Source organism: Heterodontus francisci, chromosome 20, assembly GCF_036365525.1.
Source record: "Heterodontus francisci isolate sHetFra1 chromosome 20, sHetFra1.hap1, whole genome shotgun sequence".
Lineage (NCBI taxonomy): Eukaryota > Metazoa > Chordata > Chondrichthyes > Heterodontiformes > Heterodontidae > Heterodontus > Heterodontus francisci.
In genome coordinates this window covers 54,505,708-54,649,886 of record NC_090390.1, presented here as the reverse complement: position 1 = coordinate 54,649,886, position 144,179 = coordinate 54,505,708, and positions in this window count along the sequence as shown.

Here is a 144,179-nt window from a genome sequence, read left to right as displayed (position 1 = left end):
ACCGCCTCCCACTCAATTTTACAGCCACCCCCCGCTCTTGTGGCAGGCTGTAAAATTCCAGCCAAGGTTTCCTTCAATGTTAGGTGGAGAGAGAGGAGCAGAACACAGGCATTTTAAAATACATTGGGGATTCAAATACCAAGAAGGTGATTTGTTGTAGAATGTTATACCATGACAATGTCACACTTACGACAAAAATGTTCCACTCCATTCCATTTACCAATGCTTGCTTCCAGCGTGATTTCAAATTTTCTCTTTTGATAAATATGACTATAAATATTTTAAATAACAAAGTAATTATCATCAACACAATTGAGTCACAGTGAGGTTAAATTTTGCATTCCAATCTGTCAGTATTATGGAAACATAGAAAATAGGAGCAGGAGTAGGCCATGTGGCCCTTTGGGCCTGCTCTGCCATTCAAAAAAGATCATGGCTGATCGTCTAATTCAGTACCTTGTTCCCGCTTTCTCCCCATATCCCTTGATCCCTTTGACATTAAGAAATACAGCAATCTCCTTCTTCAAAATATTTAATGACTTGGCCTCCACTGCCTTCTGCGGTAGAGAATTCCACAGGTTCACCACCCTCTGAGTGAAGAAATTTCTCCTCATTTCGGTTCTAAATGGCATACCCTGTATCCTGAGACTGTGACCCCTGGTTCTGGATTCCCCAGCTATCGGGACCATCCTCCCTGCATCTAGCCTGTCTAGTCCTGTTAGAATTTTATAGGTTTCAATGAAATCCCCTCTCATTCCTCTAAACTCTAGTGAATATAGGCCTAGTCAACCCAATCTCTCCTCATACGTCAATCCTGCCATCCCAGGAATCAGCCTAGTAAAACTTCTTTGCACTCCCTCCATGGCAAGAACATCCTTCCTCAGATAAGGAGACCAAAACTGCACACAATACTCCAGATGTGGTCTCACCAAGGCCCTGTATAACTGTAGGAAGACATCTGTGCTCCTGTACTCAAATCCTTTTGCAATGAAGGCCAACATACCATTCGCCTTCCTAACTGCTTGCTGCACCTGATTGCTTGCTTTCAGAGACAGGTGTACAAGGACATCCCAGGTCTCGTCGCACCTCCCCTTTCCCAATCTATCAGCATTCAGACAATAATCTGCTTTTCTGTTTTTACAACCAAAGTGGATAACCTCACATTTATCCACGCATGCATTTGCCCACTCACCCAACTTGTCCAAATCACATTAGAGCCTCCTTACATCCTCCTCACAGTTCACAGTGACCCCCACCCCCCGGCTTTGTGTCGTCTGCAAACTTGGAAATGTTACATGTAGTTCCCTCACTCAAGTCATAAATATATATTGTGACTAGCTGGGGCGCAAGCACTGATCCCTGTGGTACTCCACTAGTCACTGCCTGCCACCTGGAAAAAGACCCATTTATTCCTACTCTCTGTTTCTTGTCTGTCAACCAATTCTCAATTCATGCCAGTATATTACCCCCAATCCTATGTGCGTTAATTTTACACACTAACCTCTTATGTGGGACCTTATCAAAAGCCTTCTGAAAATTCAAATACACTAGTGGTTCTCCCTTATCTATTCTACTAGTTACATCCTCAAAAAACTCCAGTAGATTTCCTAAGCATGATTTCCCTTTCATAAACCCATCCTGACTTTGTCCAATCCTGTTTCACATAACATTGATGCAAACCTGTTGTGAGCAGGACTTTAAAACATTAGTTTTCTATTGTTTTTCTTGTTGATCTTGATAATCCATTCATGTTTAACCCTGTTCCTGACTGAGACATTAAAATGTATCCCTCATTTCACAGTGTTACTCTGAAGGACGAGGCTAGAAAAATACTGTTCATATCCTTTGGAATATGTTGGCAATGATCAATGGTTCCTTAGCATCAATTGCCATTATGTTACATTAAACAAATTTACTTAGAACTTCTTAGAATATCAAAAGTAATATTTAGTTTGGCACTTTTATGACTACACCAACGCTAATGTGCCAAAAATGAATATTATCTGGGTGGGAACTTATTTTAATCCTGCCTTATCTTCTCAACCGAGCAATGCATACTGGGAAATAGATATTCCAGCTTTGATTTCACCTTTTCTTTAATGTCTCCAGCTACCTTCCGTTCTAACAGTCTAAGAACTAAAGGGCATATTGGTTAATGTTGTTCAAAGTAACCTGAATGTTTTCAAAAAATTTAGGTAGAGAAATTAAAAAAGAACTTCACTGTTGCATACAGAAATAAACAAAATTTAAGTTGACCACAGCAGGCCACCAGATCTCAATATTTCCCTGAGGCATTTTACGATGCTTGATAAAGTAGTTGTTGTTAAAGGTTTGTGTATTTGTATACCAGTTTAAACATTTACAGCATCTATAAAGCTTTAACAGGAAGTGGAAGACATTTACAGAAATAGAACAGAAAATAGAACGTCAGTGACTTTACAAAGCAGTTTCACAAAACCTGAACTTGGAAAAATGTCCCTTGGGTAATATTGCTTAGCACACAACATGTATAAACTAATAGATTTCAAGGATAAACATCTGAGTCAAATATTCCCATCAGTTTTTTTTCAAGCCACCAGACTGCTTGTTATTTTCCTTTTCACTTGGAAACCTAAGTTTTCCACATGAGCACATTTCTGTAAACTCAAAGCTAAAACACTGAAAATTTGAGAACCACAGTATTATAACTGCCATTATTGCCTGGATATTTTATTGAAAGGTTTATTACATTTAACAGCTGAATGTCCTTCTGTTATCTCCTGCAATCATCCTGGGCATTTATTAGTCTTCCTAGTTTAGTACAACAAACAAACTTTGATACCTGCCCCAAATGCCTAAGTCCAGATCACTCATGTATATGGAGAACAAAGGTCTCAGTATAGATTGGGTCACCACAGTAGCTCGCCTGTTTGAATAATATGATTTATCACAACCTTTTTCTGTCTACCTTTCAACAATATCTCTATCCATATCATGATTTTCTCTTTTATGATATGGATCATAAGTTTCCTAAGAAATTGTTTAAGGAGCACTTTATCAAATGCTTTCTGAAAGTTGATATAGATATATTTACTGCATTTCCCCTCTAAAGTTTCTGTTAGTCACTAAAACAAACTTCGATCAAGTTAGTTAAACATGACTTATCCTTTATAAATCCATGCTACCCTTGATCAGTTCATGTCCTGTTAAAGTATTAATGTATTTTATTTCTATTATGATCTCTAATATAGGCTAATAGATCAGTAATTGCTCAGCTTATCCCTCACCACCTTTTTGATCAGCAGTTAATGTTTGCTCTCCTCCAGTCATTTGGCTCAGCTCCCAACTTTAATGAATTTTGGAACATCATGGTTAATGGCGCCACTACATCCTCACTGAGCTCCTTTAATATTCTAACGTACTTTCCATGTGTTCTGGACTCTAGTCAAGTTTTAGCGTGCACAGGCCTAAACAACCATTTTCTTATTTATGTATATTGGTTGCCCTTCTACTTCCTCAGCCACAGGCCTTACAGAGTCATAGAGTTATACAGCACAGAAACAGGCCCTTTGGCCCATCGTGTCTGTGCTGGCCATCAAGCACCTACCTATTCTAATCGCATTTTCCAGTACTTGGCCCGTAGCCTTGTATGCTATGGCATTTCAAGTGCTCATCTAAATACTTCTTAAATGTTGTGATGGTTCCTGCCTCTACCACCTCTTCAGGCAGTGTGTTCCAGATTCCAACCACCCTCTGAGTGAAATTTTTTTCCTCAAATCCCCTCTAAACCTCCTGCCCCTTACCTTAAATCTATGCCCCCTGGTTATTGACCTCTCCATCAAGGGAAAATGTTTCTTCATATCTAATCTATCAATGCCCCTGATAATTTTGTATACCTCAATCATGTCCCCCCTCAGCCTTCTCTGCTCTAAGGAAAACAACCTTAGCCTTTTCAGTCTCTCTTCTATTGTGTAAAGTGAGCACTCTTCCCTTTTATAAATAGTTAATTAGTCAGCGTAATGACATCTTGAGCTTTTGCCCTGCAGCAAATTGGGAAAGCTTTCTGCACTTTTGTTACACATTTTGAAACAGAAACAGTCAGAATGCCAGTTAACATCCCTTTATTAAACAGAAATGGAGGCCAGAGCACAGGCGCATAAAAGGAGATGGGTTCTTTGCTCTGTAGATGAGCCACGATGTAGGAACTTCTTTCTGAGGTTAACTATCTAGTTGGCACTTCAAGAAACAATGGACATCTGATATATAGGTTGTGATGAAAGGTCGCAGACTTGTAATATTAACTCTATTTCTCTCTCCACAGATGTTTCCACACTTGCTGTGTATTTCTAGCACTTTCTGTTCTTGTTTCTGACATATAGGGTTTCGAGTTACATCACATTTTCAAGTGCTTTTGGACACTCACTCAGTAAAAGGAAGCAATAGTGACTAGCGGTATAATAAAACCTTACAAATTCTCTCCCAGAAATAGCACCATTCCCCTTTAATGCCTCGCTGGATACCATCTGGCTGCATTTAAATGGGGCTAAGTGGTCATTTTCCACAACTTCCACCCTAAACCTGATCTTGATTTCCCTCCCAAACAAATACAGTAACCCAATGGAGGTGTAGTGAAATCACCCTTAACCAGTCATGCATTGATAATGAGGGCCCTGTGAGGGAAGTTCAGTGTGTTCGTGGAATAGTCACATGGGTGGGTGGAAGTCCTACCCTGCTGCTAACCCACCAACAGGGAAAGAATTCATCCCATAAACTCCAGCCGTTTCTATCAGTCAAGGGTATGGTTTCAACTACTGGAAAGTGGGCAAGCATCTGTGAATTTATTGCATATTTCATGGATGAAAGACATTTTGTTCTAAAGTTCAAAACCTGTATTATCTAAAATTATTGCTAGGTGTGCAAGAAAAGGACAAGATGTGGCTTTCGTTAGCAGTAAACATCATCACTAAACTGACTATGAAGGGATGACTAACAAGGAAAAAAACATCCAGTCCCACGGTTCCCAGTTCACTGCCTAGCACAGCTTCAAAAAGCATAAGGGAGCTAACCAGGCCTCAGAGCGAGATCTTTTGCCACATAACACCCATCATAGACTCATCTAGAAAGTTGCAGAAAGAACTACAAAGATTTTAGATTGTCTTTTTTCTTCTTGTGACCGAACCCACACTGGCCAAATGGAAGCATATTAATTTTGGCATATGGAAAACTACATGAACTTTTTGCTGGACATTGAACATAACTTGTTTAAAAGGATCACAGAGCTGAACAGCTAAAACATGGCTGCACATTTGCATTCTGAGAGACAGTTGAATAGAGAGACAATGGAAGTGCTCACTGATTCAATTAGCAAGATTGGTCTGGGCAATAATGATGATCCACATCCTGTCTGTGTAAGAGCCAGCACTCCACCACCAACCACCACCACCCCCACCCCCCCACCCACCGAGTGTGTCTAGTAAGCTTTGAAGAATCAACAATCCTCCCCAGAAGATGCTGTTTCAAACAAAGAACTGGTCACATGACTTACCTGCTGGCCAGACTGGGAACTGTTTGAAAGGTTTGGGGCAGACTGCAATTTGAAGATGAAAGGGAAGGAAGGGTCCTCTCTCTCTCTCTCTCTCTTTCAAGCAAAGTCCCAGGGACCCATGGAAGCAGCTTAAGCCTCAAGACAGAGGACTTCTTCAGCCTTCTGGTATCAGAGAAGCCAGTTTGAAAGTGTGCACTGGGCCCCAGCGAGAACTGCAAGACCTCACGCCAATCAAGGACTTTACATCCAAACCGAAAGACAGTAACTGAATTCCATTTACTACTTCAAACCTCATCCTTTAATTCTTTCTCCCCCCTCTGTATCTATTTGTGTGTGTTTATCTCATATGCATGCTAGCGTGGTTGCATTGCGTATTTTAGTAATTTTAACTGAGTTAGAGTTGTAAGGTTAATAAATTTACATCTTTCTTGTTTAAACCTAAGAAATCCTGTCTGATTGGTTCATTTACAATTACAATTAGAGAGAAGTGAGCAAGGACTCACTGAGGGGTTAAGCTAAAAACACTGTGTTTTAAAAGTTAGACCCTGTTATGGCCAAACCAGGAAAGGTACAAGAAGGGCACCCGAGACCCCTTCCTCACCTGGTCATAACATTGTGTTGACATGCTTTATATAAATGGTATAAGTCTAGTATTGTACTTTTAATACTCTGCCTTATTCTGTGTACTATTTCTGAATAATCTTTTTAGCCTTAATATAAAGGTCAGTTATTTACCACCTTTTGCAATAACCATAGGATTTAATGAGCATCTCACATTGTCTCTAGTTGATATACCATGGTTAAGTGGTGCTTGTCAGTTTCTTGGCATGTTTTCTTATTCACATCTTAAGGTTGTCGGTTGCAGTTCAGAAGAGATTTGGACTGACTATGGAAACTACCTCACTGCCATGAGCTCTGGCCAATATTGTTGTAAGTATAGTAATTGGCAAAAAAAGTATCACTTCAAGAATAAACAATCTATTTAGACTTAACATTTAAGCAAATTGCCTGAAACAAAGTAACAATTGCAATGAGTATAAAAACCCAAAAAAGTGTAAACAGTAGATTAGAATTGACTAAGTTGGCAGTAAAACAAAAGGGAAGCCAAAATTGTGACAAAACTCAAATTAATAGATTGGCTAAGGAGGAGGAAAATGAACTGCAATCATGAAAAGAAAGACAAAAATAGCAGCATCAGCACGCAAAGGAAAAGGAATGTCAGCTCAAATATAAGGCTCAAGACGAGGAGCATTAGGAAGCAGAGCATTACATAAAACATGAGAAACACTGAATTGACTTAACAACTCTCAGACCCACAAGTGGTGGACCCAGTTGATCTATCCCATAACTCTGTGCATAAGTAATTATCAAATTTAACTTTATTCCAAATTTTAAGGAAGGGAACAGCATAGCTATTTCTTAGATTACAAAAGAGACTATACTTCAAAAATACTTCATTGGTTGTAAAGCAGTTTGTGATGTGCTAAGCTCATGAAAGGCACTATAGGAATATTAAACTTTCTTTTCGTTCAGAAGATTTCTTCAGGGCTTTTGGATTGTTAGTAGAGCATCATGGGAGGATGAGAGAAGTCTAGTTAAAAAGGCTATTAACAGCACTGCAGTAAAGCGTTCGCCCCATTTTTACCAGTATATCTGATGCAAGTGCTCAAGAACATAAAAAATGGCAGCAGGAATAGGTCATTGGCCCTCCAAGCCTTCTCCACCATTCAATAAGATCATGGCTGATCTTCTACCTCAACTCCACCTTTTCGCCCTATCCTGATATTCCTTAATTTCATAAGTGTCCAAAAATCTATCCATCTCAGTCTTGAATATACTCAATGACTGAGCATCCACAGCACTCTGGGGTAGAGAACTCCAAAGATTCACAAACCTTTAAATGAAGAAACGTCTCCTCATCTCAGTCCTAAATGGCTGACCCCTTATTCTGAGACTGTGACCCCTAGTTCCAGGCTCCCCAGCCAGGGGAAACATGCTCCCAGCATATACCCTGTCAAGCCCCTTAACAATTGTATATGTTTCAATTAGATCAGTTCTCATTCTTCTAAGTTCTAGGGAAAATAGGTTCAGTCTACTCAATAAAAGCAAAATACTGCAGATGCAGGAAACCTGAAATAAAAAACAAGAAATGCTGGAATTACTCAGCAGGTCTGGCAGCATCTGTGGAGAGAGAAGCAGAATTAACGTTTCAAGTCAGTGACCCTTCATCATTTTACATTTTACATACCCTTTTACATTTCTAATATTTGTCAGTTCTGATGAAGGGTCACTAACCTGAAACGTTAACTCTGCTTCTCTCTCCACAGGTGATGCCAGATCTGCTGAGTATTTCCAGCATTTCTTGTTTTTATTTCAGTCTACTCAATCTCTCCTCATAGGACAATCCTCTCGTCCAAGGAATCAGTCCATTAAGTCATTACACTCCCTTTAAGGCACGTATATCCATGCTTAGGTAAGGAGACTAAAACTGTACTCAGTAGTCCAGGTGTGGACTCATCAAGGCCTATATAATTGCAGTAAGATTTCTTTACTCTTATACTCCAATCTCATTGTAATAAAGGCTAAAATAGCATTTGCTTTCCATGTTATTTACTGTACCAGCATGTTAACTTTCTGTGATTCGAGTACAAGAACACCCAGGTCTCTCTGAAGGCAAACACATTTCCCTGTCTCTTACCATTTAAAAATATTCTGCTTTTCTATTTTTCGTACCTTAGTAGATAACTCCACACTTTCCCACATTATACTCCCCATCTGCCATGTTCTTGCCCACTCATTCAACCAGCCTAAATTCCTTTGCATCCTCCTCACAGCTTACTTTCTCACCTAACTTTGTATCATCACTGTTGTACAATGCTTGATTCTTGCAGCTTTAACTTGACACCAAGAGCACCTTAGGTGTAAAGGTAAAATGTTACAGACAGCTCTGGATTGTAGTTAGAAGCTCTGCTAACAGAAAGAAAGATGTGTGATTACAAAAAGGAAATGTAAAGGTAAATTCAGCAGTTTTGCACTCCCTCACTCCTGGCATGGAATTTTGCTCAACAGGAACACGGTTCACAGAAAGGCCACATAATCAGGCAGATCCTCTAACCAGTGCAGTCAACAAGTGAGGCTCCACAGCAGGTGATCATTATAATTTCAATAATCCTAGTAAAATCATGACACTGAAAATCCACAAGGTTTTGCTCCTGGTTTAAGTGCTGGAATCCACCCACCAAGAATATCCATCAGTGATCCAACTGGAATATCTAGATTCAGAGAGCGGTTCACTAACTTTAATAAAACCAACTGGTGCCCAATAGCCATGAGCACATTTTGAGCATCCACCAGAGTGAGAAGGAATGATAAGGAGAAGGGGAAGTGGCCAGCCAGTCAAAGCAGCCAGAGTGCGATCTGCAATTTTTATCGCGACTGTCAACATTCTTGGAAAGGTAGCCACTCAGGCCAGGCGGCAGGCTGAAGTCTTCCGTCATCATCAGGATACAGGCCTACATCGCCAGGAGGGTCCCATATCCATTAGTGAACAGGCAAGTGCACCTACCTTTTCCAGGTGTACTAGCTGTGCTATGGAACCCAGGCAGAAGCAGAGTAAATTTGCGGCCTTAGGTTTCCATCCTCTCGGAAACAGATAGCAGAGTCATGGACCTGGGTTTATCAACAACCAGCCTAATTCTGGAGGCTTCCACTGCATTTCCGATGGACTAGAATTGTATATTGATTTTCAGGACCCATTTTTCTGAAAGTTATAAGGATGAATTATTGGACCAAGGGCTCCAGATGATATATCAGTTGGCTGAGTTAGCTGAGCATTTTGCAGCCTCATGAGCAATTTTTAGCTGATCAGTGAAGGGAGGGCAGAGGTCTCACACCAATTACCTAGTGGGCTTTTCACCAAACTGAATGTGAACCTGTGAGCTAGCAGATCACAGTGGGGTGACTGAGGAGAAATTCAATGCTAAGGCTACAATAAAGTGGCACTCAATGTAATCAATTAACCATCAAAAAGGGATTCTGAGAATAGTCAGAGAGACTGAGACATGACATTTCCATGCTGTGGTGGATCCACATTTACAGATATTGTCCGAGTACTTGCACGCCATCTCTGTGAATGAGAACATCCATAACTCGTGTGAGACAATCTGTTTCTAGAGGGCAGGAGGTCATGAATTCATGGGAGCTGATAGTATCGGCATTCAGGTGCTGTGACACATTAGATGCTCACTTCCTGGAGATGAGCATTTTAGTATTAGACTGCGGATGCTGGAAACCTGAAATAATAACAGAAAGGGCTGGAAATACTCAAGCAGGCCTGGTAGCATCTGTGGAGAGAGAAGCAGAGTTAATGTTTCAGGTCTGTGATCTTTCATCAGAACCTGCAAAGATTAGAAATGTAATAGGTTTTAAGCAAGTGAAGGGGGTAAGAGAACAGAAGAGAAGGTGTGCAATAGGGCAGAGGGCAGGAGAGATTAAATGACAAAGATGTCATGGGACAAAGGCAAAGAGAGTGTTAATGCATGTGGTGAAAGATAAAGCGTTAGTCCAGACAGAGTGTTAATGGCAGAATAATGAACAGCTCTGTCCAAAAGCATAAACATGAAAAACCAAGTTTAAGGCAGGCACATGTTAAAAAAAAATAAGAAGAAAAATGGCCAGTCATGCTCTGAAATTGTTGAACTCAATGTTGAGTCCAAAAGGCTGTAGAGAGCCTAATCGAAAGATGAAGTGCTGTTCTTCAAGCTTGCTGGAACACTGCAGCAGGCCAATGACGGAAATGTGTCATGAGACCAGGGTGGTGAATTGAAATGGCAAGCAAGCGGAAGCTCGGGGTCATGCTTCCTCCATGTGTGTGCAGCTGCCATAGCTCCTTCATCCTCTGCCAGTCCAAGCTGCCTTGGATCTTCACTCTTACCCGCAAAGTGCATGGATGGATCCTTGGGGACAAGGGATAGCCCTTGAAGAGATGGCTACTCACCCCTCTACGTGAGCACCAAACAGAGGCACAGAGGCGATACAACCAATGCCACCTGCTCAGTAGGACAATCATTAAGCAGGCCTTCGGGCTTCTGAGGATGCTGTTACAATTAGGTGAGAAAGAGGTCTAGGGTTCCCTTTCAGCTTTCACCTGGTCTTACTGTAACAGGGTTTAATTTTTAAACACACTGTTTTTAGCTCCCCCTTGGTGAATCCTTGTTCACCGCTTTCCAATTATAAGGTAAAGAAACAAGCACAAACAGGCTTGCTTAAGTTTAAAGAAGAAAGGTGAAATTTTATTGAACTTAAACTCTAATTCAGTTGACGCCTATGGATACACGCGCGCCCATGCTAGCATGCATACGCAATACACACATGCAAATAGGGACAGAAAAGAGCAGAAGAAAAATTAAAGTGGAAAGGTTTGAGGTAATATCTGAAGAGTTGTTGTTACAATACTTCGAGCTCATTGTAGAGTCAATTTGTAGGTAGGTCTTGCTTTTTGTTGGGGTCCAGTATTCTTCTTAAACCTTGTTCACTGTAAGAAACTTTTCTGTCTTGGGGTTCATGTGTCTTCAGTGGGTTTCAGTTCCATGAGAAAGAGATGGGAGCAGACAGGTAGACAGGAGATGTTCTTCAGTCCAGGAGCATTCTGCTTTCTGCCAGTTCAAACAATGTCTCTACAATTTAAAACTCTCCACGTTGGCCAGAAGGGTAGTCACGTGACTGGTATAACCACTTCTGGCTCCGTGTATTGGGTGGGTCAGGGAATGGTCCTTTGTCTACCAGCCTGTCTGTTAATATGCAAAAATGTCTTTCCAGCCAGGTGGCTTGGCAACCCTTGTATCAGGCCTTCTCTCCTTCCCAGCAAGAATTTGAAATTTAATGTCCATGTGGCAAAATTAATATGCCTCATTCTTGGCAGGTGTTGGCCTGCATGACAATGCGCTTTCAGTGTCAGGACTGGCCAGTTGGCACCTTCCAATACCCTTCTGCAAGGGTCTCAGCCATTGGTGTGGTGATCTGTTGTGTTCTCCATTACATGCCCCCCCATCCCCCCCCAGACAGGTGTGGACTTTAAGGAAAGTGAGGTCCTGGAAGGAAGCAGCTCATTGGGGAGGAGCAAGAGCAGGAAGTGAGAGAGAAGGAGGAAGCGGAGGTAGAGAGAGAGGTTCCCTCTCTGCACAAAGCGGTGGCTGGGCATGGCTCAGAACATGAAGGGTTCATGATGCTGCCATGAATGTCAGAGATCTCCTAATCCAGGAACATTTCAACTTTTCAACTGAGTCTCTCTGGCCTAGCTTGAGGTGCATGGCATGGAAGGGAGTCTGTGATCCGGTGCTAATATATGCATGGAACACGCAGCCTGGAACACCGAATCACTTACCGCCAATGAAGGAAGCACATCTCCCCTGAGGCTTTGCACTGTTTGGAGGATCCATTGTCTCGTTCATCACTTCATATCACTTTTCCTGTCAAGGCAGCAGTAAAAGGAATCCCAGACATGTGCCTTAAAGTGACCATCATTTATACAGTGCAAAGAGAGGTAAACAGTAGACAAAGACGGTAAGAACACACCGCAGTGACCCAGACAGTGCTCTGCGCGACACGGTGGCCTCCTCCTGCCACGCTCCAGAAGAGGACCTCTCTCCACTCCCTACACTATTAGATCCAGGTCGGCATTGATGAAGTGAGGGGCACCCCTGCCGGGTGCCACCCCTATGGCTCCCATGTGACATCTGGCTTCCCTCTGATGCTGTGGAAGGCTTTGGCACAATCAGCAGATTTCTCCCTCAAGACAACCAGCAGCTTCAGTGGCTGCCGTGGGGGTCTAAATCAGTCCTACACTTCATCTGACCCACTTCTGTTCCCACTCCCACTCTCTCTAATTGGACAGGAAAACTGGCTCCATGTCAACCCCATGAAAATCTTAATTTTAATCAGTTTCCCACTGGAGTCAGGCTTCTGACCTGAAAACAAACCCGGCGTTCTGCAGGTTTCAGTACTGATTCCCCTGCTTTTTGTGTTGTATATTAACGATTTGGATGTAAATGTAGGGGGCATGATCAAGAAGTTTGCGGATGACACAAAGATTGGCCATGTGGTAGATAGCAAAGAGGATAGCTGTAGGCTGCAAGAAGATATTGATAGTCTGGTCAGTTGGGCAGAAAAGTGGTAAATGGAATTCAACTTGGAGAAGTGTGAGGTGATGCATTTGAGGAGGTCAAACAAGGCAAAGGAAAACACGATTAATGGGAAAATACTGAAGTGTAGAGGAATTAAGGGACCTTGGAGTGAATGTCCACAGATTCCTGAAGGTAGCAGGACAGGTCGATAAGGTGGTTAAGAAGGCATAAGGAATCTCTTCCTTTATTAGACTAGGTATAGAATACAAGAGCAGGGAGGTTTGCTGGAACTGTATAACTCATTGGTTAGACCACAACTTGAGCACTGTATGCAGTTCTGGCCACCTTAGTACAGAAAGGATGTAATAGAGAGGGTACAGAGGAGATTTACAAGATGTTGCCAGGACTGGAAAAATGCAGATATGAGGAAAGATTGGATAGGCTGGGGTTGTTCTCCTTGGAACAGAGAAGGCTGAGGGGAGATCTAATTGAAATGTACAACATTTTGAGGTGCCTGGATAGAGTGGAGGTGAAGGGTCTATTCACCTTAGCAGAGAGGTCAGTGATGAGGGGGCATAGATTTAAAATGATTGGTAGAAAAATTAGAGGGGAGATGAGGAAAGATTTTTCACCCAGAGGGTGGTGATGGTCTGGAACTCACTGCCTGAAAGGGTAGTTGAGTCAGAGACCCTCAACTCATTCAAAAAAAGTCTGGATATGCACCTGAAGTGCCATAATCTGCAGGGCTACGAACCAAATATTGGAAGGTGGGATTAGAATAGCTGGATCGTTTTTCCGCCGGTACAGACATGATGAGTCAAGTGGCCTCTTTCTGTGCCTTAAACTTTCTATGATTCTATGATCCTGTTTCCCACCTCCATGACGAAAGGTCAGCCTGGACAGTCTCCTCACAGGGATGATAAATGTAAAGCAAACTCCAGTTATACAGATGAAAATCTACCGTCTGCATTCTTTATAGATTCTCCTGAAAAAGCTTCTGTGTTTCAGGTGCCTGCTTCCCTTTGGTACTACAATCTACTGAGCAGGTTATCATACATGCCTGGGAGATATCCAACAAATAACAGTATTCAACAAGTAGCAGACTTCTAAAGCACTCTCCTCAAGCAGTCAAACTATTTTCAGACTTTTGAACATAAGGTGCTTTAAACAGAATTCGGAGGAAACTATCCACGGTTACGAACCTGATCATGTCCCAGTTTTATCGCCATTCAGTCTTTGCTTACAGAAAGCAGGAAGTTAAAGCACCCAGTTTATCACATTTATCTACAGACAGGAGTTTCCTGATCTATGCACAAAGTGACTTTACCACACTCGTGGCAGTAGAAGGTTAGAAAATGGCAGCTGAGGCAAAGCACAAGGCTATGCTTCTCCAAAATGGAATTATTTGTACTGATTGAAAAATGTAAATAAAAAGCCACAAAGCATTTCTGAAGAAGTTAATCAAGTTCGTTCATTGTTGAAAGTATAATGCATTCCTGTTAAAAGACAACTGATACTCAGGATTGCCCCGAGCACTACTGTAAAATAAAATGCGAAGAGTTGCTAAAGCTAAACTAGCACACAACAGAAAAATGTTGCATGGAAAAGCAATCGGCGATTAAGGAGATGTCCCATTCAATAAGAGATGATCCAAGGGGCACTGACAATGCCAATTCCCATCAGCCTGCTGCTGAATGTGGAAGTGATTAACAACATTTGTTGTTTATTGTAATCATAAATACATAATATTATAACAATGTTGATGCAGCAACAAGTGTAGTAAAGACTTGTAAAGGCTCAGTAAATTATGTCTTCGTCCATAATTCCTTCCTCTGTTGGAAATAAATAAATGAAGTAAAAGCACTCTGGTGCTGATTTCCCAACCAGGATCTCCTGCCAAGAAACAGTTCTCAAACGGAACATGGATCAAAAATGTGGGCCGAAAGCTCTTTATTTTCCATCCATTTCCATCCATCAATTTCCTGGCCAGCACTCCCTCCAAGGATGGCTTATCATCAGAAGCACCTCATTGGGGAATCGGCCCTTCTGCTTTTTATAACTGTCAAAATATGTTTATATGTGGTTAGATTTTTATGAATTTTCACTTTAATAGCAGAACTTCACATGGGGAGAGCAGATACCAAGAGTTGAGCAGATGATTTTCCATCCACTAACTAATAGAAAAATTACTAATTTTGTCAGCATACCTGCTTTTTGATTACCTGTCTTATTAATGTTTCTTGTTAACCAGTATCTTTTGTCTCTTCATGCCATTTCTTTATTCTGATTTCAAATACATTTTGTAACTTTGCAGAACAGCACCTCTTCCTCTTCAAGACAGAAATATGAAAAACTGCGGAATATTCTACAAAATGTGGCACCCTTTAAGCATGTGGGTCCTCTGGATCCTTTCATGCAGAAGGTCGTTTTCCTGTCGTCATGTCAATAATAACTTTGCTTCATGTGTAAAAAAATGCTGCCAGTCCTTTGAAGAAAGCTGCAGAAACTTGTTAGGAGTCATTGATATTGTTTCATGATGCTACAAAATGGATCCGTAAAGTAGAAACACTTTGGCAGGAATGGCTGGAAACCAGGCCATGACCCAGTTCTGCCAGATCCCAACTTTTCCTGGAGCTTCTTCCTTGATGATTTGAGGCATAGTATCCCTCCATCCCAAACATGGCCATGATAGTAACAGGGCAAGGGAGCTCCAAATATCAAAATTCCTCTGCTTCAGGCCTTCCTAGGTTTATGATCAGGGGAGGTTGGATCAGATATGCCTCACTCGCAGAAGTGGAATTGGGGCCCACTTAGAGGTCTCGGCCCTTGCCAAGGGCGGTTGCTGGGGGTATACTAAAGTTGTTTCCAGCAGGTTTCCTTGACTGACCCCTTCTCCACCCTGTCCCTAAAGGGAGGTAGCACTAATGATGTGGATATCTGCCACTGGAAAACTATTTCGTCAACCTTCCTTCGGGGCGGCACAGTGGCGCAGTGGTTAACACCGCAGCCTCACAGCTCCAGCGACCCGGGTTCAATTCTGGGTACTGTCTGTGTGGAGTTTGCAAGTTCTCCCTGTGTCTGCGTGGGTTTCCTCCGGAAGCTCCGGTTTCCTCCCACATGCCAAAGACTTGCAGGTTGATAGGTAAATTGGCCATTAGCAATTGCCCCTAGTATCGGTAGGTGGTAGGGAAATACAGGGACAGGTGGGGATGTGGTAGGAATATGGAATTAGTGTAGGAATAGTATAAATGGGTAGTTGATGGTCAGCACAGACTCGGTGGGCCGAAGGGCCTGTTTCAGTGCTGTATCTCTAAACTAAACTAAACTAAATCTGGAAATTCTATAATTGTGGTGATCGCTGGCCCATAGATTTTCAAGGCCATTCATTTTACACGGATAGTCTGCCAAATGTAGAAATAAAAACTCGTTAAGGGCCTGATATTCTTGTATTCATTGATTTTCGTGAAAAATAGAATTGAATGAAAATTGGTTGTAATATAAGTAGAAGGTTTAATGGATTAGGCACCCATATTTATTGCTGCTCTTAGGATTCTTACCTGTCCAGAAGAGGAATAATTAAGGGCAGTGAAAAGTGAGGGAAATAAAGCAAATTTTTGCTTGTGAAGATCGAATGATGAATTTTCCTTAGCTACAGTATCAAAAAAAAGTGAATATTTTACTCCAGGTCAAAGCTGGTAGTGTTATTGAGATAGATATATTTCTTAATGCCAAAGGGATCAAGGGATATGGGGAGAAAGCAGGAACAGGGTACTGAATTAGACGAAAAGCCAAGATCGTTTTTGAATGGCGGAGCAGGCCCAAAGGGCCGAATGGCCTACTCCTGCTCCTATTTTCTATGTTTCTATGGTGAGTTAATTAAAGGGAAACATTGGAAAGATCAACAGGCCAGTCAAATATGTGAATAGCATCAAGGAGTTATCTGCCCTTGGGGATGGTGTAGCAGTTATTAACAAGTATATTAAGAACAAAGAGTGGCATAGGAATGCAGCAGGCATGGGTGATCATTACTCATTTCTTTGGTATGGGATTAGGCTGGGTGGCACTATTTTTAGGTCGTGCAGACACAATGGGCCAAATGACTTCTTCCTGTACTATGAACTCACAGGACTACAAGTAATATCCAAAGAAAACTTGTGTTTTATTATGACTTTAACTAGAACATATATATATATATATATATATATATACTTACTGCACAAGCACATCTAAACACATCTCACCTTGTCGGGCTCCCCCACAACTCACTGGTCATGTGTTACGTGATGTCACTTCCTCTAGTGATTACTGAGTTCACTGTTTATGCCGTTTGGATCTTTAACACATTAGCAGGGGATATCTCAGTAGTCAGTCAACAACAACATGCATTGTTGTAGTGCCTTTATGTAAAAAGATAATAATTCCAAGACCCTTCACAGAAATGTAAGGAAAAAATAGATGCGGAGAAACTTGTAGTTGGTTCAATTGGCATTTTTCATCTGCTTGTCGTAACTGTGAACTGAACAAAGCTAATGTTAGAAAAACCCTGACTTGTCAGCAGCATTAATTTTAATGTTAAGAGTGACATTTCCAGTTGATAATAAATAATAGTATAAATGGTACTGGCACTCTATATTCCTTCCAGTTATCAAGTCAACAGAGGTTTCATGGTTTGAACGCAATGTTTTATTTGGCTATGGTCAGCTTACTCTGTATTCTGCAATCTCTTAAATAAATGAACAATAGTAAACTGGCTGCATCAGAGACTGTTAGGTCACATCGACCCATACTGACCAGAGCCATCAACCTCAAAGCCGAATATAAGCCACTGAAAGTATTAGCTACATTAACCACAGAGAGTGCTACCACTTTTCGATAAAGAGGAATTCAAACAAAGTTTTTTCATGATTAGCCAAGTTCACAGATGTTCACTGTTTGCACCTGGCACCATATTCTATCTCTGATCTTGATCAATAAAATGAACAGATACCAATTATAAAAAGTTAATAATATGGGGAAAAAACGTCAAAATGAAAGCAAATCCAATTCATACTCCATGCAATTCTTCCTGGAGGACTTTTTATATTTTGGCAATATCTTCTCTCACCAAATCTTTTGTACCCAAGGCAACTCTAAAGGTGGCCCTCCTCCTGGCAATATTGTTACGAGAGTCCTTTTCTTTGTTCAAACTTGAGAACCTGTATTTTAAAAAACTGAAAAGCATTTCGTGGGCATTGAATCATCTGAAGATAGAACATAGAACATAGAAAAATACAGCACAGAACAGGCCCTTCGGCCCACGATGTTGTGCCGATCCTTTGTCCTCTGTCAAGGACAATTTAATCTATACCCCATCATTCTCCTTTATCCATATACCTATCTAAAAGCCGTTTGAAAGTCCCTAAAGTTTCTGACTCAACAACTTCCCCAGGCAAGGCATTCCATGCCCCGACCACTCTCTGGGTAAAGAACCTTCCCCTGACATCCCCCTTATATCTCCCACCCTTCACCTTAAATTTATGACCCCTTGTAACGCTTTGCTCCACCCGGGGAAAAAGTTTCTGACTGTCTACCCTATCTATTCCCCTGATCATCTTATAAACCTCTATCATGTCACCCCTCATCCTTCTCCGTTCTAATGAGAAGAGGCCTAGAATGTTCAGCCTTTCCTCGTAAGACTTATTCTCCATTCCAGGCAACATCCTGGTAAATCTCCTCTGCACCCTCTCCAAGGCTTCCACATCCTTCCTAAAATGAGGCGACCAGAACTGCACACAGTACTCCAAATGAGGCCTTACCAAGGTCCTGTACAGCTGCATCATCACCTCACGGCTCTTAAATTCAATCCCTCTGCTAATGAACGCTAACACCCCATATGCCTTCTTCACAGCCCTATCCACTTGAGTTGCAACTTTCAACGATCTATGCACATAGACCCCAAGGTCTCTCTGCTCCTCCACATGCCCAAGAACCCTACCGTTAACCCAGTATTTTGCATTCGTGTTTGTCCTTCCAAAATGGACGACCTCACACTTTTCAGGGTTAAACTCCATCTGCCACTTTTCAGCCCAGCACTGCAACCTATCCAAGTCCCTTTGCAGACGACAATAGCCCTCCTCGGTATCCACAACTCCACCAACCTTTGTATCATCTGCAAATTTACTGACCCACCCTTCGACTTCCTCATCCAAGTCGTTAATAAAAATCACAAACAGGAGAGGACCCAGAACTGATCCCTGTGGCACACCACTGGTAACTGGGCTCCAGGCTGAGTATTTACCATCTAAGACCACTCTCTGCCTTCTATCAGTTAGCCAATTCTTAATCCAACTGGCCACATTCCCCACTATCCCATGCCTCCTGACTTTCTCCATAAGTCTACCATGGGGGACCTTATCAAATGCCTTACTAAAATCCATGTACACCACATCCACTGGTTTACCCTCATCCACTTGCTTGGTCACCTGCTCAAAGAATTCAATCAGGCTTGTGAGGCAAGACCTACCCCTCACAAAACCGTGCTGACTGTCCCGAATCAAGCAGTGTCTTTCCAGATGCTCAGAAATCCTATCCCTCAGCACCTTTTCCATCAACTTGCCTACCACCGAAGTAAGACTAACTGGCCTGTAATTCCCAGGGTTGTTCCTATTCCCTTTCTTGAACAGGGGCACAACATTTGCCACCCTCCAATCACCTGGTACCACCCCCGTCAACAGAGAAGATGAAAAGATCATTGCCAGCGGCTCTGCAATTTCATCCCTTGCTTCCCATAACATCCTTGGATATACCCCGTCAGGCCCGGGAGACTTGTCTATCTTCAAGTTATTCAAAAACCCCAACACATCTTCCCTCCTAACGAGCACTTCCTCGAGCTTACCAGTCTGTTTCACACCGTCCTCTTCAGTAATACACCCCTTCTCATTCGTAAATACCGAAGAGAAGTACTCATTCAAAACCTCACTTATCTCTTCCGGCTCAACACACAGTCTCCCGCTATTGTCCTTGACCGGACCTACGGTCCCCCTAGTCATCCTCATATTTCTGACATACGCGTAAAAGGCCTTGGGGTTTTCTTTTATCCTACCCGCCAAGCATTTTTCATGCCCTCTCTTAGCTCTCCTAATCCCTTTCTTCAGATCCTTCCTGGCCATCTTGTATCCCTCCAGAGCTATGCCTGTGCCCTTTTTCCTCAACCTTATATACGCATCCTTCTTCTTCCTAACAAGACTCTCAACCTCTCTTGTCAACCACGGTTCCCTCACATGACCATCCCTTCCCTGTCTGACAGGGACATGCTTATCAATGGCCCCTACTATCTGCTCCTTGAAAAAGTTCCACATTTCGACCGTGCCCTTCCCTGCCAGCATATGCTCCCAACTTATGCTCCTCAGTTCCTGCCTGACAGCATCATATCTACCCTTCCCCCAATTGTAAACCTTGCCCTGTTGCACATACCTATCCCTCTCCATTACCACAGTGAATGCTACAGAATTGTGATCACTATCTCCAAAGTGCTCGCCCACCAACAGCTCTATCACTTGCCCTGGTTCATTACCTAGTACCAAATCCAATATTGCCTCCCCTCTGGTCGGGCAGTCTACATACTGAGTCAGAAAAGCTTCCTGGACATACTGCACAAACACTACCCCATCCAAACTATTCGATCTAAAGAGTTGCCAATCAATATTTGGGAAGTTGAAATCCCCCATAATTACTACCCTGTGACTTCTGCTCCTTTCCAAAATCTGTTTCCCAATCTGCTCTTCCACCTCCCTGCTGCTATTGGGGGGCCGATAGAAAACTCCCATCAAGGTGACTGCTCCTTTCCTGTTCCTGACCTCAACCCACAGTGCCTCAGTCGGCAGATCCTCCTCGAAAATTCTTTCAGCAGTTGTTACACTATTTCTAACTAACAATGCCACCCCCCCACCTCTTTTACCACCATTCCTAATCTTATGAAAACATCTATAACCAGGTACCTCCAAGAACCATTCCTCCCCCTCACCTATCCACGTTTCAGTGATGGCCACAACATCGTAGTCCCAAGTGCCCATCCACGCCTTCAATTCACTCACCTTATTCCTGATGCTTCTTGCGTTGAAGTATACGCACTTTAACCCTTCTCCGTGCCCATCTGTCCTCTGCGACAGTGCTACCTTCCCCAATACCTCACTACACTCTTTGTCTTTCTGAGTGGACCCACTGGTCCCTGGACTACAAGTCCGGTTCCCATCCCCCTCCCAAACTAGTTTAAACCCTCCCGAACAGTACTAGCAAACCTCCCTCCCAGGATATTGGTGCCCCTCTGGTTCAGATGCAGCCCGTCCTGTTTGAACAGGTCCCATCTTCCCCAGAATGCAGTCCAATTATCCAAGAACTGGAAGCCCTCTCTCCTACACCATTCCTGCAGCCACGTGTTCAGCTGTGCTCTCTCCCTATTCCTAGCCTCACTATCACGTGGCGCCGGCAACAAACCAGAGATAACAACTCTGTCCGTCCGAGCTTTCAGCTTCCAGCCTAACTCCCTAAACTCACTTCTAACATCTGTGCCACCCTTCCTTCCTACGTCGTTGGTGCCAATGTGCACCACGACCTCTGGCTGCTCCCCCTCCCCTTTAAGGATCCTGAAGACGCGATCACAAACATCACGGACCCTGGCACCAGGTAGGCAACAAACCATCCGTGCGTCTCGCTTGCGCCCACAGAACCGCCTGTCGGTACTCCTCACCATCGAGTCCCCGATGACTAGTGCTCTCCCATTCTCCCTCCTTCCCTTCTGAGCCACAGTGCAGGACCCCGTGCCAGAGGCCCGTTCACTGCAGCCTGCCCCCGATAGGCCGTCCCCCCAACAGTATCTAAAACTGTATACTTGTTGCTGAGGGGAACGACCACAGGAGATCCCTGCACTGACCTCTTCCCACCTCTAACTGTTACCCAGCTGCCTTTGTTTTGTGGAGTAACGACATCCCTGTAGCTTCTATCTATCACCCCCTCAGCTTCCCGAATGATCCTCAGTTCATCCAGCTCCAGCTCCAGTTCCCTAACACGGTCTGATAGGAGCTGGAGACGGATGCACTTCCAGCAGGTGAAGTCGGCAGGGTCACCGGAGGTTCCCCTCACCTCGAACATACTGCAGGAGGAGCACTGCACTCCCCTGGCTGCCATTTCTTTTACTCAATTACCCCTTAATTAAGTACAAATATAGATATTAACAAAAACAGTGAAATAGCTTACCTGTTCAGTCCTTTTTGGCTAGAGGAGGAGGGTAAAAAGGGTCTTATTATTAGGTTAGAGGAGGAGGATGGGTGGGAGACACTACATGTGTAGTGTCTCGGGTTAACTCTGCTCCGCACCTTTAAAGAAAATACCTACCCAGGAGTCCTTGCTGCCGTCCAGCTTCCGGTTCCTCCCGCGCCAAAAGTAACTTGAACACAAGGAAAACAGTAAGTACAACTTTCAAAACACAGCTCCTGTTGCCTTCACTTACCCACCGAAGAGTCGCTACCTTTTCCTGCTGCTCCGCCGGGAAATGAGGCCGAGTCCACGGAGCTCCGCACCTTTAAAGAAAATACCTACCCAGGAGTCCTTGCTGCCGTCCAGCTTCCGGTTCCTCCCGCGCCAAAAGTAACTTGAACACAAGGAAAACAGTAAGTACAACTTTCAAAACACAGCTCCTGTTGCCTTCACTTACCCACCGAAGAGTCGCTACCTTCTCCTGCTGCTCCGCCGGGAAATGAGGCCGAGTCCACGGAGCTCCGCACCTTTAAAGAAAATACCTACCCAGGAGTCCTTGCTGCCGTCCAGCTTCCGGTTCCTCCCGCGCCAAAAGTAACTTGAACACAAGGAAAACAGTAAGTACAACTTTTAAAACACAGCTCCTGTTGCCTTCACTTACCCACCGAAGAGTCGCTACCTTCTCCTGCTGCTCCGCCGGGAAATGAGGCCGAGTCCACGGAGCTCCGCACCTTTAAAGAAAATACCTACCCAGGAGTCCTTGCTGCCGTCCAGCTTCCGGTTCCTCCCGCGCCAAAAGTAACTTGAACACAAGGAAAACAGTAAGTACAACTTTTAAAACACAGCTCCTGTTGCCTTCACTTACCCACCGAAGAGTCGCTACCTTCTCCTGCTGCTCCGCCGGGAAATGAGCTGAACTTTGTGTCTTTTAAAAAGAAAAAAAAGGTTTAGGACCGAGTTTGACCTGAGAGTGGAATGTAAACAGTTACTGGAAAACATCTGTCAATGTTGAGGACTCCCAGGGCCTGGATACCTCTGGTGGGTCTGTCCTGATGGTGGGACAGGCATACCCAGGGAAGGTGATGGAGGAGTCTGGGACATTGGCTGTAAGGTATGATTCAGTAAGGTATGTAAGGTATGTCAGGCTGTTGTTTGACTTGAAAGGTTAACTCTGCTTCTCTCTCCACAGATGCCGCCAAATCTGCTCAGTATTGCCAGCATTTCTTGCTTTTCGTTATGTTGTTTGTCTAGTCTGTGGGACAGCTCTCCCAATTTTTGCACAGAGTCAAATGGGCAGGGTGTGCCTTTGTCATATCACGAGCCTAGATCAGTGTCGGGTGGCCTGTCTGATTTTATTTTTATTCAACATTTCTGTTGCAGTTTGATGCAACTGCGTGGCTTGCTAGGCCATTTCAGAGAGCAGCTACGAATCAACCACATTGCTGTGGGTTTGTAGTCACATATAGGCCAGACCAGGTAAGAATGGCAGGTTTCCTTCCCTGAACGACATTGATGGGCCAGATGAGTTTTTACAACAATCTGGTAATTTCATGATTGTCATTACTGAGACTAGCTTTTTATTCCAGATTTATTAATTAATTGCATTTAAATTTCTCCAGCTATTGGGTGGGATTTGGACACATGTCTCTGGAGCATTAGACCAGGCCTCTGAATTACCAGCCCAGTAACATTATGCTACTATAAATCAACTTGGATTTTATGGCCAAGATGAGTCCAGTTCATGTCCACCCAATACCAGGACCACTGACCCTGCTGTCATTTTCAGGGTCAGCCTCATTCAAATATTGTTAAAAATAGCACTTGGGGAGGGATAGGCGAGACACCCTGCTGCTGCAGGATCTAAAGGGCTGCAGCAGTTTAAAACACCAGACATAATCAAATTCATTTTTGCTGTCCTCAAGCAAATTCCCTTCCAAAAAAATGCAAGACAGATCGCCCACATCTTCTTCAATACACATTTGGAAAGACAAAGGAGGAAGGCGCTCAGGCCCCAGAAGAACAGAAGAAAATGTAGCATTTATATAGCCCATTTCACATCCTCAAGGTTGTGTTCCAAAGATACACAGCCAATTAATTTACTTTGAAGTGTAGCCAATAAATGGCATAACCCCCATATAACAACAAACAGCTGCTCATGGGCAGTAATGAAGGGGTTTGGACAGTGACTATCAATGACAACACTCCACACATATCCACATAAAATGATCACTGACCTTACCAGGTCATTGGTAGAAAAACCAGTCACAACTTCCAATAATGCAGTCTACTAAGCACGTGCACTATTTACGAAGACTTCCCCTCATGCTGCATTCAAGTGATTGAATTGGTTATTGTCAGTGCCCATGAGCTGGCAGTGTCCCCTTTAAATGCCTAGTCTTCACCTGTGTTTATTCCTCACATCCTTACATACTTGCATCCCACAAAAAGTTTGGCACAGTGTCAGTGGTAGCTGACTGGCAACTACTTTTTACTACATGCCATGGTCACTAAAGGTAATTCTCCATGTGTCCTTAGTTTTCTAGGCCTTAACAGCAGCAAGAAAACTGCATCAGATGGCATAACCCCTCCAGACTCTGACCTCATATCCCATCAGGACAGGAAGCACTGCTCACCCTGTGGCAGGAGGCCATAGACGGTGTCTGAAACAGAGAAGTAGGGCAGAATTTCACAGCTGAGGTTTCATGCTGACACTCTGCTTCTCTTCTGTATCTTCCCATACGCCCTCCATTAACTATCGCTCAACCATATAACGATACCCCCATGTCATAACTTCTAATGAAAGTGCCACATAAATTCTGCTCCACTGAAAGCCATTCTAAACTTTTTCCTTTTTCTCCTCTTTAGGAAGTAAGTATTGGCTCCTCAGTGTCTAGTGATGCCAGCAAGCTGATATTTGGTTGAATTGCATAGCCGGTAACCAAAGATAATTCTCAATTTTTTCTTTCTTTTCCAAGCACAAAACAGCTGATAAACGTAACTTACTCAATCCATGTCAGGCACCAGCTAAGAAACATTCATCCCATGGGATTTATCATGGAATCATAGAATGGTTACAGCACAGAAGGTCATTCGGTCTATCGTTCTGTGCTAGTTCTCTGCAAGAGCAACTCAGCTAGTCCCACACCACCATTCTTTCTCCGTAGCCCTGCAATTTTTTTTCTCTTCACGTGCTTATCCAATTCCCTTTTGAAAGCCACGATTTGAATCTGCCTCCACCACACTCTCAGACAGTGCATTCCCAACCACTTGCCTCATTTCCTCATGTTCTTTTGCCATTCGCCTTAAGTCATCATCCTCTTGTTTTTGACCCTTTCACAAATGGGAACAGTTTCTCTCTATCTATTCTGTCTAGACCCCTCATGAATTTGAACAATTCCATCAAATCTCCTCTCAACTTTCTCTTCTCTAAGGAGAATAACTCGAACTTCTCCAATCTATCCACGTAACTGAAGCCCCTCATCCCTGGAAACAATCTTGTAAATCTTTTTTGCACCCCCTCTAAAGCTTTCACATCCTTCCTAAAGGGTAGTGCCCAGAACTGGACAGAATACTCCAAGTGAGGCCAAACCAGTGTTTTATAAAGGTTCATCATGACTTCCTTGTTTTTGTACTCTATGCTTCTATTTATAAAACCTAGGATACCATATGCCTTGTTAACTGCTTTCTCAACCTACCCTGCCAACTTCAACAATTTGTGTACGTTTTCCTTCAGGTCTCTCTGTTCCTGCACCCCATTTAGAATTGTACCCTGTAGTTTATATTGCCTTTTTTTATTTGTTCATGGGATGTGGGCATCGCTGGCTAGGCCAGCATTTATTGCCCATCCCTAATTGCCCTTGAGAAGGTGGTGAGCTCCCTTCTTGAACTCCTGCAGTCCAGGTGGTGTAGGTAGACCCACAGTGCTGTTAGTAAGGGAGTTCCAGGAATTTGACCCAGCGACAGTGAAGAAACGGCGATATAGTTTCAAGTCAGGATGGTGTGTGACTTGGAGGGAAACTTGCAGGTGGTGGTGTTCTGTCCTCATTCTTCCTACCAACATGTATCACTTCACACTTCTTTGTATTAGATTTCATCTGCCACATGTCCACCCATTCCACCAGCCAGTCTATATCATCTTGATGTCTATCACTACCCTCCTCACAGTCCACAATACTTCCAAGTGTTGTGTCATCTGCAAATTTTGAAATTGTGCCCTGCACACCCAGTCTAGGTCATTAATATATATCAAGAAAAGCAGTGGTCATAGTATCGAAGCCTGGGGAACCCCACTGAATACCTTCCTCCAGTCAGAAGAACAACTGTTCACCACTACTCTGTGTTCCTGTCACTCAGCCAACTTTGTATCCATGCTGTCACTGTCCCATTTATTTCATGGACTTCAGCTTTGCTGACAAGCCTAATACATGGCACTTTATCAAACATCCTTTGGAAGTCCATGTACACCACATCAACTGCATTACCCTCATTAACCCTCTGTTATCTCATCAAAAAACTAAATCAAGTTAGTTAAGCCCAAATAAAAACAGAAAATGCTGGAAACACTGATCAGGTTTGGCAGCATCTGTGGAGAGAGAAAGGGAATTAATGTTTCAGGTCTGTGACCTTTCATCACAACACAATTTTCCCTTAATAGATCTGTGCTGGCTTTCCTTAATTAATGCACATTTATCCAAATGACTGTGAATTTTGTCCCGGATTATCATTTCTAAAAGCTTTCCCACCACCAAGGTTAAACTGACTACCCTATAGTTGCTGGGTTTATCCCTACACCTTTTTTTGAACAAGCTTGTAGCATTTACAATTCTCAGGGCACCACCCCTGTATCTAAGGAGGATTTGAATATTATGGCTAGTGCTTCCACAATTTCTACCCATACTTCCCTCAGCATCCTCAGATGCACCCCATCTGGTCCTGGTGATTTATGAACTTTAACTACAACCAGCCTTTCTAATACCTCCGCTCTATCAATTTTTAGTCCACCCAGTATCTGAACTACCTCCTTTTTCACTATGATTTTGATTCATCTTCTTCCTTGGTTACAGATACAAAGTACTCATTTAGTACCTCGGTCATGCCCTGTGTCTCCATGCGCAGTGAGGCAGAGGGGAGTACACACACAGAGCACCACTGAGCAGGAGTATCTGCTAGTGACGCATGGGCGAATGTTATTGTTTGGAGATTGTATGCAAAATCCCCCGGACACAAAAAAAAGTGAGACCAACTTTGGAAAAAAAAAGTGACATCCCTATAAACCAAAATTCTAAGACTCCATACACAAGAAATCTCATTGTCTTCCCAATCCTTTATCTCCCTATCATCCCTCTCCAGAAGCTTGAAAACTGTGAAGCTTCAGGCTCAGTTCTTTAATCTTCCAGGGCTGGAGAACTGTGAAAATGCTGCTCTTTGCTTGTTGTAACTTCATCAATCAGGGAGCAGACTTTTCTAGTACTCCTGACCTTGGAAGTTTAAAGACCTAAGGCTGACCCATACATAAAGTCAATTTTTTGCTTTTAAAATTAGGAGAAGCATCAGAAGATCTGGAGGCCAAATAAAATAGGTTAATGGGCCAGATTGGGCCCATGGCCACCATGGATACATTTACTGTTGATTGCTTGAATGGCAATGTCATGCAGGCCCCCGCCTGCCAAGAATGAAGCATATTAATTTCACCACATGGACATTAAATTTTAGATTGTTGTTGGGAAGAAGAGAAGGCCTATTACAAGGGCTGCCAGATTGGCTGGAAAGGCATGTTTGCATATTGACAGATGGTACTTAAAAGGACAAAGGGCTCTTCCCTGCTCCAATTTAACCCACAATGGACCTTTGATCACCAGGCATTGTGTGTAAAGGAGACATTCCAAGCTCTGCTCAGATAAGATAATCCACAAGGGCCAGGACTGATTAGGCCAGCTGGTCACATAGCTAACTGGCTGCTGCAGGTTTTTTTGAACTCGCCATAGAGAATTTGAACTCAGAAAGCTATTTGCTCCTGGGCTGAGAAGACCTCCCCTCTGCCTGCTCCCATCTGGTTCTCACAGAACTCCAAAACCCACTGAAGATACATGAACCCCGAGCGAGAAAAGTCTCCTACATTGAACAAGGTTGAAGAAAAATACTGAGCCCCAACGAAAAGCAAGATTACCTACAATAAATGACTCTGCAGTGGGCTCAAGGAACCATAACAAACCTGCTTCAGAGATTGCTTCAAACTTTTTCACTTTATTTTTCTTCTGCTCTTTTCTGTCCCTATCTGCATGCGTGTATCGTGTATGCATGCTAGCATGGGCGCATTGTGCATCCATAGGCTTAACTGAATTTGAGTTTAAGTTTAATAAAATTTCACTTTTCTTCTTTAAACCTAAGAAAATCTGGTGTGTTGGTTTCTTTGTCTGATAATTGGAAAGCGGTGAACAAGGATTCACCAAGGGGGAGCTAAAAACACGGTGTGTTTAAAATTAAACCCTGTTACAGTAAGGCCAGGTGAAGGTTGAGAGGGAATCCCTAGACCTCTTTCTCACCTGGTCGTAACAGCAGCGACAGCTTAAGACAGTTTATAACATTTTGCAGACAAATGTTGCAATAATGTGCACAATCCCAGGTGTGAGGATGCAGATTACATAAAGATCATTCATCATTTTAAACACTTTAGCAGACCTCATTTACTTCTAATACACCTTTAAATTGCAGCCTGAAAATAATCAGTGAGATCCAAAGTACATGCTTTTGTTGATTACTAATTATATTTCAGATTTTGGAAATTCTTGACTCAAGCTTCAATAGAGTTATGATGCAGTCGCCTTTATTCTAGATTGGCCAAAAGTACAGGATTTTGCAAATATAATATTAAATCCCAATGCCAAAATCCTATGCCAGTTTTGAGGGGCTAGTTATAATTTTCAATGTATTCATAGTCTACTCTTAACAGTTACTATCTGTCCATCAAAACTATTTCTTCACTCAATCGTTAAAAGACTAGTGCCCAATGCTTAATAGCAGGAGTGTATAAAGATTGCATATTTAAATTGAAACTACAATGCTTTTCCAAATTGAAAGGCAGTGCTACATTTCTGGTTGGCATTTATTCAGCTGTTACACTTCAGTAACAAAGTTATAACAATAGAATCTCATGACTGAATAATTGTTCCCATTAATTGCCATTGTAATCTTGCTGATGCCACAGAATAATAAAGGCAACAAGCAGGTTTGAAATCACAGCAAGCAATGACATGGCAGTACTGTCAAGTATTCTGTTCTTTGAAGTTTATTGAACACAAAGGTCACATAGGTTGTCCCATCTGGAGAGTACACAATAACAATTACTGCAGCAATATGACTAACAAAGATAACATTGACATAGGAGAACAATTTCTAGCACTGTCTTAATGTTAAAGGTAAGTTTGCCAATAACTTGCTGTGGACTGCAGAGCTAAAGTACAAAGCTGTCATTGGCATGAACAAGAGAGAACTGTTCCTGTTTCTCCAGGCAGCCATTATGAGAGGGTAAATCCTCATCAGGCCCACTGATTTCTCTGAGTTTAGAACAATGCAGTTATAGGTTCCCTCTATCTCCTCTCAGGCTTATCTATAAGCATTGACCAAGTCAGTAGCTTGGTGCACCGTATCTAAACTTTCTACTACCATGTTTATGGAGTCTGTGGAGCCTAGTGACTACTTAATAAGGTCCAGGTGTTGTAGCATCTCCTGTTGAAAAGCAATGCTTTTTTTAGATAGATATATTTACAATAATCTGCATTCTAAACCATTTTCAGAAAACAATCTGCATGGTCAAGGGGAAAACAAGTGTTGATTAGTGTCTGCCATTCCTGTACAATTCGGGGCATTGGCTGGTGTCCTGCAGGGGTTCATGTTCCCCTCATCCTCGTCGCACCAAAGTTTTAGTGCCAGGTTTAATTGGAGCACAATAATGTTATGTGGGAATGAAATAAAGCCTGAATAAATTTTCCTGAATTGGGATTCGGGCATGAGGTGGGGTGGAACACATGCCCAAAGACATTATCATGTGGTTGATTCCAACTTGGACCTTGGACCTTACCTACATAACATCATTTATGAAGCCACTGTGAATTGGAAGAAAACTGTCCACTGGTTGGGGTCATAACTAGCACAAAGGAAGTAGGTTGTGGTTGTTGGAGGCCAATCATCTCAGCGCCACGACATCACTGCAGGAGTTTCTCAGGGTAGTGTCCGAGACCCAACCAGCTGCTTCATTAATAGCCTACCTTCCAGCATAAGGTCAGAAGTGAAGATGAAGAAGTGAAGTTTGCTGATGATTGTAGTGTTCAGTTCCATTTGTAACTGCTCAGATACTGAAGCAGTCCATGCCTGCATGGAGCAAGACCTGGACAACATTCAAGCTTAGGCTGATAAGTGGCAAGTAATATTTGTACCACAAAGTTCCAGGCAATGACTATCTCCAACAAGAGAGAATCTAACCACCTCCCCTGGACATTCAACAGTATTACCATCTATGAATCCTTCACCATCAACGTCGTCATTGATCAGAAACTTAACTGGATCAGCCACATAAATACTATAGCTACAACAGCAAGTAACTCACTTCCTGACTCCCCAAAATCTCTCCTCCATCTACAAGGCACAAGACAGGAGTGTGATGGAATACTCTCCATTTCCAGCTAAAATAACACTCAAGAAGCTCAACATCATCCAGGACAAAGCAGCCTGCTTGATCGACACCCCATCCACCATCTTAAACATTCACTTGCTCCACCACCGGCACACAGTTGCTACAGTCTGCACCATCTACAACAGGAGTCGCAATTACGTCAATTGTGAGCTACTGGTAGCTCTCGCCGACCTTTAAGTAGCTCACATAATGCTTCTGATAGTTTACAACACCCTGCAAACATTAATCTGTACTTGCGCAACCTGACCTCACCGTGCACTGATGTCACCATGTACTGATGTCACAATGGGAAGAGTGAGCAGTGGTGGCAGCCAGTGGTGAAAACCAAGGGAGTGGTGAGTGGGGGGGGCTGAGCAGGGAGCGAGCGGCAAGGGAGCCGCAAGCAGTGGACCCAGTGACGACTGCCGCGGGAGCTCATCAGTGAGCGGGAGGTGGGAAAGGGGGTGTGCCAAGCGGTGAAGGAGTGGCAAGCAGGGGAACAAGTGGTGAGCGGCAAGGGAGCAGGGGAAGTGAATGGCAAGGGTGCATTTGAGCAGCAAGCATGGAACAGTCAGTGCCAAGCAGAAAACAGGGGGAGTGAGCACCAAGCAGTGGGGGGGAAATGAGTGGCAAATCGTGAGGGAGCCAGGGGAGCAAAGAGAAGTGACAATAGGGGGAAGGGCCTTTTGTGCCAAATTGAGCAGCACCATCTTTATTACTGGCAGCTGCCTGAGACGTCGCGGGCATATCAGTCATTTGTGCATGAGCAAGTAGTGCGCACCTAGTGGTGGTGCTGTCAGAAAATGAGTTATTTTCCTTTATAAGAAATAGCTGTCACTCAGGAAAAGGTTGGTGGTCCCTGATCTACAACAAGATGCACAACAACATGCCAAGGCTTCTCCAACAGCACCTCCCAAACCCGCGAACTCTACCACCTCGAAGGACAAGGACAGCAGGTGCATGGGAACACCAACACCTGCAAGTTCCCCTCCAAGCCATGCCATCCTGACTTGAAACTATATCGCCGTTCCTTCACTGTCGCTGGGTCAAAATCCTGGAACTCCCTTCCTAACAGCACTTTGGGTGTACCTGCCTCACATGGAGTGCAGTGGTTCAAGAAGGTGGATCATCACCACATCATCAAGGACAATTGGGGATGGAAAATAAACACTGATCTTGCCAGCGATGCTCACATCCCATGAACAAATGAAAAAAAGGAGAGATGCAGATGCCATTTGGGCATTCCAGTGCAGCTCTTTGGTCGTGGCCCTAGGAATTTCTTGGCATATGGCCTGGAAGGGGAGTAGGCAAATGGGAGGAGGGTGATGGGAGAGACCAAGCCAGCAGTGTCCCACAGTATTGATTTTTTTCCAAAAATATACTTTATTCTTATAACTTGTAAAAATATATTACATAACAGCTCAAATTTGACATTACGTAAAGTGCAATACAGATCAGTTTCTTCCAATACAATACATGAGGTGCCACATTACACATGCCTTTACAGGTTATATTTACAATGTACATTTACATTCCATGTCAAACATTGTCTGGTGCTTATGGCCAGAGGGGTTTTACATGGGGTCCAGCCCCTCGGTATACTATGTTGGGAGGGCTTTACACAGTGTCCTTTCCCCATTGAGCCTTTGCGGCAGGTGCCCCAAGGTTTAGTGTGGCCCTAGCCCACTAGTAATGATGTGGACCCAGGAGGACCATTGCTGCTTCTCCCGGCTCCACATTAATATAAATAAGCCTTTCCATCACCAGTCTTCAGTGGCCCCTTTAAGGACCAGTGGTTAGGCCACTGTAAACACAGAAAAATTGAGTGGAGTTTTCACAGTGTATGCTCACCCAGTTTATGAAGCAGAGACCTTAGGCAGGCTTTACGCCCTGATTAGCATACTCAAGTGGCCTAATACATATCTTAGGTGAGCACCACCGACACTTGGAAGTCACCAGCTGCCAAATCGGCAGCAGTGCACTTCCAGGGGAGATTGGCTGTGTGAGATTGTCTACAGAACTTTGTTTCCCCAAATCTAATTTCTCATTCAAAAAAATGAGCAATTGAGACCAATTTCTTCCTCCCATGTGCCATGTTTAAGCTGAATTTGTGCTTTAAAATGCTTTAAATCTTAGTAATCCCAACTGCGAGTTTGGAAATGTGGGAAAAATTGTCCTAATGTTTCATTAACATTTACGCAACAAATTACTATATGTTAATCATTAAGTACACAGTGCAAAGTAAGTCCTAAGCAGTCACAATCAAAAATTCAATATGAAGTTAAACACACAGTCAAGTTGTAACCATGTTAGGTTTCTATGTAGTTAATGATTAGATTCAGCTTCGCCCTCAGAGCAGTAATACACTACAATTCAAGAGCTCGGTAAGGCTGTTGCTGCTCAAATACTTTGTGCTTATAGGCACATTGATGCCACATTGGGGATTCTTTGGGCAGTCTGCATTCCTGGACCAGCTAGGAATAAGCTCTGTAAACTTTGCTTAAGCACCTCGATGTTGACTGCCGCAGTAATCTCTACTGTAGCAGAGATTATACAGGTAAATTCCACATGGCTTCCCTCCTGGCAAAGATCAAAAAATCAGGTGAAGATGCCAGGTTTCCCAATTCCCAGCATCCCAAATCTCCTAGGAATCATAATTAATCATTGTATAATCAGGAGCACCATGAATTAGGCACAGGGACCTTTGCATCCAATACCCGGTATGTCTGGTTGTGTGAATTTTTGCTTTAACTCCTTTTTAAAAAAACTTCCTTTTCTCATTTCCAGTTTCCTCTTGTGTAATATCTCCCCAGTATTTCTGGCTTGCCCTTAGCACTTCTTCTTTTATGATGACAGCTGGTTGACCTCAATCTAGATCATTGCAAATTGTCTCAGCAGTCAATGCCAGGGACTTCCTACATGCATTTTACCAGGGATAGGCACTGACATGTTGCATCATGGACATTTGAGAATATTATTAACTCGGCCGTGGACATGGGGGCAATTATGCTGTATATAAAGTGTATAGCTAAACAAATGCCATCAAAACACAGCCTGATTTAAAACACATTGCTCCCTATAAATAAAGTAACTAAGCATACAAACATCAACGTAGAGCAGCACAACTGTATTAGCTAGCAAGCAAGCAAAATAGTATGCAATGCAAATGTGAATTACTTTTGTTGACAAAATGGAGCTAATTACATCATGTCACTTTATGGTAGGTGGACCTTATCGGATGACCTCTGTGGATTCACACTGTGTCAGGAGTACAAATTCATCCAATAAACCATGAAACTCAAGGAAAGGATTGTTATTGTGGTTATTGAGATGAGACAGTCAAAAAATCATCAATAGGAAGACAGACCATTTCTCATACTGCTGTTGTTACAAGACAATTTAACCCATGGTGGTCAATGTCTGTGCAACTTCACCACCTGCTTGTAATATGTGTCTGAAGACAGGGCAGCCAACAAAAGGCCAGTGATTCCAAATCCGGAGCATTTTATAGGATGGAGCATATAGTATTTCAGAAGAGTCATGTAAAACAGAAAAGCAGAGTAGGACAGGAAGATTAATGGTAGTTGGCCAAGATTAGTTTATTCATCTTGAAAGGCTGTTAAACCAAGTCCTGGATTCTAAAATACAGAAACAACAAAATCTCTCATGGACAAAATGTCATTTGCTCACCAAAGCTAGTGATAAAATTATTTTAACACAATTACAAACAAAGAGCACCCTTCAGTTCTTCCAATAAAGCGATTCTCTTAAATTCACATGTCTATATCTCAGTTTATCACTGTCAATTCTGATTCAGCTCTGACAAGATAATTATTAATAAAAAGCTTTTCTGCAAAATGTTAAGTGGTTGTTACTGCATATATTATTCAGCGACAAAATGTTTGGTCACTGTCTGTAAGATTTTACTCCAGACTAACCAATTTATGGCCAAGCCAAATCCCTTACCTGTTAGCAATGGTACGTAAAAATAGCAATTTTAACGTAATATAATTGTATGATACAGACAACTTCCAAATGACATTAGCCACTCAGGTTACCTGCCCTCAAACTGGATAGTAAATGATGCACATTGCAGTTACTGATCTTTGTCATACTTGTAAAATTTGTCCTTTAATACAATTTCCAGCTTGCCAGGACTAATTCATGCATCCCTCCCCAAAGCCTCTCCACCACCAACAAGGCACAAGTCAGGTGTCTAAATGGAATGCTCACACTTTCCTACACAGGTGTAGTGCCATCACTCAAGTAGCTCGATGCCATCCAGGACAAAGCAGTCCTCTTGACCAATACCTTATCCATCAGCTTAAACACCCACTATTCCACCACTGCAATCTGTACTATCTACAGCACGCACTGCAGCAAGTCACCAGGGTTTCTTTGGCAGCGTCTCCCTAACCCATGACTTCTACAACTTAAAAGGAAAAGGATAGCAGGTACAGGGGAACACCATCACTTCAAGTTCTGCTCCAAGCCACACATAATCCAGAATTGGACATCTATTGCCATTCCTTCATTGTCAAAATCCTGGAACTCCTTATCTAACAGCATGTGGAAGTACCTTCATCACAAGGACTGCAGTGGTTCAAGAATAAGTCCCACCACCATCTTCTGAAGACAAAACGGCATGGGCAATAAACACCAGACTGGGATGGTTTGACTGCTCTGTTGAAAGCTGAAATATTGTTTTATTTTCTCTTTTTGGTTTACTTAGAAATCTATCAATTGAAATAATAACGTGTTTAAAATTAACCAGAATCCCCATTTTAATGCAAAATTAAAAATTTCTGGAGAAACAAGCTCCTGCACTCCCCTAGAAATCCACTACAAGTCCACACATATACAGCAGGAGGGGCATATAGAGTCATAGTCATTTATGGCACAAAAGGAGGTATTTTGGCCCATCGAGTCCATGCCAGCTCTATACCGTCATTTCCCTGCACTCCCCCCACCCCTAATCCCCATACTCAATCTCCATAGCCCTGCAAGTCTATTTCTCTCAAGTAGCCAACCAACTTCCTCCAGTCAGTGATTGGCTCCACTTCCACCATCCTGGTGGATAGTGAGTTCCAGGTCATTACCAGTCACTGCGTAAAAAAGTGCTTCCTCATATTCCCCCTGCATCTTTTGCCCAAAACTTTCAATCTGTGTCACATAGTCCATGTACCATCAGTTAATGGGAACAGTTTTTCCTTGTCTAACATATCTAAGGCTGTCATAATCTTGCACACTTCTATGAAATCTCCACTCAATCTCCTTTGCTCTAAGGAAAACAAAACTAGCTTTTCATTTCATTTGGAAAGAATATACACAATTCTAAATTTGCTGCTTAAAACTCTGATCTTCAGACTCCATAATTGCTCTTAGGCATGTTAAGAAAAACATTTTCTCTTTCCTCCTAGTAATAGATTATTTACTGAATTCATTCCAAAATGTCCCCATTTCAGGCAAAGACAATATGCTCATGCTCATTGCAGATTTCAACAAAATGGAAAATACACCAAAAATCAGCATTTTGGGAAGTGCCACACCCTTAGGATCCTACAAAATGAATTTTGTGGCTTTAATATTTGTATTACCTACCCTGAACTCCATGCTTTCATGTATTTATGGAATTTTGTGTGAAGTTAAAAGCTTGTATATTCAGTATAACTGGACCATCTATGCCCTGTCTCTCACACACTGCCCACCACAGTACGAATCTTTCAAGTGTACATTTTTCCCCCTGAGTATTTTCTGGGTCAGGCATGATTAATGGGTCGAAGGCTGTCATTGGTCCTGTACGTGTATCGTACCTCTGTTTACAAAGACAGGATAGGTGTCACTGCATCACCAATCACATCTGACACTGGAGTATTAAAATTGCAGTCAATACACAATGGAGAATGCTGCTGTCCACAAAGCAAGTCACTGAATGGACTTGGCAGGAGAACTCAGGACTACTGCCACCCATGAAGCAAGCGATCTGTTCAGTGCAAATGATCTGTTTGATTTATACAATATGCAGAGAGACACATCAGGGATTGGGTATAAATAATTGAATGCCATCAGCTGCAAAAAATATGCTCACCGTGACATGTGGAGATTATTCTCTAGAAATATTGATTTCTGATGATTCAGTATAAAAAAAGGAGCTTAAAATATTTTTACCTTTTTTCACTGAAGTTGCATTTATCAGCAAGGATTAGGTTGTAGAGATACATACCAAGTGTTGTCATTCAATCTGGTCTGAAATAAAGCGGAAATAAATCAGCAAAAAAATATAACATATTTTATCCAAATTCTTTTAATAACAGTAAGCATATCAAAATAAAGGAGTTATAGACAATTTAATAAGAAACTTCTTAGAGTATGATCCTAAGCAATTTAAAAAGATGGCTGTTTAGATGGCCCGTAGCCTTGTATGCTATGTCGTTTCAAGTGCTCATCTAAATACTTCTTAGATGCTGTGAAGGTTGCTGCCTCAACCAGCTCTTCGGGTAGTGTGCTCCAGATTCCAACCGCCCTCTGGGTGAAAATGTTTTTCCTCAAATCCCCTCTAAACCTCCTGCCCCTTACCTTAAATCTATGCCACCTGGTTATTGACCCCTCTGCTAAGGGAAAAAGTTTCTTCATAGCTAACCTATCAACGCCCCTCATAATTTTGTATACTTCAATCATGACCCCCTCAGCCTTCTCTGCTCTAAGGAAAACAACCCTAGCCTTTTCAGTCTCTCTTCATAGCTGAAATGTTCCAACCCAGGCAACATGCTGGTGAATCTCCTCTGCATCCTCTCCAGTGCAATCACATCCTTCCTATAGTGTAGTGCCCAGAACTGTACACAGTACTCCAGCTGTGGCTTAACTAGCATTTTATACAGCTCCATCATAACCTCCCTGCTCTTATATTCTATGCCTCAGCTAATAAAGGCAAGTATCCCATATGCCTTCCTAATCACCTTATCAATCTATGCTTCTGCCTTCAGTGATCTGTGGACAAGTACACCAAGGTCTCTCTGATCCTCTGTACTTCCTACAGTCCTACCATCCATTGTATAATCCCTTGCCTTGTTAGTCCTCCCAAAATGCATTACCTCACACTTTTCAGGATTAAATTCCATTTGCCACTGCTCCACCCATCTTCCCAGCTGAGCTATATCGTCCTGTAATCCAAGGCTATTTACAACACCACCAATTTTGGTGTCATCTGCGAACTTACTGATCATACTTCCTAGATCCATGTCTAAATCATTAATGTACACGACAAATGGCAAGGTCCCAGCACCGATCCCTGTGGTACACCACTGGTCACAGGCTTCCACTCAAAAAAAAACCCTCCACCATCATCCTCTGCCTCCTGCCACTAAACCAATTTGGGATCCAATTTGCCAAATTGCCCTGGATCCCATTGGGCTCTTACCTTCTTAACCAATCTCCCATGCGGGACCTTATCAAAAGCCTTACTGAATTCCATGTAGACTACATCAACTGCTTTACCCTCATCTACACATCTAGTCACTGCCTCAAAGACTTCAATCAAGTTAGTTAGACACGATGTCTGCCTGACAAAGCCATGCAGACTATCCCTGATTAATCCCTGCCTCTCCAAGTGGAGATTATTGCTGTCCCTCAGAATTTTTTCTAATAGTTTCCCTACCACTGACGTTAGACTCACCGGCTTGTAATTACCCAGTCTATCCCTGCTACCCTTCTTGAATAATGGTACCACATTCACTGTCCTCCAGTCCTCTGGCACCTCTCCTGTGGCCAGAGAGGATTTGAAAATTTGTGTCAGAGCCCCTACTATATCCTCCATTGCCGACATAACAGCCTGGGATTCATCTCATCCAGGCCTGGGGATTTATCCACTTTTAAGCCCGCTAAAACAGTTAATACTTCCTCACTTTCAACGCTAATGCGTCCACGTATAGCGCAATCCCCCTCTCTGATCTCTACACCTACATCGTCCTTCTCCATAGTGAACACAGATGAAAAGTAATCATTGTGTTTAAATTATAATCTAGTCATAGCACTGAGAATGCAGAATAGGATAGGAATTGCGTCCTTGCTTAAGGTGTGGTAGCTCACATGCTACGTGAACAAAGGAATCTTAAGGGCGAGGACATCCGTGCATGACTGAAAACAAGAGAAATAATTATCTCTCATTTCATGTATTATCAGTATCCCAGGAGCAAATTGTTGTAAAAGCAAGAAGACAAAGGTACACACAAGCAAAGCATTCTAAAGCCTTATAGCTGCCAGCCTTACGTGCACACAGCCATTCAAAGGCATTTGACCATATTCTTTTGTCTTTTTATTTGTGTAGTTATGGTTTCGGCACACCCACTTTCTCCACTCCGTACCCATCCTTGTGATTGTGAATTGAAAGGAAATGCTAAGAACTACACATTTGTATTGCATGCTACTATAATAGCCAATATTTTTGCCCTCTATACTTTGCAAAGCAACCCAAGCTGTTGCATGTCATAGAGTGATAGAGTCATACGGCACAGAACCAGGCCCTTCGGCCCATCATGTCCGTGCCGGCCATCAAGCACCTAACTATTCTAATCCCATTTTCCAGCACTTGGCCCGTAGCCTTGTATGCTATGTCATTTCAAATGCTCATCTAAATACTTCTTAGATGCTGTGAAGGTTGCTGCCTCAACCAGCTCTTCGGGTAGTGTGCTCCAGATTCCAACCGCCCTCTGGGTGAAAATGTTTTTCCTCAAATCCCCTCTGAACCTCCTGCCCCTTACCTTAAATCTATGCCACCTGGTTATTGACCCCTCTGCTAAGGGAAAAAGTTTCTTCCTAGCTAACCTATCAACGCCCCTCATAATTTTGTATACTTCAATCATGTCCCCCCTCAGCCTTCTCTGTTCTAAGGAAAACAACCCTAGCCTTTTCAGTCTCTCTTCATAGCTGAAATGTTCCAACCCAGGCAACATGCTGGTGAATCTCCTCTGCATCCTCTCCAGTGCAATCACATCCTTCCTTTAGTGTAGTGCCCAGAACTGTACACAGTACTCCAGCTGTGGCTTAACTAGCATTTTATACAGCTCCATCATAACCTCCCTGCTCTTATATTCTATGCCTCAGCTAATAAAGGCAAGTATCCCATATGCCTTCCTAATCACCTTATCTATCTGTGCTGCTGCCTTCAGTGATCTATGGACATGTACACCAAGGTCTCTCTGACCCTCTGTACTTCTTACGGTCCTACCATCCATTATATAATCCCTTGCCTTGTTAGTCCTCCCAAAATGCATCACCTCACACTTTTCAGGATTAAATTCCATTTGCCACTGCTCCGCCCATCTTACCAGCTGAGCCAGATCGTCCTGTAATCAAAGGCTATTTACAACACCACCAATTTTGGTGTCATCTGCGAACTTACTGATCATACTTCCTAGATTCATGTCTAAATCATTAATGTACAGTACAAACAGCAAGGGTGCCAGCACCGATCCCTGTGGTACACCACTGGTCACAGGCTTCCACTCGCAAAAACAACCCTCCACCATCATCCTCTGCCTCCTGCCACTAAGCCAATTTTAGATCCTATTTGCCAAATAGCCCTGGATCCCATTGGGCTTCTCCATAGTGAACACAGATGAAAAGTAATCATGTAAACCCTCACCTACGTTCTCCGGCTCCACACACAGATTGCCACTTTGTTCCCTAATGGGCCCTACTCTTTCCCTGGTTATCCTCTTGCCCTTAATATACTTGTGAAATGCCTTAGGATTTTCCTTTATCTTGCCTGCTAGTGTTTTTTCATGTCCCCTCTTCGCTCTCCTAATTACTTTTTTAAGTAACCCCCCCTACATTTTGTATACTCCTCTAGCACCTCCGCTGTTTTCAGTGCTCCAAATCTGCCTTAAGTCATTGTTTTATTTCCTGATCCAATACTCTATATCCCTTGACATCCAGTGTTCCCCAGCCTTGTTGGTTCTACCCTTCACCTTAACGGGTACATGTTGGCTCTGAACTCTCACTATTTCCTCTTTGAATGACTCCCACTGGTCTGATGTAGACTTTCCTACAAGTAGCTGCTCCCAGTCCACTTTAGCCAGATTCTGTTTTATCATACTGAAATCAGCCTTCCCCCAATTCATGACCTTTATTTCCTGGCCAGTCTTTGTCCTTTTCCATAACTACCTTAAATCTTACAGAGCTATGGTCACTATCCCTGAAATGCTCCCCCACTGACACTTCTACCATTTGTCCAGCTTCATTCCCTAGGATTAGGTCCAGTACCGCCCCTTCTCTTGTAGGACCTTCTACGTACTGGCTCAAAAAATTGTCCTGTGTGCTTTTTAAGAATTCCGTCCCCTTTAAGCCTTTTGCACTGAGACTATCCCAGTTGATATACTGGAAGTTGAAATTCCCCACTATTATTACCCTATTATTTTTACACCTCTCTGAGATTTGCCTACATATCTGTTCCTCTATCTCTCCCTGACTGTTTAGAGGCCTGTAGTACACACCCAGCCAAGTGATTGCCCCCTTTTTGCTCTTAAGTTCTACCCATATGGCCTCATTTGAGGAACCTTCTAAGATATCATCCCTCCTTACTGCAGTAATTGACACCTTGATCAACAGTGCAATGCCACCTCCTCTTTTATCCCCTCCCCTGTCACGCCTGAAGATTCTTTCCCTGAAATATTGAGCTACCTGTCCTGCCCCTCCCTCAACCATGTCTCTGTGATAGCAATAATATCATAATCCCATGTGCTAATCAATGCCCTCAATTCATCTGCCTTACTGGTAATACTCCTTGCATTAAAATAGTTGCAATCCAGGCTTGCATCTTTCACTTGTGTTTTAACAGGTCAATATTTGCTCTGCCTTCCAGACTGACTCAGTTTCTCTTCTATATTTGATTGTGCATCACCCCCTACTGTACCTCACTCTGTATCCCATCCCCAGCCAAATTAATTCAATCCCCCCCAACAGCACTAGCAAACCTCCCAGCAAGGAGGTTGGTCCCGTTCCAGTTCAGGAGTAATTCATCCTACTTGTACAGGTCCCACCTTTGCCAGAAGCAGACCCAGTAATCCAGGAAACTAAAGCCCTCCTTCCTGCACCACATCCTCAGCCATCTGCTCTATCCTCCTATTCCTATACTCCCTAGCACATGGCACCGGGAGTAATCTAGAGATTACAATCTTTGAGTTCCTGCTTTTTAATGTGCTACCTAGCTCCCTAAATTCATGTTGCAGGACTTCATCCCTCTTTCTGCCTATGTCGTTGGTGTCAATGTGTATCATGACCTCTGACTGCTCACCCTCCCCCTTCAGAATGTCCTGCAGCCGCTCCGTGACATCCTTGACCCTAGCACCAGGGAGGCAACATACCAACCTGGAGTCACGCTTACGGCCACAGAAACACCTATCTGTACCCCTTACGATAGAATCCCCTATCACTACAGCTCTTCAACTCTTCTTCCTCCCCTGCTGTGCAGCAGAGCCATCCTTGATGCCACAAACCTGACTGTTGCTGCTTTCCCCTGGGAGACCATCACCCCCCAACAGTCTCAAAAGCGGTATATCTGTTTGAGAGGAGGATGGACACAGGGGACTCCTGCACTACCTGCCTGTGCCTACTACTCCACCTGGTGGTCACCCATTCCTTTTCTCCCTCTGCAGCCATTACCTGTGGTGTGACCACCTTGCTAAACATGTTATCCACGACATCCTCAGCATCATGGATGCTCCAGAGTGAATCCACCCGCACATCCAGCTCCATAATGTGGGTAGCCAGTAGCTGCAGATGGATACACTTCCTGCACACATCATCGTCAGGGACACTGGAAGTGTCCCTGATTTCCCACATAGCGCAGGAGGAGCATATCATGTCATATCGAACCTCTCTGTTCCAACATATTGGCCTAGAAATTCATCCACGCCGCATCCATTTTACAGGTGTTTACAGGTGCCCTCCAATATGGCAAGGACGAAATCCACGGTCATTACAAACCAGAAGTATACTGACCAGCACGTTGATAAAGGTTAAAAAGTCCATTTGCAATGCCACGCCTAAATCAGGAATTAGGTCCTTTACAAATGTAAATAAGGGGCCTCATGCCTGACTGAGGTATCCACCACTAGACTGATTTGCCACAAAGAAAACTAGGCCTGCAGGCGGTCCAACAGGTGTTCCTTGAAAGGAACACCTGATAAGCCAAGTTAGTTCATTTTTTTTCAAAAAATATACATCATTCACAAAATTTGTAAAAGTACATTATATAACAGTTCAAATTTAACACTACATTAAGTGCAATACAGATCAGTTTATTTCAGTCCCGTACATGTGGGGCCTCACTTACCTGTCATTACAGGTTATATTTACAGTATACATTTACAGTTCATGTCAAACATTCTATGCTGCATATGTCCATGCCTCGGTATAATACTGCAAGGAGGGTAACTTTGTTAAAATATACTGTCCTGAATATGGTTCTGGGAGGAGCAGAAGTGAAGTAATGTGAGTCATGTTAGACAGCTAAGCACAGTTCCTTCCTTACCTGTTACCTGGTTGCCCATCTCCCCATCTAATGCTGAAGTGTGCAGGCTGAATTATGCTTCTAAAGGCTACATTGCATTTTCCATTACAATTCACCTACTATACCCTTTTTACAGGGATGTATGCCAATGACAAATCAATCGGGCTTGCAAATGAGCTGATCTGGTCACTGGCAGGCACAAATCTATTTTTATTGGGTTAACAGCAAAACAACTCACCACATGGAAATTCGAGACACTTATTTTTAATGTTAAATTTGCAACACATTCGACATAAGATAAATAATGCTGTGGTTGAACACATTAAAGCTGCCATAGGGTATGCTATAAAATGAGAGATGATGGCTTCATGTCAGTGAATCACCACAGTACTCGTCCCTAATCTTAGCACTGTCATCAGGGTGAAGTTCAACAAATAGCCATGTGTTTACCCAGTGAGATAGGCGAAAATCAATAGCTACTTTTGAATGCTGAGATCAATCTGTGCATCAAGTTGTTCAGTGACATTTGCTGGGATAGGTCTCCTATCGTTGTCTTGGGAAGGGTATGAAATACGAGGAAAAAGAAACAGGCCAAGGTGGGGAAATAATAAAAATATTTTTGACATCTTTTTCAAACAAGCAGGAATTCCACGTTGAGCACAGAATAGATGATATGAGTTTAGATTCAATACCTTTCAACCCAGCCTTCAGGCCTAAAGTAACATTTCTTCAAGCACTTCCTAGATAGCAAAGCAATGGGAACAGTACATAGGAGGAGTTAAAATAGTCCAAATGCATCGATGCTACCCAATGACATTTTAAATTCACCAATTTTGCAGTCGGCTGAGCCTCCCACTGTAATAAGCAGTTAGGAGCCTAATTTGATTCATAGATGCAAAGACTCATAGAAATTTAAAGCATGGAAGGAGGCCATTCAGCCCATCGTGTCAGCACCAGACAATAAGTAGCCCATCCATACTAATCCCACTTTCCAGCTCTTGGTTCATATAGGTTACGGCACTTCAAGTGCATATCCAAGTACTTTTAAATGCTATGAGGGTTTCTGCCTCTACCTGCCACCTACCTTTCAGGCAGTGAGTTCCAGATCCCCACCACCCTCTGGGTGAAAACATTTCCCTCGAATCCCCTCTAAACCTCCTATATCTTACTCTAAATCAAAGCCAAGCCATTTGCTCACCATGCAAGCTTGATGCTGAAATAGGGCGAATCAAAGACATCATGCATGACAATGTCTACCCTGATCAGCTCATTTCTTGCTGTATATCGTGCAAACTTATGAATGGCTGTAAAGTGCCCAGTCTACCTCAAATTACCCTGGAAAAGTAATGTATCCCAAAAATTTGAGCAACAGGTAAAGCTAGCTGTTTCACGCTGCAACTATGCAGTAACAATGCATGTGGTCTACGCCACTAACAGGATGCTGCCATCAAGCCAGAAAGACATCCTGCCTATCACACAAATGAGTAAGGTGATATATGAATTTCAGTGTGATGCTAAGTATAAAGGCTGTATGTCCCAAAGACTGGTGGATTGTATCAAACAACATGTCCCTTCTGCTGTTCACAACAGGCAGATTACGAGCTGTACCCAACCAGCCCGTGCTTGCAAAACTCAAAACACAGTGTCCAACATTAGATGTGATTCCGCAATTGGACAACATTTGCTAAATAATCCACAGAGTGCCAAGAATTAACTTGACAACCAATTTAAGATTGTAAGTAGGGCTTGCAGTTTGGCGCATTTGCGTATACTGGATGCTACATATATTAATACATAGGGCCCTGTTCTTTGCAGACAGAAAGAATATGTAAAAACATTGCGCCTGTTTCAGCTTAACAAAATAAGTGACAGTCATTCGCTGGTTCATTCCTCAGGGCAATGCCTTGACCAATTAGAGTCAAGCTGCCTGGTTTAAATTTCAAACAAATCTTGGCAATTACTGTCAGTCACCATAAATGGGTGCATTCGCCATGGCAACGCTCAACCAATCAGAGTTCACTTGCCAACCAATCAGCACTCTCTTCTCATGCAGTATAAGTTGTTGTTTTCCCTTACATTGGTTATTCTTGCAGATTGTCCTGATGAGTGCAAGACTAAAAGCTTCAACAACAAGTCTCTATTTTCAGCAATACTCAAGTTCTGCACTACTAAATTACTATAAAGGCATTAAAAATTTATCTTACTAATAAAACAACAACAAATGTACATTTTGTGAAGAAGCTTTAAATGAGCAGATTAATTTATTGACTTACTTTCTTGAAAACTGGTATAGTGACATACCTGGCATTGTTTTTGCTCACATAAGTGGTCAGTCTCTGCCTCCACACTTGATGTAGCAATGCAGAGTATTCTGAATAGAATTCCATCTGCCAGGAGAGACCTTGATCTCTCTCCTCTCCCCCCACCCCTCTCCCCGTGCTCTATCTGTGCGTGGCTCTGTCTCTCTTTCCGCCTCTCACTCTCTCCCATCTCTAGGACTTGGGGACACAGATTGAAGGTTTTGGGCAAAAGATGCAGGGGCAATATGAGGAAGCACTTTTATACACAGCAGGTGCTAATACCTGGAACTCGCTGTCCACAGGGTGATGGAAGCGGGGTTGATCAATGTCAAGAGGAATTTGGATGGCCACCTGAGAGAAATAGACTTGCAGGGCTATGGGGATTGAACCAGGGAGTGGGACTGAATACAAGCTCCGTGGAGAGACGGCAAGGACTCGATGGGCCGGATGGCCTCCTTCTATGACGTACGTAAATGACTCTATGACTCTCTATCCCCTATCTGTCTCTCTCTCTCTCTCTCTGTCCCCCTCTCTGTCTCTACCCCGCCCCCCCCCATCTGTCTATCTCTCTGTCCCTCTCTCCCCCCTCTCTCTGTCCCTCGCTCTCCCCTTCTCTCTCTCCACCCCCTGTTTCTCCCGTATTCCTGCTCAGTATTTCACGCTCCCCATTCAGTGTTCCCAATCAGTGTTCCCGCAGCAGTCATTCCCACACCGGATACTTACCATGCCTGTATTATTTAAGTTGAGGTGAGTGGAGGCAGGAAGCTGTTCAGTATGCAGGATACAGCACATTTACTGAATTGCACGAAAGCAGCAGGGGTGGCCGATCCCAGGGCGTCTGCATCGCATTCCACCAATCAGCGCTCATACTGCCTGGGCAGCCCCTGTTAGTCACAGGAAGTGTTCCCCTATCATATGTCCCACCTACACCCTCTGCCTGACGAACAAGGGAGTTGCTCATCAGAGCTGAGCCACAGGCAGATTGGCAGGCCAGATTAAACTTTCGGCAGGCCAGATTCTGGCCCACAGGCCATATGTTGGACAACCCTGCTATACAATCTTTCCTCATAACTAAAATACTCCAGTCCTCGTAAATCTCATCTGTACCCTCTTTAGTGCAATCACACCCTTCGTATAGTGTGGTGACCAGAACTGCATGCAGTACTCCAGCTGTGGCCTAATTAATGTTTTGCACAGTTCTAGCATAAGTTCTTATATTCTATGCCTTGGCTAATAAAGGCAAGTATTCCATACGTCTTCTTGACCACCTTATCTATATGTCCAGCCACCATCAGGGATTTGTGAACATTCGTTCCAAGGTCCCTCAGTTCCTCTACACTTCTCAGTATCCTTCCATTTATTGTGTATTCCCTTGCCTTGTTAGCCTTCCCAAAATGCATTACCTCACACTTCTACAGAGTGAACTCCATTTGCCACTGTTACACCCACCTGACTAGTCCACTGATATCCTCCTGCAGTCTACAGCTTTCTTCTTCATACCACACGGCCAAATTTTGTGTTGTCTGCAAACTTCTTTATCATATCACCTACATTCAAGTCCATTTTTTTCCATTTGTTTATGGGACAGCATTTATTGCCCATCCCCAATTGCCCTTAATTATCCTGTTAGGCCATTTCTGAGGGCATTTTAAGAGTCAACCACATTGCTGTGGATCTGGAGTCATATGTTGGCCAGACCAGGTAAGAGCGGCAGATTTCCTCCTTAAAGGGCATTAGTGAACCAGATGAGTTTTTACAACAATCAACAATGGTTTCATGGTCACCATTAGACTAGCTTTTAATTCCAGATTCATTAATTGAACTTAAATTTCACCATCTGCCGTGGTGGGATTCAAACCCATGTCCCCAGAGCAATAGCCTGGGCTCTGGAGTGCTAGTCTAGTGACATTACCACTTCACCACCACCTCCCCATAACATTGATGTATACTCCAAAAAGTAAGGGTCCTAGTACTGAGCCCTGTGGAACCCCACTGGAAACAGCCTTCCAGTCACAAAAGCACCCATTGACTATTACCCTTTGCTTCCAGTCTCTGAGCCAATTTTGCATCCAACTTGCCACTTTATCTTGGATCCCATGGGCTTTTACTTTAGTGGCCAGTCTGTCATGTGGAATCTTATCAAAAGCCCTGCTAAAATCCATATAGAGTACATCAAATGCACTACTCTATCGACCCACCTTTTTACTGCCTCAAAAAATTCAATCATCTTCGTCAGACACAATCTTTCCTTCACAAATCCGTGCTAACTGTCTTTGATTAATCCATGTCTTTCTAAAAAGAAAATGTATCTTGTCCCTCGGAATTTTTTCCAATAATTTTTCTCCTACCGAGGTTAGACTGACTAAATGTAATTCCTCCGTTCATTCCTTTTCCCCTCTTTAAACAATAACACATTAGCTGTCCTCCAGTCCTCTGGCACCACACTGCGGCCAGAGAGGAAAAGAAAATGATGGTTAGAGCCTCCGTTATTTCTTCGCTTGCTTCCCTTAACAGCCAAGGATACATTTCGTCCCGGCCTGGGGATTTATCCACTTTCAAAGAAGTTAAACCTCTTAATACTTCTTCTTGCACTATGTTAATTTCATCTAATATTTCACACTCCTTCTTCCCGATTGAAATGTCTGTATCATCCCTCTGTTTTGTTAATTCTAAAAGTTGTGACCCAGTGATGGCATTGGCACCATGGCCGCATTTAGGTTCAACATTTGAGAGGGCCAAACCATAGCAGGAGTCACAGAATAAGTTCAAAAAGATTTTACTTTGATGTGGGGCCTTTGTGGGCCAGGAGGAATGCAATACTCCCCTAAGCCCTGCAAGGTGTCCATGGGCCTTCCCAGCCCCGGCCTTCCCTCTCCCTCCAAAGACGAACATTCCATTGTAACCCCTCTCCCCCGCATTTACCTTACCCACCAGCATCCAGCTCACACCCAAAAATCCCACCCCAGTCTTAATATCGTTCACACCAAATTAGAATTGAGTCCACTGACCTTTTTAAATTTCTACTTAATTCTCAACATAAAAGCTGCTCCTTCCCTCTACTTTGTTATTATTGGTATAGAGACATTTTTTTGTCATGTAATTGTTAGCTGTACACTGATTTACAAGTAAAAACAAACAATATCAGCAGGCAGAATTGGAATCAAAGAGAGGGAATGGAAATGGATAGCTATTTTCTTTAATTAAATACAATGGCCAGAATTTTACATTGGGCGGTAGTCCACACCCACCAGCCAGAAGGTCAGGGGTGAGCTCGCCTCCACCTGGCCTGGGGAGCCACGCCAGGATTTTACGCTCCCCAGGCCCTTAATTGGCCTCAGGCGGGACTCTCACCTCTCTGAGGCAGGAAGTCCCACCTAATGGAGCTACCAGTCAATCAGTGGGCTGGCAGCTCTCAATCCCAGCAGAGCCACTGGGAGCAGTGGCCACTGCTGGGACTGCACCCAGCCACACCAGGATCATGGATGTTGGCCCAGAAGAAAAGGTAAGTCTCTGGGGACAATCAGCCGGGTCAGTCACATGGGGGGATGTTGTGCAGTAGAGGCAGTTGGCCTGTGGTGGGGGGGGGGCCCTCCATGGGGCTTAGGGTCTGCGATAAGGAGGAACCCCCCACCCCCCCCCCACCCCACAGCCTGCAAGGATGCCACCAGATTTTAGTTGGCGGTCTCCTGGAGGTCCTCAGCTGCCTGCTGGTTGCTGGTAAAGTACCAGCGATTTTAGGGGAGGCCCTTAAGTGGCAGTTAATCAGCCACTTAAGGGCTTTAGTTGGCCTGGGGCTGGCGGGCCGTTTCTTACAGCCGCCACCTCTCGTAAAATTGTAACGGGAGGTGGGAAGGCATTGGGAACGGGCTCCACCCTGCCACCAGCCCCCCCCCCCCCACCCCACACCCCGCCTTCCACTCAATTGTACGATCTCCCACCACCCCTCTCCCCACCCCCGCCACACGTCTACTCCTGCGGGGGTGCTTAAAATTCCGACCAATATGTTAAAGCTCATCCACTAGTGCAGTCCAAAACAGAATGGTGAATATATATAGATAAGCATGAAGTAAATGAATGATTTGGTAACACTGTTCCTCCCCATTTGAAACTGAAATAACTTGTTGGTACAAGAAGGGAAAGATCACATTTATTTTAAACATTTAAGGAAGCTATAATTCTTTTGAAATGTGATAAGGACTCAAATAAAAGCCTTTTATGGCCTGATGATTTATTTGGATCCCTTGTATTCAAATGTTGTACAAAGAAGACAGTTAAGTATACCTTTTATTTAGTATGGGATCGGGAGTTTATTCCAAGAGAGCTGAATAGGAAATGAAATGTAGGCATTGGTGTAACAGTGTCCCTGGTTCCAGGTAAACTTCCATCGCACAAACCATTTATATCTGATGGAAGTTCACAGACCTGAAACGTTAACTTAGTTTCTCTCTCTACAGATGCTGCCAGATCTGTTGATTTTTCTGTTTTTATTTCATTTTATATCTGTCGTTGGGAAAGACTTTCATCATTAGCAATTTCAGGTGGGATTAGGAAAGCAGTATAAAGTAAGCAAAGTAAGCTCAAGGAACAGCATCTCATTTACCGATTAGGCACACTACAGCCTGCCGGACTGAACATTGAGTTCAATCATTTCAGAGCATGACGGGCCCCCCATTTTACTTTTATTTTCAGTTATTTTTTTTTTCCTTTTTAAAATATATTTTTTTGTGTTTATTTTATTTTATTTCATCTTAGTTTGTTCAGTTTGCTTACCCTATGTTTTTTTTTTCATGTTTGTACTTGCAGCTGTTCAATTTTCAGTCCATTAACACCCTATCTGTAATCATGCTTTGTCTTTCAACACACCATTAACATATTATTATCATTAACTCTGCTTCTCTCTCCACAGATGCTGCCAGACCTGCTGAGTATTTCCAGCATTTCTTGTTTTTATTTCAGATTTCCAGCATCCGCAGTATTTTGCTTTTATTATAAAGTAAGCAAATGAAGTTTAATAAAATACAAGAAAAGTGGATCTGTCATGTACGTGGAATACTAATCCCTTGTGTGCCGCCAATGAGATATCTCATTTCAATCACATTTGCTCGATTCAGTTGAGCAAACAGACCACCTAACAATAAAAGATTTATCTTGTTTTATCAGTGATGCAGCCAGGTCAACATTTAATGTTTTGGGAGATAACTATCTGATGACATTACTTATAGAGTCAGTGTTCAGCCAATATTAGTGGCAAATTTGTGACAGCGTGATTCCCAGCACCAGAATGAATGGTCAGGATAACTAGAAATCAGATATGTTTAATGTTCAAATGTAAACAATAATACAAAAAGGCATATCAGTCTAAAACAACACCTAAACTCCTCAATGACATCATCCAAAAACACAGTTTTACAAGAGAGTGCTTCTATTTTTGTAATATATGTTTTAAAGACTTAAAGTTTTATTATGGACACGGATTCATCTGGAATCTTGAAGAAGCTGAACTTTGTGTTTTTTAAAAGAAGTCAGCAGAAGGTTCCTGGATTTGGCTTGGAAACAAGTCTTACTGGAAGGCACCTGTCTGTGGAAATCAACCAGCAAGGATTGTTTTTGACTTGAGGAGATGGTTACAAAGACAGGTCAATATTTATAGTGGTCAGAAGGCTTGACTTCTGGACTGTTTTTAGTATCATTTTGAACTGCTACAATAGACAGTTGGTTTTTGCCTGCCAAAGAAGAAGACCCAGCTCACCTCTTTCTCTCAAAAAGAAATCTTGCATTTCCAGTGTGTCAGTTTCCTATTTCCAATTGTTTTTGAAGAAACCCTGCTTATTAAATGTGTGGGAACTGAAACCCTTGCTGCTGCATTTCTGCTGGAAGACCTATCTGAAGCCTCTGTAGTCATATTTGCCGGAAAACCTACCCAAACTGATCTTCAAAATCGCCTGGAAAAAACTGTTCTAGGAAGATCCCAGTGACAGCCATCTATATGCATTTGGGGCGCCAAACTAAAACCAAGTTCAAGTATTCTGCCTAAGTGGGCTTTTTTTTGTTTTCTTTGTAACAGCACTGTAAACAACAATCTTTTTTATTTTTCCAGTTAACGAGTGTATGTATGTATGTGTGTGTGACACTAAGATAAATGAGGGGCTTTAATATTTCAATTTGTGCGTGTATATTTTACTTCATTATTGGTTAAGACTTGTTTTATAATAAACTGATAATTTTGTTGTTTTTAAGAAACCTAGTTGGTGTGTTTTATTCTGGGAAAAATAGAGCATATGATTGACCGGATCGATACCTGGACATGCGCCTGATGTGCTGTAACCTGCAAGGCTAAGGACCTGGTGCTGGAAGGTAGGATTAGATTGGGCGGCTAGTTTTTTCAGCCGCCGCAGACATGATGGGCTGAATGGCTTCCTTCTGTGCCATAACTTTTCTATGGTTCTATCGGTAAGTGGGAAATTTTAAATATATGTTGTGACCTGTGGAGAAGTGGGACTAGAATAAACAGTGCACTCCTCCCGCCTCAGTCGTAACAACAGCATCAGTTTTGTAGGTGATTTTACCCCTTTCTTTAACTTGGAGAATTACCATTGACACTATCTCACACTAAACCCAACACCTTTATTGAGAATTTTAAACTAAACAGTTTCAGTTAAATCATATAGTTACCCCTCAGCGATCAATCTGAGATGACTGTAGGTCACTTAGGACCTAGAATCCTTAGGATCTTTGACCTAGATCTTCCTGCTTGGTTCACTGGGACTCTTCCCGTCGATACATATCTCCTGTCTTCTTTCATGAGTACTGCATTGAAGGACTTTTTCAGGGGTTTACATACAGAATACAGCTTTTGACAAAGCTCATATATGATCCTGTTATGGATGCGGATTGGTTAGTTGGGTGGAGAACCAGCTGCTGATTGGTTAGCATATCCCCAAATTGTCTTCCATTGGCTGAGCAATATCCAGACTTTTTCATGTCCCACTGTGATTACTTGCCTGGTTTTGATCTATCTACTGTGATTAACTGTTCTATTCAATTCAAATTGTCCTATTCAGTATAAATTGTTCCAGTCAATTCAGATTGTTCTCTTCAATGTAGCGCGTATCACTATACCTCACACGTCCTGTTTCCGCGTAACAGGCATTGCTTTGAGCTCGTAGCTGGTCCATTAACCCTTTCCACATGTACATTCTACCTCCCCTCCACCTATCTTGACCCCTCCAGTGTCTCTAAACTGTCAGAATACCTGTCCAACATCCAGTATGCAGAAATTTCCTCCATCAAATTATTGGGAAGACAGAAGCCATTGTTTTAAGTCCCCACCACGAATTCCTTTCCCTTCCCATCAACTCCATCCTTCTTCCTGGCAACTGGCTGTGGCTGAACCAGACTGTTTGCAACCTTGGTGTCATATTTGAGCTTGAGATGAGCTTCCGACCACATATCAACATCATCAAAGAGACCTCCTATTGCCATGTCCATAACATCGCCCAACTCTGCATTTGCCTCAGCTTATCTGCCGCTGAAACCCTCATCCATACCTTTGTTACCTGGAGACTATTCCAACGGACTCCAAGCCAGCCTCCCTACTTCTGCCGGGGGAGGTGGTGGAAGCAGGTACGATAGCGACGTTTAAGAGGCATCTTGACAAATACATGAATAGGATGGGAATAGAGGGATACGGTCCCCGGAAGTGCAGAAGGTTTTAGTTTAGGCAGGCATCAAGATCGGCGCAGGCTTGGAGGGCCGAATGGCCTGTTCCTGTGCTGTACTGTTCTTTGTTCTTTGTTCTTTGTTCTAATCTCTGCAAATGTGAGGTCATTCAAAACTCTGCTGCCCACGTCCTTACTCGCACTAAGTTCCATCTACCCATCTTCCCTGTGCTCATTGACTTACATTGGCTCCCAATTAAGCAATGCCTCAAGTTTAAAATTTTCATCCTTATTTTCAAATCCCTCCATGGCCAAGTATAGTAAAATTAGGAGAGGGATAGAGAATAGAAAGACAAGAAAAGCAGAAGTAGTGTTGAAAAAAATGAAGATGTCATGTGCTTATTTTAATTTAAGATGTAAATACTAATGTAATAGAATTGCTACTCCTAACAACTTAATGGTGTAATTACCACGACAATAGTTTTGTTTCAGCATCAATGTGAGCAGGAATCTCAAAATATTGACTGCCACAGAGGACCTGGATTTCCTTCCAAAGCAGTCTCCAGGATCAGTGGTGCTCCATCAAATTCACTGAGATCCAAGATACCATAGTATAGCTTTCAGACTCTCTCCTCTGCAGCCATCAGTACTTTCAGGTTGGGTGATCTTAAACATGTAGATGCAGGAGCCTGGTGGATAATATATCTACCGTCCTCCTGAACATCTCACCTGATTCGAAAGCCACTTCCACTTCTGTAAATCTAGACTTTCTTAGTCACTATTGTTAATTAGCCATTTTCTATGAAGTTATACTGCCGCAGGATAAGGCTCATTAGCTAATGAGTTAAGTTGGCTAGAGCAATTTTTTTATAATGTGCTTTCGTTTGGCACATAATTACCATCAGCAATAAATTACCATTCAGAAACATTTACCAGCTTTTAATGATTTGTGCACTTGGAATCCCAAATCTCTTTGCTTTTCTGTAGTCCCTAGTTTCACACCATTTAAGAAATATTCTGATATATGTCATGGGACTGTTTTTTTCTCCTCTGTTTAAAACAGTGTGCCTTTAAGACTGAGCACAGTGTGCCAGCAGCTGCACCTGTTTCCTCGGTCACAGCAAGAGAGAGAGGTCACATGGTGTACTGTAACTTTTAACTGTGGATAAAGACTGGCTTCAACCGGTTTGAACTAGAGTCCAGTGAAGCGTGCTCTGAAGGAAGAAGCTCTCCATTTCTCTTAGCAGAAAAACTACATTGAGTTACAGGCTGTGTTCTTGCCTAAGGAGGAAAAAGCAACCCTGGAAAAAGAACATTTGCCTTCAAGAGGGACTCTCTGGCATTGTTTGTGTTTGCTGGAATTCTCAGTAACGTTTCTACTGGCAAACTACCAATTTTAGAATTCAAATAGACCTGTGGCTATACTCCGTGTGAAAAGAACTGTGTGACACCTGCTTTGAATGCCTATCCATTATAGAGTGTCAAATTCGCCTGGAGACTTTGAGTGGCATTGATTGTTCTAATCTGGGACACCTCACCAACCAGGAATGTAACTCACCAGGACTTACAACCCAGCTACTTATTTTATTCCTAAGAAATACTATTTATAAAACCCATTAACCATTGATTTTTGAATGTATGTGTGTGTGTGCATTAGGGTTAAGAGAAACTAAGAAGTTATAAAGTATTTAGACATAAATTTATCTTAATAGTGTTTCAGATTTAGTTTATTAATAAATAGTTCATTTGTTGTTGTTTAAAGATACCTGGTTTGGTCTGTTTTATTCTGGGGGTTACTAATGTGTTTTAATTTGGGTAATTTCCAGTAGGTGAGAAAACTTTAATAATATGCTGCGAACTGTGGAATATTGGGACTGAATTAGTGTATTACTCCCGCTATGGCCGTTACATTTATCTTTCTTGACTTCAAAGTGGAGTGACCTTCCACATGCCCACATTAAACTCCATTTGCCAGAGTTCTGCTCTCTCAGTTAATCTATGTCCCTTTGCAACTTCCTGCTCCCATCTGCACAATTTAGCGTCCCTCCTCACTTCGTGTCATCTGTGGAAATTCCAATCACCTTCCCAGGCACATCTCCAGCATAAGTATTGGAGGGGTCTGGAAAATGGGGTACAATCTGGTTCTGACAGGATCCGTCCTGGTCAGAGGTAGGCAGGAAATCCTGATGGGAGGGGAAGGGTCTATCTTCTGCCTTTCTACCCTAGGTTAAGGGGATGTAGCTTAGGGAGATCCTGGTCTTCCCTGGGCAATTCAACCCATTCTGTTTCATGGCTGACCCAACTGAGAGCAAATATAATTTCCATTATGGGCTTAGTAAAGACTTCAAAATGCAAGTGGCAGCTTGTCAATACCACAGGGAGTTAACTACCTTCCAGAAGCTACCCAACAGCTCCTTTGGAAGCTATAGAGTTAGGTTGCTCTCTCTCTCTGGGAAAATCTTTCATAGGCTGCTAATTGTATATCCACTGTGTTTAATTGTAGGCAGGTGGTGGGCATTAATTGGAGTTTCACTTGAGCACATGTAAAGAAACACTTATTGAAACTGTGGGGTGGTTGAGTTAGGAGGTGTATGTTTGTAATGGTTTACTTTGTAAATAAATGTAAGACTAAGTAAAGATTGGCTCCTGTACTATCCTTCACCAACTGGTTTTCTGGAATAGAACATACTGTAAGTTTAACATACTGTAGTGTGCCATTCATAGCTCCCACATAAACAAGTCCATTAGAAAAAGTGACAAAGGTGCAATTAATATTTAATTGGGTATTGCAGAGTAAGTCCTGCTTAATTTCTCTGATGAGACTAACTCAGTGTTATTAAAATGTATAATCTAATGTAGAGCTTATTATCTATTTTACTTGAATATTTTTGGCTTACACAGAGTAATTCTTGCAGATTCTTTATTTTAATTAATCTTGATTAATATCAAGTAATTTAATTTGTTTCCCCATTACTCATTTCACTTTCATTTGCAGCTCACTTGCAATATAGGATGGCAGAAACAAAAATTTGAACTTACTTTGTCTATGACCAAAGATGTAAATGTGCTACAAAACTGAGCCGATGTGTGTGTGGGGTGGGGTAAGGATTGAAATCACAGCATTCACTGCCTGCTCAGGACATGGAAATTAGTTTAAGACAAAAATCCATTCACCCACCTTAGAATAAACAGCTGAACTCACTTTAAATATAAATTGTAATATTAATTTAGCGTGTTTTCTTAAAAGAGAGTATGTTGGACATGGAGCTATAATTAGCAGAGTGACTGACTAGTACCACTCTCTGGTTTCTGTAGCCCTTAGCAATTTGCCTCAATCTGCAACCCCAAACAGGAGATTACTGTGTGCAATTGTTCATGCGTGTAACACCTTGTCTTTTGCTGCTTTTACACTTTAAGAGCAGAGTTCAAATTGTGTTTTTTCACAAGTGGGACTGAACAAATTGTTGGAGCTGTGGGCTGACAAGTCCCTGGTTCCTGATGGACTTCATCCTAAGGTGTTAAAAGAAGTGACTGGTGAGGTAGTTGATGCATTAGTTTTAATTTTCCAAAATTCCCTAGACTCGGGGAAGGTTCCGCTAGACTGGAAAATAGTGAATGTAACTCCTTTATTCAAAAAGGGAGGGAGACCGAAAGCAAAAAACTACAGGACAGTTAGCTTAACGTCTGTCTAAGGGAAAATGTTAAAAGCTATTATTAAAGATGTTATAGCAGGGCACTTAGAAAAATTCAAGGTAATCAGGCAGAGTCAACATGGTTTTGTGAAAGGGAAATCATGTTTAACCAATTTATTGGAGTTCTTTGAGGGAGTTACATGTGCTGTGGATGAAGGGGAACCAGTGGATGTATTGTACTTAGATTTCCAGAAGGCATTTGATAAGGTGCCGCATCAAAGGTTATTGCAGAAAATAAAAGCTCATGGTGTCGGGGGTAACATACTAGCATGGATAGAAGATAGAAGATTGGCTAGCTAAGAGGAAACAGACAGTAGGCATAAATGGGTCATTTTCTGGTTGGCAAGATGTAATGAGTGGTGTGCCACATGGATCTGTGCTGAGGCCTCAACTTTTTACAATTTATATAAATGACTCCGATGAAGGAACCAAAGGTATGGTTGATAAATTTGCTCATGACACAAAGATAGGTAGGAAAGTAACTTGTGAAGAGGACATAAGGGGGCTATAAACGGATATATATAGGTTAAGCGAGTGGGCAAAAATCTGGCTGATGGAGTATAATGTAGGAAAAGGCAAAGTTGTCCATTTTGGCAGGAAGAATAACATATTATCTCAATGGTGAGAGATTGTGGAGCTGGGAGATGCAGAGGGATCTGGGTGTCCTAGTGAATGAATCGCAAAAGGTTAGTATGCAGTTACAGCATGTAATTAGGAAAGCTAATAGAATGTTATTGTTTATCGCGAGGGGAATTGATTACAAAAATAGGGAGGTTATGCTTCAGCTATGCAGGGCATTGCTGACAACACATCTGGAGTACTGTGAACAATATTGGTCTCCTTATTTAAGGAAGGATGTAAATGTGTTGTGGGCAGTTCAGAGAAGGTTTACTAGACTGATACTGGAATGGGCAGGCTATCTTATGAGGAAAGATTGGACAGGCTAGGCTTGTATACACTAGAATTTAGAAACATAAGAGGCCACTTGATTGAAACATATAAGATCCTGGGGGGTCTTGACAGGGTGGATGTGGAAAGGATGTTTCCCCTTGTGGGAGAATCTAGAACCAGGAGCCACTGTTTAAAAATAAGTGGTCGCCCATTTAAGATAGAGCTGAGGTGAAATTTTTTCTCTCAGAGGGTGGTTAGTCTTTGGAATTCTCTTCCTCAAAAGGCAGTGGAAGCAGAATCTGAATATTTTTAAGGCAGGGATAGATAGATTCTTGATAAGCAAGGGGGTGGAAGGTTATCGGGGGTAGGTAGAAATGTGGCGTAATCAGTTCAGCCATGAATTTATTGAATGGCGGAGCAGGCTCAAGGGGCCGAGTGTCCTACTCCTGCTCCTAATTCATATGTTTATTTGTTCATATGTTCATTAATTGTTGTGTGATCGCATTATCAAGAAAGCTAGGTTTGCAGTGAGACCACTCCAACTGGGTACAGCAACTCTGGGTTAGATAGAGGGAGGGCGAAAATCACCACTCCTGATCACGATCTGGTGACCTCTTCTGGAAATGAAGGTGTGTGAGAGTTGTATGGAAATAGTGCGGGGTATGGCTGTGATGTCCACTGCAGTCAGAAGCCAATACTCACTTCTGAGACATATATGTGAAGAGTAACCATTTGGACACAGCACCAAAGAGTCAATAGAACCCCAAAAGCAAACCATAAAATGATTGTTGCTTACAGGCAAAGATATATATACACACAGACGCACACCACACCCACATATGCATGTAAAAGTCACCACATAAATGCTCTGTTTACAGGAGGCCAACTAAAAAGGATTTTTCTTTATGTGCAGTAACTCCCTAACCCATGACTATGTTTTCAATGTCTTGCTCTATTTACGTTTTCCGTATGTCACTTATTCAACACCTAAATGATTGAATATATTTCTTTAAATGGACTCAGTTCTCAAAATGTATTTGGTTACAGTTTCTCATAATAACATCTCATTTCAGCCGAGAACTGTGTTAAACCCATGAGAAAAAGAATTTGCCCAGTTTAATAAGACTATTAATCTTTCTGTGTCAGCAAAGCTGCTGCTGTGATAGCAAGAGGACCAGAGACAACAATGGACTTTTTTTCTAAACCTGCAGAGACAGTCTGTAACAGTGGCAATGAACTCGAAATGTACACTTAACAATGTTCAATACTCCAGTATTCATTTTAGCATTTGGCATTCTCCCAAACTGAATTAAATTATCATTTGCAAAGACTTATAATAGAATGCCTATTTTCCGATTTTTAAAATGATGTAATTGAAAGGTATTGATGTGGGTCTTTGTGTTAGAGGGTAGAGCTCCATGTCTGTGGAAACAAAGTCCAGGCAGAATAGCTGCAGCGGGGATATTTTTCTATGAGTATCTCATGGCGGCACAGAGCAAGAAAATACTGGAAAGGAGTATTTCATGAAATTTTAAACGGGGGCTATAAAAGATCACTGCTTTACCCATCATTCCTAGTGTAGTTCCCTAATAGGTGAGTTGTTACAAATAGCTCAGTAAGAAAGAATGCATGGCTTTACATTCAATAGGTGCAACTAACTTAGTCAAGATGAAATATTTACTAACAGATAGAATTGAGCTCATAAACAAAGATGTCTGCTTTTGGGAAGGACTAAATACTTGATAACATACTATCTCTAGTGTAAACTAACACACTGGGCAGGAGTTTCCTTCTGAGGACAGGAAACAGAAGTTGGACCCATTTCTGGGTCCCGAACCCGCCCCCAGGGAGGAAAAAGTCACCAACACTGATTTTCACAGGGGTGCCCCCTTAATTGGCCTGCAGGGGCGGGCACAGAGGCAGGATTGTTCAAGCAGGGGCCTGATTTAAATAGACGACGGTAGCCATTACTGTGGTTGCTGTTTCATTGCTTTACCTTCAACTTGAAAGATGTCTCAGGAGAGACAGAGGCCTGAAAACTAGGGCAGGGCAGCGCCTTGATTTGCAGATCTGGAGGCCCTGCTTGAGGCCGTGAGGAAGAGGATGGAGGTCCTCTTCCCAGAGGGTGACAGGAGGGGACCACCCACCCAGACCAAGCAGGCCTGATGGAGATAGCTGACACAGTCAGTGGAAGGAGTATGGTGCACAGAAACTGGGTCCAGTGTCAGAAGAGGTTTAATGACCTGATATTCTCTGACAAGCTGAGTGCAACCCCCAACCTGCAATAACCTCTGGATATTTAAGTTCCAGCAGACACGTCAGCTGAGGACCCTCAGGGTGCATGCTGCTCCAGAACATGGGAGGAGTGTGAGCACAGGGCACTTACTGACCCCTCAGAATGGCTCAAAACCACAGTGCTGCTAATGACCTGCCATCACTAAAACATGCAACTTCTAGTGAATAGCAGCAGCTGGTACTGACCATCCAGGACAACAGTGTCTTATCTCACTCTGTTTTGTCCTTACAGGAGAAATGGGCTCATAATGCCTAGGAAAGGGCGCAGACTGGAGGAGGGGTTCCCTACCTACTCTTAATCACAATCATGGAGGAGGGAGCCATGGACATCACCAGGGTCATGGACAATGAAGAATTTAAGCACGGCAAACTGGGCATCCATGGTGGAGATGGTTATTAGAGAGTGTAATGCGTTCATTGAGTGCTTGAGTACTGTGTGCAATTCTGGTCACCTTATTACAGAAAGGATGGAATTGCACTAGAGAGGGTACAGAGGAGATTTACAAGGATGTTGCCAGGACTGGAAAAATGCAGCTATGAGGAAAGATTGGATAGGCTGGGGTTGTTCTCCTTGGAACAGAGAAGGCTGAGGGGAGATCCGATTGAAATGTACAAGATTTTGAGGTGCCTGGATAGAGTGGAGGTGTCTATTCACATTGGCAGAGAGGTCAGTGATGAGGGGGCATAGATTTAAAGTGATTGGTAGAAAAATTAGAGGGGCGATGAGGAAAAACTTTTTCACCCAGAGGGTGGTGATGATCTGGGACTCACTGCCTGAAAGGGTAGTTGAGGCACAGACCCTCAACTCATTCAAAAGGAGTCTGGATATGAACCTCAAGTGCCATAAGCTACAGGGCTACGGACCAAATGCTGGAAGGTGGGATTAGAATTTCGGCTGGCACAGACATGATGGGCCAAGTGGCCTCTTTCTGTGCCTTAAACTTTCTATGATTCTATATTTGAGGGAGTGCAGGCAGAACGAGAGAGAGAGAGGAACACGGCAGGAGCGGAGGTTTAAAAAGTGCGCCAAAAGCCCAGAGTCGGAGACCGGAGACAGAGCGAGAGAGAGAGAGAGAGGAGCACGGCGGGAGCGGAGCAGGGAAAAAAAAAATCGAAAAGTGACATCAGAGTGACGTCATAATCAACAGAGAGAGCAGGGAAGAAGCTACCTATTTGGTGAGTATCTGGTAAATGATGAAGGTCCAATCTAATCCTAATGTTTAAAATAGTAAAGGAACTAGTGGTAAGCTTAATAAAATATATTAAAAAAAGGAAAATAAAATAAATAATTGAATAAAATAATTAAGTAGTTAATTAAAACACAGGTGATGTGTAATCGCTGCAGCATGTGGGAGCTCCTGGATGCCACTACAGACTTATGTCTGCAGTAAGTGTTTGCACCTCGAAGAGCTTCGGCTCAGAGTCATTGAACTCTGGTCTGAGCTACAGACAGTACAACACATCAGGGAGGGGTAAAATTACCTGGTCATTTTGTACCAGGGTGCGGTCACACCCCTTAGGATAGGGTCTTCTGATTTGGTCAGTGGTCAGGGACAGGAGAGTGTGGCTGCAGCTGAGGCAGGGAAGAGGCAGCAAAGGACAGGAGTGCAGGAGCCTCAGTCTTTGTGATTGTCCAACAGGTTTGAGCTTCTTTCAGTTTGTTTGGATGAGAGTGGGGGCTGCAGGGTGGATGAACAACCTGACCATGGCAACATGGTACAGGAAGCCATTCAAGTGGAGGGAGAGAAAAGGATTGTAGTGGTAGGAGGGAACAATATAGTTAGGGGGACTGACACCTCTGCAGCAAAGAGCGAGGGTCCAGACAGCTGTGTTGTCTGCCCGGTGTCAGGGTTCGGGACATCTGCTCTGGGCTGGAGAGGAACTTGCTGTGGGGGGGGTGGGGGCGGGGAGGATCCAGTCGTCGTGGTGTATGTAGGTACCAACGACATAGGCAGGACAAGGAAAGAGGTTCTTCAGTAGGAGGAACTAGGCGCCAAATTAAGAAGCAGAACCTCAAAGGTAATAATCTCTGGGTTATTACCTGAGCCATGTGCAAATTGGCATAGGGCAAATAATATTAGAGAAATTAATGCGTGGCTCAAAGACTGTTGTGGTAAAAATGGGTTCTGGTTCGTGGGCACTGGCACCAGTACTGGAGAAAGTGGTGGCTGTACTGTTGGGACAGTCTACACCTGAATCATGCTGGGGCCGGTGTTCTCGTGAGTCGCATGACTAGGGAAGTAGAGAGAGTTTTAAACTCAATAGTGGAGGCAAGCATTAGTTTTAATTTTCCAAAATTCCCTAGATTCGGGGAAGGTTCAGTTAGATTGGAAAATATGTAACTCCTTTATTCAAAAAGGGAGGGAGACCGAAAGCAGGAATCTACAGGTCTGTTAGATTAACGTCTGTCTAAGGGAAAATGCTAGAAGCTATTATTAAAGATGTTATAGCTGGGCATTTAGAAAAATTCAAGGTAATCAGGCAGAGTCAACATGGTTTTGTGAAAGGGAAATCATGTTTAACCAATTTATTGGAGTCCTTTGAGGGAGTTACATGTGCTGTGGATGAAGGGGAACCAGTGGCTGTATTGTACTTAGATTTCCAGAAGGCATTTGATAAGGTGTCACATCAAAGGTTATTGCAGAAAATAAAAGCTCATGGTGTCGGGGGTAACATACTAGCATGGATAGAAGATTGGTTAGTTAACAAGAAACAGAGAGTAGGCATAAATGGGTCATTTTCTGGTTGGCAAGATGTAATGAGTGGTGTGCCACTTGGATCTGTGCTGGGGCCTCAACTTTTTACAATTTATATAAATGACTTAGATGAAGGAACCGAAGGTATGGTTGCTAAATTTGCTGATGTCACAAAGATAGGTAGGAAAGTAACTTGTGAAGGGGAGATAAGGAGGCTACAAAGGGATATAGATTGGTTAAGTGAGTGGGCAAAGACCTGGCAAATGGAGTACAATGTGGGACAGTGTGAAATTGTCCACTTTGGCAGGAAGAATAAAAAAGAAGCATATTATCTAAATGGTGAGAGATTGCAGAGCTCTGAGATGCAGAGGAATCTGGGTGTCCGAGTGCATGAATCGCAAAAGGTTAGTATGCAGGTACAGCACATAATGAGGAAAGCTAATAAAATGTTATCGTTTATCACGAGGGGAATTGAATACAAAAGTAGGGAGGTTTTGCTTCAGCTATACAGGGCATTGCTGACAACACATCTGGAATACTATGTACAGTACTGGTCTCCTTATTTAAGGAAGGATGTAAATGCGTTGGAGGCAGTACAGAGAAGGTTTACTAGACTAATACCTGGAATGGATGGCTGTCTTATGAAGAAAGATTGGACAGGCTAGGCTTGTATCTGCTGGAATTTAGAAGAGTAAGTGGCGACTTGCTTGAAACATGTAAGATCCTGAGGGGTCTTGACAGGGTGGATGTGGAAAGGATGTTTCCCCTTGTGGGAGAATCTAGAACTAGGGGTCACTGTTTAAAAATCAGGGGTCGCCCATTTAAGACAGAAATAAAGAGAATTTTTTTCTCTCACAGGGTCGTGCGTCTTTGGAATTCTCTTCCTCAGATGTCAGTGGAGGCAGAGTCTGAATATTTTTAAGGCAGAGATAGATAGATTCTTGATAAACAAGGGGGCGGAAATGTGGAGTAATCAATTCAGCCATGAACTTATTGAATGGCGGAGCAGGCTCGAGGGGCCAAGTGTCCTACTCCTGCTCCTAATTCGTATGTTCATATGTATGTTCGTATGTTCATCTGACAGCATACTCAAGATTGAGTTGCATTGGGAAGCCTCAGCACTGCAGAGGCTTCTGCTCTCTAAGGCTAGTTCTCATGATCCCTTCTCGTGTTTTCCACTGGTGCAGATATCGAGGCAATGAGACCAACTCCCTCACCATCACCAGGCCAAGCGCAGCCACATCAGAGCTCAGAAGAGGCACCGTCACATCTTTCAAGCGTACCCTGCACCAGCTCATACCCAGTGACCTCAGTGGGTCCTCACGTGTGGTTAGATAGGGTGGCACTGGGTAATGAGCACAGCACTAGTGTGCAGGAGGCGATGCCAGAGTCAGAGGCAGCTGTGGGCAGTCCCTCTCAGGAGGATGGAGGACAGACACAGCCCTGCTTAGCTGAACACAGATGCAGGGCCTCAGGAATCACAGGAAAGAAGACTCTACCTAGACCAGCAGCAACAGATGTACTCCCACATGTCGGCGTTCCCTGAGGCAGTGAGTATCATGGCGAGAGAATGGAGGAGTCCACTGTAGTGTAATGTACATAAGCTGTTGCTGGGTAGATTATGTATATAGACCTTAAGCATCATCACAGAATGCAATGTCACGAGTCTGTACCTCATGCTGCTCGGTGTTCATATAGATACCCTAGTAAGAACACCCCTGTAAATAAACCCCTGCTACTTTGACCCAGAGTCTACTTCCCTCATTCAATACTAATAGCACACTGACAAGATGGTATATCCATCCACGATGGCTCAGGGCTTGGAGTGCATGAGCTCCTCCATAGAGAGGAGTGCCATATGCAGCAGCACTCGGAGTGCATGCACGAACTGCGCACTGACATACACAGGATGTCTGTCATGTAGCCTGGACTGGTCAGTAGCGCTGATGATGCAGAGAAGTTTGGAGGGGATACCAGTTGCACCCCAGCTAATGCTCCCTCCAGCTATCTGGAGCATCAGCCAAGAGCTGAGGCATTCACTGAGCAGGATGAGGGTGCCACCTCACAGGGCACCATCATCATCTTCGGCCTCCTTGGCCCCTCTGACAGAGGAAGCATCTGTGCAGCAAGGCCCAGTGACGGAGGCTGCCCCTGCAATGATGAGGGTGCAGCAGCCTCTGGAGGTGCCCCACAGCATTGCAGGCAAAACCCACCAACTGCCCTCTGTGCCTGTGAGGCCACATCTGTCTGGAATTGAATGTAAACAAGGCATCAGTGACCTGCGAGATGCAGTATTGTGTAGCCATGTATGAGATGCCACCAAGGTCTGCAACTGATCCTTGGAAGGAGCCAGAAGAGGTTTAGTTCAAGGCCACAGTGACTTCGACAGTTACAGGCAGGGCATGGCATGCAGTGCTGTGAGGTATCAGGTCTTTGGCAAAGGAGACATAGACCTAAGTGACCATTTGCCTGGAGAGTCACAGTCATCTCAGTCATCTCAAGGTAGCTCCTTCTTTGCCAGTAGATCCTATGCTGAGGGTATGGTCTCTGTCCTTCCTGCCCCTTGACCCCCTCCTCTGCCGTTCTGCTACCCTTCCTGCAGAAGATGTTGCTCCTCATCACCACTGGTTCCAAAGTCTGAGAGCAGTGCCCCCATTGCCAGTGCTGCCCTCCTTGTGCTCAGGTGGCCCCCCAATTGTATTTTGCAGCCTTGCTCCTCTTCTTATGGATCTGCATTGCCAGGAGGGGGATGACACCCTGCACTGCCTGAGCACTTATTAACCACTCTCCCTGTAATCTGAACTGAGCCAATGGCACCTGTTTGTCCCGCTCTGTGCCATTCAGTCTTTCATGGGCCCATCTAATTCGCTGGGGCGGCCATGACTTGCTCCCCACTGAGTGTCTGCCTCCAGACCACGTGCAGTCCGTGCGTCCCTTAACGAGTTCTCAGTGGCATTGTTAATGGATGGGACTGCACCTCGGGCCTCCCGGCCCCGGTCTGGTGAAATTCACTGGCACCGGGAATAGCATGGGGAAATCATAATGTCAGCTGGTGTCAGCATTATCGTCCCACGCCCGCCTCCATTCCCACCTCCTGCGGGACCTGAAAGCTGTCTCTCCATTAGTCTCTTTAGTCTGAAGAATAGAAGAAAGAGCTTAGAAAAATCATCAATACAACTTCTTGCTATGTCATCCAGGAGATCTGACTGAATATTGTGAGAATTGTACCCATGTCTTCAATGTATGGGCTGGATATTATCCCGATGGCACAGGTCATGGCAGTGGCACCGGAAGTGGGTGCTGTTCTGTTTTAGCATTAGACAGCTAGCCGCTAGTGATCTCCAATTAAGCAGTGCAAGAAACAGGGGCCGTCCAATCTGGGGCCTGAGGCGGTAACGCAGGCGGCCAGGTTGGTGTCAGCTGTCACCGCAGTAGGTGCTGCCACCATAGGTAAAGGACTGTCTGCCCTGCATTCCTTGCTGCCTGAACAAAGGACACCTTCCTCCTCCTGTTGCCTGGTGTCACGCCTCTGCTGCTGCCTGGTGTTCTCCTCCTGTTGCCTGGTGTCACCCCTCTGCTGCTGCCTGGTGTCACCCCTCTGCTGCTGCCTGGTGTTCTCCTGCTGCTGCCTGGTGTCACCACTCTGCTGCTGACTGGTGTTCTCCTGCTGCTGCCTGGTGTCACCCCTCTGCTGCTGCTGCTTCTTCCCTCACTGAAGACTCAAAGCAATCTAGGAGCTCAGCGGAAGGCACCACCAACAGTGGCAGAAGGAAGATCCTGGGTGGTCCCATGGTTCAGTGATGCCCCCTGCAGATTCTCCTCCAGGCTGTATGGGAAAGGCAGGAGGTCCTTTTCCCAAAGGACAGAAGGAGGAGAGGGCCCCACCTGACCAAGCAAGCGTGGATGGAGATTGCAGAGGAGGTCAGCAGCCGGGGTCACCCCAAGAACCTGGATTCAGTATCAAAAGTGTGTCAATGTCCTCATTCAGTCTGCCAAGGTGAATGCTGCATTCCTCTTTTTCCTTTGGGGCTAGTATGTGGTCACATAAGAGGGTTGGCTTGGTCCCATGGGAGTGACCATCCGGTCAGTGTCAAGGGGGTGAGGCAGCAGCAAATCCTGTCAGAGGCAATGGTTGCATCTCAGTGAGAGTCACCAATCTATCTATACTGACACCCATGAGGTCCATCACAAGTGGGTGACATTTGCATGCCCCAGTCATGGGCCTCTGGGCCCCCACCAACATAGGTGTTGTGCTTGTCTCTGTGTGCAACATAACAGTCTTCCTTTTTGTGCTTCCAGGAAAAGGCGGTACAGAACATTAAAGAGAGGGCCAAGACAGGTGGAGAGATCCCATACTTCCACATCCTCAACCCCATTGAGGAGGAGATCTTGGAGTTGGCAGCCAGGCAATTGCTGATGGCGAGACGGGGGTGCCAACCCAAGAGGAAGAGTCAACGACTGTGGCTGCACAAGGATGTATCTGGCACAAAGGAGGCATAGTGCTGATGTAACCAACATGGGACACATGGAACCCCACAGCAAGCATGCCTGGGATGAGGAAATGGGAATCCCTTAACCCTTCTATGTTTATTTTCTGTCATGGTGAAGCCGAGGCAAGAAGAGGTCAAGAGACTGGGGGCCAGCTGGCTACCTCTGAAGAGGAGGAGGGATCCTCAGAGGATGCAGAATCTTATCATTCCCCGTACCCTCGACCAGCACAGATACTCTCATGTCAGTGGGTATGTATTCACGATTAGATTCAGGGTCACAAGCTGGTGACCACTACACAGACACACCCGAGCAGCTGACGGAGGCTGTGACAGCTGAGACCACTGACACTTGGATGACTGTGGGAGGCCAGGCCAATGCTGAGCCCCGGGCTGGTGATGTGCCTCTGGAGTTGACTGTGACATGGCAGCTGCTGAAGCTGCAGCGGGAGGTAATGTTACATCTGGGAGAATCCAGTATTGGCCCTGAGCCCAATGGACCTCTCTGCCTGACTGTCCAGATCAGTACAGTAGTGAACATAGTTGCCAGCCCTCTTGAACATGGTATTGGTCACCTCCTTGATGCACCAATGGGTCACAGACTGGGAGATCACACACATGTTCCCAGTGGATCCCTGGAAAGAGCCGCCCGAAGGAATAAGTTGAGAGCCACGGTGATCTTTAGTGCCACTGACATTGGGTATCCACCAACCCCAATTGGTCCTGCAGCATGGCACAGAGATCAGTGACAGCATCCCTGGAGAGCCACAGTCTTCACTCACACTGCCACTCAGACATTTGGAAAAAGTTCACCCTTGGGCGGTACACTATCTTCGAGATAGGCTCTTCTGCACACACATGGCTGTTGGTGTGCCCCTCTGTGCCCTTCTGCACCATGCCCATTCCCAGGCTGACCCTCTTGATGATTGTGAGGTTGGTGATGTGCACTGGTGCCTGGGCCTCCCTCCCTCTAAGCTGCCCCTCCTTCTCAACAGGGACCACGAAGCCTGGGTGAATAAGGCCCATGGCAGGTAGCTCTTTCTCAATCATAGGTCTTCCATCAGGATGCGCCCCCCGCCCCCCCACTTTTCCCTAAACCTGCCTGTCAGTCCTAGCCTCGGGGCAGGTGACACTGACCCAATCCCAGGCCGCACTCCTGGCACTTTCTTCCCCTCCTGCTGACATCTGCCAGTGTCCTTTGCACACCACCCTTCCTTCCACTGCACTCTGGCTCTCCTGATAGCCTAGTTGGAGAGCCAGCACTTGTCCTCTGCTTCCTTGCCATGCCTCGCTTCGCTGCCCCCTTGTTTCACCAGTCGGGGCTCTGAAGCCCTGTCGTTCCCTTGCACCACTGATAAAATACTAATCACCCCATTCATTTCCAGTTAACGGCCTTTTAATTACCTCAATTGGTGTCCCACCAGCTCGATGTCAGATGTCCACCTTCCATGGTTCCCACCAGTGGTAAAATCGGGAAGTGGCATCAAGACATTGGACTTCTTGCCCAATGCCGTTCATTCCCAATTTACTGTCCCCCAGCTCCCTGCATCTGACCTTGCACTCTGTGATCCAGTAAAAGTACGGCCACTTTGTCTACCCATGCAGCAATTTATTTTTCAATATGAAACGTCTCTTCAATTATGGGTTGTCACAGGACATTGTTCAGTTCCTGCTGTACAGATTAATGATGTATTGAAATTCTATTAATAATAATCCTAATACAATAATGTCTCACTCTCCTTCTCTCTCTTGCCTCTTTCATCTCTATGATTTTTGCCACTAAGCCATTCCTTACTGGATTAGAATTAAAGAATAAATAAACATTGCCTTTAACGTGCTCAGATTTGTATAGAAGTCCTGTTACAACATTTTTGTATTGATGTTTTCTTATCGCTGGTTATTTAAACTAACAAATTTCATGTAACAGGTTTTAAGCAAGTATAGGTAAAGAAGATAAAGAAAGAACAAAAGGTGCAATGGAAGACTGAGATTAAATAACAAAAGGGATAGCAGTGCAAGACAAAAGGAGATCGTCATGGGACAAGTGAAGAAAGAAAATATGGATCTAGAGGAGATGTAGATGGGAATAGCAAAATCAACACCAACAGCTGCTGTCCGAAAAAAATGGGTTAGAGATTATGATCTCAAATTGATGAACTCAACACAGCCTGGAAGACTGTAAAGTGACTATTTGAAAGGTGAGTTGTTATTCCTCAAGCTTACTTCAAGCTTCATTAAAACAATGTAGGAGGTTGAGGACAGAGAGGTCAGAGTAGGAGTAGGACAGAGAACTAAAATGACAGACAACCAGAAACTCGGGAAGCTTCCACAAAGCAGTCACCCAATCTGTGTTTGTTCTCTCCGATGTAGAGGAGACCGCATCGTGAGCAGTGAATATATATTAAATTGAAATAAGGACAAGTAAATTGCTGTTTCACGTGTAAGAAGTGCTTGAGGCCCTAAACAGTGCTGAAGTTCAGAGTGATTACTCCTTAAACACCCTCTGTGGATATGGCCTCCTGCTGAGAGCCCTTCTCATCCTCCTACTCTGCCCTCTTCCAGCAGCTTGTCCTGCTCTGCATGGCCTCTCTTCATTCCCTCAGTCATGTTCAATTCCAAGAGGAAGGCCTACTAGATCACCCATGTCTGAAAGCAACTGGTTTCAGCACAAACATTTTAAGCCTCCGAAAAGAACTTCAGCACCAGCCAGGCCACTCCCTGTAGACTACTGAAAGTTTAGACATGTATGGAAAAGCTTATTAAAACACATAGAATTGCACCAACAGCCAGAAGAAATAATCTATCAACTAACCTGAAAGTAGTTCATGATCCATTTAACTTGCACTGGTCCGGTGAGGGGGGTGGGGGGGGAGTGTTCTTCATCATGCCATTTAACATCGGGTTCAGCTGTGCGAGGTTAAGAGAGAGCATAGGTTGCTGCGTGGAAATGGTAGTGTTGGCATCAAATCAGCATTACACATTAACTGACACTATGGTTCCCCTACTCTGTGCACAAGCAAACCCTTTTACAAAAATGGTATCCACTGCACTTCCCATTGGACATACGCATGCATATCGCAGATGTCATTTGCGAACTTTAGGAGGCCTCACAGTACCCAAAGAACAGGTGCCACAGAGACCAATCTCTCCCCTGCCTGCACCCCGTGCCCCTCCCCCCATTTCTTTACTTTGGAGCTATTGGGGAAACCACTAGTTGACTCAAAACTAATTGAAACATTAGCCTGTAGTAGATAGCCAGCTGTAAGCAAGTTATTGGCAATCATGGTGGCAACATTTCAGATGAATTTTTGGAGAAAGCTATTTGTGACTGTCCCCAGGAACATAAGCTTGGATTTTAACTTCCTGCGGGAGTTGAGCAGGCCCAGGCCCAGGAGGACTGGAAACTGTCTGGCCCTCTGCAGCGTGAGACTTGGGAGATTGGAACTCCCAAGCTGCAAGTGTGTAGGTCCTGTCAGTCTCCTGCCTGAAGCACTGGCCAGCCAATGGCAGCAGCCAGATTTCAGAAAGCTGGAAGTCACCAACAAAGACCCCAAAGGAACAGTCCCTGGCAATCAAGTAAGTTATTGGAGTTAGGAGATTAGGAGGCTGTGGTGTATTGTATTGAACTGGCTGAGCTAGTGTATTGTGATAGCAGAGTATTTTGTTATATAGCTATACTGCCTCTCTGCTGCCCTCTCTGTTGGGGAGGTGTAAATAAAAATGTTCCACAATGGCTGCTTACTCAGACTTACTCAGTGAATACACAATAGAAGGCATCACATCTGGGAAGGGGGAGGGAAGTCCAGGCAGAGGAGACCACATCTGCTCCACCAAACCCACAAGGAAACAAAAATAAATTGAAAATTATCTACCTTCCAATCTTTTTCTGGCACCAGATTGGACTGGCAGGGAAAGCACGATGGCTTCCCCATTTAGGCTTCAAGTTAAAATTGCAGTCAGGACCCAAAGACATCATCAGAGCCTGATTTGCTTATTGAAAGGAGGAGTCTGCTGCCTCTTGTGTACCTCTTGTCATTGCCAAGAGTAGGTTGAACGTTCAACCCGCAGGAAGGCAGCAGCAATTTTAACTGCCTGCCTGCCCTGTTTCTGCTGAGCAAGCAGGGTTAAAATCATCCCTGTAGTCTGCCAGGTAAATCGTGTGACATTGATCACAAGTCGTGGGAGTCAGTTGCCAGCATTCGCCAGAGCTGGCGGGCAGCCATAAAGACAGGGCTAAATTGTGGCGAGTCGAAGAGACTTAGTAGTTGGCAGGAAAAAAGACAGAGGCGCAAGGGGAGAGCCAACTGTGCAACAGCCCCAACAAACAAATTTCTCTGCAGCACCTGTGGAAGAGCCTGTCACTCCAGAATTGGCCTTTATAGCCACTCCAGGCGCTGCTTCACAAACCACTGACCACCTCCAGGCGTGTATCCATTGTCTCTCGAGATAAGGAGGCCCAAAAGAAATATGGCATCAAGTAGCTCTACACAAAATTTCCTCAAAATTACTAATTTTAAAAAAAGTTACACTAATGTTTTATGTTCATTTGTTGATATATATGAGCACTGAAATTTCAAACCTTTTAAAAATAATCATTTTTATTGTCTTACTTTGTACCAATCTCAACCATAATGGAAGCCCTGTTGACACCAAGCACTAGGGTAAGAAGAAAATCAGTTTTGTGATAGTACAAACGATATAAAATCAGACCCCTGGGCTATTACATAAGATTCCAAGATTCGGAAAAACAGCACTCAGAGGGTTATTGCTTTCACAGTGGGAGATTAAAGTCTAGATACAGTTCCAGTCTCTTCACATTTTTACAGCAGCTTAACAAACTAGTGAACCATCAATTTGACTTCTGTACAGAAAACAGCTCCATTGTCAATCACGTCATTTAAACAGAAACTAAACCAAGGCAGTGCTCAAAGACAATTATTGTTATGAAGTTTAATAAAGAAATCATTTACAATGCTGCTCCCAAAATGATTTCCTTTAGTGTGCCAATCTTATGGCCTGCGTGTGTCAGAACTGAAATTACTCAGCATGAAGCAGATTGAAAAGTATTGATGTGTATATCAGAGTCAGCATACAGCTGCCTGATCAGACAGTGGTCTGCCTTTTTCAATTTGCCACCATATTAATCTCTGCTTGAACTCTCTAAACACCATGTTCTGGTGCATTTACTTAACACTCATTCGTATGATGGAATGGCAGCAAGAATCTAAAAGAGAAAAAAGACCATGTCACTTAAGAAACAAAGAGAAGCACTACAAGACAACAAAATAGGCAAACTGGTGGATTATGTTGTTTCAGCTGTTTTTGTATTCTTTCATGAGATGTGAGCATTACTATCAAGGCCAGCATTTGTTGCCCATCCCTAATTGCCCTGGATAGCTGAGTGGCTTGCTAGGCCATTTCAGAGGGCAGATAAGAGACATTGCTGTGGGTCTGGACTCATATATAGGCCAAACCAGCAGATTTTCTTCCCTAAACAACATTTGTGACTCCGATGGGTTTTTATGACAATCAATGGTAGTTTCATGGCACCATTACTGAGACTAGCTTTCAAGTCCAGATTTTTAATTAATTATTCAAATTCATTGAATTTAAATTCCACCTGCACCATGGTGAGATTTGAACCCATGTCCCCAGGGCATTAGCCTGGGCTTCTGTCCAGTGACATTACCACTACACCACTGTCTCCCCTATTGTAATAACAGTAGCTGCGATCAATTAATAAGTCATTATTAATTTGCAGTAAAAATGATACTTTGGAAATAAAGTGGATGGGAAATTAGTAATGCAGTGAGTTAGAATAGTGCCCTAAGTGAAGTGAGGTTAAACAAATTCAATTGGGCATTCAAACGCTAATGTGAAAGTTCACTCAGAGACACTATGATGATAGATGATTCAGAGAAACAATGCATTCAGTGCACTCTTCTATGGTTAGGGTAAATTTCTTGTTGCCAGGTTAACTTCAAGAGCTCTAAGTGGCAGTTAGCCCACGCTTTACCTGATTTGGAGCATGTGATGCTACCACTGGACACAATCTTTGTTTGCATGAATTTATTTGATTTGTACATGTCAACTGTGAGCTCATAGTCCTCTGACTACATCTGTACCAAATGATATTGCTGAAAGAATGCACTAGAATTCAACAAATGCTAAAGAGGGTTTTTTTTAATAAAGCTACAAGGTATGGGAAATTTTAAAGTACAGCCAAAAATTATCACCATGCTAATTGGAGATTAACCATGAATCTCTACAAGTTTTTGGAAGAATTTACTCCTGATGGTATACATACAACTTCTCTGTTACTGTGAATGCTCAGCATAGTGGGGAAAGTCTTCGCTCGAGTCACTTTAAACAGGCTCCAGAAGCTGGCCGAGCGTGTCTACCCTGAGGCACAGTGTGGCTTTCGAGCAGAGAGATCGACCATTGACATGCTGTGCTCCCTTTGTCAGCTACAGGAGAAATGCTGCGAACAACAGATGCCCCTCTACGTTGCTTTCATTGATCTCACCAAAGCCTTTGACCTCGTCAGCAGACGTGGTCTCTTCAGACTACTAGAAAAGATCGGATGTCCACCAAAGCTACTAAGTATCATCACCTCATTCCATGACAATATGAAAGGCACAATTCAGCATAGCGGCGCCTCATCAGACCCATTTCCTATCCTGAGTGGTGTGAAACAGGGCTGTGTTCTCGCACCCACACTTTTTGGGATTTTCTTCTCCCTGCTGCTCTCACATGCGTTCAAGTCTTCAGAAGAAGGAATTTTCCTCCATACACGATCAGGTGGCAGGTTGTTCAACCTTGCCCGTCTAAGAGCGAAGACCAAAGTATGGAAAGTCCTCATCAGGGAACTCCTCTTTGCTGACGATGCTGCATTAACATCTCACACTGAAGAGTGTCTGCAGAGTCTCATCGACAGGTTTGCGGCTGCCTGCAACGAATTTGGCGTAACCATCAGCCTCAAGAAAACAAACATCACGGGGCAGGACGTCAGAAATGCTCATCCATCAATATCGGCGACCACGCTCTGGAAGTGGTTCAAGAGTTCACCTATCTAGGCTCAACTATCACCAGTAACCTGTCTCTCGATGCAGAAATCAACAAGCGCCTGGGAAAGGCTTCCACTGCTATGTCTAGACTGGCCAAGAGAGTGTGGGAAAATGGCGCACTGACAGGAACACAAAAGTCCGAGTGTATCAAGCCTGTGTCCTCAGTACCTTGCTCTATGGCAGCGAGGCCTGGACAACGTATGTCAGCCAAGAGCAACGTCTCAATTCATTCCATCTTCGCTGCCTCCGGAGAATCCGTGGCATCAGGTGGCAGGACCGTATCTCCAAAACAGAAGTCCTCGAGGCGGCCAACATCCCCAGCTTATACACACTACTGAGTCAGCGGCGCTTGAGATGGCTTGGCCATGTGAGCCGCATGGAAGATGGCAGGATCCCCAAGGACACATTGTACAGCGAGCTCGCCATTGGTATCAGACCCACCGGCCGTCCATGTCTCCGCTTTAAAGACGTCTGCAAACGCAACATGAAGTCCTGTGACATTGATCACTAGCCGTGGGAGTCAGTTGCCAGTGATCACCAGAGCTGGCGGCCAGCCATAAAGGCGGGGCTAAAGTGTGGCGAGTCGAAGAGACTTAGCAGTTGGCAGGAAAAAAGACAGAAGCGCAAGGGGAGAGCCAACCAATTTGACAACCAATTTTTTCTGCAGCACCTGTGGAAGAGTCTGTCACTCTAGAATTGGCCTTTATAGCAACTCCAGGGGCTGCTCCACAAACCACTGACCACCTCCAGGCGCTTACCCATTGTCTCCCGAGACAAGGAGGCCAAAGAAGAGATTCTCTCCCACACACTGGGGCAGCACTAATTCTCTAAACCTGCTGTGAACTGATATTAGGAGGCAATCAAACACCTGAACTGTTGAGTAAAGAAAAGTCATTTGAAAGGCCAGGAGCTGCAAACCTATGCAAGGACTCAAGGAGAAGGTATATAAATTGCAAAGACTGACAGCCATCTCTACAGACCAAAAAATTTCCAACTCAAACTGCCAACATTCAGACATCATCTAATTGATTTGAGCACTGTGCTGAGTATCTGCTGATTCATGGTTGTAATATAGCAGAAGCACTGCATAAAGTAGCAATAAATGATATTTGAAGAATTGAGTATGAGTTTGAAGGATAAAGTGTTTTGAGCACAATTACTTAGCAGATAAAGTTTGATCCTTTAAGAAATGGTGCAGCTATGGTATGTTGGATGCCATTTGGAATTAATGCCTAATACATATTTCCCTTTCTCTATTCCTTCTTGACATTTCATTCTTTTACTTTGCCATGTGTTGACCATCCCAGTCATTAAGGTACATCCTAAAAACTCTTTTCAGGATGACATTATGGACTATGCAGCAGGCAACAATTACCTTAGGAGCCCAGGTCAGTGGGGCTATTAAGGTTGCTCCATATCCATCCAAATATGTAAAATGATGCTACAAACTAACAATGTCATGTTTGATAATTCTCAGTTATGTGCACCAAAGCTCTGCTTCTGTTAGTGGCTGATATATGGGTGTCATGTAATGGCTGGGTAGCGTAGCCTTTGTCTCCCTGGACCCATCCTTCCATTATTCATTCCTTTTCAAATAAAGTTTATGCAAATAAGGGTTGTAAAATGAAGGCATTGTGAAAACCTTTAGGAATGCAGGCATCGCTATGTATGATTTTCACAAGTGGCTGTGCAGTATGCCCTCAATGAGATTTTTTTTTAATCCATTTTGAGTTTTATGTTGCACAGTGTTGTTTGTGAACAAGGTCCAAATGGTAACATGAGTGCAAGCAATGACTGTCTAAACACTGGGAAAGTCAGGAGTTCTGCAGAAGTCTGTTCCCCTCTCACATTGTTGCTGCTGGTCAGTAGCAAAATGGAAAGAAGTTATTGACTCCGACAAATAATCCATGTGTAACCTCCTTTATATATCTATGGGTGACAAAGGGGCTGACACTGTATCCTGTGACCTTTCTGAAGATACAAATCCTGTATCAAAGAACAAAGAACAAAGAATAGTACAGCACAGAAACAGGCCATTCGACCCTCCAAGCCTGCGCCGATCTTGATGCCTGCCTAAACTAATACCTTCTGCATTTCCCGGGCCCATATCCCTCTATTCCCTTCCTATTCATATATTTGTCAAGATGTCTCTTAAACGTCGCTATCGTATCTGCTTCCACCACCTCCCCTGGCAGCAAGTTCCAGGCACTCACCACCCTCTGTGTAAAAAACTTGCCTCGCACATCCCCTCTAAACTTTGCCCCTTGCACCTTAAACCTATGTCCCCTAGTAACTGACTCTTCCACCCTGGGAAAAAGCTTCTGACTATCCACTCTGTCCATGCCACTCATAACTTTGTAAACCTCTATCATGTCGCCCCTCCACCTCCATCGTTCCAGTGAAAACAATCCAAGTTTTTCCAACCTCTCCTCATAGCTAATGCCCTCCAGACCAGGCAACATCCTGGTAAACCTCTTCTGTACCCTCTCCAAAGCCTCCACGTCCTTCTGGTAGTGTGGCAACAGTCTTTGTGAAGGTATAGGTTTGTCATATATTCCATGCTGAGCCCTAGCCTGCTTAGCACTTCAACACTGCTATAACCATGTATTATTTGGAGACCCTTGAGTTAGCAAAACAGCGGGAATATAGGAACAGCAGTAGGCCATACAGCTGCTCAAGCCTGTCCCTCTATTTAATTAGATCATGGCTAGATCAACTCCAGTTACCTGCCTTTGACCCATATCTCGATATACTTGCTGAATAAAAATCTGTCGATCGCAGTCTGAAAAATTTCAATTGACCACTCTCAACGTATCGAGAAAAACCTTTACTCAACAATCTGATAACTCTTGCAAGTTTTTATTGTTACTACTTGTTACACTTCTAATTACTTTCTTTCAGTCCCTTTGTTGTCTTTATGGCTTTTCCAGTCTGCTGGATTTCCACTTTCCCTTGCTTCCACGTAAATCTTTTCTTTTAACTGTTCCTTACCTCATTTGTTGACTATAGAGCAAAATTGCACACATGGGGCTGGATTTTGTGGAGGAGGTGGGGCTCCAGCCACCGAGCCAAAAAGGCAGGGAGAACAGTGCCTCGGCCGTTTCGCGCCCCCCGGCACGTTTCCACCATTGGGATTCCCATCTCTTTAAAGATGGGGATCCCGCCTCCAAGAGCTGCCAGCCAATCATAGGGCTGGCAGCTCAGCAGTATCAGCAGAACCACCACTAGTGGTGACCATTGCCAGTACTGTGGAGGCCTTGGACACAGGCCCAATTCTGGAACCCCGGGCCTTAGGTAAGTGAAGCGGGGTCGCCGGGGCCAGTCTGGAAGGCCCTGGTGAAGAGAGTGTTGAGAGGGTGGGTGTGAAGTCCAGGCGGTGGGGGATCCATGGTGGTGGAGGTTTTGCCAGTGGGGTTCCTCCATGGGCTACAGATTGCCCACGAAAGAGGGATCCCCCCCAACACAAGTCCACAGGAAGGGTGCTCCATTTTACAAGGCACCCTCTCTGTGTTGCGCAGGCACCCTCCCAGCCTCTGGTTAGACCCATCGGAGGCAGGAAGAGGCCCTTAAGTGGCCACTTAAGGACCTCAATTGGCCTCTGGGCAGGAAGGCTGTCGTCGGCCTATCCCGCTCCCGGCAAATTCACTTGGCAACAGGGCAGCGATGGGGTGGCGACAGGCCCTCCGCCCTCACCACCCATCATGATTCTATGAGGCCCCCCCACCTCCAACCCTGCCTCGGGGGCCCATAAAATCCAGCCTGTGGAGCTTCTTTTAGGGGTATGTATTGGTTCTGTATCATACCGAAAGCCTCCTTGAAAACTTCCCACTGTTCATCTGTACATTTGTTGGCCTTGTGAATATGGTACCTGTACAATGTGACGTCACAAATAATTCTATCCTGATTGCTGGTCTTTGTCTGTTAACTCCAATGATAAAGGAACACTGATGGCAGTCTCAATTGTTGTGAATTTTCTGTCTAAATAATTGATTGAAACCTTGCTGCATTTGATAATCTACGTGTCCTCTAATGCACATTTTGTACTGGTGAGATTAGCACATCATGAGCTGAATTTTATGCAGGTGACAGGGGTTCCGATGTCGGGCCAGATAGGTGAGGGGCCGTTTGGGGCCCCCAGCTGCATTTTCTGTGTTCAGGCAGTTAACTGCTCTGCATCGGGGTCCCCCTCCCTTCAAGGAAATGGATCGCGCCTCAAAGAGCTGCCAGCCAATCAGAGGGCTGGCGGCTCAGCAATGCCATCGGGAGCAGTGGCCGCTGCTGGGACTGCAGTAGGCCCAGGACCAGGAGCAGCGCTGGAGGCCCAGAGTGAAGGTAAGTGGGTAGGCTTGCTGGGCCAATCAAGCAGGCCCCAGCGAGGGGTTGGGGGTGTTGGCGCCGGGGTGGGGGGGGTGACCTTTGCTGCTGGGGGCCCTCCGTGGGCCACAGATTGCCCAAGAAGGAGGGTCCCCCCACCAGCCCGTAGGGTGGCTGCCTGGTTTTACTGGGTGACATCCCCACCTGGCAGGGCTCCCACCAGCCACAGGTAAAATACCAGCAGCGTGGGAAGAGGCCCTTAAATTGGTGACTTCAGGGCCTCAATTGGCCTCTGGGCAGGAAGGCCGTCCTCAGCTTTCCCCGCCCCTGACAAAATTAATTTGCATTAGGAAGGCAACAGGCACTTCACCCACCCACCTCCCTGCCCATCCATAGAGGGCTGATAAAATTAAATCGCATGTATGAAGTGTGAAGATAGCAACAGTGTGAGCTCCTAATTTATGAGCAGTAACTCCTGAATTAACAAGAGGAACAAACCTAACATACCCTCCAGGGGTGCGATTCATTAGTTGAATTCAATCTATTGAAAAGAAAATTGGACTGTCAGTTCGCTATCAACCTATTTTATATTATTAGGCTGAGCAACCTGCCCACCTCTGTATGCTATAAAACACTTCAGTAAGGACAAGACATTCAAAGGGCAGAAACTAAATTGCTGCCTTTTTTCTCTCATTGCCACCAGTGTGATATTGTATGCTGACAATTTGTAAACGTATATATTTATTTATTTAATCCGGATTCTTGTGAATATATAACATTTGCCTTAAAAAAACACATTTAATTAATCAGTAGGCAATTACCCTTCACTGAATTAACACCCATCCATAACACACATACCAACTAAGTCTGAGCTGTCACTCACATTGTTTGCAATTTGAAAACTCAACATCTTCTATAGGTTCTGAGCATGTATAACTCTAAATATTCCATCAGCATTTGTAGAAATATTCATGAGTCCATACATTTGCTTTTCTGTTGTAATACAGTTGCACTAATACCTTTGATGTTTAACTGTTCTATTAAGATTTGACAGAATAAAATAAAGCAAAATTCCAGTAATTTTAACTAAACGTCTTATGTGGTTGACTTACACATTACAGCTCCTACCATTATAGATTTGAAGTTGAAAACAATAACTGCAGAGATAGGGGGTGACTTTTTAGTATTATTTTTCAGAATTTTTATGATGTTGTGAATGAGCTGCCTGGTGTTTTTATTGTGTGGTTATAAGCCCAAAAGGGGAAGTAAGGAAATGGTTTTGTGAAATAGAATTGAACATCATACATGAGAGAGTGAGATTCTTCATTAAAATATCTCAGTAGTATAAGCATATATAAAATGACTACTTTCAACACAGAATTATATGTACTGATTAAAAAAATATTGATTTTGTATTTAAGACATTGATGGATTTATTTTGCATTCAAAGTAGCTCAGTACTGCTGCAATAAGTCATACTTAATGCACCATCTTAAGATGTAATCATTACAGTTTGGACCTCTTTCCAATACTTTTACTTCCATTCAATACAAAAAAAATCAGCTTCCTTAGGCAAATCTGCACTTCCTATGAATTAAAATTTGCCCATAAGTTCAAAATATATGAGCTAGCTTGAAATGGGCCAAATGTTGAATAGTTATAACACTGGTAATACCACCTTTCTAATTTGGTAGAAAAATACCACCTTGCCATATCTTATAGTTCAGGTTAAACTACTAATCTGAATTTATTATCAGACATAAGGGGCATTTTTCAACTGCTGTCCTCCCTGTTTACAGGGTGTCTGGCTATTGAAAATGGCTGTGGAACAAAGGTCCGGATTTTATTCCGGCAACAGGGGTCCTGACAGCAGGCCGGTAGGTGGGGGGAGACACCACCTCAGCCCTCCGTCAGATCCTCAGTGCTATTTAATGGTGGGCAGGCAAATAACTGCCCACCGTCGAGGACACCATCCCTTTAAGAGATAAGCTCCCACGTCCAAGAGCTGCCAGCCTATCAGAGGGCTGGCAGCTCAGCAGTACCGGCAGTGCCACCAGGAACAGTGACCACTGCAGGAGGCCCTGCAGAGAGGAGAAGGTTGATGAAGACCCAGGGAAAGAAAAGTGGGGTCGAAGTCACTGAGGTCAGGCACTCCCCGGTGACAGGGGAAGGGGTGTCTAACCAAGAGGAGACTGCCCTGGATTGCCACCAAAGGTGGGACCCCACCCGACCCTGTGAGGAAACCACCAGGTTTCACCTGGCGGCGTCTCCACACGCATCCATTAATCCGCCTTCCATTAAATTGAGGCAGAGTCTGGCAGAGACCCTTACATTGCCATTAATTGGTCACTTAAGGGTCTCAATTGGCCAGGGATGGAAAGGCCGTCCTCGGCCTTTCTTGCCATGGACTTAATTGGAAGGCTTCGGGAAGGTGACGGACACTCCAGCCCTGCCTTCCCATGCAGTTTTATGGTCCCCCCTGCCTCCGTTCCCATTCGTAGGGGGCCCATAAAATTCAGCCCAACGTGCCCACCCCTTGCAAGGCCCATCTGCAGGGTACGAAGTGGTGAACGGTCTTACTGGTGGTCCTAAACGGACCCCTGAAGGCCTCTCCAAAAATGACCTGAAACATTTTGCTGGCCATTGGGTTCAGGATGGTGTGTGGCTTGGATGGGAACTTGCAGGTGGTGATGTTCCCATGCATCTGCTGCACTTGTCCTTCTAGGCGGTAGAGGTCGCAAGTTTGTAAGGTGCTGTCTAAGGAGCCTTGGTGCTTGCTGCAGTGCATCTTGTAGATGGTACACACTGCTGCCACTGCGTCGGTGGTGAAGAAAGTGAATGGTTGTGAATGAGGTGCCAATCAAACGGGCTGCTTTATCCTGGATGGTGTCAAGCTTCTTGAGTGTTGTTGGAGCTGCACCCATCCAGGCAAGTGGAGGGTATCCCATCACACTCCTGACTTGTGCCTTGTAAGATGGTGGACTGGTTTAGTGAGTCAGGAGGTGAGTTACTCGCTGCAGGATTCCTAGTCTCTGAGATGCTCTTGTAGCCACGATATTTATATGGCTACTCCAGTTCAGTTTCTGTTCAGTTCAGTTCAGCCTCATTACACGTGTGCAGCATGCACAGCACCAGGACCGTGCCCCAGTGCAATTTCTAGACCCATATCTTGTGAAGTAATCACAAGTATTAACAAGCAGACAAACCCATTGCCGCAGCAACATATATATATATATATATATATTCCTATAGGTTTCAATAATTTGCTGCTATATGTTGACATACAGAATGAAGCAGTAATTGAATGAGGTAACAATTAAAACTGGCCCCAACTGGTACACACTGCTGCCACCTGCGTCGGTGGTGGAGGGAGTGAATGTTTGTGGATGGGGTGCCAATCAAGCAGGCTGCTTTGTCCTGGATGGTGTCGAGCTTCTTGAGTGTTGATGGAGCTGCACCCATCCAGGCAAGTGAAGAGTATTCCATCACACTCCTGTGTCATTACAAACATCAAATTAAAAACTATCAACTACATGGGATCCAGTGCATCAATAAAAAGTAAATCCTGTAATAGTATTCTTTGGCTTCGTATCCAGCTGCAAAGTTTGATTCCTGCACATGCCTTGGAATCTTCGTTCAGCCTATTCAGCATTAAAAGTTAGCAACTATCTCCAATCTCACCTCTGTTCTAAAGCTCTGTTTTCTTTCTTCTTGATTCCAGCATCCTGGTCTCAAGATCTATCTATCTATAATATATTTTTCTCTTGCACTCTGCTTCCCATGCCCTTACTCTGCTCCCAGCATTTAATGTTTTTCTAGGCTAATTGTCCTGTGTCATTTGGCACTGCTCCTTCATTGGCTCTGCTCCATTCTATCCTATGGCACTATCCAAAGACACACCCTATGTGTCCAGATATTTTACACTGAGGCCTTACCCAGTCTTTGGTAGGTGCTGAGGCAGCCTTCTAAATGTGCTGCACTGTGTTCTCACTCAGATCCACTATTACACACTCCAAGATAGTAACAAGCTGGGATATGAGTAAATCTTGATTAGGAAATGGTCAACTGTGCTCCTCGTACTGCAAAAGACACTCTAAGAAATGTATGTATTCACATACAGTGTAACATGCCATCTACGTTTGCCATACAAGACACTTCTTTGTCCAACTTTGTCCTCAAGCTGAGTGATAGCGGTGCAGCAAATAGAATGCAGTAAGCAATGCCAAGCAAGTGGCGCAGTGGTTAGCACCGCAGCCTCACAGCTCCAGTTGACCCGGGTTCAATTCCTGGTACTGCCTGTGTGGAGTTTGCAAGTTCTCCCTGTGTCTGCGTGGGTTTCCTCCGGGTGCTCCGGTTTCCTCCCACAGCCAAAAGACTTGCAGGTTGGTAGGTAAATTGGCCATTATAAATTGCCCCTAGTATAGGTCGGTGGTAGGGGAATATAGGGACAGGTGAGGATGTGGTAGGAATATGGGATTAGTGTAGGATTAGTATAAATGGGTGGTTAATGGTCGGCACAGACTCAGTGGGCTGAAGGGCCTGTTTCAGTGCTGTATCTCTAAATCTAAAAAATCTAAATCAAGGTGAACAAAACGACATACAGAGGAAAGCTTCCTCCACTCATCCCCAAAAATGTGCTTCAGCCAAGCCTCAGAAAAGTACTCTTTACTGAACCAATGCACCATTTGTTTCATCTCTTGCAACCAACCACCTTCAAGCCTGTCGGATTAAACTGGCAACTAGTGTTAGTTTTGTGCTATAGTCCCACATCCACACAAGGAACAGGATTGGGTCTGAAATTTTTTTTTAAAAACACAACCATTCTTAGAGCCAGCAGTCAGAGCAGACTTTCAACCTATCAGTCCAAGCTGGATATCAACCCAGGTGTCAAAGATGAAAGGCCAGTGTCTAACCCAGCCTCTTTATTTTTTCAACAGCCGAGCTTTTGGCCCTCTATTCACCATGATACTTGTTAATTTGACAAACCATTCCCTGTCCTCAACTTTCAATACCCTCATCTCTGGTAAAACTTTCATCATCTCACATCCACGTCATTCCCTGTGATATGGCCCTCATCTTTGCTCTCTCGAGCCCAAGGAAGAATAATTTGAGTGTATCTGACACATAACTGTCTTCGATACCTATCACCAGATTTGATTAGACCACATCAAACTCTACCAGGCCTTACTCTCCTCTACTATTGAAGGGCAATAGTGGTCCCAGGATCCTTTTCATTACTACTTTGTTAAAATCATCTCCATTGCTTCTTCCATCCTCATAGATTTCTTAGACACCAGGAGTGTAACTATCTGTTTAGCTGCCTCTCAGGCTTCCCCTCTTCCCCGTTATCATTAAACCAAACCTTCCCAAATCCCCTCACACTCTAGCCCTGAGACTCTGATACTCTCTAGTTTCTCTTCCATCTTCTCCTGCTATTTCCAAGCTCATCCAAATTCCTATTCCCTCAACCCCATTCCCCATAAACTCCATGCCACCCAATTTCCATCCTGGCTCCTTTGATAGTTGATATTGTAAATAGTTCTGTCTCCTCAGGCACTCTTCCCCTTCCTTTCAAAACCACTGTCATCACAAACTCCTCAGAAATCCACCCTCGATCCCGCTGTTCTTGTTAACTTCCACCCCACTCCAGCTTTCCCTCTCTCTGCAAGATCCTTGAACATGTTGTCACCTCTCAGATTTGTGCCCAGGAACTCTCTGGTTGAATCCTTCCAATCAGGTCCCCCAACCAACCAGCTCTCCCCACCCCCCACCCCCCCCCCCCACCCCCCACAACCCATTCCCACAGAACTGAAAGCTAACCAAACTCACAGATGATAGTTTTATTCAATCCTTCCTTATCGGCCTCTAGCTTTCTGAATCTTTGGCATATGTATCATTTTAAAATGATTTGTGCAAAGATTTGTTTTATAGGAACATATAGAGACAATTGATTACAAAATATTGCTTCGGATCTGTCAGCTGGGCTCTAATCCAGTTTAGACATTTGGATAAAAGTCACCCTGTCTGATAGTAGTGGAGCATCCTGAGCTTAAATAGTTTGAGCAAGTTCAATCCAATTCTCATGTAAGTAGAGAACTGCTGTTACAATGTAAAATTAGATGCCACTCTAAAAATACACAGATTGGGACTCAGGAAGTAAAACATTCCTGTGGTGGGAGAGAAGAATCCTTTAATACACACAAAGCTGCAGATGCAATTAGGAGTCTTAGTAATGTTCTTCCTAGGTTATAATCAACTGAGGTAACAGAATTCATAGATGTCATAAACACAAAAAAACCTTGGAACTGTATTTAAAGTAAATGTGTGAAATACTTTGTCCACTATTTTAACAGAAGCATAGGCTGCAATATTTACGGGATGGCAGGAAGAGAGTGAGGAGGGGGTTGTTGTCGGGGCAGGGAAACCCAGGAATGTGAGTAATGCAGAGATCCTGTTGAATTTAATGTCAGGAACATAGATTTTTTTTTTCCATTTCCTGGCTGGCAGTCAGCCAGATTGAGTAGCTGGTGTGAGAAGACTTGTGAAAGGAAGGTCGCAGCTAGGGAGCATAGAGAAGGGAGGGAGAGATTGGAATGAAAGGAGGGTAAGACATTGTGAGGGAGAAAATTGTGTGGAGGTGCCTTTAGATTGCAGGATACGGACAGATCGTGGTGATGGGGGTGGTATCTGCTGTGGCAGATTAGCTTGGGGGACCATGGGGGAAGCCCTCCTGCTCCTCCTGAACCACAAGCAATGCTTGAAAGGCACTTAACTGCTGGATCGAGTTGTTCTTGCCTCCTTTCAGCCACTAAACATAAAAGTCTGCTAAAATCTGAGATGCACAGCCTCCTTAGGATATTTAAATTACTGTCCCAACTCTCTAGAGCAGGTTACCCCGGTTAAACCAGAAGTAGGCACATTCACTGTGGATTGGGGTCAGGTTTCAGATTTTCAGAATTTAAACTCCCCTCTCCTGCCCATCCTAGGGGGTTAAAATACCCCTTATTAACTCTGCTACCCATATCCTATCCCAAACCTAGTCCCATGCACCCATCAAGCCTACTCTCACCTATATTGGCTTGCTGTCCCCCCAACACCTCAATATTAAAAATCTCATTATTGTGTTTAAATCCCTCCATGCCTTTGCTCTTGTCTATCTCTGTATTCTTCACCAGCCCTAAAACAACCTCTCGGACCACTCTTAACCCCGGTACTCTCCATTCCTTTGCCTCCGGCCATTTGTGCATTCCATCCAAACTCCCTTTGTCCCACCAGTGGTAACATTGCCTTCAGCCATTTAGGCCCCACTTTCTGGGACTCCCTCCTGAAGCCTCTATGCCGCTCCACCTCCCGTTCCTCCTTTAAAATGCACTATAGAATCACATTTTTGGCCAAACCTTTGGAAACCCTCCTGCTTACTCCATCTTTGGCTCAGTGTCTGTTTTCTTTAGACCTCAATGAAGCCCTTGCAGTAGCAATGACTACCTCTTCAGCTCAGCATTATAATATTTGTCTATTATAATAGAAGTTTAGAGCACAGGAAGAACTCATTAAGCCCACTGTGTTTGTGCCATCTCTTTGGGAGAAGAATGCAAAAGTAATCCAAATTCCCTGCTCTCTCCACATAGCTTTGTATCTTTCTCAAGTAATTAATTTTCCCTTAAAGAATCAATGGGCTCTGTCTCAATCATTTCCTCTGGCAAAGCATTCCATATACCAAAAATCCTCTCTGTAAAGAAATGTCTCCTAATTTCTCTCCTTACTCTTGGTGATAATTTAAAATTAATGACCCCTTGTCACTAACTTGCCAACCAGAGGAAATGGTCTTTCCTTTATGAATCTTTCATTCGCACTAAAATTGCAGCATTTAACAGCCAAGTACGTCTTACATAATCCTCAATAAAGAAGGCTTTCTTTGGCTTACTTTCATTCCTTTTATTACAGCATGACACTTTTTATGGGCCTCTTCCCAGGTCTGTGTGACCCTGACCCCAGTTTTAACTCACTTCTTGCTAGGTACATTGCACAATGCTTATAGTTTGAACTCCAACTTGTAAAGGAGTTCTCTGTGTTCAAGGATACTAACAATCAGAATCTGTAGGTCATTCTCACTCAGCTATGCTTTCTAAATTGTGCACTCCATTGCCATGGCACATTCCATTTTCTCAGGCAATGGCTATTTAAGCACTTCACTGGCTGTAAAGGTGGGAACAGATCATAATCACAAGTAGGTAGTGATTGGTCAGTGCACTTTTGCCAATAATAGCAGATTTGAAAAGAGCAAGCCAGAGCTGAGGATTTTCATACCACTTCCATATTTCTGATAATAAGGACTATTAACGGATTTCCAAAAACAAAGAAAAATACGAGAACCTCAATTTTTTTAAAATTATGATGAGAACAATTTTTTTTAAAACAGAAACATTGTGAAGTTATTCAGGGTGTCAATGCTGATTCTGGGGCATCAGATTGGAACAACACAGAGCTGTGTGCTGTGCTGCCTTTTTATATTTGACAGGCTCAACCATTTTCAGTTCTTTTTATCACTTGTAATAGTCTATGGCCCTGAAATTGGATGGGGAACATTCCCCAGTGTAAAAGCAATGGAGCCCTTGTCTGCTGCTGGTGAGACTGCACACCTCATCCCACAATCAGGAGAATGACCGAGCATGTGCATCATACCTGCAAGGAAGCTTCAGCTGCATTTGTTCCAATGACCTGGCAGATGTCAGAACAACACCCAGCCCTTCCCATAGGAGAACCTCAAGACCCAGGAAGGACTGGACAAAAGAATGACATTAGTCAGCTTTTTATCTCTAATTAAAACCTTAGAGGAATTTCAAATGTAATTTAGCCCCTCTACAGTTGAATACCTTTAACACTGCAGCTTCTGGGGCTTTTCTGGGCTCTTAGCTGGTGTGAGCTCTGCTGAGGCCTTCGAAGGGTGGAATGGGTGGAATTTCCAGTCCCTCCACTGGAATTTAAAGGAGCAATACAAATGGAGCAGAAATCCAGTGTAAACAGGTTCTGACTCAAATTTCCATCCTCCCAGGAGGAAATCACTCACTGCAGCCTCAGGAATTTGAGGGCTTCTCTTTCTTGATGTGTTTATACCCAGATGTTACACCCAAAGTTTAGAATTTCATTTTAAAAGTCAGCCACAACTACAACCATAACAAAAACACTTCACGCTATAAATTGTAAATAAGAAAAAGGAAAATTTATTCTCCTACATTCCCAATGTGGAGACCTGCACTTGGAAAGTGTGGGTCAGGGAACTGGGGCTACAGTGTTGTAGAACTATCACTAAATCAAGGTGGGAGTATTGGAACACCAATTTACCCGAAAAGGCTTTATTAAAGCATGTAAAGCAGCAAACAAGAGATTGGAATGGATATTGCCTAGCCCATTAAGACTGGCGCTACACTGCACTTGATGCAAACCCAAAGCTGTGTAGGACTGCCCACTGGGGGGCTATTAGTGCAGTCAGCAGTCAAATCTGGACCTCATGCTTAAGTTAGAAGGGCTGCTTTTCTTGGCTCTTGCATCCAGGACTGAGTATTCTGTGGGCACAGGAGCTAGGAAAAATGATTGAAGGCCCAAATCACTGAGTCTCTGTCTATAAAGCTGTTCGGGGATTCCCAGGGCTTTCCTATAGGACAGAGCTTGGCCTGTGCCTGTGTCTGAAGTGGGCATAGGCCAGACGGAACAATGTATATGATACAGGCGGGCCACATTCCCAGCCTCCTGACTCTGTTGCTACTTGAAGCTCTTGTTGGGCATCCAAATGTGGGAGCACGCAGATAAAGCTGATGCTGTGGCCTGTCCCCAAACCCCCACTGACTAGAAGGTCCTCTGGAGTCTCGGGTCAGACCAAATATCTATAGGTAGACCACAATTTTTAACTTTTTCCCCTGCTCTTTCCAGGAATTTGCACTCCAGCTAACCCAGAAGGTTCTGATCACCCAGCCCAGAAAGGCAGTGCGAGCTGGACACAATTGCCAGTCCCTACCACCAGTGCTAGGCCCAACCTGCATGGGGCTGTTACTGGGCTATTTAAATGGTCTCAGCCAGGTAGTCAGGACAATTCCAAGACTAGATAGGCTTGCTGCTCCTGTTTAGGACCCAGGCAGGAAAATTGACCTTATGTTGTCACTTTCATATCAATGTGAACCCAAAGCCATTTCTCACTGGTGCTTAAGTGGCAGCATAACTATACCATCTAACGCATGCTGCACAGAATCTAAGAAGTATATTTGTATTTAATTGAACCACTTCACTGATCTCAGTGAATTTCTCTTGCCAATTTCTGTCTCGGACTTCTAGCTCATTTATATTATACAGAAGTGATTCTGTTCCCCTTGGCTGCTGGTGCTCTGAAAGGAACATGGTTTATAAGTGGCAGCAACACAAAAACAACTGTGTGTGCTTAATCTTGGAGCTGTTTAAATGTTACGAGGCATGACTCTCATTTTCTGGCTGCTGGCTGTCAAAGGACAAAGCGCTAACCAATAACTGCTCAGCCCATTCACATTCACAGAACTTTGGCCTGTGACCAATGGTAGCCATTTCTTTGCTGATGGAAATTTTTTTTTCCTCAAAAATATTCTTTATTCATAAGATCTGTAAGAAAATACATTACAAAATAGTTCAAAGCAGCACCAAGTTGACATTCCAGAAAGTGCAAAGGAAAGAAATTTTCTTCAATGCAGGAGTGAGTTCCTTCACAACCCTTCCATTCCATTTCGCAGACAATGTACATTTTACAGCAAACCCATATTTCGTGTATACAGCCCAAGGGGTTTTCCATGGATCCAGCCCGTCGGTTCACTACGGCGGGAGGACCTTACACAGTGGTCTTTCCCCATTCAACCTTTGTGGCGGCTGCCCCAAGCTTTAATGCGTCCCTCAGCACGTAGTCCTGGACCTTGGAATGTGCCAGTCTGCGACACCCGGTCGTGGACAACTCTTTGCACTGGAAGACCAGCAAGTTTTGCGCAGACCAAAGAGCTTCTTTCACCAAATTGATGGTCCTCCAGCAGCAACTGATGTTTATCTCAGTGTGCATCACTGGGAACAGCCCATGGAGCACAGACTCCTGTGTTACAGAGCTGCTCGGGATGAACCTCAACAGAAACCATTGCATCTCTTTCCACACCTGCTTTGCAAAGACACATTCCAGAAGGAGGTGGGCAACAGTCTCTTCCCCACCACAGCCACCTCAAGGGCAGCGTGTGGAAGCGGTGAGATTCCGGGCGTGCAGGAAGGATCTGACAGGGAGGGCCCTTCTCACCCACAAACTACGTCTTGGTGCTTGTTGGAAAGTTCTGGTGATGAGGCATTCTGCCAAATGACTTTGGCAGTCTGCTCGGGAAACCATCCAACAGAATCCACCATCTCCTTTTCCCGTAGGGCATTGAGGACATTCTGTGCAGACCACTGCCTGATGGATTGGTGGTCAAGGTGTTTTTCTGCACAAACCTTTTCACAAAGGTTAGCTGGTACGGCACGGTCCAACTGGATGGAGGGTTCCACAGCAATGTGACCAGGCCCATCCTTCGCAACACCGGGGACAGATAGAACCTCAGCACGTAGTGACACTTGGAGTTTGCATTCTGGGGCCCTGCGCACAGCTTGATGCAGCCGCACACGAAGGTGGTCATCGGGATAAGGGCAACGCTGGATACGTTTTTTCCACCCTTATCCAGAAGTTTGAACATTGTGTCCCTCTGGTCCCGGTCCATTTTGGATCTCCAGATCAAGCGGAAAAAGGCACGGGTCACCGCCATGGCACAGGAGTGGGGTATGGGCCAGACCTGCGCCACATACAGCAACAATGTGAGTACCTCACACCTGATGACCAGGTTCTTACCCACAATGGAGAGAGAATGCTGCTCCCATATGCTCAGTTTATAGTTTACCATGGCTGCTCGGTCCTTCCAAGTTTTTGCGCAGGCCCCGGCCTCGCCGAACCATATCCCCAGCACCTTCAGGTAGTCTGACCTGATGGTGAAGAGGACAAAGGATCAGTCGGTCCAGAACATGGCCTCGCTCTTGCCGTGATTTACTTTGGCTCCCGAGGCCAGTTCGAACTGGTCGCAGATGCTCATCAGTCTGCGCACAGACAGCGGGTCTGAGCAGAAGACGGCGACGTCGTCCATGTACAGGGAGGCTTTGACCTGAGTGCCTCCGCTGCCTGGGATTGTCACTCCTCTTATGCCCGCATCTTTCCTAATGGACTTAGCAAAGGGTTCGATACAGCAAACAAACAAGACAGGAGAGAGAGGACAACCCTGTCTGACTCCAGATTTGATTGGGAAACTTTCTGATTCCCACCCTTTGATTGAGACTGTGCTATTGATGTTTGTGTAGAGCAGTTTGATCCAATTGCGCATTCCCTCCCCAAACCCCATTTTGGAAAGCACGTCCATCATGTATGTGTGCAATATCCTGTCAAAAACCTTCTCCTGGTCCAAGCTGATGAGGCAGGTGTCCACCCTCCTGTCCCGTACATAGGTGATTGTATCCCTGTGTAACACGAGACTACCAGAGATCTTTCTGCCGGGTACAGTACAGGTCTGGTCAGGGTGAATCACCAACTCCAGAGCATACTTGACCCAACTGACGATGACTTTGGACAGAATCTTGTAGTCTACATTAAGCAGTGAGATGGGCTGCCAATTTCTGATTTCCACCCTCTCCCCCTTCCACTTGCAGATGAGGGTGATGATGCCTTTCCTCATGGATTCTGACATGCTGCCGGCCAGCAGCATACTCTCGTATACTACCTGCAGGTCTGGGTCGATCCAGTCCCACAGAGGTGAGTACAACTCAACAGGTAAGCCTTCGCTTCCGGGAGTTTTACTCGTTGCGAAGGACCTGACGGCCTTTGTCAACTCGTCCAGAGTTAGGGGTTTGTCCAGACTCTCCCGCATGCTGTCATCTAAGACCTCCGTGATAGATGACAGGAAGGACTGGGAGGCCTTTTGGTCCGTGGGCTTCTCGTCGTACAGCCCAGCATAAAAAGATTTGCTAATCCTTAGTATGTCGGACTGCAAAGATTTTACCGAGCCATCCTCTTCCTTCAGGCTGCTGATCACAGAGCTCTCTGTGTGAACCTTTTGGAAGAAGAAACATGAGCACATCTCATCCTGCTTAACAGAGCTGACTCTGGAACGTAAGATGATCTTGGAGGGCTCCGTGGCAAAGAGCGAGGCCTGCTGGCTCTTCACCTCTTGGAGGTCCTCCTTGACCTTGACCCCCATCGACTGCAGCCGAAGCAAATTTTGCATTCTTTTCTGGAGTCGGGACATTTCCCTCTGTCTCTTTCTCACCCTCTGGATACCTTTGAGGATAAAGAACCACTTGATCGCATCCCACCAGTGCACCAGAGACTCTAAGAGGAGTTTCATGGTTCTCCAACCTTTGTAATCCCTTTTGAGTTCCTTAATGTTCTCTGGGGTTAGCAGTGTTACATTCAGCTGAAAGGCCTGCTTAGGTCGGGAAAAAGAACCCGACCCGAACCCAACCGATCCACAGCGGACCCGAGCCTGACCTGGCCTGAGTCCCTCCAATTTCGCCTGAGCCGCCCCGAGCCCGACCCCACTCAACCCGACCCGAGCTTGAATCGACCATCCCCTTACTTACCTTCCAACTGGGAAGCTCCACGAAGCTGCAGCGCATGCGTGATGACATCATAGTGACGTCACTCACTCTCTGCGCAGACTCAGTTTCGTCCCAGACTCCCAGCTCAGGTAAGTTTTTATTTTTAATACTTACCAGCAGAGCACTTACCTTGTGTGTCCAGCCCGACCCGACCCTAGCACGACCCGGACTCGGCCCAACCTGACACGAGCCCGAAAGTCGGACCCGGAAGAGGGGCCCGACACGACCTGAACCCAACACATGCCGTCGGGTCACGTCGGGTTCGGGTCAAGTAATAGGCCATTAATTCAGCTTCCATGTCCTCCTGCCAACTCGCTGGTTGTCCTGTAAGTGACAGTCAGCCAGTAAGAGGCAGTGGTCAGAGAAAAATACTGGCTTGAGGTCAGTGGACCTGACCGTGACAGCATGGGACACAAACAGGAAGTCAGTCCTGGAACGGGCAGACCCGTCCAATCTTGACCAGGTATATCTATGCTGTGCTCTATCTGCAGGTTTGCTGAAGATGTCATGCAGCTTGGCATCTTTTACTGTTTCCATTAGGAATCTTGATGCAGTTGAAGTCACCGCCAAGAATGACTGGCTTGGATGTCGCCAGCAGCAGTGGGAGCTGCTGGAGGATGGTCAGTCGCTCGCTGCATTGAACCAGGATATACACTTTGATTAACCGGAGCAGAACGTTATTGTACATTGTATCTGCTATAAGGAGGCAACCGCCCACCACCTCCTTAACTTCGAAGATGGTGAAGTTGCCTCCCTACAGCAGAATACCCAAGCCAGAGGAACAGAATCATTTCTCCCTGACCTGATCGAGGCCCCTGGGATGACCATCGTGACCATTGCCTGTAAGTGCTGAGGTGCAGGATTCCACACCCCTGCAGAAACAGCAGGTCAGCTTTGACTTTGGTGAGGGAGTCCAAGGTCAAAACACATCGCGTAGTAGACTTAACACAATGCATGTTAATTGAAGCAATCTTTATACCCATTTTAAAATTGGGTGTTGCTTACCACACCAGGTGTCCTTGCTGGTTCTAAATGCTGTGCTGCCACAATGTGAGGAAAAAGCAACTTTTTTTGGTAGTTGTCCATGGTACAAAAGGCAGTGGCACCACCTGGTTCACATTACAATGCTGCTGGCCAAGAGGAGGGCTTCCACTGTTGGCAGGATAGTAATGCAAACGTAACATTATAGGTATTAACTATTATGCACTTGAATCTTATAAACACCATTTTACTTTGTTCTTTTGAAGGAAGAGAGACTGAGTGTAAATTTTGGACAGTGAAATAACAAAATTTACTTGGTATTGCATGGTTACTTATACATTGTGCATGTCATAATCAAATGGTTAATTCAGCCTTTGCATAGTATCAAAACCAGTCTCATGGAAGCAGCCAGAATAGGTGGTCAATTAAACAGTTCAGTGCTCATAATATTTTACCTTTGAAGATAAGTGGTCTGGAAGTCTTTGTGACCTTGAAGGGATCGATAGAAAATGTCTTATGCATTGATGAACAGGGGGATGAGGAAGACCTTCTCTGATCTCTTTCTGCAGTGTAATCGTAACCAGGTGTTTAGAGAACATGCTCTGTTTTCCTTCACAGCAAAGAGAAAACAAGGAAATTCTCCTTGCAAAAAACTGAAACCGGACTGTGTTTTACAAATTCACACTTCCAGCATCAGAAAATCCTGCAGTGTCTGAACAAAGAACAAAGAAAATTACAGCACAGGAACAGGCCCTTCGGCCCTCCAAGCCAGTGCCGATCCAGATCCTCTATCTAAACCTGTCGCCTATTTTCTAAGGGTCTGTATCTCTTTGCTTCCTGCCCATTCATGTATCTGTCTAGATACATCTTAAAAGACGCTATCGTGCCCGCGTCTACCACCTCCGCTGGCAACGCGTTCCAGGCACCCACCACCCTCTGCGTAAAGAACTTTCCACACATATCCCCCCTAAACTTTTCCCCTCTCACTTTGAACTCATTACCCCTAGTAATTGAATCCCCCACTCTGGGAAAAAGCTTCTTGCTATCCACCCTGTCTATACCTCTCATGATTTTGTACACCTCAATCAGGTCCCCCCTCAACCTCTGTCTTTCTAATGAAAATAATCCTAATCTACTCAACCTCTCTTCATAGCTAGCGCCCTCCATACCAGGCAACATCCTGGTGAACCTCCTCTGCACCCTCTCCAAAGCATCCACATCCTTTTGGTAATGTGGCGGCCAGAACTGCACGCAGTATTCCAAATGTGGCCGAACCAAAGTCTTATACAACTGTAACATGACCTGCCAACTCTTATACTCAATACCCCGTCCGATGAAGGAAAGCATGCCGTATGCCTTCTTGGCCACTCTATTGACCTGCGTTGCCACCTTCAGGGAACAATGGACCTGAACACCCAAATCTCTCTGTACATCAATTTTCCCCAGGACTTTTCCATTTATTTTATAGTTCAATCTTGAATTGGATCTTCCAAAATGCATCACCTCGCATTTGCCCGGATTGAACTCCATCTGCCATTTCTCTGCCCAACTCTCCAATCTATCTATATTCTGCTGTCTTCTCTGACAGTCCCCTTCACTATCTGCTACTCCACCAATCTTAGTGTCGTCTGCAAACTTGCTAATCAGACCACCTATACTTTCCTCCAAATCATTTATGTATATCACAAACAACAGTGGTCCCAGCACGGATCCCTGTGGAACACCACTGGTCACACGTCTCCATTTTGAGAAACTCCCTTCCACTGCTACTCTCTGTCTCCTGTTGCCCAGCCAGTTCTTTATCCATCTAGCTAGTACACCCTGGACCCCATGCGACTTCACTTTCTCCATAAACCTACCATGGGGAACCTTATCAAATGCCTTACTGAAGTCCATGTATATGACATCCACAGCCCTTCCCTCATCGATCAACTTTGTCACTTCTTCAAAGAATTCTATTAAGTTGGTAAGACATGACCTTCCCTGCACAAAACCATGTTGCCTATCACCGATAAGCCCATTTTCTTCCAAATGGGAATAGATCCTATCCCTCAGTATCTTCTCCAGCAGCTTCCCTACCACTGACGTCAGGCTCACCGGTCTATAATTACCTGGATTATCCCTGCTACCCTTCTTAAACAAGGGGACAACGTTAGCAATTCTCCAGTCCTCCGGGACCTCACCCGTGTTTAAGGATGCTGCAAAGATATCTGTTAAGGCCCCAGCTATTTCCTCTCTCACTTCCCTCAGCAACCTGGGATAGATCCCATCCGGACCTGGGGACTTGTCCACCTTAATGCCTTCTAGAATACCCAACACTTCCTCCCTCCTTATGCCGACTTGACCTAGAGTAATCAAACATCTATCCCTAACCTCAACATCCGTCATGTCCCTCTCCTCGGTGAATACCAATGCAAAGTACTCGTTTAGAATCTCACCCATTTTCTCTGTCTCCAAAGTCCAGTTTCTCAATATGCGTTCCCACTGGGCCAAGTTTTGCAACAAAGGAAGCAAATTTATTAAACCTGAGGTTTTGGTCAATGGCTCAATGAGTGTTAAATCAATACTCTTATGTAAAAAGAGATAGTCTAGTCACAACTGTTCTTTCAAAGAGCCAGCACAGGTAGGTTGGGCCAAATGGCCTCCTTTTAGGCTGTAAGTTTCTAAAATTCTATGATTCTACCTACTGAAAGAGGTACGTACGGAGGAAGGAAGACAGAAGAGATAGACATTGTTATGAAAGTGCTTCTGTTTTTGTTGGACCAGCATTTTTCCCAAGAGGTTGACCAAGAGGACATTGAAAGGACTTGCTTGGCAACAACATTTATTGGTTGTCACACGACTCAAGTTAAAAATAGAACAGAAATCCTGGGAACTGGGGAAGATGTGTGCAGAGAAGTGGTAGGTCAGAAGGGGGACTTTCTGTTTCCGGCTTCACTTCTGAATTGTTTGGAGGTGGGACTGAACTGTTTAAAAGGGGTTGGAGTTTTAAAAAATAAAACTGAAGGACAGAACCCCAGCTCAGCCTCGCCTGTTCCAACTCTTTAAAGAGCCTGCAGAATAGGGAGAAAACTTCCAAGGAAAGAAGAGAATTCATGACCACAACCCAGCTCAGCTTTCCAGCACCTTATGAAAGACCTGGAGAAGTCCATTGTGCCAACTCATCTCATTTCCTGTCTTTGAAGAGAAGCCTGCTAAATTAATTCTCAATGCCACCTGAAAAGAACTGTTCTAAAAGATCCCAGTCACTCGTCTATCTGTACTCAGAGGACAGACTGTATGCCAGTTTTGGAACACAACATATCCCATCTGCTGTTTCTTCTGAATGAGCAAGCATTCAGCCCAAGTGGGGTTTTTGTCTGTAATAGAGCTCTAAAACAAAAGTCCCTTTTATTTTTCCAGTTAACCAGTGTATTTGTGTGTGTGTGTGTGTGTGTGAGTGTGTGTGTGAGTGTGAGGGGCTAAGGTAAAAAAGGAACTTTAATATTTCAATCTGTGTGTTTATGCTTTACTTCATTACTGGTTAAGACTTGTTTTATAATAAATTGATAATTTTGTTGCTTGTGAAAGAAACCTGGTTGGTATGTTTTATTTTGGGATAAAAATATAGTCTATGATTAACCGTATTGGTAAGTGTGAAAAATGTAAGTATATATTGTGGCCTGTGGAGAAGTAGAACTAGAATAAACAGTGCACTCCTCCCGCCTCAGTCGTAACAACATCTGAAAGGGAAAGAGAAATGTTGCATTGATTTTTAAAATTTCTAATATTTTAACATAATTAATCTTTAGATCACAATCAAGCGGCACAGTGGCGCAGTGGTTAGCACCGCAGCCTCACAGCTCCAGCGACCCGGGCTCAATTCTGGGTATTGCCTGTGTGGAGTTTGCAAGTTCTCCCTGTGTTTGCGTGGGTTTCCTCCGGGTGCTCCGGTTTCCTCCCACATGCCAAAGACTTGCAGGTTGATAGGTAAATTGGCCATTAGCAATTGCCCCTAGTGTAGGTAGGTGGTAGGGAAATATAGGGACAGGTGGGGATGTGGTAGGAATATGGGATTAGTGTAGCATTAGTATAAATGGGTGGTTGATGGTCGGCACAGACTCGGTGGGCCGAAGGGCCTGTTTCAGTGCTGTATCTCTAAACTAAACTAAACCATTGTTCCTACCATACCAAATTGTTCCTTCAAAATGTAAACTTGTTTTTTTAGTGAAAAGATACACTTGCAGATGAATAAACCTTCTCTTCATCTGTCATGTGCCACAGACTGGGCTGTATTTTTCATATTTGTGTCTCTCTGACAGTATAGAACCTGCTCAGATTCAAACAATAAACAAGAGATAATACAGGGGTTCTGAAATTCCTTGACATTTCTGTTGGTCTCCCACCTAAGTGATTATATTGGGTATCTGCCATTTCTAGTTACCTTATAAGGGGCAAAATCTCCCAATGCTAACAACTAGATCATCAATGAAATTGAAAGAAAGCAAAGGTCTTAAAACGAATCCCTGCGAGATACCACAGTAACAGGTCTCCAAGCAGATTCACAACCATTGTCAATAAAATTCTGCCTCTGGGTATTCAGCAATTCATAATCCACCACAGCAAATTACCACTAATACCACAAGTTTCTATTTTATACAGTCGCCTCCCTGAATTCCACTTGGGTGCCTCTATTTGGATGGGCATAGTAAGATCAGGAATGCAATATATAAGAAATTATTTTTATTAAGGAGTATTGTTTTCCTCTTTTAGAAATTGAGACTAAAGTTCACCTGACAAATCAAAGTTATGGATATATGAGTTTCCTCCAATGGATTTGTTCCTCATAAATTCATTAATCTCTCTGAGAGAAATTAGCCAACCAGCTGCAGTGATGACTAACAGCTCATAAGTTGCTTAATCATTTTGACCTGTAAATGGCCTGTAATACAGCTGTGCAGTGAGGAAATTAAAATACTCAAGCAATGGCTGAAAGCACTGTTCCTAAATCATGGTTTTCTGACTGTGATCTAACCGTCCATTTTCATTGGTTCAGTGGAGGTCACTGGGTCTAGAGGATGGCACACTAATTAAGTTCAGTGCCAGGCTGCCTGTATATGGAATGATGAGCATGTCAATAGAGGCTGAAGTACCATCACATGAATATAGTTACTACGTTAAGGAAAAATTTAATTGCAGTCTTTGAGATGAGCTATCATGTCTCAAAGGGTCGTGAGTCTTTGGAACTCTCTCCCTCAAAAGGCAGTGGATGCAGAGTCTTTGAATATGTTTAAGGCAGAGGTAGATAGATTCTTGATTAGCAAGGGGGTGAAAGGCTATCGGAGGTAAGTGGGAATGTGGAGTAATCAGTTCAGCCATGAACTTATTCAATGGTGGAATAGGCTTGAAGGGCCGAGTGGCCTAATCCTGCTCCTAATTCGTATGTTTGTATGTCCGTATGTCATACTTCATTATGGTAGCTCAGTTATTGAAAGTATTAAGTGCTGACAGATATAATAGGTGAAGGTCATTAAAAGGGATCTCATCACATTTACATCATGCAAGGCAGTACAGGAATCTTACCAGACTGCGCCTGTCACAACAATGCCATGTTTCCGGAAAAAGAAATTATTTAATGAAAGAGCCTGAAGTCTCACTGGAGGGGTCCAACACTCTAAAGACCTTAAAGTTATCCATCATCAACAAGGAGAGGAAATTGGAGGAGTGGAACAGTTGGTGTGTGTAAAATTTATGCCATATTCTCCTGACTTGCAATACAAGTAATATGATTACTTCTATGCTTTGCAGCTAATTACATGCAAAGGCAACAGTGAACTGGAAAAATATGCTGATTTATTCATAAATGTACTCTCTGCTGTTTTCACTGGTGATGATGAAACATGTGGTCTGTAGAGGGAACCACAGTGATTTAGAATATCAGAACACCCAGTACCACCACACACACTGATTGTGAGCTCACAATTTTGCAGCTGAGATCTACAGAGAGTGAATGAAATGAAAAAACACTAGGTGCTACACAGAAAATGTGAGGGCTGTTAAGCAATCAGCAAGGGCAAGGAGGAGGTCTATCCTGCTCACTGCCCCAGCTTGGGCCGTTGTGCTGGAGCACTGAGCCTTCCCATATCTAACAGAGGCTTCTTGAAGCGCCTTCAACTCCATCTCTGTAATATTTTAAGTTTAAGTGGAGGCTCTGTAGTCTGCTATTGGTGACAATCTAGCACCAATTACAAAAGTAGAGAATGGAATCACAGAATAGAGGCCATCACAGAAGGGTTACAGGCATTAACCCGGCAGGGATTCTGGAGCCTCTCAGATCCACACTCATCTGCCTTCCAGAAGATATCCGAAGGAGATAACCCTGTAAGTGTGGCATGTATATGGATTCACAAGAGCTGTTAATTGACAGAAATATCAGAGTTATCTGTGTGCTAGCACCAGCCACTGCACAAGTAGCTTATAGGGGATGGATCAAAAGTAAAGACTTAAACATAGGTGTTGATAAAGTACATCACAATAGTCACAATGCCAGCTATGAGGAACACTGAATCCGCAGAACAACAGCAGACATAAACCTTTGATCCGTGAACTAGGGAAGCACATAGATCGCAGCACAGCTTCCTTATGTACGTAGATGTTAATGACTCAACTACTAGTAACTACAGTAGGAAAACCCCAAGCAGCTAAAACTTCTGCACTTAGATACTAGACATTCAAAAAATGTACATAGAAGACACCACATAGAGAGAAAAATCAATGAAAACACGTCACTTTGAGTGTAACTGTATCCTGTCATTTTACTGAAAATAAAATCGGATTCAACTATTTATGAAGGGGAAAGATGTGCCTGTTTAGGACAAAAGTTCAAAAAGCCACAATTTCAATGATACCAATGACAAAAAATGCTGTCACTTCAATCATTTGCAGGTTGAAAATCACAGATCTTGAAGCTCTCCCATACCGTGCCTTTCTTTCTGCCAATGGCCATTTTGTACCCTTTTCCATTGTTTCTCCCTCTCAGGCAATTCAATTGTGTGAGCTCAACAACTTGCATTAACATAGCACCATTAATGTAAAGAATGTTCCAAGAAGCTTCATAGATACGTATATGAGAAACAGATATTCAGCCTGAGAAGGAAATGTTAGAAAGGGCCACCAAAAGATTGGTCCAAGAGATGGGTTCTGAGGAGGTTTTTCAAGGAGGAGAGAAAGGTGGAGGGGTTTAAGGAGGAAATTGCAGAGAGGCCTCTCTCAATGGCAGTGCTGTGAAACATAGCATTGCTTCATTGCAGTAAAAGCTGACTAAATGAGTACTTTGGTTCGGGCATGGGCATCATTATGTATCTGCTGAGCTTGAGTACAGGAGAGAAACAATGGCATCATTGATAACCAACTAGCTATGTCCCCAAAGCTAGAATTCTATCTGATCTTTCCTTCAAAAATTGAATCACTTTGTATTTCCTCAATATGAAAAAAATATGCACAAAATTCAGGTGGTGGTCACATACTATCTGCACAGGCCTTCCTGTAAATGTGTGGTCCAGCATTATACCAAGGCACAGGAATGTCTACATAATTTTACTTTGAAGAATTTGGCCCATTGCTTTTAATAAAAAAAACATGCTTTTACTCCCGTTACTGATGGTTAATGCTGAACTGTATGAGCTGTAATGCTTTCCTGTAAAGGGTATTTATCAGATCCCAAATCATAGAATCACAGAAATTTACAGCACAGAAGGAGGCTTATCGTCTCCATACCAGCCAACAAGTAGCTATCCAGCCTAATCCCACTTTCTGGTTCTTGGTCCATAGCATTGTAGGTTACGGCACTTCAAGTGCATATCCGAGTACTTTTAAAATATTATGAGGGTTTCTGCCTCTACCACATCATGCTTGTCAAAGCAGTACAGGACTCTTACCAGGAATGGACATTTCACATCAATGCCATAATTCCAGAAAAAGGAATTATTAAATGAAGGATCTTCAATAAGCCTCTGTTAGATTGTTTGATGTGGGAAGGCAGTGAGTTCCAAATCCCCACCACCATCTGGGTAAGAAAAAATCTCCCCTTGAATCCCCGACCTCTAACCTTAAATCCATGCCCCCTGGTTATGGATCCCTCAACCAAGGGGAATAGGGTCTTCATATCCACTCTATCTAGAGCCCTCATAATTTTATACATTTCGATTAGGTCTTCCCTCAGCCTCTTCTGTTCCAAAAAAATTCAACCCTAACCTATCCAATCTTCCCTCATAATTAAAATTATCCACTCCAAGCAACATCCTCATAAATCTCCTTTGTATCCTCTCTAGTGCAATCACATCTTTCCTGCAGTGTGGTGACCAGAACTGCAAGCAGTACTCCAGCTGTGGCCTAACGAATGTTTTATTCAGTTCCAGCATAACCTCCCAGTTTTTCTATTCTATGCCTTGGCTAATAAAGGCAAGTATCCCATATGCCTTCTTGATCACCTTACCTACCTGTCTAGCCACCATCAGGGATTTGTGAACATTCGTTCCAAGGTCCCTCTGTTCCTCTACACTTCTCAGTATCCTCCCATTTATTTTGTGTTCCCTTGCCTTGTTAGCCTTCCCCGAATGCATTATCTCACACTTCTCCAGATTGAACTCCATTTGCCACTGTCCCACCCACCTGACTAGGCCATTGATATCTTCCTGCAGTCTATAGCTTTCTTCTTCATTATCAACCACACGGCCAATTTTTGTATTATCCGCAAACTTCTTAATCATACCCCTTCCATTCAAGTCCAAATGATTGATATATACCACAAAAAGCAAGGGATCTAGTACTGAGCCCTGTGGAACCCCACTGAAAACAGCATTCCATCAACCATTACCCTTTGCTTCCTGCCTCTGAATCAATTTTGCCTTGGATCCCTTGGGCTTTTACTTTCGTGACCAGTCTGCCATGTGGGACCTTACCAAAAGCCTTGCAAAAATCAATATAGATTACATCAAATGCACTACCCACATCAAACCTCCTTGTCACCTCCTCAAAAAATTTAATCATGATCGTCAGACACGACCTTCTCTTCATAAATTCGTGCTGTTTTTGATTAATCCATGTCTTTCTAAATGAAGCTTTATCCTGTCACTCAGAATTTTTTCCGATAATTTTCCCATCACCAAGGTTAGGCTGACTGGCCTGTAATGACTTGGTCTCTCCCTTTTTCCTTTCTAAACAATGGCACAACTTTAGCTGTCCTCTGGCACCACGCCTGTAGCCAGAGAATATTGGAAAATGATGGTCAGAGCCTTTGATCTTTCTTCTTTCGCTTCCTTTAACAACCAAGGATACATTTTGTGCAGGCCTGGGGATTTATCCACTTTCAAAGATGTTAATCCCCTTAATACTTCCTCTCTCACTATGTTAATTTTGTCTAATATTCCACACTCCTCCTCCCTGATTGCAATGTCTGTATCGTCCTTCTCTTTTGTGAAAACAGACGCAAAGTATTCATTAAGAACCATACCCACGTCCTCTGTCTCCACACACAGGTTACCCTTATGGTCCCTAATAGGCCCTACTCTTTCTTTAGTTACCCTCATGCTGTTTATGTATTTATAAAAAATATTCGGCTTTGCAGTTTGCAGCAGTTTGCAACAGAGCAACTGATTCCGGTCAAGTCTCTTATGAGTGCTGAGGTGCCAGTGGCATAGAAATTCAGAGAAGTTGATACTTATACTGTCACCAATAGTCTTGCTGACTTTGCAGATCATCTCGCATCAAGCAGCACAACTCAAGGGTTACTTCTTTGCTCACATCACCCTGTACTCTATGGTCAGTTCCAGTTATTTGATCTTAATTTGATCTGGTTGAAACAGAGATGAGCCTCCTATCTCCTTAGTGCTGTCTTGCTGCAATCTCCTTCAGTTGGTCCTCTGCAATGTTATATTTTGCTGCTATTGGTATGTTTAACCAAAGAAGAATATTCCCTGTTTCAAACTGATTCTTACTTGAGGAAATCTCCAAATGTTTTCATCCAACTGACTTCAACAAGCAAAATCCAGACATTAATAAGCAGTGAACAAGTCCTTAACAAAACTTTGGTTTCTCTCCAAATTAAATATTCCTACCTCAGCACTTTATGCAGGCGAGGAAATCATGCGTAGGTAAGAATGACACATTTTTCTGTATATTTATGAATCTATAGGCATTCCTCACCAATTCTTTTTTGTAACACTTTAAACGCTGTGGAAATATACTCTCGTATCTCTGTAAATTTTAAATGTAAATTAAATGACATGTTACTTGTTTGATCATAGCTAATATTTTGCAATATCTGAGTCATTGGGCCAGATCTTGCTGGAGCGGGCATCTCACAATGTGTCCCATTAATTGGAATTTGTCTGCATCCCTCAGCACAAAAAACATTTGTGACACAACTTGTTGAAAGTGCAAGGCTGATAATGGCATGACAAAGGAAGTCAAATCAGATACATAAAGAGAAAAAAAGATTGAACTCTTTAAATTGTTCTCATTCCAGGCCACAAAGTGTGATTAGCATTGCATTAACAACTATCACTATGTTAAAAGGCTATTTACATTATTTAATTCTAGCCTTAATTTTCTGTGGTGAGTTTAATGGTCAATTAATGTGCAAATCCAACAAGTTCCTCAAAATGACATGGAAGCTAAGAGCACGATGCTGTTTGTGCGAAGCAACTCAAGGCACATCTCTTAATCCCTTGAATTTGCTGGCCGACTTGTACATTAATAACAGCATCTTAATGACAAATGCTATTATTTTTCCAACAAAATCCAGTCCAATATCCATCAACAGCCAAGGACTCACTAAAAAAAGGTCAAAATTAATTTTTCATTCAGTTGTTAATTAAAGTATGTACAGTTCAATTTAAAATATGAACACTAATAGAAAAACTGAAATAGGCATTTTTCGTAGAATACAAGCTACTGGAAAGTTGCATTTTGGGTTTTTAGATCTACCCTAATAACAAGTGTTACATTGAAAACTGAGCAAGGTTATAGGGATGCTGGATCCAGTAGTAGTTTTATTTTATGCCAATAATAGGTGTCGTTAAATTCTTGAACTCACTATAAAAATACTAAATTGTATCCATTCTGGTTGAACAGATATACTGTAAGGTACCAATTTAGCACATTCCAATGCATTTTCTACATGCCCAGATCAAAATATCAGTTATCCTTATTACCCTCCTGAGTGAGATTGCCAATTCACTACCAATGTGTCACGAAGTGTGGGTACTATGTGCTGTAATCTTGTCTTCATTAAAATCTGGATTGAGACATCCCAAAACCAATTTCATACAAGACCATAGCGCGGCGCAGTGGTTAGCACCACAGCCTCACAGCTCCAGTGACCTGGGTTCAATTCTGGGTACTGCCTGTGTGGAGTTTGCAAGTTCTCCCTGTGTCTGCGTGGGTTTCCTCCAGGTGCTCCAGTTTCCTCCCACAGCCAAAAAGACTTGCAGGTTGATAGGTAAATTGGCCATTATAAATTGCCCCTAGTATAGGTAGGTGGTAGGGGAATATAGGGACAGGTGAGGATGTGGTAGGAACATGGGATTAGTGTAGGATTAGTATAAAATGGGTGGTTAATGGTCGGCACAGACTCGGTGGGCCGAAGGGCCTGTTTCAGTGCTGTATCTCTAAATCAAAAAATCAAAAGAAAAACCTTGACAGCCAACAGAAAAAGTTACACATAGCTTCAATCATTCTCTTTTTATTCCTTATGTGTGTAGTAAACTTCAGCTTATTCAAAATTCGGCTGCCCAACTTGCATCACGTCCCATTCACCCATCACCCCTGTGATCACTGACCTACATTGGCTCCTGGTCCAGCAAAACCTCCATTTTAAGCTTATCCTCATGTTCAAATCCCTCCATGGTCTTGCCCTTCTGTAACCTCCCCCAGCCATACAACCCTCCAAGAACTTTGTGCTCCTTCAATTCTGGTCTCTCGCCCCAATTTTAATAGCTGCACCATTGTCAGCTGCCTGGGCCTTAAGCTCAGGAATTTCCTCCCTTAACATCTCTGCCTCTATACTTCTCCTTTTTCAAGATGCTTCTTAAAACTTACCTCTTTAAACAGTTTAAGGACAACTGTCCCAATATCTCTTGCATGGTTCAGTGTCAAATTTTGTTTGAAAATGCTCCTGTGACATGTTTTGGGAGGTTTTACTATGTTAAATTTGCTACATAAATGCTTGTTGTTGTACAGTAAGTTAAGGATAATAATGGTGAAATTTGGCACTGTCATTAAATCTCACACAACAAGAAATAGAAAGTGTATCCTCATCTATTTCCACATATATCTCGGAGTACAAAATAAGGCTCGTGAATATTTGAACTCAATAAAGCAATTCCTAAGCTTAGTATATTTTCTATAAATGTCAATGAGATGAATGACTGCAGAACTTTCAAAGAATTTTGTTTCTTTAATAAAAGTATAGCTTTCAGAACCTTAGCCTTGAAATTACACTGGATAATAAAATAATAAAAAGAAGAAACATGGTATAGAAATAATGGTTGAGAGTGCCATGAAAAGGGACAGAGAAGTTGGAGAAACAAGAAATGAGAATTTTTATTTCTTGATTGTAGCTTCAAGTCCGGTATTTCTGAAACCACAGACCAATTCTGATCGTAGGCTTGTGGACGAGTCTCCTGAGTGATTAATGATTAAGGATATATCTACACTGCTATATTACTAAGAATAATATGCATATTTAATCACTAGACCACTATGAAATATGCAATTATACCTCTCTTTAGGCCACTAATGAATTCAGCTGCCATCATTGTGGATTACCAAGAATATCAAACAACATGATTCAGCAGTAGTCTGAAAGTAGGTGCATTCACTTCTGCTATATTATTATTACCTATACCAGTTGGACTGATTAAAGATAAAAAATGTTTTTTAAATATATGCTTTGAAAGGTTTGAAGAGACATTCTACCACCAGAGGTGCTGGAATTGTGCCGTGCCAGATCATAAAACAAAACAACAAAATTTAACATTATAACTGGAGAAATAATTCGATATTTTTTTAGTGGGGACACAAAGATATCAGAACTAGAGATAGTATAGTTTTACTTGGTTTTTAACAGACAAATGAAGCAGAAATATATGTTCAGCAGTTTTGATCCTGAGGAACCATCTTTTCTAGCCTTAGCCAGCAAAAATAACATAGGAAGCAAGCAGACTAGCCAGGGAAATTTATTCAACTTACTTTATTAAATCAAAGCAGATACACAGAGCTGGATTTTCCCTCCGGGGGCGGGACACAGGAGTCGGACTGTTTCCAGATCCCAAACCCGCCCTCTGAGGGTAACAATCATTCTTTGAGATTTCCACAGAGGAGCCCTGTTAATAGGAATGGGGTCAGGTTCACTGTGCAATTAAGGGTGGTAGGTGGGCTCTCAAAGCTGGAGGGCCAATCAGAGGTCTTCTGGCTTCAGAGGACCAGCAGGCTGTAGTAGAGGGTAAGTAAGTGAGAGGGTGCTTCAATGTGGAGGCACCTTCACACCAACCTTTTTAAAACTTTAAATAAAAAACAGATTCAACAGTCAGGCCACCACTGAGCAGAGGGTGGAGGGGGTGGGGGGAAGTCCCTCTACAGGCTAACATTTGGCTACATCCACACCCAGACTGGCAGGGAGGGCCAGTAGGCCTGCCTGGAGCTCTGGCCCCTCACAGCCTGCTGCTGAATGCTCGCCTCCAGGCAGTTAAACTCCCGGTATTTTTGGGCCCCTCCACATCCATTCCCAGCCTCAGCAGGGCCTGAAAATTCAGTCCACAGTGTTTATATAGCAGGTTATTCCAAATACAGCAAATACATATAAAATTAGACAACATATTTTGCACAAGAACAAATGCCTTTGACAGTGCAAATGAAGCACAATGGTTGAATTTCTGTGGAGGTTCTCTTGAACATCCAGTGTAACCATGGCAGATGATGCACAGAAACGTTGGAGAAACAAAGTAAGCAACACTTACAATGTTTCTCCAGGATTTCTGCAAATCTTCCGTCAATGTTATGGCAAACAATTGGGAGAACTTCAACCCCATGGTGCTTTTCATAAGTCATTACTTTGGCCATCAAAATACTCAGCTAAGAGTCGCGTAAGGGAGATGTAATATAATCACCTAAATTTAATGTTGAAGATTGAATAATTGTGAGACTAATGGTTCTCAGACTTTGAAGTGATTGAACATGGGTTGTTCTTGTCTTTTTTTCTGCTAATGTTTGCTCCATTTCTGAAAGCAGAATGGGAAGACATGAATTGATGTGGAACAGTGGAGAGATGTTCAAGGGATGGTTGGTTATTTGCAGGACTGCTTTATGTCAGTGGCATTGGGGGCCCAGGAAGAGTGACCATTGCATGTGCTTGTGATATGAGTCCACTAAGTGAACCTTACATTAATAAGGGCATCCCTGGAAGAAATGTGAACAGTTGGGGGTGCATTGCCCTCATCATCTTCCTCCGCCTCATCTCCTCTCCTCCCCCACTGAATTATCCGAAAAAGATCTGAGTTCTTTGCCTTGTTCCTTCTGCAGCTCCTCTCTCTGCTCTTCCCCTCTCTGCTCTTACCTTCCCTGCTGCAGCTACATATCTCTGAACAGCAGCAGGAGCAGAGGAAGGAAAATTGAGGTTAGGGTGGTAGGCTTTATCACTCCACTTTACCCCCCCCCCCCAACCCCCAACCCTGATTTTGAGTGGAATACCAAAACAAAATTCAATTCACATGCCCGAAGCAACATTTATGCTGAACTAATTTATGCCACTATAAAACTATGGTAATCTTTGAACAGCAGTTAAGGAAGGACAATGCTGGGAATTTAAACTGAATTGCAATGTGGTGAGACCGAGGCAGGAGAAGTGCACTGTTAATTCAGTCCCACTTCTCCACAGGTCACAACATATATTTAAATCTTCCCACTTACCAAGTCACCAGAATAAAGCACACCAACCAGGTTTCTTTAACAAACAACAAAATTATCAGCTTATTATAAAGCAAGTTTTAACCAATAATAAATTAAACATACACACAAATTGAAATATTAAAGTCCCTTATTTGTCCTAGACCTCACACACACACACAAAATCAGTTAACCAGGGAAAAAAATAAAAGGGATTTTTGTTTACAGCTGTTTACAAAAAATAGAAGGAATAAAAAAATACTTAGGCTGAAAAGAAGGTATGGAAAGTTGTTCTTTGCATTGGTTAGGTGTCCCAAATGCGAATAGGTGGCTGTCACTAGGATCTCCCTAGAACAGTTCCTTCCAGGCGATGTTGAAGATCAGTTTGGATAGGCTTTCCATGAGATGCAGCTACAGAAGCTCCAAATTAGGTCTTACAGCAGGAAGGCAGCAACAAGGTTTTAGTTCCCACACAGTCAATGCAAGATTTCTTCAAAGATGCAGGATTTCCTTTCAAGAGAAAGAGATGAGCTGTCTTCTCCTAGCAGGTCAATAAACAAACTGGCTTTTTTAACAGTTCAAATTGAAATTAAAACTTTTTCCAGAAACAAGCCTCCTGACAACCATAAATTTTGGCTTGTCACTTCTTTGTAAACATCTCTCCAAGTCAAAAACAAACCCTACTGGGTTATTTGAAAACAGGTGCTTTCCAGTAACTGCAGGTCAACCTCAGTCCAAACCTTCTGGTAACTTTTTTTTTTTAAACAGCACAAAGTTCAGCCATCTCTTCAAGATTCCAGATGAATCAGTGTCCATAATTCAAATATAAGCCCTTAACACATATTTTACAAAAGAAATAGGAGCAATCTTGTAACAAATGTTTCATTGTACTGTTAGATAGCTACTCATAACATTACTTTGCATTTTTTGTCTTCATTTCACTCCATATTTTGGAGGCTCCTGAGTCAAAGAACAAAGAACAAAGATAATTACAGCACAGGAACAGGCCCTTCGGCCCTCCAAGCCTGCGCCGATCCAGATCCTCTCTCTAAACATGTCGCCTATTTTCTAAGGTTCTGTATCTCTTTTCTTCCTGCCCATTCATGTATCTGTCTAGATACATCTTAAAAGACTCCATCGTGCCCGCGTCTACCACCTCCGCTGGCAACGCGTTCCAGGTGCCCACCACCCTCTGCGTAAAGAACTTTCCACGCCTATCCCCCCTAAACTTTGCCCCTTTCACTTTGAACTCGTGTCCTCTAGTAATTGAAACCCCCACTCTGGGAAAAAGCCTCTTGCTGTCCACCCTGTCTATACCTCTCATGATTTTGTACACCTCAATCAGGTCCCCCCTCAACCTCCGTCTTTCTAATGAAAATAATCCTAATCTACTCAACCTCTCTTCATAGCTAGCGCCCTCCATACCAGGCAACATCCTGGTGAACCTCCTCTGCACCCTCTCCAAAGCATCCACATCCTTTTGATAATGTGGCGACCAGAACTGTACGCAGTATTCCAAATGTGGCCGAACCAAAGTCCTATACAACTGTAACATGACCTGCCAACTCTTGTACTCAATGCCCCGTCCGATGAAGGAAAGCATGCCGTATGCCTTCTTGACCACTCTATTTAACTGCGTTGCCACCTTCAGGGAACAGTGGACCTGAACACCCAAATCTCTCTGGACATCAATTTTCCCCAGGACTTTTCCATTTACTGTATAGTTCACTCTTGAATTGGATCTTCCAAAATGCATCACCTCGCATTTGCCCTCATTGAACTCCATCTGCCATTTCTCTGCCCAACTCTCTAATCTATCTATATTCTGCTGTATTCTCTGACAGTCCCCTTCACTATCTGCTACTCCACCAATCTTAGTGTCGTCTGCAAACTTGCTAATCAGTCCACCTATACTTTCCTCCAAATCATTAATGTATATCACAAACAACAGTGGTCCCAGCACGGATCCCTGTGGAACACCACTGGTCACACGTCTCCATTTTGAGAAACTCCCCTCTACTGCTACTCTCTGTCTCCTGTTGCCCAGCCAGTTCTTTATCCATCTAGCTAGTACACCTTGGACCCCAAGCGCCTTCACTTTCTCCATCAGCCTGCCATGGGGAACCTTATCAAACGCCTTACTGAAGTCCATGTATATGACATCGACAGCCCTTCCCTCATCAATCAACTTTGTCACTTCCTCAAAGAATTCTATTAAGTTGGTAAGACATGACCTTCCCTGCACAAAACCATGTTGCCTATCACTGATGAGCCCATTTTCTTCCAAATGGGAATAGATCCTATCCCTCAGTATCTTCTCCAGCAGCTTCCCTACCACTGACGTCAGGCTCACCGGTCTATAATTTCCTGGATTATCCCTGCTACCCTTCTTAAACAAGGGGACAACATTAGCAATTCTCCAGTCCTCCGGGACCTCACCCATGTTTAAGGATGCTGCAAAGATATCTGTTAAGGCCACAGCTATTTCCTCTCTCGCTTCCCTCAGTAACCTGGGATAGATCCCATCCGGACCTGGGGACTTGTCCACCTTAATGCCCTTTAGAATACCCAACACTTCCTCCCTCCTTATGCCGACTTGACCTAGAGTAATCAAACATCTGTTCCTAACCTCAACATCCGTCATGTCCCTCTCCTCGGTGAATACCGATGCAAAGTACTCGTTTAGAATCTCACCCATTTTCTCTGAGTCCAAGCATAACATTCCTCCTTTGTCCTTTAGTGGGCCAATCCTTTCTCTAGTTACCCTCTTTCTCCTTATATATGAATAAAAGGCTTTGGGATTTTCCTTAACCCTGTTTGCTAAAGATATTTCATGACCCCTTTTAGCCCTCTTAATTCCTCGTTTCAGATTGGTCCTACATTCCCGATATTCTTTCAAAGCTTCGTCTTTCATCAGCCGCCTACACCTTATGTATGCTTCCTTTTTCCTCTTAGCTAGTCTCACAATTTCACCTGTCATCCATGGTTCCCTAATCTTGCCATTTCTATCCCTCATTTTCACAGGAACATGTCTCTCCTGAACGCTAATCAACCTCTCTTTAAAAGTCTCCCACATATCACATGTGGATTTACCTTCAAACAGCTGCTCCCAATCTACATTTCCCAGCTCCTGCCGAATTTTGGTATAGTTGGCCTTCCCCCAATTTAGCACTCTTCCTTTCGGACCACTCTCGTCTTTGTCCATGAGTATTTTAAAGCTTACGGAATTGTGATCACTATTCCCAAAGTAGTCCCCTACTGAAACTTCAACAACCTGGCCGGGCTCATTCCCCAACACCAGGTCCAGTATGGCCCCTTCCCGAGTTGGACTATTTACATACTGCTCTAGAAAACCTTCCTGGATGCTCCTTACAAATTCTGCTCCATCTGGACCTCTAACACTCAGCGAATCCCAGTCAATGTTGGGAAAATTAAAATCTCCTATCACCACCACCGTGTTGCTCCTACATCTTTCCATAATCTGTTTACATATTTGTACCTCTATCTCACGCTCGCTGTTGGGAGGCCTGTAATACAGCCCCAACATTGTTACCGCACCCTTCCTATTTGTCATATAGTCATCTGACTATTTCTGAACATTGCATTTGTAACAGACACATTTTTCAATCTTTGGAGTATATCGCATTTTGTTTATTTTTGGATGGTTTTGCACTAGATTACTGCCTGCAACTTTTATCATTGTTCTGCAAATAGAAATTTAAGTCGAAGTTCTTCTTCTGTTTTATTAAATGGGGGTGAAAAGCTAGACGAAAGATTGGGTGCTACACAGGTTGCAAAAGCCAATTTTTCTTATTCATACAGCTGTGTGTATTAACTTGGATACACCTACCTGGGAATGTGCTGAGGTAACCGCCCACGCAGATTTCATCAAGCAGCAGTGAAACTATTATTCTCTCCCCCTTCACAGGAATGTTAGCTTCACTATATAAGTTAAAAATAAAACTAATAACATAAAAATACATTTAAAATCCTCAATTGAGGTAATAAGTTATAAAATGCATCTATAAGCTCACCCATTCTATGTAACAGCTAAAACATCACCTGGACAGGCCATCCCTTTGATTGATAGTTTGCGAGTTAAAGGACGTACTACCTCTACATTTTGGAGGTTATTGATCCCAGCATCAGGATAATATTATCCAGACAATTCCACAGCATAGTAAGCCCAGACAGAACTAAGTGCTAAACACTGGAGCCAAAGATCTCTATAGCATCAGTTATGGCATCCGGAGGGAAACCACAGCTATTTTTTGAATGTCTAATCATGTCCTCCAAGTAGGTGCAGAAGTCGTTATAGTTTGTCAGACACATTCAAAACTCACTTTCTTTGCCACTGAGAAGATTCATTGAAGAAATCAGTTCCTCTGTATACTATGATGAACTAATTAAATTTGCTGCACTACTGTAGATATAAACCTCGAAATTAATATTTACATTAATAGCAGACAAGCATTTAATACATTCCTATGGCATTTCTTTATTTACTATTCTAATGGCAGTGAAATTGACCCAAAGTGATTCACCCCGCAATTTTCTGTCCCTTCTTGGTGAAGTACCTGGAGGGGAATTTTCAAATTCAACCCAAGATACATGCTAAGTTGGCAGAGCAGCCTTGGTGCTCTGGATGTGATAACTAAACACTTAGAAAATAATGATATGATTGGGCAGAGTCAACATGGATTTATGGAAGGGAAATCATGTTTGACAAGCCTGTTGGAGTTTTTTGAGGATGTTACATGTAGCATAGATAAAGAAGAACAAGTGGATGTGGTGTATTTGGATTTTCAGAAGGGTTTTGATAAGGTCCCATACAGGAGGTTAGCAAACAAAATTAGAGCACATGGGATTGGGGTAATATACTGGTATGGATTGAAAATTGGTTAACAGACAGAAAACGGAGAGTAGGAATAAATGGGTTATTGTCAGGATGGCAGGCTGTTACTAATGGGGTACCACAAGGATCAGTGCTGGGGCCACAGCTATTCAAAATCTATGTAAATGGTTTGGATGTGGGCACCAAATGTAACATTTCCAAATTTGATGATGCCCCAAAACTAGGTGAGAATGTAAGTTGTGAGGAAGATGCAAGGAGGCTTCAAGGGGACTTGGACAAGATCCAAGGGGGAGGCGGTGACGAAGTGGTATTGTCACTGGACTAGTAACCCAAAGACCCAGGGTATTGCTCTGGGGACATGGGTTCAAATCCCACCACAACAGAAGGTGGAATTTGAATTCAATTAATAAATCTGTAATTAAAAAATACTGGTCTAATAATGGCCATGAAACCATTGTTGATTGTTGTAAAAACCCATCTGGGTTCACTAATGTCCTTTAGGGAAGGAAATCTGCTGTCCTTACCTGGTCTGGCCTAAATGTGACTCTTACATGCCCTCTGAAATGGTCTAGCAAGCCACTCAATTGTACCTAACTGCTAGGAAGTCAATAAAAAGGAATGAAACCGGACGGACCACCCGGCATCGACCTAGGCACCAGAAACGACAACGGCAAACCTAGCCCTGTCAACCCTGCAAAGTCCTCTTTACTAACATCTGGGGGCTTGTGCCAAAGTTGGGAGAGCTGTCCCACAGACTAGTCAAGCAACAGCCTGACATAGTCATACTCACGGAATGATACCTTACAGACAATGTCCCAGACACTGCCATCACCATCCCCGGGTATGTTCTGGCCCACCAGCAGGACAGACCCAGCAGAGGTGGTGGGACAGTGGTATACAGTAGGGAGGGAGTTGCCCTGGGAGTTCTCAACATCGACTCTGGACCCCATGAAGTCTCATGGCATCAGAGCAAACATGGACAATCCTGCTGATTACCACCTACCGCCCTCCCTCAGCTGATGAGTCAGTACTGCTCCATGTTGAACAGCACTTGGAGGAAGCATTGAGGGTGGCGAGGGCACAGAATGTACTCTGGGTGGGGGACTTCAATGCCCATCACCAAGAGTGGCTTGGTAGCACCACTACTGACCGAGCTGGCAGAGTCCTAAAGGACATATCTACTAGACTGGGTCTGCGACAGGTAGTGAGGGAACCAACAAGAGGGGAAAACATACTTGACCTTGTTCTAACCAATCTACCTGCCACAGATGCATCTGTCCATGACAGTATTGGTAAGAGTGACCACCGCACAGTCCTCGTGGAGACGAAGTCCCGTCTTCACAATGAGGATACCATCCATCATGTTGTGTGGCACCACCACCATGCTAAATGGGATAGATTTCGAACAGATCTAGCAATGCAAAACTGGGCATCCATGAGGCGCTGTGGGCCATCAGCAGCAGCAGAACTGTACTCAACCACAATCTCTAACCTCATGGCCCGGCATATCCCCCACTCTACCATTACCATCAAGCCAGGAGACCAACCCTTGTTCAATGAAGAGTGCAGGAGGGCATACCTCAAAATGAGGTGTCAACCTGCTGAAGCTACAACACAGGACTATCTGTATGCCAAACTGCGTAAGCAGCATGCGATAGACAGAGCTAAGTGATCCCATAACCAACGGAATAGATCTAAGCTCTGCAGTCCTGCCACATCTAGCCGTGAATGGTGGTGGACAATTAAACAACTAACTGGAGGAGGTGGCTCCACAAATATCCCCATCCTCAATGATGGGGGAGCCCAGCACATCAGTGTGAAAGATAAGGCTGAAGCATTTGCAACAATCTTCAGCCAGAAGTGCCGAGTTGATAATCCATCTCTGCCTCCTCCTGAAGTCCCCAGCATCACAGATGCCAGACTTCAGCCAATTCGATTCACTCCGCGTGATATCAAGAAATGACTGAAGGCACTGGATACTGCAAAGGCTTTGGGCCCTGACAATATTCCAGCAATAGTACTGAAGACCTGTGCTCCAGAACGTGCCAGGCCCCAAGGTAAGCTGTTCCAGTACAGCTACAACACTGGCATCTACCCTGCAATGTGGAAAATTGCCCAGGTATGTTCTGTACACAAAAAGCAGGACAAGTCCAACCCGGCCAATTACTGCCCTATCAGTCTCATGGACATCAGCAATAAACTCCCACGGCAGATGGTGGAATTAGAATTCAATTAATAAATTTGAAATTAAAATGCAAGTCTAGTGGCAATCAGCCTACTCTCGATCATCAGTAAAGTGATGGAAGGGGTCGTTAACAGTGCTGTCATGTAGCACTTGCTTAGTGGTGCTCAGTTTGGGTTCCGCCAGGGCCACTCAGCTCCTGACCTCATTACAGCCTTGGTTCAAACATGGACAAAAGAGCTGAACTTAAGAGGTGAGGTGAGAGTCACTGCCCTTGACATCAAGGCAGCATTTGACCAAGTATGGCATCAAGGAGCCCTAGCAAAACTGAGGTCAATGGGAATCAGGGGGGAAACCCTCCGCTGGCTGGAGTCATACATAGCGCAAAGGAAGATGGTTGTGGTTGTTGGAGGTCAATCATCTCAGCTCCAGGACATTACTGCAGGAGTTCCTCAGGGTAGTGTCCTAGGCCCAACCATCTTCAGCTGCTTCATCAATGACCTTCCTTCAATCATAAGGTCAGAAGTGGGGATGTTCACTGATGATTGTACAATGTTCAGCACCATTCACGACTCCTCAGATACTGAAGCAGTCTGTGTAGAAATGCAGCAAGACCTGGACAATATCCAGGCTTGGGCTGATAAGTGGCAAATAACATTCGCGCCACACAAGTGCCAGGCAATGACCATCTCCAACAAGAGAGAATCTAACCATCTCCCCTTGACATTCAATGGCATTGCCATCGCTGAATCCTCCACTGTCAACATCCTAGGGGCTACCAATGACCAGAAACTGAACTGGAGTAGCCATATAAATACCATGACTACAAGAGCAGGTCAGAGGCTAGGAATCCTGTGGCGAGTAACTCACCTCCTGACTCCCCAAAGCCTGTCCACCATCTACAAGGCACAAGTCAGGAGTGTAATGGAATACTCTCCACTTGCCTGGATAGGTGCAGCTCCAACAACACTCAAGAAGCTCAACACCATCCAGGACAAAGAAGCCCACTTGATTGGCACCCCATCCACAAACATTCACTCCCTCCACCACCGACGCACAGTGGCAGCAGTGTGTACCATCTACAAGATGCACTGCAGCAATGCACCAAGGCTCCTTACACAGCACCTTCCAAACTCGCGACCTCTACCAACTGGAAGGACAAGGGCAGCAAATACATGGGAACACCACCACCTGCAAGTTCCCCTCCAAGTCACACACCATCCTGACTTGGAACTATATCTCCGTTCCTTCACTGTCACTGGGTCAAAATCCTGGAACTCCCTTCCTAACAGCACTGTGGGTGTACCTGCCCCAAATGGACTGCAGTGGTTCAAGAAGGCAACTCACCACCACCTTCTGAAGGGCAATTAGGGATAGGCAATAAATGCTGGAATAGCCAGTGACGCCCACATCCCATGAATGAATTTTTTAAAAAGGAATGGTCAAGAACATGGCACTTGGAATATAATGAAATAAGTGTGAAGTTATCCACTTTGGTAGAAAAAACAGAAAGACAGAGTATTTCTTAACTGTGACAGGTTGGAAGTGTTAGTGTCCAAAGGGTGTCCTTGTTACTGAGTCACTAAAAGCTAGCACACAGGTGCAGCAAGCAATTAGAAAGGCAAATGGTATGTTGGCCTTCATCGCAAGGGGATTTGAGTACAGGAGTAAAAATGTCATGCTGCAATTGTATAGAGCATTGGTGAGACCGCAACTGGAGTATTGTGTACAGTTTTGGTCTCCTTACCCAAGGAAGGATATACTTGCCATAGAGGAAGTGCAACAGAGGATCACCAGACTAATCCCTGGGATGGCGGGATTGTCATATGAGGAGAGATTGAGGAAACAGGGCCTATATTGTATAGAGTTTCAAAGAATGAGAGGTGATCTCATTGAAACGTATAAAATTCTTACAGGATAGATGTGGATAAGATGTTTCCCCGGCTGGTGAGTCTAGAACCAGGGAACACAGTCTCAGAATAAGAGGCAGGCCATTTAAGACTGAGATGAGGAGGAATTTCTTCAGTCAGAAGATGGTGAATTTTTGGAATTCTCTACCCCAGAGGGCTGTGGAAGTTCAATCATGGAACATGTTCAAGACAGAAATTGATAGATATCTGAATACTAATGACATCAAGGGATATGGGAATAGTGCGGGAAAGTGGCAATGAGGTAGATGATCAGCCGTGATCTAATTGAATGGCGGAGCAGACTTGAGGGGCTGAATGGCCTACTCCTGCTCCTATGTTCCTCTGTGCCTCCTTAAAGCCACAACCAAGAGCCAGAACATAGATTTAAACTTTTGGGTCTAATTTGAATTTTTGCCAGTGAGCTGTGGGCACCAAACACACACTCCACTGCAGTTCGACAGTCTCAGATGACAGAAAGTGATTCAGTTTATGACCAGAGCCAACTGGCAGATGCAGATGAGGAGGTAGCCTGGGTGGGGAAAGAAGGGGAACATTTTTGTGGGGCCAGGAGGAGCATGAGAAATTGCATGCACCACCCATTTGTACATTAAAATTGCAAATAGGAAACTACAACTGCAGTCTTGCATGTTTAAACAGCTGCCACCTGTTTTGAGCAAAAGTACCTGCCACCCATTTAAAGGGCTGGCTGAAAACTGAATTAAGCAGACAATGAGTGCCCAATGAGTATACCAGATTTTCTTCTGCCAGTCACCTGTTTTTCCAGTGAGAAACAGATAGTTGAAAACCTGCACCCCAACAGGCTCATTCTCAAGTGCACACTGATGACCTAACCATAATAAGGACCTTACTATGATGGCGAACAACATCCCAGCTCTCAACATTACAGCATGTAGTCATAAAGGGAGGTTGCTACGTGCAAATAGCACTCCTGTACAAATAACAGTTCCAAAGATACTTGTAAACTATAGAACTCTAAATTATTTAGGTATTGCACTTCATGAAGTTAACAGTGAGTCATATATTCTTTAATATTATTAAAACTGAAACTACCATGTTCTCAAAACTAGATCATACAACCTTGTTAGTTAGAGTTCAAGAAGGCAATTTCTGCTATTCTATTTAAAACATGTAAAGCGTCTTTGGTAACACAGAGGGAAGTTGTGGGTTTGTGATCCATAATACACAACATTCAACATATGTAATATGTGGTAGAAGCTTTCTTAAAACTGGGTTATTTCCTTTTCTAAGATCAGCTCATTTATGTTTCCTTGGATGAATATGCTCAAATATCATCTTGTTAACACAATAAGCATAATATTTTGCAAGCAGGCAACCTTATTAGCATTTGTTTAAGTCTAGAATTATCATTTTTTGAGTTTGACATCATTATCATTTTGATATATGTTTATTGAATAAGAGGGGTTGTTAAGGTAAACTCAGCATTGCACATGAGCACATTAGACCACTGGAAGGGAATTATACTGCATGGAGCTGCAAAGTACTTTTCGTAATAAGTGCATGCAAACAGAGCGCAGCTAACCCTAGCCCATAAGAAAACCATCATCCACATTCCCATCAACAGTAAGATAAGTCAACCCCCTTCAGTTTTTCATGGATTTCTTTTTCTCCCCAGACTGTAAACTTGCAGCAGTTCAAAGGGCCAACAAGCAACTACTCCCAGGACTCCAGCAATGCCACTTTTGCATTGTCCATTAGATCATGCACAGGAATTGTCCCTCTGATTCACTCTATAATTATATCAGAATGAGACTGTGATAATTAGCTCTGTAGCATCCATAATTTCGCTGCAATCAATGCCGTTTTGGAACTAAAATGGCGTCCACCTCCCTACATGCATACATTCTGTACGGGGCTCACAGGATGCCATCTTGGTCAGGGCGTTAATATGGGCGTTATGCCTGTGAGCCAGAAGTATGCAGAGTAGGCAGATCATGATGTTAGACAGAATGTAATACTGATCTGACGCCAGCGCTGCCAGTTTCAACCTCACTACTCAGGCTTTTAAACACGCATAGCTGAACACGCACTCAGCAGCAGCTAGAACCCTGTCCTCCAGCACTAACAGGATCATCAACTACTTGCAGATGAGTTGCTGATTTACCCCTACTGGTTCTGTTTGAGTTTTTGGAAGTGCTGACAGTTGGTGAAGTCAACAGGGAGCGTTGCTGCATGTGGGGAAGGCCTTAGTCACAACTGCAAGGGGTCTGATCAGTCCATTTGCTCCCAGTCATGGGTCCTATTCTTGCAATTCTCCTTGGGCTGCAGCATGAGAGGGAGATGGAGCAGAGGCAGAAAAGAAGAGAATAAAATGCTCACAGAGGGAAGAGCAGGATGGGGAGAAGGGCTCTCAGCAGGCAACCCTATCCACCTAGTGTCTTCCAGGAGCATTGCTCTTACCTCCAACTAAGCCAGGAGTAGTAAGTGCATCTTCTGCACTTTATGAAGGAAGAGCTCACAGAACACTGCCACCTTTTGCAAGCAGACCTGCAGTCTTATAGCAGGGCAAAGATCGTGCTGCCAGTGGCTGTGAAGGTGACCGAGGCCCTGAATTTCTTGGTGCCGGGATCCTTCCAGGCTGCAGCAGGCAACACATGTAACATCTGGATTCACTCAGCAGGTCTGGCAGCATCTGTGGAAAGAGAAGCAGAGTTAACATTTCGGGTCAGTGACCCTTCTTCGGAACTGACAAATATTAGAAAAGTCACAGATTGTAAACAAGTGAGGTGGGGGTTGGGCAAGAGATAACAAAGGAGAAGGTGCCGATTGGACCAGGCCACATAGCTGACCAAAAGGTCACGGAGCAAAGGCAAACAATATGTTAATGGTGTGTTGAAAGACAAAGCATTAGTACAGATTAGGTGTGAATATACTGAATATTGAACATCAGCAAGTGCAAACCTGAAGAAAAACAACCTGAAAAAAACATTGGGTAAGCAAACTGAACAAACTAAGATGAAATGAAATAAATGCAAAAAAAGATTGTAAAAAATGTAAAAAGGAATGCAAAAAAAAAAGGAAGAAAAAATAACTAAAAATGACTAAAAATGAAAGTAAAGTGGGGGGCTGTCATGCTCTGAAATTATTGAACTCAATGTTCAGTCCGGCAGGCTGTAGTGTGCCTAATCGGTAGATGAGATGCTGTTCCTCGAGCTTGCGTTGATGTTCACTGGAACACTGCAGCAATCCCAGGACAGAGATGTGAGCATGAGAGCAGGGGGGAGTGTTGAAATGGCAAGCAACCGGAAGCTCAGGGTCCTGCTTGCGGACTGAGCGGAGATGTTCCGCAAAGCGGTCACCCAGTCTGCGCTTGGTCTCCCCAATGTAGAGGAGACCACACTGTGAGCAGCGAATACAGTATACTACATTGAAAGAAGTACAAGTAAATCGCTGCTTCACCTGAAAGGAGTGTTTGGGGCCTGGGATAGTGAGGAGAGAGGAGGTAAATGGGCAGGTATTACACCTCCTGCGATTGCAAGGGAAGGTGCCCTGGGACGGGGACGAGGTGGTGGGGGTAATGGAGGAGTGGACCAGGGTGTCGCGGAGGGAACGATCCCTTCGGAATGCTGACAGGGGAAGGGAGGGGAAGATGCGACTGGTAGTGGCATCACGCTGGAGGTGGCGAAAATGGCGGAGGATGATCCTTTGGATATGGAGGCTGGTGGGATGAAAAGTGAGGACAAGGGGAACCCTGTCACGGTTCTGGGAGGGAGGGGAAGGGGTGAGGGTAGAGGTGCGGGGAATGGGTCGGACACGGTTGAGGGCCCTGTCAACCACAGTGCGGGGAAATCCTCGGTTGAGGAAAAAGGTCATATCAGAAGCACCGTCATGGAAGGTAGCATCATCAGAGCAGATGCGTCGGAGACGGAGAAACTGGGAGAATGGAATGGAGTCCTTACAGGAGGTAGGGTGTGAAGAAGTGTAGTCGAGGTAGCTGTGGGAGTCAGTGGGCTTATAATGGATATTGGTAGACAACCTATCCCCAGAGATGGAGACAGAGAAGTCGAGGAAGGGAAGGGAAGTGTCAGAGATGGACCATGTAAAGGTGAGAGAAGGGTGGAAATTGGAAGCAAAGTTGATAAAGTTTTCTAGTTCGGGGCGGGAGCAGGAAACGGCACCGATACAGTCATCCGCAGTATTTTGCTTTTATATACATGTAACATCTGACAGCTCGCAGCCCATTGCTGCTTGAGAGAGGTTGCAGCTGCTCTTTATGTCAGGCTCATCAAAATCCTTATCTGAGTCCTCTGCAGCAGAATTCGTATGTGACCTTGCCCTCTGCGGAGCTGGCATCCACATTATCTTTGCCCCCTGACCTGGCTGCAGGTCACTCATGCCTGCTAACTCACCATGTGCAGATCCTGCCTCAATGCTATCCTCTAAAGTTTGTGCAGTTCAGTATTTGAGCTGGTGGCTGCAAGCGTGATGTTGTTTCTTCTTCATCAGTCTTTTACTCCTTCTGCACTTCAGGCTCCCGCACCAGTTGTTGACCAGGTGGTAGTTCTCGGGTAACTGAATGGATAAAAACCCGAGAGCGGTGTTGGGGTGAGGGAAGTGGGGGAAAGCACGAGGTGCATGCTTACACCACCTGCAATGTGTAAAATCGGAAAAGATTGTAGGATGAGGGGAAAATGGGATGTGAGGAGGTGGATTCGATAGGAACATATTGCATTCCTCTATGGTTTCAGCCCCACCGCTGGCCAAGGTCTCTGTTGTGGCCACACCAATGATTGCCAACACCATTCCCTTCATTGGAATGAGGACTTGCAGCTATGCTTCTACCCCACCAGTTAGGTGCTGCTGCCTCAAATTATGGGCCCCATTGTCCTGCAAGAGAGAGGCAAGTGTGTCAGTGAGTGTGGTGTAATGTGTTTGGGTGATGGGCCTGCCAAAGTTGAATATCTGGCAGCATGTGCAAGCTGTGGGATGTGAGTGTGAGTCTGGCAGTAGTGCTAAGTGCGAAAGGGTGAGGTGACGCTATGAGTGTTAAGTTTGAGTTATGCTTGATAAAACTTGTTGGGAGGTGATTGGTGAATTGAGCAGTACATGAGGCTAGTGGTTCATTTGTAAGGATAAGGCATGTGAAGATGTGAAGGATAATTGGGGATCATAGGACGAGAAGGAGAGGCCAGGTGAAGTGGATATGACAAAAGGAGGGAGAAGAAAAAGAGAGGATTGGGATAGGAGCATCAGCAGGTTCTGCCACCTGGAACTGGCTTAAAATAGAGTATTTTATTTATTTATTTATAGATACAGCACTGAAACAGACCCTTTGAGTCTGTGCCGACCAAGAACCACCTATTTATACTAACCCTACAGTAATCCCATATTCCCTACCACCTACCTACACGCGGGACAATTTACAATGGCCAATTTACCTATCACCTGCAAGTCTTTAGTGGTGAGAGGAAACCAGAGCACCCGGCGAAAACCCACACAGTCACAGGGAGAACTTGCAAACTCCGCACAGGCAGTACCCAGAATTAAACCCAGGTCACTGGAGCTGTGAGGCTGCGCTGCTAACCGCTGCGCCACTGTGCCGTATGTGGGAATACAATGAGGGAACAGCTAAAAGGCATTTTATCTGGAACAAATAAAGAGGAATGGGATGTAATCCAGGAACTGTCCCAACGGCTGCTGACAGTCAGAGATGAGGAGAAGGTATTCCAACAGAATCAGAAGACAGTCAATGAGATTGTTAAAAAGAATATATCCAAGGCCATCGCCTGCTCCATCTATGGGAGTTGCATGATTGATCAAAGCATGGCTAGTCTTAATGACATAGAGAACAACCAGATCCCATCCTTCATAAACGATGGCATGATCAGCGAATGGTTCATGGGTTATAATGACATGAAAGAGTCAGACAGCATAGGTTATTCTACTTAGTGAAGGGGAACCAGGGCCAGGGAAATATGATACCGGTGTTCCTATCGTTACCTCACATCCGGGCAGATGACAAATAGGATGTGTTCAAGGTAGAGTCCATAGGGACCATAGACCAGGGTGTCCATGCATCATATGTAGCCCCTCCCCCACTCTTAACTAGCCACAATCAGACCTGGGATAGCCCAAACACTGAATGTTTGCTCTGACAAAGGAGGAGCTTATTTGTGCCGCTGTGATGTTAGGAATCCAGGAAGGCCAGCCTCATAGAGTCATAGACTCATAGTTATACAGCACAGAAACAGGTCCTTCAGCCCATCGTGCCCCAACACCGATCCCTGCGGTACATCACTTGTCACAGGCTTCCACTCACAAAAACAACCCTCGATCATCACCCTCTACCTCCTGACACTAAGCCAATTTTGGATCCAATTTACCAAATTGCCCTGGATCCCATGGGTTCTTACTTTCTTAACCAATCTCCCATGTGGGACCTTATCAAATGCCTTACTGAAGTCCATGTAGACTACATCAACTGCTTTACCCTCATCTACACATCTAGTCACTGCCTCGCAAAGTTCAATCAAGTTTGTTAGACTGTGGCTTCAGCCTGGATTCAGAATCACCCACCTGTGACAGAAGTGTCCAGATGTGGGGAGAAAATAGCGCCAAGTATATATACCTTCAGATGGGCACCTACTGTGTTATCAATACTGGAAAAATGAAATATGGGGATAGGTTATGTCGCATTTTAAAGTCCACATTCTGTTTCAAACTCTCACTGAAACAGCTATGATAGGAAGTCATCTCCTGCTCTCAATACCCATACATAACGTCACAGAATTGAGAGTCAACAAAACGAGGCCCTTAAGGATGTATCCCAATTTGGCCACCCAATTCCTCCACTATCCTTGAACCTTAAAGTGATCCTAGATAGAACCAGCACATCAGAAAAACATCTAGTTAAAATGATCCAGCAGACTGAAGAAATAGAACAGAACATTCAGAAATTAGGAGAGCGGCCTGGTATGAGTTAGTCTATAACGTTAGTCAAATTCCCTGATTGAGGATGCTGTCTCCATTCTTGGTAATCGCCCAGGGGTTGGTATTGGTAATTTTAATAGCTTTAGTATGCTACTGGGGAGGTGCTGGTGTAGTGGTGATGTCATCAGACTAGTAACCCAGAGCCCCAGGCAAATGCTCTGGGGTCATTGGTTCGAATCTCACCACGGCAGATGGTGGAATTTGAATTCAATTAATAAATCTGAAATTAAAATGCTAGTCTAGTGGCAATCATGAAACCATTGTTGATTGTTCTAAAAATCCATCTGGCTCTCTAATGCCCTTTAGGGAAGGAGATCTGCCATCCTTACCTGATCTGGCCTACTTGCGATTGCTGCAGTCAGCAATGTGAATGATTCAGTTGTATCAAACTGCTACAAAGCCTAAGAGAAGGATTGAAACTGGACAGACCACCTGGCATCAACCTAGGCACCGGAAATGACAATGGCAAACCCAGTCCTGTCGACCCTGCAAAGTCCTCCTTACTGATATCTAAGGGCTTGTGCCAAAGTTGGGAGAGCTGTCCCACAGACTAGTTAAGCAACAGCCGGCATAATCATTCTCAGGGAATCATGTGTCTCAGATACCATCTTCACCATGCCTGGGTATGTCCTGTCCCACCAGCAGGACAGACCCAGCAGAGGTGAAGGTACAGTGGCATACAGTTGGGAGGGAGTTGCCCTGGGAGTCCTCAACATTGACTCCAGACCCCATGAAGGCTCATGGCATCAGGTCAAACATGGGCAAGGAAACCTCCTGCTGATTACCACCTACTGTAACACCACCCCCCCCCCCTCAGCTGATGAATCAGTGCTTCTCCATGTTGAACGCAAGTTGAAAGAAACACTGAGGGTGGCAAGGGCACAGAAAGTAGTCCGGGTGGGAACTTCAATGTCCATCACCAAGCGTGGCTCGGTAGCACCACTACTGACCGAGTGGCCAAGTCCTAAAGGACATAGCTGGGTATGCGGCAAGTGGTGAGTGAACCAACAAGAGGGAAAAACCTATTTGACCTCATCCTCACCAAACAACCTGTCGCAGATGCATTTGTCCATGACAGGATTGGTAGGAGTAACCACCACACAGTCCTTGTGAAGATGCAGTCCTATCTTCACACTGAGGGCACCCACTATCGTGTTGTTTGGTACTACCGCTGCACTAAATGGGATAGATTTCGAACAGATCTAGTGGCTCTGTGGGCCATCAACAGCAGCAGAATTGTATTCAGCCACAATGTGTAACCTCTTGGCCCAGCATATCCCCACTCTACCAATACCATCAAGCCGGGTGACCAACCCCGTCTTAATGAAGAGTGCAGGAGGGTATGCCAGGAGCAGCAACCAGGCATGCCTCAAAATGAGGTGTCAGCCTGGTGAAGCTACAACACAGGACAAATAGCAGAAACAGCATGCAATAGACAGGGCTAAGTGATCCCACAACCAATGGATCAGATCTAAGCTCTGCAATCCTGCCACCTCCAGTCATGAGTGGTGGTGGACAATTAAACAACTGACACGACGAGGAGGTTCCACAAACATCCCCATCCTTTACGATGGGGGAGCCCAGCACAACAGTGCAAAAGACAAGGCTAAAGCATTTGCATCCATCTTCAGCCAGAAGTGCCAAGTGGATGATCCATCTCGGCATCATCCTGAGGTCCCCAACATCACAGATACCAGTCTTCAGCCAATCCGATTCACGCCACATGATATCAAGAAATGGCTGAAGGCACTGGACATCGCAAAGGCTATGGGCCCTGAAAACATTCTAGCAATAGTACTGAAGAGTTGTGCTCCAGAACTAGCTGTGCCCCTAGCCACGCTGTTCCACTACAGCTACAACATTGACATCTACTTGACAAAGTGGAAAATTGCCCAGGTATGTCCTGTGGACAAAAAGCAGGACAAGTCCAACCCAGCCAATTACCGCCCTATCAGTTTACTCACGAAAATCAGCAATGTGATGGAAGGGGTCGTCGACAGTGCTATCATGCGGCACTTGCTTAGCAATAACCTGCTCAGTGGCACTTAGTTTGGGTTCCGCCAGGGCCACTCAGCTCCTGACCTCATTACGGCCTTGGTTCAAACATGGACAAAAGAGCTGAACTCAAGAGGTGAGGTGAGAGTCACTGCCCTTGACATCAAGACAGCATTTGACCGAGTATGGCATCAAGGAGCGCTGGCAAAACTGGAGTCAATGGGAACCAGGGGGAAAACTCTCCACTGGTTGGAGTCATACCTAGCGCAATGGAAGATGGTTGTGGTTGTTGGAGGTCAATCATCTCAGTCCCAGGACATCACTGCAGGAGTTCCTCAGGGTAGTGTCCTAGGTCCAACCATCTTCATCTGCTTCATCAATGACTTGTCCCCATCATAAGGTCAGAAGTGGCGATGTTCGCTGATAACTGCACAATATTCAGCACCATTCGCAACTCCTCAGATAGCCCATGTCCATCTGCAACAAGACCTGGATAACATCCAGGCTTGGGCTGATAAGTGGCAAGTAATAAATATTCACACCACACAAGTGCCAGGCAATGACCATCTTAAATCAGACCGAATCTAACCATCTCCCCTTGATATTCAATAGCATTACCATAATCCTGGGAGTTACCATTGTCAGAAACTGAACTGGACCAGCCACAAAATACTGTGACTACAAGAGCAGGTCAGAGGCTGGGAATTCTGCGGCAAGTAACACACCTCCTGTCTCCCCAAAGCCTGTCCACCATCTACAAGGCACAAGTCAGGAGTGTGATGGAATACTCTCCACTTGCCTGGATGGGTGCAGCTCCATCAACACTCAAGAAGCTCAACATCATCCAGGACAAAGCAGCCCACTTGATTGGCACCCCATCCACAAACATTCACTTCCTCCACCACCAACCCACAGTGGCAGCATTTACAAAATGCACTGCAGCAACACACCAAGGCTCCTTAGACAGCACCTTCCAAACCCACGATCTCTACCACCTAGAAGGACAAGGGCAGCAGATGCATGGAAACACCACCACCTGCAAGTTCCGCTCCAAGCCACACATCACCCTGACTTGGAAGTATATTGCCATTCCTTCACTGTCGCTGGGTCAAAATCCTGGAACTCCCTTCCTAACAGCACTGTTGGTGTACCTACACCAAGAAAAAGACCAGGAAAGTACCTCCTGACACCTCAATCAGCTCAAGAAGACAAAGAACAAAGAGAAGAAGGCTGCGGACAGAACAGAAAAGAGATCACCATCTTCAGCTGCAGAAATCAGCTTCATCCATCCATTCACTCTGCAGCGGTTCAAGAAGGCAGCTCACCACCACCTTCTCAAGGGCAATTAGGGATGGGCAATAAATGTTGGCCTAGCCAGGGTCGTCCACATCCCCCGAATGAATAAAAAGAATCTATGATATGTAATCAAGAAATTAGGGAAACAAGCTTGTAGTTTAGGAATAACTAGGTTAGCTAAAAATCAGTTATGAGAAGTCAATAAGGATATTTTCTTGTCAATGGGGGTGGTTGTAGGAAATGGCATCTTTAAGAATATTATATAATTATTATAGAATTAGTAGACATTGTATTATGATTCCCTGGCAGAAAGCTGGGTTTTTTATCTCTCCCCGGAAGGGACAGAGGAACAGATTTTACCAGCCAAGGACATGTTTGGTATAAACAAAGATAACACCAAGGAATATGACGTTCCCGAGGGCGTCATATAGAAGACACTAGACACTATAGATATTCCTAAGCTGGAGTCTTGTGGTACCTTGTACCCTCTTATCTATACACGTGCCTGGCAGGAGTTAATAAATTGGATGAGTAAGCTGTAAAATGATCTCGAGCCAGAGTGATGGACAGGGGGAGGTTACACCTTGGATACCTGTCCTCTGGTCATTGGCCAAATGGAATAAAACAAGCGATTGACATTGAGTACACCACCAGCCCCTAGAAATAAAGTATACAAACAGAGGGGAAAGGGTCAGTCCTCATCAGGCAGAAGAAGACCAGGAAAGTACCTCCTGACACCTCAATCAGTTCAAGAAGACAAAGAACAAAGAGAAGAAGGCTGCAGACAGAACAAACAAGACACCACCATCTTCAGCTGCAGAAATCAGCTTCATCCATCCATTCACTCTCCAGGATCGGTAAACCATTCTCACCTCTTACGATTAGATGCTTTTTCTGTCTTTTAACCTATACATTATATTTAAGCTGTTGCTTTTTAATAAACTGCTTTAAAAATCACACAATGAGCTGAACCCCACTTCTTTGGGTATCTGTGACTCCCAAACCTAAATCTTACAGGATGTGAGTGTGAGTCTTGCAGCAGTATGAGAGGCTGAGGTGAAGCTATGAATGTTGAGTTTGAGTTATGCTTGATAGAACTTGCTGGGAGGTGATTGATGTGGGGTGTGGTGAATTGAGCATTGCTTGAGACTTGTGGTTCATTTGTAAGGATAAGGCATGTGAAGATGCATTCACTGACCTTGACCACTCGTGTAAGGCCATTAAACTTTTTATGACACTGCATCCAGGTTCTCAGGGTGAGTTTGCTGCCTTGACATTGATGACTATCTGCTCCCACTGCCTTCGTAGAGCTGAATTTTATAGGCGCCCCAGAGACTGGTTCAACTTCTGTGGGCAATCTGTGGCCCATGGAGGGCCCCAACTGGGAAAACTTGCACCTCCCTGAACTCACCCTCCCCCTGCACTAAATGCCCACCCACAAACACCCCCTCACAGGGGCTTGCCAGACTGGCCACAGTGATTCCACCTCACTTGCCTTGGAAACCTGGCTCCAACGCTGGGCCTGGATCCAAGGGCTCTTGCAGTACCGGCAGTGGCCACTGCTCCCAGTGGAGCTGCTGATATTACTGAGCTGCCAACCCTCTGATTGGCAGGCAGCTCTTGAAAGTGGATGCCCCGTCCCTAAAGTGACAGGAATCCGGCACTGGGCTGTTAATTGGCCTGGTGCCATAGAATTGCTTTGGGGGCGCTCCAAATGGTTGAGGCCAGGTTCTCCCTGCCTTTTTGCCCCGCACTGGGAACCCCGCCATCGGCACAAAATTCAGCCCATAATGTATGTCTGGAGGGCCTTCTAGCCCTCTAGGGAAGGGGACCTTTTTCCTTCTGTCCACCTCCTGCATCAAGGCCTTGAAGTATTGTGCCAGAGAACCTTGGGGCACTCTCTCTCCGGCCTGTGGTGCCATTTCCACCCCTTCGTCTACTCATAAACTCTTGCACAATGGCACCTGCTACAGGCAGAATGCACGTTGCCTTTAAGAGGTGCATACTGTCTTTAAGTAGTGCAGGCTAGCTTTAAGTGGCGCTAGCCTCGTACAAACCTGGGCTCCCTGCTGAGGCGTGCAGTCATTCCACAGCACATTTGGCATTGGGCTGCATGCCACTATTAATATAATTAATAGGCAAACAAAGTTTGTGTGCTGCCTCCATGGCATTGAATGGGTGTGCGTTAATCTCACAGTGCAGTTCCCGTGCCCGTTTTCAGGAGCGAACAAATTTTTAGCCCTGCATGTTAATGAATCTCAGAGCACATTCATAAAAACTATGAAAGATGTGTCGAGAGGTATTAATGAAATTCTACTTTCAATTTGACTTAGACAGAACATTTTAAACTTTGAAAAATAAGCAGAATGATACCGAGTAGTTTTATTTCAAATGAATCAGATCCTTCCAAATTTTCTTAATTGGTGTTTTGCTCAACTTGCTGCATTCATTTATTTTCCATGTCGATTTTTCTCCCTCCCTTTTTCTACTGGAGGTGTTGACTCATTGGTAGGGGGATGTTCCACATACATCTGTCACACTTTGGAACCACACCCAAGTGGCTAGATTTCAACATTGGCTGTGAATATGAGGAAAGATGTTCAACCACAAGAGAGATCAGAGCCATGACTGAACCTATCCTCAGCTGTCTTCAATGTGATATTGCCTCCAGAAGTATTTGTTCTACTTAAGTTTTGCATTAAGTTTTCTAGGCTGATTCAGGTGAGATCAGATAACGAAGTATAGATCAGAGACAGAACTTGAGACCATGCTGGTTTGTAAAAATCAACAATCCACTAGAGAAGCTTACTGAGTCATTCGGAAAGTTCCATGTTCTATCAAAGCTGTGTTTAGCATTGCAGGCATTGCACAGTAACTGCAATTACCGGAAATGTGTCGCACTCACCACCACCCCAACCCCCACCCTCTACCACCACTAGGGAAAGATATCCTAGTCACCAGTAACACTACTGTTACAAAACAAAGCATAACATTAATATACATGCTTATTGCATCCCTATTAGTTGATAGCAATGGCTACATGCAGTGAAAATATTTTTAGTTGCACCATGCAGAGTTTACCAAATAATTTAAATCACGCTGCCTGCTTCAGTTTTGCAAAAGAAAAGCTAACTTAAAAATGAGCAATCAGTCTAATCAATGAAAAACAAAGCTGATGCAGCAAGTCTCCATTTTAGTTATCAGAGGTAGTCTAATGAGAATAGGAGGTAGGCCTGTGGCAGTGTTCAGTCTGTTTAATTCATAAGGGGAGGCGGCGTAGTGGTATTGTCACTGGACTAGTAACCCAGGGACCCAGGGTATTGCTCTGGGGACATGGGTTCAACTCGCACCACAGCAGAAGGTGGAATTTGAATTCTATTAATAAATCTGGAATTAAAAGCTAGTCTAATGATGGCTATGAAACCATTGTCGATTGTTGTAAAAACCCATCTGGTTCACTAATGTCCTTTAGGGAAGGAAATCTGCTGTCCTTACCTGGTCTGGCCTACATGTGACTCCACACCCACAGCAATATGGTTGACTCTTACATGCCCTCTGAAATGGCCTAGCAAGCTACTCAGTTGTATCTAACTGCTACGAAGTCAATAGAAAGGAACAAAACCGGACAGACCACCGGCATCGACCTAGGCATCGGAAACGACAATGGCAAACCCAGCCCTGTCGACTCAGCAAAGTCCTCCTTACTAACATCTGGGAGCATGTGCCAAAGCACAAAGGAAGATGGTTGTGGTTGTTGGAGGTCAATCATCTCAGCTCCAGGACATCATTGCAGGAGTTTCTCAGGGCAGTGTCCTAGACCCAACCATCTTTAGCTGCTTCATCAATGACATTCCCTCCATCATAAGATCAGAAGTGGGAATATTCACTGATGATTGCAGTGTTCAGTACTATTCACAGGTCCTCAGATACTGAGGCAGTCTGTGCCCAGGTGCAGCAAGACTTAGACATCATTATGTGGGCTGTTGAGTGGCAAGTAATGTTCGCACCACACTAGTACCAGGCAATGACCATGTCCAACAAGAGAGAATCTAACCATCTCCCCATGACATTCAACAGCATTACCATCACTGAATCCCCCACCATCAACATCCTGGTTATCATTGACCAGAAACTTAACTGGACCAGCCACATAAATACCATGACTACAAGAGCAGTTTAGCGGCTGGGAATTCTGTGGCAAGTAATTAACCTCCTGACTCCCCAAATCCTGTCCACGATCTGCAAAGCACAAGTCAGGAGTATGATGGAATACTTCCAATTTGCCTGATGAGCACAGCTCCAACAACACTCAAGAAGTTCAAACACTATCCAGGACAAAAAAGCCAGCTTGATTGTCACCTCATCCACCACCTTAAATGTTCATTCCCTCCACCACTGGCACACAGTGGCAGCACTGTGTACCATCTACATGATACACAGCAGCAACTCGCCAAGGATTCTTCAACAGTACCTTCCATACTGCCTAGTATGCTGGCAAGGAGAGCATTTATTGCCCATTATAGAAGAACAAGGTCACCCTTCAGCCTTTGCACTTCTTGAAGAGCCCCAGACTGTTTAGCCTTTCCTGATAAGTATATCCTTTCAGTTCTTGTATCATTCTTGTGAATCTTTTTGCACCTTCCCCAATGCCTCTATATACATCATATAAAATGAAGACCAGAACTGTGTACAGTACTCCAAGTGTGCTCTAACCAAAGTCTCTGTATATGTTTAACATAACATCTCTGCTTTTCAATTCTATCCCTTTGTGCTTGGTTTGCTTTTTTTTTCAAATGGCTTTGTTAACTTTTGTTGCTAATTTTAGTGATTTGTGTATCTGTACCCCTATATCCCTTTGTTCCTCTACCCCACTTAGACTCTTATTATCCAAGGAGTATGTGGCCTCCTTATTTTCCTACTAACTTATCTATATTGAAATTAATTTGCCAATTACATTCCCATTCTGAAAGTTTGTTAATGTCTTATTTTGTCACAATCTTCCTATGTAGTAACTACACCCCCAATTTGTTGCCATCCATAAATTTGAGATTATGCTTTGATTTCCAAGTCCAAATCGTTAACGTAAATGGTGAACAACAGTGATCCCATCACCGAACCTTGTGGAATACCACTTATCATCTTTTGCCAGTTTAAGTAGCTACCCTTAACCCAGACTCTCTGTTTTTTTTATTTTGCATCCAGCTTGCTTTCCGTTCTGCTACCTGTCCCTGACACCACATGCTCTGACCTTAGCCTTGAGTCTACTATGTGGAGTTTTATTGAAGGACTTTTGAAAATCCAAATATATTACATTATTACATCTACTACATGGGAACACCACCACTTGCAAGTTCCCCTCTAAGCCACGTATCATCCTGACTTGGAAATATATCGCTGTTGATTCACTGTCTCTGGCTCAAAATCCTGGAACTCCCTCTTAACAGCACCGTGGCTGTACCTATAACACAAGCGGTTCAAGAAGGCAGTTCACCATCACCTTCTCAAAGGCAATTCAGAATGATCAATAAATGCCGGCCTTGCCAACTATCCTATGAACAAATTAAAAAGAAAAGAAATACTGTAGCCTGGTATCCTTCATGTTGATTGTCTCACATCCTGTAATGCATGCCTGTACTCAAACATCTCATCCTTAATTCTTGCTCCCTTCCAGTTATTATTACCACCCATTTCATTAATCCTGATATACTGTGACTACAGGATCTGGAGCCTACTTCAGCCATTTAATATAATACATTCCTCCTGCAGGAGGACACAGCACATAATGCCAATGGACAGCAGGCCACTGGAGGAGAAAACACAGACATCTGCACATTAAGACTTATGAAGAGGAGACACTGTCAATCATTGGAACAAATTCTGTCATGGGTCGATGGAGGCGGAGATGTGGGAATCAATATGTTTTGTTTCCATCCCAGAACATGGAGCCCAGGAAGTGTTTCTCCATCCCAAAAGATTCATTAGTTTGGAATAGCCATCTACACCACTGACCCCACTACATTGCCAAGTTGCTAGAAATAGGTAGAGAAAAGCTTGTGTAGTCAAATGAGGTGCTAAAAATGAGTAATCTTTTTCAAAATAGTTGCAATAAATTACTGGTCATTAATACAGTGATTGCTTTGTCTTATCTTGAATGGCCATGGGAAATGAGGTTGACTTTCCTGATTGTGATGTAATGACTGGCTGTGCAGAGCAAGGATTGTACTTAGACCATAATGAGGTTAATTAGAGGATGCTCCTCTAATGGGCAGAGATCTCACAAAGGTTTTGGTCCAAGCATCTGTGAAGGTGTTCCAACAGCCTATGGATCTCAGCTCGCGAACTCATTAGACACTGTACTGGTTTTATATTTTTCATGGACCTGTTCTTCAGCATCAATGGCGTCATCATGAACCTCTGTGGCATCTTCCAGGGCATCTACCATTAGTCCTTTCTCGACAATAAAGTTATGAAACACACACCATGCTAACGCAGGCAACAAGCAGAGATTTCAGAAAGCAGCAATAGGTTTATATTTTAATGAGTCTTCTGTGAAGGAAGTTAACTTGCAAGTTCTTCTCTTAAATTACTCCTACTATACCTGAGTGTTCCTTTTACAGAAGCGAAATGCTACAGATGCTGGAAATCTAAAACAAAAACAGAAAATGTTGGAAATACTCAGCAGGTCAGGCAGCATCTGTGGAGAGAAAAGCAGAGTTAACCCCTCAGGTCATTGATCTTTTAACATGTTCGGATGATGCAAATATCCATACTAGTGCTTCCAATATGTCTTCCTTTTTCCTCACCATGGGTGGCAGGCTCCTCAACCGTATCTGATCTATTTCTGCTCTCACCCCTTCTCCTCGCTCCCAGAACCATCATAAGGTTCCCCTTGTCCTCACTTTCCACCCCACCAGCCACCGTATTCAACAGCTCATCCTCCGCCATTTACACCACCTCCTGTGTAATGCCATCCAAACACATCTTCCCCTCCCCTCCCCTTTCAGCATTGCAAAGAGACTGTTCCCTCTGCGACACTGTGGTCTACTCCTCAGTTGCCCCCAACACTCCCTCCCTTTCCTATGGCACCTTTCTATGCAAGCGCAGAAGATGCAACACCTGCCATTTTACCTCCTCCCTTCCCATTGTCCAGGACCCCAAACACTCCTTCCAAGTGAAACAGCAATTACATGTCGTTCTTTCAATTTCGTATACTGTATTCACTGCTCACAATGCAGTCACCTAGACACTGGGGAGGCTAAATGCAAACTGGGTGACTGCTATGCGGAACACCTCCGTTCAGTCCGCAAGTGCGATGTCGCACTTACTCTCACTGGTCATTTTGATTCTCCACCTTGCTCCCACTCTGATCTTTCTATCCTTGGCCTGCTGCAGTGTTCCAATGAAACTCATCACAAGCTCAAGGAACAACACCTCAGCTTTCGACTGGGTACTTTACAGCCTTCCAGACTCAACATTGAGTTTAATAATTTTAGATGATAACCTCTGCCCTCATTTTTTCTTTTTTGTTTTTTTTTTGCTTTTTTTTTTATTCCAAACCCCCCCCCCCCACACCTGTTTTTTTTCTTAATCCTTTTATTTTTTGTTTGGGCGGCTGTTCTCCTGTCATTTACACCTCATCCAGACACATCTTTTATTTCTTTACTTGGCTTTGTACCATGAAACCTTTTGTCATTTAATCTCTCTTGCCCTCCAACCTATCACAGACCTTCTGTTCTGTTCTTCTTTCCCCCCTCGCCTCTTTCATTTGCTCAAAACCTATTGCATTTCTAAACTTTGCCAGTTCTGATGAAAGGTTGACCTGAAACTCTGTATTTCTCTCCACAGATGTTGCCAGACCTATTGAGTGTTTCCAGTATTTTCTGTTTTTATTGGTTGCCTTCAGAGTACCCATATTAACTGGAGAAGATGCAAGCTTGGTAATGTGGGATATTACCAAGGTCCCTGGTAATTCTAGCACTGAATATACTAAAGTATTCTAATAATAGCCTGAGTAATTAGAATTTATATTACTAATTAAGTTTGACTTTTCTGTTTTTGTCATAATTTTGAGCTGATGGGCTCATATATTAAAGCACGAGCAATTTGATACATTAGGATTACCAAATACCTGTGACACTAAAATGTTCAGAAATATATGTATCGTTTGTGTCTGCTTTATAATTTGAGGCAGTACTGTTCCCTCCTTAACAGCACTGTAGGTATGCCTACACCACATGGACAGCAGTGGTTCAAGAAGACAGCTCACCACTACCTTCTCAAGGGCAATTAGCAATGGGCAACAAATGATGGCCTATCTAGTGACACCACATCCTGTGAATGAATAAAAAAAAATTGGGAATGGCATGGAAACAAATAAACAATTTAACCAAAATCATAAAAAGTAAATATATGAGAATTAGATAAGTAAGTCAGTGCATGAGTAAACTCTTGAGTTGTACTCTTATTAGACTATACCATCTTGTAACAGTGCTGTCAGTCTCAAGCTTCTACTCGCTGAGTTCCCAAAGAATTATGTCCAGGAAATGTCAACTCAGCATCTGTACCATCTCAGTCAGCCCAGGAGGCAAGACAAATGTTCTCCAATTCATAATAAATTTCTCATAATAGTAATTTCAGATTTTTTTAAAAGCACACCACATAAATTTTAAACATTGCACAAGTGAGTAGACTAAAGTACTCCACTATTTCTGTATTTGGAAGAACTGTGAGTAAACAGATGTCAAATATCATCGTGCTTATAAAAGTTATAGTCATATTTCAAATAATATAACTTCTTTAAAGGCTCACTTCATCATACGACTTTAATGGCCTCTTGGGTATTTTCAGGTTGAGGTTTGTATGACCTTTGTTGTTTTTGTGCTGCAGTAAATAAAGCAGTCAGAGAGCTCATGATCAATGGGGGAAATAATATTGCTGGATTGTATTCAAAAAGGTACAAAAACACCAATCTGTTCACAACACACCTTACGTTCTGCAGGATAACCACACATTCAAGACAGTTAAAAGACAGGTTTTAATTTTATGGCCTACTTTGGTTAAAATTCAAATCCATCATTGATATATTCTAATTTAGAGCATCCATTTGATCAACCTATTGGTATAATATTTTCAAAACCACTTTATTTGAAAGCTAAGAGTCTCATTAAAACTGTAATGGCTCATTTGTATGAACATTTTACAAATTCTCTTGATCACATCAAATGGTTACAAGTAAAAATATTTTCAAATATGCTTTATATTTTGGAAGCTTTAAAGGCCAGTGTCTAGATAGCATGCAAGAGTAACTGAGAATGTCATTGAAAGTGGCTGAGTTTGAAGCTATTTGCTCTGTAGTTTAGGTTTGAAACAGACAGATTGACAGACATGCTAACTATCACAAATACATCGCGAGAGACGTGATTTCTCCATAAAATTATGCCTATCTCGTGATCTTGCGAGAGGGCACTGCAATCTCTGAGCTCTGAGATGCAGAGGGATCTGGGTGTCCTAGTGCATGAATCGCAAAAGGTTAGTATGCAGGTGCAGCAAGTAATGAGGAAAGCTAATAGAATGTTATCATTTATGGTGAGGGGAATTGAATACAAAAGTAGGGAGGTTATGCTTCAGTTACACAGGACATTGGTGAGACCACAGCTGGAGTACTGTGAACAGTATTGGTCTCCCTATTTAAGGAAAGATGTAAATACGTTGGAAGCAGTTCAGAGGTTTAGCAGAATAATACTTGGAATGGGCAGGTTGTCTTATGAGGAAAGGTTGGACAGGCTCGGCTTGTATTTGCTGAAGTTTAGAAGAGTAAGAAGCAACTTGATTGAAACGTAAGACCCTGAGGGGACTTGACAGGGTGGATGTGGAAAGGATGTTTTCTCTTGTGGGATCATCTCGAAGTAGGGGTCACTATTTAAAAATAAGGGGTCACCCATTTAAGACAGAGATGAGGAGAAATGTTTTCTCTCAGAGGGTCGTGAGTCTTTGGAACTCTCTTGCTCAAAAGGCAGTGGAAGCAGAGTCTTTGAATATTTTTAAGATAGAGGTAGACAGATTCTTGATAAGCAAGGTGGTGAAAGGTTATTGTGGGTAGGCGGGAACGTGGATTTGAGGTTACAATCAGATCAGCCATGATCTTGTTGAATGGTGGAGCAGGCTCAAGGGGCCGAGTGGCCTACTCCTGCTCCTGTTCATACACCCTGTCTTTGTGGACCCCTATGCCATGCAGCAGCAGCTCAGAGAGAGGGAGGGACAGGTTCTGGTTGGGCATGCCTTTGAAGCTCCAGTAGGAAAGTGGCAGCAGCCAACCACACCAAGAAAGGCCTATCCGTGCCAGAGAGTGTACCAGCCTCACCTCAGCTACCTCCACATTTCCCAGCGGCAGTGTCAGCAAAGACTGCAGCTCTCCAGGGAGGTCATCACCAACCTATGTGCCATGCAGCAGAACGAGCTGTGACCCATGGTCTTCAGTGAACACCCAATGCCACTGGCCATGAAGATCACCATGGCATTCAATGGAAATAGATTATGCAGGTCGATGCCTTTTTGCCTTGGTTTTTTATCTCTGTGATTTCTCACAGAAAGTTACTGTGTGTTTTGGAGCAGCTTGAACCAGGGAGAGGGAGAATCTGCCAGAAACTGGGACAAGGAACAGAGAGGCCATCAGGAACCAGAGGTGTTTCTGATTTGGTGTCACTACACAAAGATACAAGTGAGGCCCATGCTCAAGCTGGAGAAATCCAAACTTGTGAGGTGTTAAAGTAGGACTGAAGGGTTCACCTAGCTGGATGCTAGAGGCAGAATTCCCAAGAAATGCCTCACTTCAGAAGATAGCTGGGAAACTAAAGAGAATCAGAGTGAAATCCTGAGAGCTGTAGTATGCTCTGGATTGGTCCCAGGAGAAGTGAATGAACCCTCAAGATCCTGTAAAGTACAAGGGGACTCTTGAGTGGAAGTAAAAGTCAAACAGTAAGTGTTCCTTTGAGATTTGGGGTTTAAAGTATGTGATTAAAAATTATCGTGTTAAGTTTAGTGGTGCTTGTTTTGTTTAACTCTTGTACAGTAAAATTTTTTGTTTAAAATGTGAAGTCTTGTAGAATAATTTTTTCATATAATAGCTAAGAGTTTGAATTTCTTTTTAAAAAGTTACTGGGCTCTACCAGGATCGTAACACAAGTCCAATTGCGATAATTACATTGGGGTCTCCCTGCTGTCTACCACAAGGAATATCTTTGCAAGGGTCCTCCTCAACTCCATCCTCCCAGTGGCTGACAGCTCCTCACTGAGAGGAGCAATTATCCATTGAGAGGGACTTTTTCATATGATCTCCACTGCACAGCAAATCCTGGAAAAATGCAGGGAGCAGCACTACCCATTACACATGACCTTTTTCAACCTCATGAATGCCTTTGACTCTGTCAATCATTGGGGTTTATGGAGAATCCTGCTCAAATCTGGCTGCCCTTAGAAATTTGTCACCATTGTCATGATCCTTTTTTTCTCCTTGGGAAATAAGTGGTGTGCCTTTAAGGCTGTAAGAGATCAGTACATCTTTAAGGCAGCAATCTCCAGAGACTGAGTGAAAGTGCATCTTGGTTGTCTGGATATTGCCATACAGAGAGGGAGAACAGGACATGCAATATTGCCATTTGACTTTGAAACTGGCTGGCAAAAAACTGCTTTGTTCAGAGACACAGAGACACAGCTGCGTGTTAGAACCTGAAAAGAGAGCTCTCAGACAAATTTAAACTGAAGGCAGAAAAATTAGTTTATTATTCTCGCTCAAAGTTCCAAAAAGTCAAGCCAGATTAATTCTTTTTAAAAAATAATAGCGAATTGTTGATCTGCTGTGTTCATCACTGGAAAAGAAGAGTAACACTTCAACTGCTGAACTGGACTGTTGAATTTCCTATCATTGCAGAACCTGTTTTTTTTTCTCATCGGACAACTGCGAAGACTTCAAACAACCTTGCACTGCTTCTACATTGTAGATTCCATTTTGTCAGGAACATAAATCTGAAAAGACTTCTATTTTTTCGGGCAGCTAATTAAACACCAAAGTACTGTTAGTTTGAGTATAGGTATGCGAATACAGGAGTTATATTCTTTAAATAAGTTATAAGGTCTTTAGATATTGGGTTATCTTAGTAGTGATTCAGATTTTAGTTTTTTTCAATAAATAGTTAATTTGTTGATATCTAAAGATACGTGGTTTGGTTCGCTTCATTCGGGGGTTACTAGATTGTTTCAATTCAGCTGCTTCTTTCTTTGATTTGGAAAGTTTAAATATATGTATGATGCAACCTGTGGAGCGGCAAGACTGAATTGACTTTGCGTTGCGCCCACCACAGTCAGAATTATATATATTGACTGGGGGCTTTGTCTTCAGCAGTCGTACCATAACGTATTAATTTGGGGCTCGTTCGCGGTCGAATCACATTTAAATTAATTGCTCTCGTGTCTGGGATCATATCAATTGGAAACACGATTGTTAGGATCTAAATCTAATACCAATTACGAATAAATGAAAGGAACCAGGTCTCTTGTATAATAAGGTACAGTCTATACCATGGTAATGACGGTTGCAGCAGAGTTTTTGGGAAAGGGTGACTTGATAACTTTAAATAAGAATAAAGTAAAAGAATTGGCAGCAAAATTGGGGTTAGAATTGAAATTAGGTGCCAAAAAAGCAGAGATAATTGACATAATAGCCCAACATCTGGAATTAGACGAAGAAGAGGAATATGAGGTTCAAGATAGTAGTTGGTCAGAGAGTGATGCAGTGGTATTGGCTAGGATTCAGTTAGAAACAAAAAAACTTGAGGCTGAAGAAGAATTAAGAAAACCTGAATTGGAAAAAGAGGAAAGGGATAAGAAAAAGCAATAGCAATAAAATACCCGAGAGTTATAATGAATTTTTGTCAAAGGGGAACGAAACTCCATATCCTTTAAGAGAGGCAGGAAAACCTATAATTATACTCAGGGATACAGGAGCAACCCAAACACTCTTGCCGAGGAAAGATATAAGGTTTCCATCAGAGAGCGCCTTGAACGCTAACGTTTAGTTAATGGAATTTTGTATAATGTACACCTACAGAGTGACTTAATAGCTGGGATAGTAAATGTAGGAGTTGTCCACAGTTTGCCAGTAAAAGGAATGGATCTACTCCTAGAAAATGATTTGGCTGGATCGAAAGTATCAGTTTTTCCCATCATTATAGAAGAACCAAGTGAAATTAAGGAAACGGAGCAATTACAGGAACAAGTTCCAGGAATACTTCCTGTGTGTGTTGTCACCCGAGTCATGGCTAAACAGGATCCATTGTCGGAGGTAAAAGGGGCACCAAAAATAGATAGCCAAGTATCTATTAGACCAGTGACCAAAACTCTATTAGCTGACCAGTGACCATAACTCTATCAGCTTCAAGATAGTTATGGAAAAGGATAGGACTGGTCCTCAGGTTGAAGTCCTAAATTGGGGGAAGGCTAATTTCGATGGCATCAGACAGGAACTCTCAAAAGTAGAATGGGAGAGGCTGTTTACAGGTAAAGGGACATCTGCCAAGTGGGAGGCTTTTGAAAGTGAGATAGGAAGAGTTCTGGGCCGGCATGTTCCTGTTAGATGGAAGGGCAAGGCTGGCAAGTTTAGGGAACCTTGGTTGACGAGGGATATTGAGGGTCTGGTCAGGACAAGAAAGGAGGCATATATCAGGTATAGGCAGCTGGGATCGAGCGAGTCCCTCGAGGAGTATAGGGGATGTAGGACTACACTTAAGAAGGACATTAGGAGGGCGAAAAGGGGCCATGAAATTTCCCTGACAGATAAGATAAAGGAGAATCCTAAAAGATTCTATAAGTATATTAAGAGTAAAAGAGTAGCTAGGGAGAGAGTCGGTCCCCTTAAGGATCAGTGTGACAATCTATCCGTGGAGCCACGGGAAATGGGCGAGGTCTCAAATGAATATTTCTCATCCATATTTACTGTGGAGAAGGTCAGGGAAGCTAGTGAGTTCAAGGGAGGTAACACCGATATCCTGGAGCATAGCAACATTGCAAAGGAGGAGGTGTTGGAGGTTTTGAAGCGCATTAAGGTGGATAAATCCTTAGGGCCTGACCAGGTGTATTCTAGGATGCTATGGGAAGCAAGGGAGGAGATTGCTGGGGCCCTAGCAAAGATTTTTGTATCATCGTTAGCCACGGGTGAGGTACCGGAAGACTGGAGGATAGCTAATGTTGAGCCTTTATTTAAGAAGGGCAGCAGGGATAAGCCAGGGAACTACAGGCCGGTGAGCCTTACATCAGTGGTGGGAATGTTATTGGAAGGGATTCTGAGAGACAGGATTTATATGCATTTGGAAAGGCATGGTCTGATTCGGGATATGCATTTTGGAAAGTTAAACCAGGGCAGGACATATACAGTGAATGGCAGGGCCTTGGGGAGTGTTCTTGAGCAGAGAGTCCTTTGGGTGCAAGTACATAGTTCCCTGAAAGTGGCAACACAGGTAGACAGGGTGGTGAAGAAGGCATATGGCATGCTTGCCTTCATCGGCTGAGGCATTGAGTACAAGAGTTGGGACGTCATGTTACAGTTGTACATAACGTTGCTTAGGCCGCATTTGGAGTACTGTGTGCAATTCTGGTCACTGCACTACAGGAAAGATGTGATTAAGCTAGAGAGGGTGCAGAAAAGATTCACAAGATGTTCCCTGGTTTGGAGGGCTTGAGTTATAAAGAGAGATTGGATAGGCTGGGTCTGTTTTCCCTGGAGCAAAGGAGGCTGAGAGGGGACATGATAGAGGGATATAAAATTAGAGAGGCATAGATAGGGTAGAAATCCAGAGTCTGTTTCCCATTTTAGGGGTGACTAAAACTAGAGGGCATAGATTTAAGGTGAGAGGGAGGAGGTTTAAAGGGGGATCAAAGGGGTAAATTTTTCACACAAAGAATAGTGGGTATCTGGAATGAGCTGCCTGAGGAGGTGGTGGAGACAGGAACAGTAGCGACATTTAAGAGGCATTGGACAGGTATATGAATGAGCAAGGCATAGTGGGATATGGAATTAATGCAGGCAGGTGGGATTATATATCGATAGGCATTATGGTCGGCATGGATGTGATGGGCTGAAGGGCCTGTTTCTATGCTGTATGACTATGTATCTGAAACCTTATTTGGGGATTTAAATAATCCAAATAAGATGTTTAACAGATCGTCTATTATTGCAGCACAGCAAGCTGATCCAGAGATATAACGAATGGCACAGATGGCTCTGACAGAAGCTGAGGCGAAAGGAATTCCAGAAGGCTATTATATGGCAAATGGCGTTTTGAGGAGGAAACAGAGACCACCTCATAGATCTGCCAACAAAGACTGGACAGTTGTTGAACAGATAGTGGTACCACCTAAATATCGCCGGGGATTATTAAGGTTAGCACACAACATTCCTTTTGTAGGACATAAGGAAATTCGGAAGACCAAATCACACATAGATAGAACTTGTTGCTGTAGTCTTACCATTTAAAAAAAATTGTATATCTATGTATCGGGGAAAAAAATGTTAGCGTTACGACCAGTTGAGAAGGTGTCAAGAGGTTCCCTCTCAGCCTTTGCCTGGTTTAACCATAACAGGGTTTAATTTTAGGAACACTATGTTTTTAGCTCCCCCTTCAGTGAATCCTTGTTTACTGCTCGAATTGTAAGGCAAAGAAATCAGGCAGGTTTCTATAGATTTAAACAAGGAAGGTAGGAGTTTATTAATCTTAAACTCTAATCCGGTTAACGACTACAAATATGTGATGTAACCACGCTAGCATACATACACAATAAACACACACGAAGATAGAGACAGAAAAAATAGAAAGAATAAAGGGGAAAAGTTTGAGGCAATATCTGTTAGTTATTTACTGTCCTTTGGGTTCAATGTGGAGTCTTTGGTTGCCAGTAAGTCCTGCTGTTCATTGGGGCCCAGTTCACACTTCAACTTGTTTCAATGTCGGAGTCTTTTCCCTCTTGAGGTGTACATGTCTTCCGTGGGTCCGGTGGCTTGGGAGAAGGCGAGAGAGAGGCAGCCAGGAGAGAGGTTTGCTTGTTCCAGCTTCAACTGCAAAACTGCCTTCTGAATTCTTTTCTGTGTGACACAAAAAAAACTAAGTTAGTCATGTGACTAACAGGCTTAACCACTTGCGTGTTTGTGGATTGTATTATCTTAGCAGGCCCTGGAATGCAATTCCTTACACCTTCAATGTCTGGTGATCAAAATCCATTTGGGTTAATTGGATCAGGGAACAGTCATTTGTCTCCACAAGCAGCATCTCTTAGTATGCAAATGTCCTTCCAGCCCAAATGTCTGGTGATCTCTTTAACAAGTCATTTCTTCGCTCCAGCAACAGTTTAAAATCAATGTTCATATGCCAAAATTAATATGTCTCATTCTTGGCAGGTGGGGGTCTGCATGACAGTTAGTGTTTTTCAATTTCTATTTTTTACTTTGTAATGAAACACATTTCAGGAATGGCGTTTCATTTTGCCGGGGCAGAGGTGTCATGATCCTGCTTTTTTATCTCCTTGGGAAATAAGCAGTGTGCCTTTAAGGCTGTAAGAGATCAGTACATCTTTAAGGCAGCAAGCTCCAGAGACTGAGTGAAAGTGCATCTTGGTTGCCTGGATACAGCTATATAGCGAGGGAGAACTGTACATACAATGTTGTCGTTTGACTTTGAAACTGGCTGGCAAAAAACTGTTTTGTTCAGAGACAAAGAGACACAGCTGCGTGTTAGCAGCTGAAAAGAGATCTAAAGATACCTGGTTTGGTTTGCCTCATTCGGGGATTACTAGGTTGTTTCAATTCGGCTGCTGCTTTCTTTGATTTGATGTGACCTGCAGAGCAGCGGGACCTAATTGACAGTTGGATGCTGTTTGCAGTGTCACTAAGGTCTGCAGCTGATACTTGG